A 122,537-nucleotide genomic window follows, 5' to 3' on the forward strand; every position below is an offset into this window, starting at 1 on the left:
TACTCCTTTTAGATCTCACTGCTGCGTTTGATACGGTCGATCACGCTGTACTTCTTGATCGACTGGAATATTGCGCCGGCATTACTGGCAGTGCCCTGCAGTGGTTTAGATCCTATCTGACAAATAGGACTTTTTCAGTGAAGTTAGGAGATCAAACCTCAAGTAAAGCTGCGATAACCAGTGGAGTTCCTCAAGGATCAATTTTAGCTCCCTTTCTTTTCTCTCTCTATATGCTCCCTCTTGGCTCGATTTTTAGAAAGTACGGGCTATCGTTCCATTGCTATGCGGACGATACACAAGTTTATCTGCCTTTAAAACAGAATGCACTGGATGGACTGAATGCACTACTGCTTTGTTTGAAGGATGTAAAGAAATGGCTGTCTCTAAACTTTTTAAATTTCAATGATAGCAAAACCGAATTGATTGTTTTCAAACCCTCTGTCTCTGTGACTGCTACAAATCTAAATTTGGGTGTGTTATCACCATATGTTAAGCAACATGTAAAGAATTTGGGTGTTGTATTTGATGAGCAAATGAAATTTGATAGGCAGATAAATACTGTGGTTAAATCTTCCTTTTTCCAACTGCGGCTTCTTGCTAAAGTAAAACATTTCCTATCTTTTAAAAACCTTGAAAAAGTGATCCATGCTTTCATTACCTCCAGATTGGATTATTGTAACTCACTGTACGCTGGGATTAGTCAAACAGCTCTCTCTCGTTTACAGATGGTTCAGAACGCGGCAGCCAGATTTTTGACCAGGACTCGTAAGCGGGATCATATCACTCCAGTTCTACAGTCTTTACATTGGCTGCCTGTACGCTATAGAGTTGATTTTAAAATTGTATTAATCGTGTTTAAGTCACTACATGGTATGGCCCCTTCGTATATTTCAGAACTTTTAATTGAACGCAGAGAAACATGATCTCTCCGGTCATCAAACCAGAGACTATTGGTTACACCAATGACGAGGCTGAAGTCCATGGGCGATCGTGCGTTTTCATCTATCGCCCCAAGACTTTGGAACGAGTTGCCCTCTTCTATTCGCTTAGCTCCCTCTGTGTTCACCTTTAAGTCGAGATTAAAAACCTATCTGTTTGACAAAGCTTTTATTTCTGGTTGAAGCACTGTATTTTATCAAAAAATTTTTTTTTTTTTTTTTTGGTTGTTGTACTTTTTATCTTTCATAATCTTATTTGTACTTAGTGTCCCAGTGTTGTGTGTTCTATGTAAAGCACATTGGTCAACCATGTGTTGTGGAAATGGTGCTATATAAATAAAATTGACATTGACATTGACATTCAATGTTTGAGTGGTAGCTCACCGTAACAAGCAGGATAGCATCAGTCGGGCACGCCTCCTTCAGCTCATGCCGACGAGCAAACGCTGGTCACATGTTGATCCTCGTCCTGCCTTTAATCACAGCACTTTTTCGTTTCCTCTTATTGCTTTCCTCCAACAAAACCTTTTCTTTCTTATTTGTCTGTGCTGCTTCGGACATGACTATATTATCCGACGAACAAAGTTGGGCTCGCACGTCCGAATTTAAGGAAGTGTGGGTGTTGGTGGAAGTGACGTATATGCCGTAAAGCAGGCGAATTTTGTAGTTCTGTCAGTTCTCGGGTTACTACCCGAAACCCGAAGTTTAAAAGTATGATTAAAAACGATACAGACCCCATCAGGCTATGGCAGACGTGTCATTCAACCTATTGTAAGTCGATGTATCACCACAAGAGTCTTGAAAAATATATTATGAAGGTTGAAAAGCTACCTAGTGCTGCATTAAGCTTACAGCTTTACTATTACATAAAGATGCTGTTCTTAACCAGGAAGTATGGCCATATTAGCCCGGTTCTGCCAACACTGCACTGGCTCACTATTAAACATTGGGAGTGGAATGAAACATTGTGTCAGGACTCTGTGCTTTGTCATTAATCTTACTTTGAATTTGTCATTCATGAGTTCATGTTCTTTTGTAGTTCTTTGTGTTCATGCTAATTTTTTCCAGGTGTTGCTTGTTGTCCCATTGTTTTCTCGGTTATTTAATAATGTGCTCAGTCTTGTCCTGTGTGGATTATTGTTCATTTGTTTGTGGTGTTATGGGTCAATGTCAAGAGCTTCTCTCTCATGTCATGTGATCCACGGTCAAGTCATATCCCATCTTGAATCATTAAACAGATTTTTGATCTGCATTTAGATCCAGACTCGTGCTTGACCTCTAAGGCAACGTTACACAATGTCTTATACGACACTGGACAGCATGGTTTTGCTACTTACCTTTTGGTTAGTTGAGGAAGTATGACTACAACACTGTCTAGGCAAGCAGGGGAGAGCTGTGCTGAGTGTATTGACATAAGAAAAAACAAGAGCTGGACAGGATAAGGCATCCTGATGGAAAATTGTGAGATCGAGAAAGATAGAGAAGGGTGGAGGGTGGAAGGAAATTGTAAAAAAAGAAGGACTAGGAAAACCAATGCCAAAATATGATATACGCAGTGGAAAAATATCCAAATGTCTGTTATTGCATCAAGGTATTGGGAACACGAACACTAATCACATTGTATCCGACCAATGACCCACAGCCGGATTTCTTTTTTAAAGCCATTGTCCGTTTCTCCTGCATGGGTCCATGGCCAGAGAGGTGCGGCTTCATATTTTCATATGACAAAAAGAAAATCATGTTGAATGGGACAACTTTTCCAGCACAGGGACGATGGTTAACCTTTGCTTTTCACTTTCTAGAGCTCACAGAGCCAACAGAAGAAGTGAAATAGTATCTAACTCTTGAAGTTCTTCTGATCTTTCAGGCGTTGACAGGGTCTGCCAGAGTTTAGAGAGGGTTGCCAAAAACAATAGCAGGCACCATGGCAAACAGATTTAGCCAGACCGGCCGCCTGACGGACAAGCGGAGAAACTGGAGGAGCGAAAGAGAAAGGGAGAGTTTGCTCCTCTATAAGTGCACTAAAGTTAGATGAATGTGATTACCTTTCAAGGAGTGCAAAAAAGACTCATGGAAACATCAATATACCTGCAGAAGGATAAAAGATCCTCCTTTAAAGGAGCAAAAAAAAAAAAAAAAAGGTAAAAGAACGCCTCAAAAAACAACCGTCTGACATCACCTTACCAGGCAACACCTGGAAACATTTACGGCAAATATGGGGCTCCATCCAAAATTCATTTACACACTCAAGTGCCAGGCCAACACATCAAGCCAGTATCATCAAGGGCACAATTCATCACAAGAATTAATGAAAACAAAGCTAAACCGACATCCCTTTGCCCCTGTCAGAGCAGGAATTCGCCAGTTATCCGCTGGTGCAGCACAATAGGGCTCTTTGTTTGGCGTTGGAGCAGAAGGCACTGCTTTGAATGGCGTCATCACAATAATGCTGTTTGTTAGCGACCATAAAGTCTCTGCTAACTTCATGTGAACTAACAAGCATAAAGTTCAGTTCCTCCTGCTGAATTTATCGTGACAATTAGAGATGATTATGCTCTTAATCAAGCAATCAGCAAATTGCAGATCTGGGTCCAAAAAATTGATGCTATGCCAAAAACACACAGAGATTATTGGGTTCTGCATTCTGGTATTGTGTGAACTTTTTTCCACCCATTATAAGCAAATGGGGTAGGAACTAAAGTCATAGAGGTCTTAAACACATTTAACACATACCAAATCTGATATTTTGAACAAAGATTATGGAGGCACATGAGTTTAAATAATAATGATCATTTATAAAAAACACTGGAATATTTCATGAAAATAAGATTTGTCTATTTTGAATTCATGGTAAATTTATGCTAAGGGGAACTGGAGTAAGAAGGACACAAAATAAGGACTGTAAACACATCTTAATTAAAGGGGGGGGGGGGGGTGAAATGCTGTTTCATGCATACTGAGCTCTTTACACTGTTAAAGACTTGGATTCCCATCCTAAACATGGACAAAGTTTCAAAAACTAATGTTGGGCGTTTGATGGAGTATTTCTGTGTCAAAAATACTCCTTCCGGTTTCTCACAAGTTTCAGAGAGTTTTTTTCGAGTATGGGTCGACTTGACGTCGATAGAGCGGAAGGTCCTTGTATGGGCCGTACGGGCTCTTCTCCCGGTAGGGTGCGCGCGCGCGTGACTAGAGCGAGAGAGGAAATGCACGCCCATAAACACTCTCAGCTGCAGATCCATTCGTCCGTGAACACTAATGTCGTTATAGTCCGCGCCGCGCTCCACTTTATTCCTATGGGTGACGTCGAGCGACTTCAACGCTTCAGCACAGCATTCCGGGAAGGCAGCGCTGCATTTGAACCGATTTGAACGCAGAAATGACGGGAAGCTTCACAACATCGCTTCAGTCGCGTCGCAAAGTGGATTTCCACAGTCACTGCTGTCACAGGACTTCACCAAATCATACCAAAGAAGTGTGTTTTTGACAGAGCGGTCCCAGCGATAAAGGTTCGGTCCTGCTTTGGAAGCAGCCGGTGAGTAAAACTGCTTCAAATGTCTGTGCTGTTGGCTATCGTCGTGTGAGTAAACATCAGTAAACGACACGATCGCGTGCTTCGTCATTCAAATGCGCTAACGGTTACTCCATTGCTGTTCTCTGTATAACGTTACACTAGTCTGACGTGCAAAACCGTTTTGCTTGCTACTGCTAAGGTTTAGTCGCATACAATAGTCCATAAACCGAATCATGTCCTCATAAACTGCGAGTAAACACACACAAATGTTGACAGGCCACTAAATACAGTCCATACCACAGAGACGGACGTCCTGCTGTTGCTGTTTCTCCTGTTCAGTTTATTTCAGCCTCAGATTTGATTCTGGATCATATCTATTAGCTGAATCCGATCAATAGCCATGAGTTTCTCCACGCTTGAGGACGTCACCGCTTTGCGCGCTTGTCATTCTTTAGCTCCGCCCACACGATACGCCTCCGGACGCTCGTTTTTTTCCGGAAAGACTCGGTACGGCCCATATTTCTTTTATAGATATAATAAAACTAAAGACTTTTCGGAGATATGAAGGATGCAATACTACTCTATAGGTACTCAAGATTGACATGAGATTGACTGAAACTGAGTGTTTCACCCCCCCCCCCCCCCCCCCTTTAAGGATTGAACAGGGTGGACTGGAAACAAGACACAAAAAAAACTAGAAAAGCATTTTTGCAGTGTGAGAAGCATCCATACAGTTGTTCAGGAATATTTTGCTAAGATTATAATGGTATGAATCTTGCAAACTTTGTCAATTACTCCATATAATCATTAGGTAAACTTCCCTCCCCGTATTCACTTTTTCCTTAGCAGATTAAAAGTGGTATATTTGAGAAAACGTCAGTCAGACCCTCCACACACATCTAAAGATATCCCGCTAAAGACATCATATTTACATGTGGCATACAGAGAGCAAACTCAAAACATCTTAAAGCTCCATTGCCCAATGTAGTGTATGTTTTCTCTGTCATTTTGGGGAAATAACACAGCCTAATGAATAATCCAGACACCTATCAAGCTCTTTTATAGGTTTATAGCAGGAAAGGCTGGCACTAAAGCTTCCTGGGATGGAGGGCGAAGCTATAGAAAGAAACAGCCATTTAACCCCACCCGTCTATTATAATCACAGGGATTATGGGAAATGAGAGGGACAGACGCATTCATTTGTATTACGAGCTGAGCTCTGCATGCAGGCAGCAAGGTTTTCTTTTATTTCTTTACTTAAAGTGTAGAGGTTAGACTGCTGACTGAAAGTGTGCTAGCCAACTCCAGATGCCATTTTTTTTTTTATATTACCTGTAATTAAGTTTTGTTTAGAAAATACTTTACCTGACTCCTAGTCATTCACTGCACATGAAATTGTTGATCTTAATAAGGATCTTCATCGCTGACAAATGATAGGATGCTTCTCTTGTTAGATGGATTGTAGGTAAATATTCAATTTAAAGGGATAGTTCACCCAAAAATTAAAATGATTTACTCACCCTCAGGTCATCCTAGGTGTATGACATTCTTCTTTCAGAACATAGTCTGAGTTATATGAAATGTCCTGGCTCTTCCAAGCGTTATAATGGCAGTGAATGGCACTTGAAGCCCAAAAAAGTGCATCCATCCATCCAATATAAAAGTGCTCCCCACGGCTCTAGGGGTTAATAAAGGATTTCTGATGCGATTCAATGGGTTTTTGTGAGAAAAATATCCGTATTTGTGATGGACCGCCATATACTGATGTGACCAAACACAGAACCTGACTGAAATCAATGCAGGAATGCAAACGGGTGAAGGGTAATAAAGGTGAGAACATCGCATGGCTAGAGAAAACATTCTCAGAGGTCAGGACACTTTATATAGTATATACACTTGTCATGCTCATACACTATTAAGTATCTTTGTACTAATTCTAACAGGTAAAAAGTTTGTCTTACTCTTCTTACTATTTCCAAACCAGTAATCAGATTAAAGTAATTCATCCAAGTCACTGTGAGTTACTATTTTAGATATTTTCCTTAGTAAAAAATTAATATTTTTGCTTTCTTCTCGCGTCTCTGGGAGAGTATTTTTTCAGGAAATATTTTTTAATTTCTATTTAAAATGTCAGGCGATACATTGTTGTTGTTTCTGTTAAAAATGCCCTTCTAATAAAGTGAGTGTTGGCAAAACCGGTTGTCATTTCTATGTTGAGGCGGCGGGGGTGTTGTCGGAAACTGCTACTCATAAAGTAACTTGTAATCTTACTTAGTTACTTTTAAAATCAAGTAATCTGTAAAGTAACTAAGTTACTTTTTAAAAGAGTAATCAGTAATCAGATTACTTTTTCAAAGTAACTGTGGCAACACTGTTCGGAAATGACTAATGAAGCTATGCCAACTACAGTTAAACTGAAGCTTACATTTTTTCTTATTTTTTTTTAAATAACATGAGTTTATAGGAATGAGATTGAAAAATGTCCATAAACGACTAATAGTGTATGTTGCGTACTATCGTAGTTTAGTTCAAGAGCCTACACCAAATGTTCTTTGGGATTATGGCCCTTAATTCTGGTTCTAAATCCAAGTCTTTGTCCATCTGATTCCTTCATCCGGCAGGAGGATCAGCACGCACCTCTCTTCCACCTCACACGATTTGAGGTCTCGCTCATGACATGTGAGATACATGCTGACATTTCATACTTAGGGTTCTGGGTTTGTTTTATTCAACACGTGAGCATTAACAATGGCAATGTTTAGTATCTTGGCAAACACCTCAAATAAACAGGAAGACTTAAAAAGAGTGACAGGTTCAGCTGTTTCTTGTTCTGATGAGATTGCAAAGTCATACCATGAATTCAAAACTTATAAACAGCACATTTCACAAAATCTAAGACAGTTCAGGGTTCTGGATCAAGACAAACATAATGTGTACTGGCCTGCCCTCTAGTGGCTTTATTTGATATTCAGGGTCACAAGAAAGCCAAATCAAGAACTAGCTAGTGATAGAATTAGCTTTAATAAAATGAAAAAATATTATTTCAGGAAAATATCCAGATGCCTTCATCTGTCGAATGCAGCCTGGAGAGACATGAAACAATCAGTTCATGTGAAACGATATAAAAACTGCAGATTCAAACAACTTCTTGCACTGTGTTGTTGAATATGCATCCGTCGGCCTCAGTCCAGGACGACTCCCTCCGGAAGCTCCACCACCACCGGAGCACATTCGTCAAGATCCGCCTCGAAGTCCCACCGAAACTTTTTGGTCAGGTGGACTTTAAATTTTTCAGCTCTTTTCCGTAATGTGCTGTCAACTCCGGGACTGCTGGCAAACTGGAAAAACTCCTGAATAGGAGGAAAAGGGATGAAAAATAATTTGTTAGTTACATTAAAAAGAACACCGTTTGGAAAACACCTCATGCACATGTTGGCCAGTCCTGCTCCAAGCCAAACTTTTTAGTCAGCTGAACCCACTTCACAAAATATTTTACTTAAAGTGCCACTAAGTAATATTTCATTAACAATTTTTTTTTTTTTAAGTACAAAATATAGTGCCTCATTGTTTGTAGGACCAAGCAAAAAAAAAAGAAAAGCATCTCAAGATTAAAGTCATTATAATGCAAGATTAAACTCGTTACATTTTGAGAAAAAAAGTCTAAATAAAATATTGAGAATAAAGTCGTTGTGTTTCGAGAAAAAACTCGTTATATTTCGAGAAAAAGTCTAAATAAAATCTTAAGAATAAACTCATTAAATATTGAGAATAAAGTCGTTGTGTTTCGAGAAAAAACTCGTAATATTTCGAGAAAAAAAGTCAAAATAAAATCTTGAGAATAACGCATTCGATCAGTGTTCATTGCATAGCATACTGATAGAGGACATGGCAGAGTTGGATCACTTAGTCAAGCTATATTTCAGACTTTCTTTCAGTAACAAAGAAATACTATTAACTTTAGCTAATTATGACAAACTTATATTAATGTCCTCTATCAGTATGCTGTGCAATGAACACTGATCGAATGCTGACACTGATCGAATGCTGACACGGATCGAATGCTGACACGGATCGAATGCTGACACGGATCGAATGCTGACACTGATCGAATGCTGACACGGATCGAATGCTGACACTGATCGAATGCTGACACGGATCGAATGCTGACACGGATCGAATGCTGACACTGATCGAATGCTGACACTGATCGAATGCTGACACGGATCGAATGCTGACACGGATCGAATGCTGACACGGATCGAATGCTGACACTGATCGAATGCTGACACGGATCGAATGCTGACACGGATCGAATGCTGACACGGATCGAATGCTGACACGGATCGAATGCTGACACGGATCGAATGCTGACACGGATCGAATGCTGACACGGATCGAATGCTGACACTGATCGAATGCTGACACTGATCGAATGCTGACACTGATCGAATGCTGACACGGATCGAATGCTGACACGGATCGAATGCTGACACTGATCGAATGCTGACACTGATCGAATGCTGACACGGATCGAATGCTGACACGGATCGAATGCTGACACGGATCGAATGCTGACACGGATCGAATGCTGACACTGATCGAATGCTGACACGGATCGAATGCTGACACGGATCGAATGCTGACACGGATCGAATGCTGACACGGATCGAATGCTGACACGGATCGAATGCTGACACTGATCGAATGCTGACACTGATCGAATGCTGTCACTGATCGAATGCTGACACTGATCGAATGCTGACACTGATCGAATGCTGACACGGATCGAATGCTGACACTGATCGAATGCTGACACTGATCGAATGCTGACACTGATCGAATGCTGACACGGATCGAATGCTGACACTGATCGAATGCTGACACTGATCGAATGCTGACACTGATCGAATGCTGACACTGATCGAATGCTGACACTGATCGAATGCTGACACGGATCGAATGCTGACACTGATCGAATGCTGACACTGATCGAATGCTGACACTGATCGAATGCTGACACTGATCGAATGCTGACACTGATCGAATGCTGACACGGATCGAATGCGTTATTCTCAAGATTTTATTTCGACTTTTTTTCTCGAAATACAACAAGATTTTTCTCAAAACACAACGACTTTATTCGCGATATTTAATGAGTTTATTCTCGAGATTGTATCTCGACTTTTTTTCTCGAAATGTAACGAGTTTAATCTCGCATTATAATGACTGTAATCTTGAGATGCTTTTTGTTTTTTTTGCTTTTCCCTAATCCTCTTCCCTAGTAAGAAGTTCAACATGCATCATTGCAAAACTTCATTAGAAATGTTTAAGTCAAACGCCCTTCCTCAGGCTTAAGCTTATGTTTGAGTAGTATGGAGGATATTTATTTTAAAATGATTTATTTATAAATATTTCAGTTTTACATGTTTATATTTTAACGAATTATTCGCTTTTCATCAACTGTGAACCTACATTACATGAATAAACCTTATATGTCTTATGACCAAAATAAGATTTCCCTCTGCAAAATGCCATCTGAACAAGTGAGTGACACATCTGCCACTTTTGTTCTGACCAACGGAGAGAAAAAACATTACAATAAATCACGCTACCAACGGTGATTGAATCTAACGATCGCCTAGCTCACATCACACTGTACAGTTAAACATTGTTCTCAAATTGTTAATGTTAGCAACTTCAGCATTGCGTGGCTGTATTTAGTGTGTATTAGCTTTACCTGTCGATTACAGATTCTGTCCAGTCTAATCTTTTGTGTTTGACTACGGAAGAATCACAGATGACCATCGTTTGGTCTTTTCTGGATTACAATCCGCCATCAAAATGATACATTTAATTATTCCAGCTGCTGTGAGAAAGGCTATAAATGATCCGCCACCTGCAGCCTCCTCACATGATCGCCTCTAGCCGGACTCCTCCATTACGTTTACAGACGTGACGTAATGATGCAAAGATGAACGGCAGAATCTCGAATTTCCCCGCGGAAACCAACCAGTACCACTCAAACTATAACACATTATTATTACAAGCTTACCGTTGTGAGGCGGGCTAAGGTAAGCAGATCCTTTTGAACACTGTCTGGTTATGTACTTGTTTAAAAATGTATTATGGATATTTTTTTTTTTTTTTAATTACGGACTGCAGCTTTAAAATCAACATGAAATAAACCATTTCTAACCCTTTTTTTGCGCAATTTTGGTGACAAGAAAAAATGTTTCAGAGAAGGAACTAATTATTTTAAAACAATTATGTGAAATATTGCTTACTGCATAATAATAAGAGTTTATATTAAATTAGTAAAAGGGCTCCTTTGTTTAAGATGACCTGAAGGACTTTGGCCTCGCTCCACTCCTGTTTTAGCTGAAACTAGGATTCGAGCGAAGAGAAGCGTGTAAAGTGTGAAGTGCACCTGAAGTGTGGAGGTGAGGAAGTTGTTCTGGGACACGATGTCCACAAAGAAGTCCGGAGGGATTTCTCCCAGCTGATGGTAGAGTACGGCGATGAGGCCCAGATACAGATCCTTGCGGTCCTTCATGGCCTGCTCGGAGCGGCACAGCAGGGCCAGCAGGCTCTTCCAGTGCTCAAACGCCTCGTACACGTTCCCCACCAGGAAACACACGAACGCAAACTGCAGCTCTCCTGCAAACAGCACCGCACATCATCATGTTTTAGCATTCAATAGGTCACTACAGTACTTGCTAATAGACTTGTATATTTGTGTTGTGGCATTTTTAGTCAAAAAGGACCAGCCTGCAAAAAAATGCTTATATATTTCTCATTATGCTGTTATTGTGAAATATTCTGACTGAAATTTGAAGCCCAAAAAAGTGCATCCATCCATTATAAAAGTGCTCCACACGGCTCCAGGGGTTAAGGTATGTAGTATTTTTGCAGTAAAATACCAAAAAACCACTAGGCCGGTGTTATATAGTTTGTTCAGTTGAGTACTTACAATATCCCAGATGTTTCCAAATATTTGTAAATTGTGAGAAAATTGCTATTTTAACGGCGGACCGGGACGGTTCAGCATTGCGTTTGAGGGAGTCGCCTGTCAATCGCGTCATATCTATGTTACCCTCGGTTTCAGCTTTTATTTGGCAGGAGTGCTTTACTCTTAGCAGTGTGAACAAGTGAACGCACGGAGTAACGTCATAACATCGTTTTAAACACACTTAAATGTATCTAATATGATAAACAGAGCTGCATTACCTCAAAACCGGAAAAAGCGGATCAGTGCAGGCTCACGGCGAATGTGTCACGTCCCGTCATAATAAAAGTCCCGGTATTCGCGAGGCGGGTATTTGTTTAACAATCGCTCCAGTAGCTGTGCTCAGGTCCACAACACTCAGTCCTGCTCTGCTTTAGACTACAGTAACGTTAATAACCGCATGCATGAACGTGATTCTGTCCGAGTCCTATTTTCCACCGGCTGTGATGAGAAGACCACATCTCCCAAGATGCTGCGCTCACACTTTGCGTCATCAAACTACGCATTAGTTTTGAATAGGCGCCCTCCAGTGGACGGAAAGCTGCATAGTGCACCTTTAATAAAGGCCTTTTGAAGCAAATCGATGGGTTTGTGTGAGAAAAATATCCATATTTAAAACTATATAAAGTCAAATATCTAGCTTCCCCCAGACCACCTTCTGTATTCAACTTATGACATATGACGCCGGACGTAGCGTAAGTGTTTTGAACTGCGAGAGGTGCTACGCTTTCTACGCAAGACGGTCTGATGCTGCGTTCACACCGCACGCGAATGACGCGATTCGCGCGAGTGATTTACATGTTAAGTCAATGCAGAGACGCGAATAGGCATTCTGCGGCACGATTCGCGCGAATGGCGCGATTCACACGAATGACGCGGCAATGATCATGCGAATTGAGCGTTTTGAACACGTGATTCGCGCAAACCGAGCGAACCACGCGAATCGCTCAAGTTGAAAAATCTGAACTTTGGCGGATATTCGCGCCACGTTAACCAATGAGGAGCCTGCTTACTGCTGTCACGTGGTGAAGGATGGGAAACCCATAGGGGAAACCCCGAGGCCAGAGTAATTTAAAAATACTACTCTATTGTGTCACAAAATGTAGTTTTCATAGTTTTTCAGGCAAGATTGTAGTTTAAAGCTTAAATATGTGATTTATTTATTAAGAGAGCTCCTATTTGAAAATTTGATCTGGTGTTTTCGGAGGTGTGAGACGCAGGCGATCACCGGAGCTCAGCGCTCATCAACCCCGGTGAGAGCAGCCTTAACTCGGCTCGTCCTTCTGCCGACTGCCGCTGCCTGGCAGAACCCCCTCCCATGACACATGTTGTGTAGTGAATGTCACACACGAATGAAGCAAATTTCACGCGCGAATGAAGCAAATTTCACGCGCGAATGAAGCGAATGGATTCAAATTGTTCACGCGTCCAACTTCGCGCGAATAGCGCGATTTATTCTCGTCATTCGCGTGCGGTGTGAACGCAGCATGACGGAAGCTAGATTATAAAGCCAATTTAAATGGACAGTTCACCCAAAAATGAGAATGTGATGTTTATCTGCTGATCCCCAGGGCATCCAACATGTAGGTGTGTTTGTTTCTTCAGTTGAACACTAATGAAGATTTTTAACTCAACCGCTGCTCGTATAATGCTTGTCAATGGGGTGTATTTCTGAGAGTAAAAACACACAGACATACGAATCCATATTAAACCCTGAGGCTCGTGGACACATTGGTGTCTTAAGACACGAAACGATCGCTTTGTGTGAGAAACCGAACAGTCTTTGTGTTATTTTTTACCTTAAATACAACACTATGTGCAAAATGCCAGGACCGCTCCATCACTTCCTGCAAGTGAGGTCAAATGTACAATCTCCAGCGTATCTCAATGGGATAAAAGCAGCAGAAGTGATCTCACGCGTATCTCTACGCCGTATCTTGACCTCACTCGCCGAAAGTGATGCCGCAGCTGATGTACATAGGGTTGTTTTTGAGGTAAAAAAATTACATAAATACTCTTCGGTTTCTTACACAAACCGATCGTTTCGTGTCTGAAGACATCAATGTGTCGCCACGAGCCACAGGGTTTAATATGGATTCGTATGTCTGCGTGTTTTTACTCTCAGAAATACACCTCATTGACAAGCATTATACGACAACAGATGGAGTTAAAAATCTTCATTAGTGTTCAACTGAAGAAACAAACACACCTACATATTGGATGCCCTGGGGGTCAGCAGATAAGCATCATTCATTTTTGGGTGACCTATTCCTTTAAAGCCATTATAAAGCTTGGAAACGCCAGGGCATTTGGTAATATAGCTCAGATTGTGTTCGTCTGAAAGAAGACTCATATACACCTAGGATGGCTTGGGGATGAGTAAATACATTTTTGGTTGAACTATGCCTTTAACATGATGTTTGGTTAGTAAACTGATACTAACCTAGTACATTGAGAGGTTGCTCTTTATAATGGTTCTGAAGCACGCAGTTGAGAGTGTAACTCCAATCCATGCTATACTGGGTGATCTGGGCAGGTGTCGCCCCAGGAGGGTAAGCCTGATTGGGAATGTTGGAAAATCGCAGCTCCGTGCCTTCCCTAAGTTTCATGCGGGGCAGTCGGTTCAGCCCCTCCTTCATACTCTGACACTCCTGATCATTGCGGGGCAGATTATGCTCTGTCCGGTCTTTAGTGTGGGTCAGCTGCAGTTCTGGGATAACATCACTGAAGGCACACACTCGCCCGTTTAGGGGCTGAAGAGCGATGGCGACCTCCTGGCTTAGTCTGTCGGTCAACGAAACCCATTTCCGAAGTGTGTCGTACGGATACGGCCCCAGATAGCCGTCCAGCTCACGAAGATTGGCCCTTATGCGCTCCACCTCCTCTGGCTTCTGAGAGAACTCCAGGTCATCTTCACTCTTGTTCCAGTGAGCCACAAGCACCTCTCGGGGCTTCAGGGACAGGAACAGGCCTGTTTTGGGGCTAATTTCCCCACAAGCCCCACTGGTGTCGACGGAGCAGTAGTGGAGGAAGTGAAGCCCTGGAGGAATCATCTTCACCCCACGGAACCGAGGGCCCAAAGTCCAGGTTTTGTAGTCTAGTCCCAATTCTGTTCCCTCAGGAACACCCAGCAAGATAAGCGTGGCTCCTTCTTCAAACAAGCCCCGAGCCACCTCGGGGTCCATATCTGTCCCTGCCATATCTGTTTAAAATAGACAATATTACTGTACATGTGACTGAAATCACATTACAATGGATGATAAAAAAAATATTTCAGATATTGTCATTTGTCTATGTTATTAAAAAAAAAACCACACAAAAGTTCTGCAATAAAAAGTAAATACAATGTAAAAGAGATTACATTAATAGAATATTGAGGTAAGACACTTTTTTGAGTAAGCTAACATAATTTGTTTCCATAATAATGCAAATAAATAACAACCAACAGCAAAACGAGTGTAACATTGATATGTCGTAAACATAAGTGCAAAACAGCAAACTCATAATACCAAAACAACCGCGCTCAGTCACAAATCCAGAGTTTCTGCGTAAAGGCCATGTGTGAATCAACAACACACACACTTCCGTTTAAAGTCAAAATAAAAGCCCTACTCAACGACAGCCATCTGCCGTTAAAAAAACTTTCAACAACTGCAGATGGTACTTTTACGTAGTTAATTCTACTGTTAAAGAAAATTTACATTCATACGAGTAACTTTACCAATAAGAAAACAAATTTTATGATTTGAAATATGTATGTTGACCGTATCAGAGGCTCTTTGAACAAGAAAGCTGTAAGAACTTTATAATTTAACTTTTATTTATGTGATTGCATGCATATTCTCTATCTTTGTTTTGAACTTTTATATTTACTTCCCTGTGGCAATTTTGTTTTATTTGTTGTAATTTGTCTTTCTATCATTTTTTCTTTTTTTACTTTTTCATACTGTTTCTTGATACAACACTATATATATATATATATATATATATATATATATATATATATATATATATATATATATATATATATATATATATATATATATATATATATATATTAGGGGGTGCGCTCTTTTACTCGCCCTTCGTTAAAGTGTCACATATAAATCTAACAAAATCACACACAGCAGGTAATCCCAAATAAAGCAGGATTGTTTCAAACTGTTATTTTAACGTTTTGAGACTTTTACAGCAGCTCTTCGTCGGACGCTTCACCACTTCCGGCACACATCGCGAGCGGCTGTGAGTGTAGTGGGGCTTTCATGACTGAATATTGTGCATTTACCCGAGATCTGCTTCCCCTGCGAGTGTCTGCGGTGATCAGGAGTGTTTTCCCCCAGAAGAGCGATGGGTTTCCGCAAGAAGAACAAGAGTCCGCCTGTGCTGAGCCACGAGTTTGTCATCCAGAATCACGCGGATATGGTGTCGTGTGTGGCCATGATCGTCCTGCTGGGACTCATGTTTGAGGTTATAGTTTCCTATTAAACACATATCATAAATATATCTATATCATATAACAAGACCATCATGCTTGAGACTATAGTCTCCTAGTAAATTCACATCATAACAGGTTCAATCAGTGTTAAATAAATCATAACATGATCCTCATATTGTTTAAGGTTAGTTTCCTATTAAACTCATATGATGATCGTCACGTTTTAGCTTATTATTTGTTATTAAACTCACACCGTGACCTGTTTTGATTAATAATAAATCTATATCATATAACCTTCATGTTTGAGGTTATTTACCCTAAAACTCGTACAACAGGATGATTAATCTTGAGGTTGTTTATTGTATTAATTTTATTACCATCTATTATTAAATCTTTATAACATATGTATCATGCTTTTCAAAATGTATACATAAACATGATTGTCATATAACTATTATCACACACATTTAATGGCATGATCATCATAATGTTATGTAAATGTGCATTTGTTATCTGTTTTAAGGTACATGGGCAGTTAATTATTGGGTTGGATATTTCAGTAATTCCAGTGAAGCATAACATTATGATTATATGAACAGGTGACAGGTGAAGTGGATATAACACTGATGATCTCTTCATCACGGCTCCTCTTAGTGGGTGGGATATATTAGGCAGCAAGTGAACATTTTGTCCTCAAAGTTGATGTGTTCAACGCTGGAAAAATGGGCAAGCGTAAGGATTTGATTCTCGGTCTGCAGTGGTCAGTGTCTATCAAAAGTGCTCCAAGAGGAACAGTGGAGAACCGGCCACAGGGTCATGGGCGACCAAGGCTCATTGATGCACGTGGGGAGTGAAGGCTGGCCCGTGAGGTCCGATCAAACAGACGAGCTACTGGAGCTCAAACTGCTCCAGAAGTTAATGCTGACTCTGATAGAAAGCTGTCAGAATACACAGAGCATCAGTTTGTTGCGTGTCCTGACACAAAGCACAAATGGTTCAGCAATGGTTTGAGGAGCACAACAGCGAATTTGAGGTGTTGACTCTGCCTCCAAATTCACCAGTTCTCAATCCAATCGAGCATCTGTGGGATGTGCTGAATAAACAAGTCCAATCCATGGAGGCCCCACCTCACAACTTACGGACTTAAAGGATCTCCTGCTAACATATTGGTGCCAGATACCACACCACAGCACACCTTCAGGGGTCTAGTGGAGGCCATGCCTCGGCGGGTCAGGGCTGCTTTGGCAGCAAAAGGGGGACCAACACAATATTAGGAAGATGGTCATAATATTATGCCTGATCCGTGTATAATTGCTTCATTAGAATTAGGTTTGTTGTGTTGTTTTAATATTTTAGTTAAATGCACTAAACGTGCTGAATAGTCTGACGTCAAATACTTTAAAATAATGAAAGCGCTTGATCACATGCTCTTCCTCATGACAGCGATACCATCTGACGCTCACATTTTTCAGCTACCTCTCAGTTTAAACTTCCTCCTTGACACAACTATATTCTAAAATACACTTTATACCTATACTTAAAATATAAATATACTAATGCTTTCTTTAAAAACCTAATTTGTGATTCTGTACTAAACACTCATCAAAAACCATCACAACCTAAAATATATACTACATAAAAACATTTTACCCGTATCAAATGTACATGTGCTGATGCTGACAGAGCTGGTTATCGAGGGGCTTTTCTGGCAAGTGCCTTTAGCGCCTGATTATAGACCGATCTATTGCGGTTTGAGTGTAGTGTCGCTGGCTTTTGAGCAACAGGACAAACAGTAGTTTGCTGCGGTTTGCAGTAGAATGGCAGGAAATATCTGATGTGGGGCTGTTAAAGTGGTGGCTTTTGCTATTCCTTTGTTGCGATTTGTTTGTGCATGTATTCATATGATTTTATTTTTGTATTGCAGGTGACAGCAAAGTTTGCCATTATGTTCATCACAGTCCAGTATAATGTCACACAAAGCCTGGATACAGGTACGGTCTAGATCTTTCAATAATGCTAAAGCATGAATATAACTGTAAGTCGGACTCATCAGGGTCCAAGCTGAAATAATGTGACCACAACTGCTAAATTAAAATGACAGACCCAGTTGTTTTCCATCAAATGTGTTTGAACTATTTTCCCGTGTGCCTGAAGCATTCAGAGGAATCAATCTTTCAGACTCATTGTTATTATCCCCTTCTTTGTCAATAAATGATGCACAAATTTGGATATACAGGTCCTTCTCAAAAATTAGCATATTGTGATAAAGTTCATTATTTTCCATAATGTAATGATAAAAATTAAACTTTCATATATTTTAGATTCATTGCACACCAACTGAAATATTTCAGGTCTTTTATTGTTTTAATACTGATGAATTTGGCGCACAGCTCATGAAAACCCAAAATTCCTCGAAAAAATCTTAAAAAATTAGCATATTTCATCCGACCATTAAAAGAAAAGTGTTTTTAATACAAAAAAAGTCAACCTTCAAATAATTATGTTCAGTTATGCACTCAATACTTGGTGGGGAATCCTTTTGCAGAAATGACTGCTTCAATGCGGCGTGGCATGGAGGCGATCAGCCTGTGGCACTGCTGAGGTGTTATGGAGGCCCAGGATGATTCGATAGCGGCCTTAAGCTCATCCAGAGTGTTGGGTCTCGCGTCTCTCAACTTTCTCTTCACAATGTCCCACAGATTCTCTATGGGGTTCAGGTCGGGAGAGATGGCAGGCCAATTGAGCACAGTAATACCATGGTCAGTAAACCATTTACCAGTGGTTTTGGCATTGTGAGCAGGTGCCAGGTCGTGCTGAGAAACCAATTCTTCATCTCCATAAAGCTTTTCAGCAGATGGAAGCATGAAGTGCTCCAACATCTCCTGATAGCGAGCTGCATTGACCCTGCCCTTGATAAAACACAGTGGACCAACACCAGCAGCTGACATGGCACCCCAGACCAGTGGTTCCCAAACCTGTCCTGGAGGACCCCCAGCACTGCACATTTTGTATGTCTCCCTAATCAGACACACCCACTTCAGGTCTTGCTATCTCTACTAATGAGCTGATGAGTTGGATCAGGTGTGTCTGATGAGGGAAACATGCAAAATGTGCAGTGCTGGGGGTCCTCCAGGACAGGTTTGGGAACCACTGCCCCAGACCATCACTGACTGTGGGTACCTGACACTGGACTTCAGGCATTTTGGCATTTCCTTCTCCTCAGTCTTCCTCCAGACTCTGGCACCTTGATTTCCAAATGACATGCAAAATTTGCTTTCATCCGAAAAAAGTACTTTGGACCACTGAGCAACAGTCCAGTGCTGCTTCTCTGTAGCCCAAAAGTGTCTTGACCTGGGGAATGCGGCACCTGTAGCCCATTTCCTGCACACGCCTGTGCACGGTGGCTCTGGATGTTTCTCCTCCAGACTCAGTCCACTGCTTCCGCAGGTCCCCCAAGGTCTGGAATCGGTCCTTCTCCACAATCTTCCTCAGGGTCCGCTCACCTCTTCTCGTTGTGCAGCGTTTTTTGCCACACTTTTTCCTTCCCACAGACTTCCCACTGAGGTGCCTTGATACAGCACTCTGGGAACAGCCTATTCGTTCAGAAATGTTTTTCTGTGTCTTCCCCTCTCGCTTGAGGGTGTCAATGATGGCCTTCTGGACAGCAGTCAGGTCGGCAGTCTTACCCATGATTGCGGTTTTGAGTAATGAACCAGGCTGGGAGTTTTTAAAAGCCTCAGGAATCTTTTGCAGGTGTTTAGAGTTAATTAGTTGATTCAGATGATTAGATTAATAGCTCGTTTAGAGAACCTTTTCATGATATGCTAATTTTTAGAGACAGGAATTTGGGGTTTTCATGAGCTGAATGCCAAAATCATCAGTATTAAAACAATAAAAGACCTGAAATATTTCAGTTGGTGTGCAATGAATCTAAAATATATGAAATTTTAATTTTTATAATTACATTATGGAACATAATGAACTTCATTACAATATGCTAATTTTTTTGAAGGACCTGTAGTGTCAATGCGGGCAGATCAGTGATCATAATAGTTGAAATGTTAGTGTCCCCAACTGAGCAAGCCAAAAGCCAAAGGCGACAGCGTTGTCAACATCATGTAAAAGCTAAAGAAAACAAAAAGGTTATTCAAGAGAGATTTAAAAAGTGATAGGAAGGGAGCGTCTCTAAGTTGAGCTGGAAGCTGTCCCACAACACAAATTGATATAAAGGTAATTGCAACTTTATTTGCAAAAAAAAATCTCGCATATGCAAGTGTATATCTTGTAATTCTTACTACTTTTGTTAAAATTGTGAGATCTTAACTCGCAATTGCAAGAAAAAAGTCAGAATTCACAATTTTTATAGTTACAGTCGAGTTATAAAGTCCAATTCTAAAGTCCAAAAAAAATACTTTTTTCATCGGGTTTATCTCTCGATTCTGACTTTATAACTCGCAATTGTGAGGAAAAAAGTCAGAATAGCAGGGGAAAAGTTGCAATTACCTTTTCATTTTTTAATCTGTGACGCAGACAAGCTTCCATAGTCATAATGTGTGGTTAAGAGCTCATATTAAAACTGTTTTTATAGTCAAGTCATGGCAATAAACTGCAGTATATTACTTCAAGGTGGGATCCTTGTCTTTCATTCTCAGTGTAGTAGAATTGATAATATCCTGGAAAAGTCCTGGAAAATTATCACTGAAAAACAGTGGGAACCCTGTTTAAACTTTAGGCACTCGTGCAATGACGCACGTCCGAGTCCACGAGGGGCAGAACAATTGGGACTGGTACGCAGCCTTAGCGTGGACGCATCGAAATTAACATTTTGGATGTGCTCTGCTGAAGAAAAAAAAAATGTAGTGGTCTTTACCACCAAGAACTTTTCCATTCAATTGTGCATCAAAGTGCATCATTGCCGTGTTAAGTCAAAGCGTAAATTCACACATTATAGTACAGGTAAAAATATTTATTTGTGTTTATTTATAAAATGATTTTTGAGTCTATGAATGATGTAAAGTTATTCTAGTCAGCTGAATGTGTTTTTCTGAAGCTCATGACATTTCACGGCTCACCCAGGAGGCTTGATCCGCAGTCAAATGTCATTGTGTGAGATGAGATGAGATTAAATGCCAGCACATCGCAGGTCTTGCAAATTCTCTAGTTGAGACAATTAGTGAGAAGCGTCTCTAAGTGAGCTTCACCGCTTGGACCCCTAATGAGTGCAGGTTAATGTGCAGAGAAGTGGTGTTTTAAATGGTTAGTTATCCCAAAAAATGAAATGTATGTCATTAACTCCTCTCCCTAATGTCGTTCCTCACCCGTAAGACCTCCGTTCATCTTCACACACAGTTTGAGATATTTTATATTTAGTCCGAGAGCGTATGCAAGTGTATGCACACTATACTGTCCATGTCCAGAAAGGGAATAAAAACATCATCACAGTAGTCCATATGAGACATCAGTGGGTTAATTAGAGTCTCTTGAAGCATCGAAAATACATTTGGGTTCAAAAATTACACAAACTACGACTTTATTCAGCATCGTCTCCTCTTCCTTATATGTTCAAACCTCAAATAAAGATTCAAACGGTTATGATTCAGTGAATCAATTCATGATTCGGATCGCCAGTGTCACGTGATTTCAGGAGATTGACACGCGATCCGAATCATGAATCAATTCACTGATTCATAACCGCTTGAATCTTTATTTGAGGTTTGAACATATAAGGAAGAGGAGACGATGCTGAATAAAGTCGTAGCTTTTGCATACACTTGCATACGCTCTCGGACTAAATATAAAATATCCTAAACTGTGTGTGAAGATGAACGGAGGTCTTACGGGTGTGGAACGACATTAAGGGTCAGTCATTAATGAAATAAATAAAAAAATGTGGGTGAACTAACCCTTTAAAGGAGCACCCTTTCATTGTGTTCATTCAGATGCAGAGGACAAGCCTGAACCTGTGAACTACTACAAGTCTGGCCCCAAAGATATCGCAACGGTGTTCTTTTACCTGCTCATCGCCATCATTCTTCACGCCCTGATTCAGGAGTACATACTCGACGTGAGTAACGCCGCATGTTTAAGATTGTGTACGTGTCTTGATGTTCAGTTGTGCCGCTGAGCATATGAACTCCTTTGTACAAAAGCTCACAGTTCCTTCCATTGAAGCTCAAAATGCTCAAATCATCCTCGAATCATGCAGGACATCAGGGCTCATCAGGTCCAGCAAACTAAAGGGGGCATACCAACAAAACGTATCAACTCTATTCAGCCGTTTCCACTCCAAATGTTCACTCACTGTGTGATTGCTGCATTACCCTAATAATGTAAAAGGTGCACAATAAAAATGCAAAATACTGTCCTTACTGAATAAAAGTATTAATTTATTTTGTAATTCTGAATGGTAGTTCGTTTATAATGTTCTGATAGGTGTAATGGTGCACAAAACTGGCAGTTCGATGCGTACCTCGGTACAGAAAACTAAATATACAATTACTTTATTTTTATTAAAAAGTGGTTTACTGAACAAATTGTGTTCGTCCTCAAATTAATTAAATTATAACTAAAAGTTTCTTAACACTGCAAAAACGCTCTTCTAACTTATTATTTTTGTCTTGTTTCAAGTCGAAATATCTAAAAATTCTTACATTAAGAAACATTTACTAGACAAGTTAAAATTGTTGTCTTGTTTTGGGAAAAAATAACTAAAAATTGAGCGAGTTTTTTCTTAAAATAAGCTAAATAATCTGCCAATGGGGTAAGAAAAATAATCCTAATTCAAACAGAAAACAAGATCATTTTTCTTACCCCATTGGCAGATTATTTTGCTTATTTTAAGATAAAACTCTTAATTTTGAGTTATTGTTTCCCAAAACAAAACAATTACTTTTGCTTGTCTAGGAAATACTTCTTGTTTTAATAATTTTTAGATGTTTGGACTAGAAACAAGACAAAAATATTAAGTTAGAAGAGTGTTTTTGCAGTGAGGATAATACTGTAAACTATAGGGAGCCCTTACTTACACATTACTGTCCTATTAAAGGACAGAGCCCAAACTATTAGCCCTAATTCAGTTGCTATTTATGTTTAGATATAATAATCAACACTCAAATAACACATTGTATGCAAACATGTAAAGGCAGTTTTTGCATTAACTTCTAAATCTACAACCCCAAATCAGAAAAAGTTGGGACAGTTTGGAAAACGCAACTAAAAAAAGAAAGAAGTGATTTCTAAATTTACTTTGACTTGTATTTCATTGCAGACTGCAACACATTTCAAAAAAAGTTGGAACAAGAGCAATTTAGGGCTAGTAATGAGGTAAAAGAGTTAAATAATGATGTGATTTGAAACAGGTGATGTCAACAGGTGATTGAAATTATGATTTGGTACAAAAGCAGCATCCAAGAAAGATCTAATCCTTTAGGAGCAAAGATGGGCCGAGGATCGCCAGTTTGCCAACAAATACGTGAGAAAATTATTGAAATGTTTAAAAACAATGTTCCTCAAAGAAAGATAGGACGAGATTTGGATATTTCACATTCAACAGTGCATAACATAATTACAAGATTCAAGGAATCTGGAGGAATTTCAGTGCGTAAAGGACAAGGCCGCAAGCCTAAGCTGAACAACCGTGATCTCCGATCCCTCAGGCGGCACTGCATCAAGAATCGTCATTCATCTAGAAGCGATATCACCACATGGGCTCAGGACTACTTTGGCAAACCTTTGTCAAGTCCCACAATACGTAGTTACATCCACAAATGCCAGTTAAAACTGTACTGTGCCAAAAGGAAGCCTTATGTTAACAGTGTCCAGAAGCGCCGTCGACTTCTCTGGGCTCGGAGGCATCTGGGATGGACCATCACACAGTGGAAATGTGTACTGTGGTCAGATGAATCAGAATTTCAGGTATTTTTTGGGAGGAATGGACGCTGTGTGCTCCGGACCAAAGAAGAAAAGGATCATCCAGACTGTTACCAGCAACAAGTCCAAAAGCCAGGGTCTGTCATGGTATGGGGTTGTGTCAGTGCCCTTGGCAAAGGTAACTTGCACTTCTGTGAAGGCACCATTAATGCTGAAAAGTACATAGAGATTTTGGAGCATAATATGCTGCCTTCAAGAAGATATCTTTTCCAGGGACGTCCATGCATATTTCAACAAGACAATGCAAAACCACATTCTGCACACATTACAAAGTCCTGGCCGCGGAGGAAGGGGGTACGGGTACTTGACTGGCCTGCCTGCAGTCCCGACCTGTCTCCAATAGAGAATGTGTGGCGCATTTTGAAGCGCAAAATGTGACAACGAAGACCCCGTACTGTTGCCCACCTTAAGATTTGTTTGCAGGAAGAATGGGACAAAATTACACCTGAAACACTTCATCACTTGGTGTCTTCAGTCCCTAAACGTCTTTTAAGTGTTGTGAAAAGGAATGGCAACATTACAAAGTGGTAAATGCTTTACTGTCCCAACTTTTTTTGAAATGTGTTGCAGGTCTGAATGACAGGAAAGGATGTATATCTACAAATGACATGAAGTTGACCAGACAAAACATGAAATATTTTGTGTTCATATTGTCTGCAATGAAATACAAGTCAAAGTAAATTTAGAAATCACTTATTTTTTATTTTATTTGCACATTCCATACTGTCCCAACTTTTTCTGATTTGGGGTTGTAGTTATAAAACTATAACTACTGTAGTTTTTACTCTAATTTGTTGTTGAAATGTAATCATTTTTACACAGTGGCTTTCATTTTCATGACAGATTTATTTATTTCATTTAACGAAGATTCTTAGAACAATTTGCAAAGGCATATGTGGAAAGTCTCAAGGCAGTAACTTGTTTCATTTTCCATAGAAAATCAATCGTCGGCTACACCTGTCCAAAACGAAGCACAGCAAGTTCAATGAGTCGGGACAGCTGGCCTCCTTCTACCTGTTCTCCTTCATCTGGGGCTGCAGCTTCCTCACCAATGTAAGCGATTCGGACATCGTGTCTCCAGTCTCTCCTGCCCTCAGTCACTGACCCACTGACTGTTCTTCTCTATCAACAGGAGGAATTTGTGACAAATCCAACTTTTCTCTGGGAAGGTTATCCTCATATTCACATGGCGTGAGTGTACAATCATGTGACGGCTTCAGTCAGTAAAACAACCATTAAAATGTATTCATTTGCTGATTACCTAGTAATTCCACCTCTTTCCTCAATAAGCCACATGATTTGAGGTTGCGTTCATGTCTAATACAGAGAAGTTGTGTGCCTAACTGTAATACTTTTAGTTAAAGGGTTAGTTCACCCAAAAATGAAAAATATGTAGACCTTTATGATTAATGATTGACCCTAATGTGGTTCCACACCCGTAAGACCTCCGTTCACAGTTTAAGATATTTTATATTTAGTCCGAGAGCGTATGCAAGTGTATGCACACTATACTGTCCATGTCCAGAGAGGGAATAAAAACATCATCACAGTAGTCCATATGAGACATCAGTGGGTTAATCAGAGTCTCTTGAGGCATCCAAAATACATTTGGGTCCAAAAATAACAAAAACTACGAATTTATTCAGCATTGTCTTCTCTTCCGGGTTTGTGTTCAATCCTCAGATAGAGATTCAAACGGTTATGAATCAGCGAATTGATTCATGATTCGGATTATTCCGAATTATTTTGTTATTTTTGGACCCAAATGTATTGTCGATGCTTCAAGAGATTCTGATTAACCCACTGATGTCTCATATGGACTACTGTTCTGGACATGGACAGTATAGTGTGCATACACTTGCATACGCTCTCGGACTAAATATAAAATATCTTAAACTGTGTGTGAAGATGAACGGAGGTCTTACGGGTGTGAAACGACATTAGGGTGAGGAGTTAATGACATACATTTCATTTGTGGGTGAACTAACCCTTTAAGTGCTCATTCAAATCACTAACCCTAACTATATGCTCAGTAATAATAGTGATCATTTCTTTAGCAGTCCTGTAATGTTAGTTGTGGTTTGTTATATCCAGGTCTTTGATAACGCCGTGTCCAATTGTTACAGTGAACATCCTTTTCTTTTAAAATGGTCAGCATTAGTTAATTCCTATACACTATTGAGAAATACATTTCTGATCAGCTTTATTATAATATGACCAGATTGATCATTTTTGTAGTAAACATTTCATACGTTCTGCACATCGTTGTCCGTTTTTGATTATTGCAGGATCTCAGTTGCCCTGTAATTAAACCATCCAAAAACACTGAATAACTGTTCAAATGCCATTCACACAAACCCTTTGCTTTGTTTTCTGATGGCACGGCGATCATATTAGGGTTGTTTTGTGTAACATGCTCAGCTAGAATGTGTAAGTATGTTGACACATTATGTGCAAATCCTCTTTATTTTTTGTCTTTTTAGTTTCCAAGTGAAGTTTTTCTACATCTGTCAGATTGCCTACTGGTTCCATGCTCTTCCTGAACTGTATTTCCAGAAAGTACGAAAGGTAAGGCTTAGTTCAGGCTGTATGAAGTTGAATCTGAGAGTAGTTGTGTATAGACTTGGTCGGCGTTACTGGGAATGCCGTGGGCTAAAACAAGCTATTTGAATGAGCACATGCGTAGTAATGGTGTTAGGCGCTTGATCTTTACTCTGTAATGATTATTAAGGTGGATTTTTGCTTGGTGTAATGCCGGAAAGTTGCTGTGTGGCGTTCTGCACCTCTAATAAGTAAAAAAAAAAACAGATCTGAAGTCTTACAATGACGAATAAACAGACGGAGCCGTTCGTCTATTCCCGAAAGCCTCTGCAATATACGTCCCTTACAATCAAACATTTGCACTATGATGCTGTATTATTGTAAAGATGGAAAAATAAGAGATTAAGAGACAAAAATGCCAATAAAGTCTTTATTACTTCCAATAAAGCCAGTAAAATACTTGTCACAGGACTCAAAAAAACACTTATCGTCAACTTATCGTTAAAGCAGTTTTTCTCGATGAGCAATCACATGAGGTTACTGATGTAAAAAACAGAAGTCGTCTTTATTTCATTATGGGAAGGCCTGGGCTGTGATTGTGCTTCAAGCTGATATAGTCACATTATATGTAACGACAGTTTCTCGTCAAAATGATGACGATGGCTGCTATAAAAAAACTTTGCTTTTGTCAGTCATTTGAAGGCAATTTGATTAATATTGTGGCACTGCCATGTCAACTCCAAATTTGCTTTGTAATATGTAAATGCTGAACTAATTTCATTGTGCATGGCTGTGCTAACAAGAAAAAGGAATAAATACACTGCAAAAAAAATGCTTTTCTTACTTGTTTCTAGTCCAAACATCAAAAAAAATCTTAAAACAAGAAGTATTTACTAGACAAGCAAAAGTTTCTTGGTTTGGGAAAAAAATAACTCAAAATAAAAGAGAGATTTTGCTTAAAATAAGCTAAATAATCTGCCAGTGGGGTGAGCACAATAATCTTAACACAACATTATTTTACTTACCCCATTGGCAGATTATTTAGCTTATTTTAAGCAAAAACTCTCTTTATTTGAGTTATTTTTTCCCAAACCAAGACAATTATATTTACTTGTCTAGTAAATACTTCTTGTTTTAAGAATTTTTAGATATTCAGACTAGAAACAAGACAAAAATACTAAGTAAGAAATGCATTTTTTTCAGTGTAAACAGATAAAAGCATGCAAGACAAACTAAACTTGATCTAAACCTGTCATTGATGCCAAACAGCCCATCATATAACTGGAGATTAGGCTTTTGACAGATGTTTGTTAAACGTGGTCCTGACTTAAATTAAGATTTCACTTAGGACCTATATTGTATCCCACACAAACTTATACATGAACAAACGCCCTTTGCATTGCACAGAACATATTTAGAAAAATGTCACTTTCATTCCACAAGACAAGTTTTATAATCATTTTAAGACAGTAAACGTAATGCATACATTTACACTATATAACATTGTCGCTATATGATAAATTAAAATAAGCTGATAACATCACTGTTTTCTCCAGAACGACTGTACAGCCAAATCTAATTGTGTTACAGTATTATCCTGTTTGACACTGTGAAGCTGCTTTGACACAATCCTCATTGTAAAAGCACTGTATAAATAAAGTTGATTGATTGATTGATTGATTGATTGATTGATTGATTGATTGATTGATTGATTGATTGACTGACATACCTTAAATCCATTAATCTTCATCAAAAGACAAATGTGTGATTTTATGAAGTAGGCATGTTGTGTAATATTTGGGGGAGCAGGACTCATTTTGATGAGAAAATGACACCTCTGGCCATTGCGTTGGGTCGTGTGTCCAGTCACAGATACTGTACGGACAGTCTGACCCAATTTGGCTCAGTTTTTCTATCTATCTTGCTCAGTCGAGTGTCAGAAGTGGTTCTACGGAGGCTATACCGGGTTAACGCCGTGCCGACTCTGCACCCTGACACCGACCAAGTCTATACAATATGGTTCTTGTAATACGCAGTTCAATTGATATTGTGTTTATTTTTGTTTTCAGGAAGATATTCCACGTCAACTCTACTATATTTGCCTTTATATATTTCACATCACTGGTGCCTATGTCCTCAAGTGAGTGTTTCCTTATTTCAAGGGGAGTTTGCTTTTATGCTGAGGGGAGTGATAGACCCCGAGACCCAAACCAGCTCTCAGCAGCTGGAGATCTGTCTCCTCTTTAAAGGGAACATGCTGGATTTATTGCAGAATTAATTTGCACTGTGATTTTAAAGTAATCTAACTTAAAGGACAAATTTTTAAGTTTATCTTGATCGTTATATCTTTGTGAGTACAGTCTATAGAAAAAAAAAACGAACCGGATTGGTGCTTGCAACACATTACTGTTAATACCCAGAGCCCCCCCTCAGCTATACCGCAGCTTTGGGGGCATAAACGTAACGGGTGTCTTTGTGCCTCTCAGACACAAAATGCATTTAAAATGTCTGTCCAACATGAACTGGTCCCTCACATGACAACGAGATGAGTTTAGCCACTCAGCCATTGTTTAAATTCACCTGTTTTAGCCGGCTAGCTGTGTGTCGCGCTGAAGTCCCATGGGAACGCAGCGGTAGCCGGAAAATAGGCAGTTCAGTTGGGAAGAGCGTGATGTGTGTGTAAAGCAAGATTATTTTAAATTTTTGAACATTTTTCCTCAAGCCGGGTGTGCCCAAATGGAAGGATAAATAAAGTTTACATTACCTCCACAGTGGCTGCACCCGTCTTTAACCACGGAATGGCATTTTTCTTCAACCGGCCCGGCTGTGTTGTGTCTGTGTAAGTTAGTCAAGTGTTCGCTGCAAATTTTTACAATTCGGAAAGGCACAAACGCAAACAATTTCTTCTTCACTCGCGAGCCCGATCGGATTATCACTCTAGTGATGTCCGGTCATGAACGAATCGTTCTTTTGAACCGGTTCTTTTTAGTGAACCGGGCGAGCCAGTTCACCAAATTGGACTGAATCGTTCTAAACGGTTCGCGTCTCAAATCAGCGCTGAGTCCGACCACACACTTTACTTTAGTTACTCACTTTCTGACATGAGTGACAGTCCCTCCGTATATAAATAAACTAATGTCTTGAATTATATGTTGTAACTCCAACCCTTCACTGAACTGAGTCATATTTTGCTGAGAGATCTGATGAACTCACGAGCAGCGGTCCTCATCGGATCAGCAGTACAGAATCGAAAACTATTTCTCTCGGACACGTTCAATACTGAGGACCGACGAGCCGATGAGCGAGCCTCTTCATAAAAACGATGCTCTTCTCGACTTTCCGGCTACCGCTGCGTTCCCATGGGACTTCAGCGCGACACACAGCTAGCCGGCTAAAACAGGTGAATTTAAACAATGGCTGAGTGGCTAAACTCATCTCGTTGTCATGTGAGGGACCAGTTCATGTTGGACAGACATTTTAATTGCATTTTGTGTCTGAGAGGCACAAAGACACCCTTCACGTTTATGCCCCCAAAGCGCCGTTTTAGCTGAGGGGGGCTCTGGGCATTAACTGTAATAACTCCATGTTGCAAGCACCAATCCGGTTCATGTTTTTTTCTATAGACTGTACTCACAAAGATATAACGATCAAGATAAACTTAAAAATTCGCCGGCGTTGTCCTTTAAGCAGCTGTGCAGTTCTTCTGAATCGTCTGTAATGGTGAAAGTTGGACATGAGTCTGTACGTCAAAACGGGACCCAGACAAAGGCCATGTTTATTCAGACGAGTCCAACTCAGAGTCTTACACTAATGGCTTGTTTCCACCGAACGGTGCGGAGCGGTTCAGTGCGATTCGGGACCGTAAACCCTTATCCGGCCTGCGTTTCCACCATCAACAGTACCCTTATGATAGGCATGGTGTACTGACATCATTCTCGCAACACCGTAAACAACAATGGACGACACACAGCAGATCTTGGTCTTGCTTCTCGACATGCGGCTGCTTGTCTTAAGAAGACACACTTTGTTGGAGCCAAGACTGCAAAGAAAAACACAGCCGAAAAAAGCAAAACGATCAATCTCAGAATGTGCCTCATCTTGACGTCATTGTGTGGCGAAACACCGCCTCTACAGAAGAAGATCAATGCCTAATTCAGTAGTTCATGAACTCGTGGAGCTGTTCGGATAACGCAAGCCTGCAGAAATAAACATAACAAAAGAAGATAGCAAGATATTGCACTATTCCTGGTTGTGGAAGAACACAGTCGCCGCATAAGCTTCCTTCAGTGGTTGAAATGTATTTTTAATGAAGTTCCAGCTCACGTGTTGAAGACCTTGTTTTTGTATTCGCTTCATTTCACTGCCGAATCGTTTGTAAATAAGTCTCAGGTCAACACTGGATTTGCAGACATATTGAGATTAAAACACAAAGTTGTGCCTTCTATATGGGATCCGACAGGAAGGGTGCAACACACTTAAGTGAGTAAAATATTTGTCATATTTACATTTATATAGCGCTTTTCTAGGCACTCAAAGCGCTTTACATATAGAAGGGGAATCTCCTCAACCACCACCAGTGTGCAGCACCATCTGGATGATGCGACGGCAGCCATATTGCGCCAGAACGCTCACCACACACACCAGCTGATTGGTGGAGAGGAGACAGAGTGATGAAGCCAATCAGGAGAGGGGGATGATTAGGAGGCCATGATGGACAGAGGCCAATGGGCAAATTTGGCCAGGATGCCGGGGTTACACCCCTACTCTTTTATCGAAGGACATCCTGGGATTTTTAACGACCACGGAGAGTCAGGACCTCGGTTTAATGTCTCATCCGAAGGGTGGTGCTCTTTTGACAGTACCGTGTCCCCATCACTAAACTGGGGTGTTAGGACCCACACAGACCCCAGGGTGAGCGCCCCCTGCTGGCCTCACTAACACCTCTACCAGACGCTTCTGGTTTTCCCATTTGGTCTCCATAATATACCAATCAATCGCTGGTGGAAGAGAGATAAATCATTGTGTTTGTTTGATAAATATGTTTTGCGAGCCACCCTGTGAGAGAATTCTTCCGATTGCCGCTTTAAACAAAAAACCTCCCTCGTGTGGAGCTGAAGCTCATTATAATATGCAAAGCTTCTCCAATCCTAAGCGTGGCGTTTACTTCCAGGTCTCCTAAACGCACGGCCATCAAAACCCAGCGTTCAGGAGAGAGCCTCAAAACCAGTGTAGAAAATAGACTATTACTTATTAGTCATGATGTTTTTCAATGTAAAAACCACACGAATATCATAAGCTATAAACAGTATACATTTTTTTTAAAAAGTCAGTTCATGACACCTTTAAAGCTACACTGTAACTTTTTTTAGTTTATTCTTAGCTAAAAACACTGAGTTCTTTCAAAAATATATGTGCTCATTAATGTATATTTACGTCTTTCAAGTAATAAAATATTCTGGTAAGTTTATAATATGCCATTGAAAACACATACAAATACATCTTGAAAGTACATTAGCCAAAGAGGGACAAACCCGTAAATTCAAGCTTCACCTTTCGCGTTTAACACTCGATGGCACCGTGTCGAATGTGAAGAGGGGGATTGCCGTGTTAATCTTGGACTAAATCGGCCACCGTAGGAGTTAAAACGAAATCAGAATTGAGAGGAACTGAAACTATTATTCAATGGATGGTCATATACCTTTACATCGCTAGATGGGGGAAAATATCACACAGTGTAGCTTTAAGATAAACAACACAAGTTGTTATTTGGCCTCTAGAGTCCGCTCTTGTGCTATATAATGCCAGCAGACCCTTACGCTTGGAACATACTCTGCAGGAACAAAGAAATTTGTTTCCAGGCGGATCGTTAAAGAACGCAACACACTCGGCTCCCCGACATCCTGGAGAATTCAACCAATCAGATGACGACTTCCAAACTCCTGAAGTGCTGAGACTAGGGTACCATACACGACTTCTGACAATGGGAACGACAAAAAAATGCATACCGTGCTAAACTACTGAACCGTACCGTTCGGTGGAAACGAGCCATAAGAAACATTAATTCACATGTTTTATGATTGATCATCATGTTTTCGGTTTTGCAACTCAGCACATGGTAGATGAGTGCAGCAATAGGGATTCATCCATAAGGAACAGGTTTATAGATGTGCTTTTGAATGCTTGAACAGTGTATCTTACGGGCGTGATGCTGTCTGTCATCTCTCAGTCTCCACCGGTTAGGTCTAGTTCTTCTGGTGCCACATTACCTGGTGGAGCTGCTGTTCCACGCCTCACGACTCTTCTACTTCAGTGATGAAAACAAGCAGAAAGGGTTCGTATCTTCAGCCCTCAAGTCATTCTGCTTATTTGCACATTTTTCTTGTCATATAATCTTATAATACTTTTCTTATAATGTTATATTGTCTGTGCAGAGACCTTTGAATTAAGAAAAATGGCCTGTTCTGTGTCTCTCTCTTAGGTTCACACTGTGGGCTCTGCTGTTTGTCATCACCCGCCTCCTGACACTCACCATATCTGTCCTGACGTTTGGTTTCGGCCTGTCCCGCACAGATAATCAGGGCTTTTCCTTAGCGGATGGGAACTTTAATGTGCTCACTGTCAGGTAGGTCAGCTGCATTTCCCACGTTTGCTTACTCTGTGTAGTTTACTTCTATGTATTTAGTAGACAAGTATTATACAAGCAGTTTATCCAAAGGAGACCGCAATGCCAGTATGAGATGTTACTTTCAAGATTGGCCAGAAACGTTCAGTGTAGCTGAACCACATGCCCAGACTAGAAGCATCTGGTGTTTCTAGAGTTTTAAAGTGTGAATCTGCATGACCATTGGTCATTGACATGTTGTTAGGAAGGTTATCATCTACATCCTCAAAGAGTCTGGCTGACTTGTGTTAATGTTGGTCAGGTGATGAGGATCTCATCCAGATCCTCTCTGATCCAGGACTCAGATATACACAAGAATTGTATTGGCATCCTGGGGTTATCAGGCCTAAACCACAGATAGAGCTTGAAGTCATTACTATAACAGGTTGGAAAAGCCAAAAGGCCGAATGATTGGTCTCGGTTTAGCTGTGTATATTGAGAACTGGAGAGGGCCAAACACCGAACCCTGAGGCATCCCGGGGTTAGCTGATGTGTTACCTTGAATGATCTAACAGCGAGGGTAGGACTCAAATTTGAGTTATTCTGGTGTTAAATGCTACATTTTTAAATGCTGTACTCTCTTCTTTTAGGATGACATGCCTGTCCGCCATCTGCCTAACCCAGGCCTGGATGATGTGGAAATTCATCAACTTCCAGCTAAAGAAGTGGCGAGAACAATCTCAAATCCAGGCCAGTAAGAAGAAAGCTGTCAGCCCGAAAAGCAGACCCAGCAAGAAGGACTCTCGAGGTGAGTCTTTCCTGAAAGTCCTTTTGCATGTAAATTATATATTATGATAATCTTACTATTTATCTTTCTTTTGTGCAAAATTAAGATCCATTTTCACATTCAACTTGGCCGTTTAATCACACGACTACAGCGTTTGGGGGATATGAAAATGCTACATTTTGACGGTTTTTAAACGATACTATTATCATTGTGAAAACGGTGACGCCATGCGCATGTTTAATCTATAGGCACGCAGTGTTTCTTCTACAGTGTTTCATCGCTAACTATTGGCCTGGCAGCAGAATACCACATTTTTAACTGTTTATACGGATCTGTGTGACGTTTTGACACCGCTGTCGTCTCTACGCAACACTTTTCAAAAACGTGATGGAAAAACATGTACTCGTGTCAACATACCCTTAGAAAATTCACTTTAAATTGACTTGTCACAATTCTTGCACCAAAGCAGACTAATATAAAATTGCAGTCCGTAACTTGTTTGGTTAAAAATGATCCAAAATCAATTTTTGAGCAAGATTAAGGAGGAGTCCGGCTAGTAGGCGATCGCATGCGAGTTAATGTATACCCTTTTCTCACAGCGGCTAAAATGTACAAACCCGATTTCAAAAAAGTTGGGACACTGTACAAATTGTGAATAAAAACTGAATGCAATTATGTGGAAGTTTCAAATTTCGATATTTTATTCAGAATACAACATAGATGACATATCAAATGTTTAAGAAAATGTATCACAAAAAGTTGGGACAAGGCCATGTTTATCCTTGTGTGGCACAGTCTGCAAACGTCTGAGGACTGCCGAGACGTTCAAGTTGCTCAAGTTTAGGAATAGGAATGTTGTCCCATTCTTGTCTAATACAGGCTTCTAGTGGCTCAACTGTCTTAGGTCTTCTTTGTCGCATCTTCCTCTTTATGATGCGCCAAATGTTTTCTATGGGTGAAAGATCTGCAGGCTGGCCATTTCAGTGCCCGGATCCTTCTTCTACGCAGCCATGATGTTGTAACTGATGCAGTGCGTGGTCTGGCATTGTCATGTTGGAAAATGCAAGGTCTTCCCTGAAAGAGACGATGTCCGGATGAGAGCATATGTTGTTCTAGAACTTGGATAGACCTTTCAGCATTAATGGCCTTTCCAGATGTGTAAGCTGCCATTGCCACACACACTCATGCATCCCCATACCATCAGAGATGCAGCTTCTGAACTGAGCGCTGATAACAGCTTGGGTTGTCCTTGTCCTCTTTAGTCCGGATCACATGGCGTCCCAGTTTTCCAAAAATAACTTCCAATTTTGATTCATCTGAACACAGAGCAGTTTTCCACTTTGCCTCAGTCCATTTTAAATGAGCCTTGGCCCAGAGAAAACGCCTGCGCTTCTGGATCATGTTTAGATATGGCTTCTTTTTTGACCTATAGAGTTTTAGCCGGCAATGGTGAATGGCCCGGTGGGTTGTGTTCACCAGTGTTTTCTGGAAGTATTCCTGAGCCCATGTTGTGATTTCCATTACAGTATCACTCCTGTATGTGATGCAGTGCCGTCTAAAGGCCTGAAGATCACGGGCATCCAGTTTGGTTTTCCAGCCTTGACCCTGACGCACAGAGATTGTTTCCGATTCTCTGAATCTTTGGATGATATTATGCACTGTAGATGATGATAACTTCAAACTCTCAGAAAAGAAACTGAGAAACTCCTTTCTGATATTGCTCCACTCTTTGTTGCCACAGCGTTGGGGGAACTGGTGATCCTCTGCCCATCTTGACTTCTGAGAGACACCGCCACTCTGAGAGGCTCTGTTTATACCCAATCATGTTGCCAATTGACCTAATAAGTGGCAAAATGGTCCTCCAGCTGTTCCTTATAGGTACATTTAACTTTTCGCCTATAGACTAAACATGCGCATGGTGTCACCGTTTTCACAATGATAATAGTATCGTTTAAAAAACGTCTACATTTTGCCTTTTCATATCCCCAAACGCTGTAGACGTGTCACTGAACGCCCAAGTTGAACGTGTAAATGGATATTTCTTTTACAACAAATACCTATCTGACTAAATAGTTTTTTTTATTAAATGTAGAAATAAAAATGTTGGAGAGCCTAAAATGAAACCTGCTATGCTCGCGATCTGCCCGTCTATTTCCATGTGCGTCTCCGCCCCCATGTTGTCGTTTCAATTAACGTTGGCTGAAAGATGCTAAATACGAATTTCGGATCAAACGGGCACAAACCCCATGAAGTGCCTCTTGTAAAGTTTGCAAAAATACGTGCAGCTTTTCACTATGGCCGAGTCTGCTCTTTCGAGTCACATGAAAGGTAAGTCATAGACTTTCAAGTAAGCTAACTAAAGTAGTTTAGCCGCCTATTTGTTTAACTTGCGCTATTAACTGTTAACTTGCTAATAAGTGACAGAGTATATGTATAATGTGATAATGTAAGATTAGCATGTCCGTTATGGCATGTTCATTTGTGGAATAGGCTGTGAACGTAGCCACAAATCCGCAAATTAAAACCTACAAACGTTAGCTCTGTGCATAAAAATAGTGTCAGATGATCATACAAGTAACTTAGTGCTGTCAAAAATATTGATATTTTTGATATGCATCGATAATGAAATATCCAAAACGATACCTCTCCTCTTTACACCTGTTGCTCTCCCCTCCACCTCCTTTCCGGCCGACGGGTTAACCCTCTAAACACTAACGTGCCGACACGTTCTGCTGGATTTATCTTTATGACAGTGTGTTAGTGTGTGATCGGTCTGAATTTCGCACAGGATTGCACATAATTCTACAAATTCCCGCAGATTTCGCCCTCAAATCTGAAGTGCGCACATACAGTAATAAAGCCAACCTCCGACATACAAGTAAATTTAAAAGAAATTGCTCCTTTTCCCAGCTTATTAATGGTCAAATACACACAAAAATATTACACTGTTCATCTGGGTGTGTATTAACGTAAATACAGTTCAGGAAGAATGAGTAACAGGAACAGTGTTTTGAGTCCACACTTGCGTCAGGTCTTAAAGGGGCAGCAGTTATTCAAACTACAAAAAGACAAAAGATCTCTTGCTGCTCTTTACTGATTAACTTGTGTAACTTTAACATATTAATATGTATTTAATTTTTACAATGAAAATCCAATGTTATTTTAAATTTGATAATTTGTTTATTTTTTAATTCAGTGTCTCACCTGAACAGTTAGACCTAGGCCTACCTGATTTATTTGTGCTATTGATTTTGCTTATTTGTTCTTATTTTATTACTGTTTTCTCTTCTTTTTACCATTTGAAGTCAAGCTTCTTGTGCTGTATGTAAGCTACTGCAACACAATTACCCCGTTGTAGACCACGCACTGTAAGCATATTTGTGAGATAATTGTAATGGTAATTGATCAATGTTTATGGAAAAAAAAGCTTAAGCTTTATCATATAAAGTGATCTCTTCAGAAGAAATATCTTGATTACCTAGACTTTTAATAGACATACACACACAAAAAAGAAATTAATTAAAGGGGGGGGTGAAACACTCAGTTTCAGTCAATCTCATGTCAATCTTGATTCCCTATAGAGTAGTATTGCATCCTTCATATCTCCGAAAAGTCTTTAGTTTTATTATATTTATAAAAGAAATATGGGCTGTACCGAGTCTTTCCGGAAAAAACGAGCGGCTGGAGGCGTATCGAGTGGGCGGAGCTAAAGAATGACGATCGTGCGGCTACTGCACGAGAGCGTCTGAAAGCTGACATCTTCAAGCGTGGAGAAGAAAACGTTACTCTAATAAACCATGGCTATCAATCAGAGTCAGCTAATACAGATATGATCCAGAATCAGAAATAAACTGAACAGGAGAAACAGCAACAGCAGGACGTCCGTCTCTGTGGTATGGACTGTATTTAGTGGCCTGTCAACATTTGTGTGTATTTACTCGCAGTTTATGAGGACATGATTCGGTTTATGGACTATTGTATGCGACTAGACCTTAGCAGTAGCAAGCAAAACGGTTTTGCACGTCAGACTGGAATCCAAGTCTTTAACAGTGCAAAAAGCTCAGTATGCATGAAACAGCATTTCACCCCCCCTTTAAATATAGAAAAGGTCAATGAGCTGAATCTGATTGACTGTCTACCTCAAAGACGAATGTTTGCATCATTAAAATTTTCAATAAATGAATTGAAAGTTAAGTGAACCCGTCGAGTGGTTTTTACAATTACCAGGCAGGTTAGATAGTAAGCAAAGTCTACTGATCTGATCCTTCTGCTTTACGAAACACAATTTTGGCTGTTTATAGTATTATTATCTTTTTAGTGTGATGATAACACTAAATAATAATTTTGACAATGTATTGGTATGTATTTTACAGCTGTGTTAGGTGCTGGGAAAATCTTTAAAATGGACCTTGAAAGTGCTTGAAAAGTGCTTGAATGTGACCTTTGAAAAGGTGTACGAACCCTGTATTAGTGTTGAAATCCGATGGCTCAGACAGGCCTTCATTGACACCAATGTCATTTCCTCTCTCAAGACCCATAAAGGCATTAAAGACGTCGTTACAAAGCCCATCTCACTACAGCGGCTCTACAATCATTTATGAAGCGACGAGAATAGCTTTTGTGCGCAAAAAAAAAAAAGACTTATAGTGATGGGCCAATTTCAAAACACTTCTTCCTGAAGCCTCGGAGTTTAATGGATCAGTGTATCGCGTGTCAAATCGCCAAACTGCTGAGATCACGTGACTTTGGCGATCCGAATCATGAATCGATACACTGATTCATTAGGCTCCGAGGCTTCAGGAAGAAGGGTTTTGAAATCTCACAAGTGTCCCGCATTGTCCTGCAGTCACATCTACTGTTCTGCAACAGATCAATCTCCAGTTGATCACCCGACTCAAAACATTAGATTCATCCGCACTGAGGAGCCGATGCACAACAAAATTCATCCTGTGAAAACTGGTTGGACATTGGAAGCTGTACTTGAAAGCCTCCCACTAGGGGGCGGTGTCAGATTTACTGGACTAATTTATAATAAAGTCTTTTTCTAATCTTGACAAGACACATCATTGGGAAGACTTATGGTTCCAGCAATTTGTGAAATTGTGACAGAAATGTGTTAATTGTGGTGGCTGTTTTTTGTAAAACGCCTAAATAAAATCAAATTTTTGACTAATTAAATTTTGAACTCCAAATTTAGAGCACAATTTGGATAGACATATGGCTTTAATTTTTTATAGTCCAAAAAATAATGCACATTTTTTTGACAAATTGCCACTACTAGGGAATGCTTCAGCACCGAGACGTTGAAATTGCCTTGTTTTCCTTCCTAAATGCTTTTATGTCTCATCAACAGGGGGTTCAGTCAATGGAGTCACGAAACCAGATGAAAAGACATCGCCAAGAGCAAGAAAATCTAAAGCCTCGTAAGAGGAAAGAGACAGCAGGTGCCCGAAATGTGATGCTCTGTTTCCACTCTGAACTTTAGAAAAGAAACGGATTGATAACTGCGAAACCAACTAAGGAACTAATTTGTACGGCATGGTTCAGGTGTAATTTCTCCTTCAGTTTTTTCCTGTCTGCATCTTCAAAATGAACTCTAGATTTATAATAATTCATTATATGCATTTGCTCATGACTTTTGGTAAGATTGAGAGGATTGTGGTGGACATTAAGATAATTGCTCATGAGAAGCATCCTCACTTTTAAGTTCAGTATCTGCACAGTGGAAATATTTCTGTGTGTCCCTAAGCTTAACACAGTTAGACCCCATTGAACATCATTTCTGTGCTTCGTATGAAACCCACTGTGTTGATAGAAGCATTTGAGAAGTGTCCTTTGTTAATTGTTACCCTTCAGCCCTCAGTCCTGTAAGCTACTATGAAGCTCAGTAAGGCCGGGGACACACTGCAAGCGTGTCGTGAGCGTCTCGGCTGCGTGGCGTGTCTGTTTTTATTTCGGCTCCCATATTAACCGGTTAGCGCTTGCATACTGCCTGCGTCAGCCGCGCGGCTCACGCGCGGTCCGAGCCGCGCGAAAAACGCGTGCATGCTTCAAATAGAAGAGTCGCCTATTTTTCACGCGACACGCGAGCGTGTTGGAAGCGTTTCTAGGCAAAACAGCATAGGAAAAGGAGTTTATATGCCATTTTGACACGAATACATATTAATAAATGACATTTTCATGTGTGAAAGTCTTTAGGTTAACATAAATGCAGATATAGGCCTACTTGTAATAACAAAAAACAACATAATTATCGTTTTGAAATATTAAACCTGTCAATACAGAACGAAATATTCTGTAGCCTATTTTGCCGTCAATGCCAAATATATGTATGCAAAGACAGAGAAAACGCCAGGCAGCCGCCCCGCGGCTGACACGCAGCAGAAACACACCAGAAGCGTGTCTGACGCGGCGCTGCTGCTGCAGGGAAGCCCTATACTTCATGTTAAATATAAATAGATTGCCTATTGATACAGCAAAGACAGCGTCGGCAGTAGCCTATTGACCATACATATATTTGGCATTGACGGCAAAATAGGCTACAGAATATTTCGTTCTGTATTGACAGGTTTAATATTTCAAAACGATAATTATGTTGTTTTTTGTTATTACAAGTAGGCCTATATCTGCATTTATGTTAACCTAAAGACTTTCACACATGAAAATGTCATTTATTAATATGTATTCGTGTCAAAATGGCATATAAACTCCTTTTCCTATGCTGTTTTGCCTAGAAACGCTTCCAACACGCTCGCGTGTCGCGTGAAAAATAGGCGACTCTTCTATTTGAAGCATGCACGCGTTTTTCGCGCGGCTCGGACCGCGCGTGAGCCGCGCGGCTGACGCAGGCAGTATGCAAGCGCTAACCGGTTAACATGGGAGCCGAAATAAAAACGGACACGCCACGCAGCCGAGACGCTCACGACACGCTTGCAGTGTGTCCCCGGCCTAAGAAACTCCTATGGAGGGGTGCAGGTGTGCGCCACTTTTTTTTTAAAACTATTTTCCCATAGGCTTTTGGGTTATGGTTAAAACAAGCTCTGTGATCAACAAGAATCAAGTTTATTACTTACACTTTTTGTCCATCAAGAAAGGTAATTATCACAGATGAACACACTTTTATTAACTTCGAAGCCTAAATGCAGTCGCCAGAAGTAAAAGGCTAATAATGGTAGGCGATAAACGGACAACACTACGGTCACATGACTTCAACGAGACTATTATGACTTAGCTTCTGACAACTCTTCCAGTTTTTATCTAAAACATTTCCCTAGAGCGTTTGAGTTAAACTAGTGTATAAGAGCAGAATTGGGAGCATAATGAGGTTGTAAAGGCAGACAGAGTTTACCAGTTTGGCGTGATCTCCCCTAAAGTCTCTGTAGTCACATTTAGATACTTGTTAGCAACCGGCTTTTTCAAGACGCATAACAGCTTCAAAAAATCACGAGTGGGGTAATACTAATGTATTTTATGTTGTATAAAACGTGAAAGTGTCTTGAGCTTGTGTTCACCACAGACCTTATTTCAGCCATTTAACTAAAACCCCGTTCTAAAAACCCATTGACTTTGGGACGAGGGAACGGGAAGTGCTACAGTGCTAACTCACTTCTACATTTAGGCCTACGAAGTGATGCCATACCTGCACTACTCTATATGAAGAGGCTGAGGTGGCGAAGGACTGTGTTTTTATGTAGCTTTTAAATGACCTTAGCTGTGTAATTTTACTATGTTTGGCTGGGTGTGAATGTGTTTAAGGGAGTCATTTTGTAATTGTTTGTAGTGACAGCAGTCGAGGAAGAGCTGTTTGTGAGAGCGCCCCCTGAAGGCTTGGAGGTTATGCAGGAAATGCTTTGAAAATGTTTTTTTATGGACAGTTGTTGAGGTGGTTGGATCTCCTTTTTGCATTTTACATTTTGCCCCAAGAAGGGTTCACTTGCTAACCCAGGACTATTAAAGAGCCCAAGTTTGGTTGCTACCGTATGTGGCTATCGATATAATTCATAATACGCGCCTAATACATCTGTGGTGATGATGATATCACACTTAAGCCCTATTCAGACGGGATTATTTTAACATAGAGGTGAGGTAAAGTAATTATTATCTGATCTTCTCAGTGATTATAGTCCCGTCCGAATGTGCCATCCAGGTAATCATTACAGACAATGTACTTTTACCTTTTGTAAAAAGGTCCGGAAAAATGGCCTGAAGTAATACAAAGCCTGTGTGAATAGACCCACTGTACACAATTATTACATCATTTCCTGTTTAAGTGTTTTTTTTCAAGCATGCATGTCTAACAAACTTCGTGTTTTCACTGTTCGGATTAGAAAAAGTGTCGAAAGCACTTGTCAGACGCACAAAACTTCTTTTAGCTTTAGGTAAATGCATATTACCAACAGAATTGTATTAATTTAATATTCATTCGACTGGACCTAACCATTATATAAAGGTATATATGAGAGAATTTTATGCACACATAATTTTTGTATTTATGCTCAAAACAATACACAAGTAATAACAGAATTCAGAAAAACAACTGGAGGGAAACTTTGATAAATTATGATAACTACATGACACTCAAAAAGGAAACAAATTGCAAACAGATAATTTTAAGGCTTTTTTGCTCTCAGATAATTTAATTGAAATAAGTATTTTTCACACATAAGAGAGAGAGGTTTATAATTTAGAGATTTGTGTCCCTGGACCACAAAACCAGTCATATGGGTACATTTTTTGAAAGTGAGATTTATTCGTCAGCTGAATAAATGAGCTTTCCATTGATGTGTGGTTCGTTAGGATAGGAGCCGAGATACGACTATTTGAACATCTAAGGGTGCAAAAAAATCCCATTATTGAGAAAATCTCCTTTAAAGTCCTTAGCAATGCATATTACTACTAATAATGCATGTTTGATATATTTACGGTATAGGAAATGTACAAAATCTTCATGGAACATGATCTTTACTTTAATATCCTAAAGATTATTTTCCATTAAAAGGAAAATATACCCGTGAGACTTATGACTGGTTGTGTGCTCCAGGGTCACACACAGATTTATGAATGTGAAATTAAGCGAGTAACGAGATCAGATTAACAACACACATTCATTGTAAATCAAATTTTTAATAAATGTGCACGTGATGTCAGGAAGCAACTTAATACGGTCCCACTTCTGCTAGTTTTACTGAGATTTCTTATGCCGTGTGATTTATTAATATTACAGAAGTCCTTTTACTCCATCTACCCTTGCGTAACGAATCCCGTCCAAATAGGGCTTAAGTTCAGTCGTGATGCATAGCAAAAGACTTCACTATGACATTGTGCTTTATCTGTAAGACAATGTAAGCCAGTCTTGTGGGAAATAGGTTTTGGGGGCAAAATGTGTCAATGTGCAGGTATATGGAGTATATGAAGCGCTGCTCGACTATGAAGAGGGTTGTAACATCTCTTTTCCAACACTTTGTGGCCTTTTTTCCTTCTGTTTGAGTGATCTGCTCTCTGTTATCTGTCACCTATGACTGCGGTGTTCATATGAAACCATACGATTCTTTAAGTGTCCTTAAGCTAACAAAAGTAGACGTTTCTCGGTTTAAGCACTGTTGAGTTCTCTTTGCGTCTGTGTTGTGTGTTTATTAGTGTGATGAGAGATTTTGATATTCTTCATCCGTGTTGAAATGCCGTGAGCGTGTGGTTGTTGCGATCTGTGAAAGAGTTGCCTCATTGAGAGCATTTAATGCCTAATAGCAGAAATAAAACCATAGGCCTGGAATCTAAAGTGGTGTTCTGTTAAAACATAAACATGTGCAAGCAAGACACAAATGTTCATTAATTGTGTGAACCAGTCTTCACACATGTACTATTGGATTACACAGATTCACACACACACATTTTGGGGGTGTATATCAGTTGCCAAATTGATTATTTGGGACTTACACTGCCGTTCAAACGTTTTTAATGTTTTTAGGGGAAGTCTGGTGCTCACCAAAGCTGCATTTATTTTATTTTTTAAAAAAAGCTTTAATATTGTGAAATATTATTAAAATGTAAAATAACTGTTTTCTATATGAAATATATGTTCAAATGTAATTTATTCCTGTGATCAAAGCTGAATTTATCATCATTACTCCAGTCTACAGTGTCACATGACCCTTCAGAAATCATTATAATAAGCATTTATGATTAATATCTTTTCATTTTACATGTGTAAAACATTTTTTAGGATTCGTTGATCCGTTGAAATTTCAAAAGTACTGCATTTATTTTAAATAGACTCTTTTGTAACATCCTAAATGTCACTTGATCAGTTTAACGCATCCTTGCTGAATAAATGTATTCATTCCTTTAAAGCAGCACTAGGTAACTTTTCAACCTTCATAATATATTTTCAAGACTCTTGTGATGATAAATCGACTTACAATAGGTTGAATGACACGTCTGCCATAGCCTGATGGGGTCTGTATCGTTTTTAATCGTACATTTAAACTTCGGGTTTCTGGTAGTAACCCGAAAACAAAAAGAACTACAAAATTCGCCTGCTTTACGGCATATACGTCACTTCCACCAACACACACACTTCCTTACATTCAGACGTGCGAGCCCAACTTTGTTCGTCGGATAATATAGTCATGTCCGAAGCAGCAGAGACAAATAAGAAAGAAAAGGATTTGTTGGAGGAAAGCAATAAGAGGAAACGAAAAAGTGATGTGATTAAAGGCAGGAGGAGGATCAACATGTGACCAGCGTTAGCTCGTCGGCGTGAGCTGAAGGAGGCGTGCCCGACCGATGCTGTCCTGCTTGTTACGGTGATTACCTACCACTCAAACATTGAACTGAAGTATCATATAGATTCTGGAAAACGGTAACCAATAGACTACTATAATGACGCTGGCTTGTAAATGTGAGCATCGCGATTATTTGGCGTTTGAAAAAAATAAAACCCATGAAATTATATTCATATGACATGCTGAAACATCTGCCACTGACTGTACCTGATGAAGACATTTCACACGCGCCGCCAGAACAACTCCTGCATGTGAACTCCTCCTGCAGTGTTCAGGGGAACTGTTAGTGCTGCACCAACCCGCGGGACGCTTTTATGAAGTTATTTGGCCTGCACCGCACCACTGTATATATTTTTACAACCCGCCCCGCAGCCGGGACCATTAAATAGACATACGGGGTCCGCGGGTCATGAGACGACCCGCGCATTACTAGTTCAGGGCTATCGGGGCTGTCATGTCAACAAATGCACGCGCGATGGCATCCCTGTTGTAGGATGACAGATCTTACGACAGTAGTTGAGGACATTATTTCCCAACTGTAGGGGGACTCCGAGAGCAAAAGTTACCAAGTGCTGCTTTAAGCTCTTTCCCAAAATAATAAAATAAATAAATGTGTACTGGCCCCAAACTTTTGAACGGAAGTACAATGTTACAAAAGCTTTCTATTCCAGATAAATGCTGTTCTTTTGAACTCTCTATTCATCAAAGAAAGTTTTCAACACTGATAATAAGCATAAATTATTTATTGAGCATCAAATCATATTAGAATGATTTCTGAAGGATAAAGTGACACTAAAGACTGGAGTAATGAGGATAAAAATTCAGCTTTGATCACAGGAATAAATTATATTTTAAAACATATTCGATTAGAAAATGTTATTTTACATTTTTATTAATATTTCACAATTTTAATGTTTTTTTTTTTTTTGTATTTTTAATCAAATAAATGCAGCCTTGGTGAGCATAAGAGACTTCTAAAAACATTTTTTTAAAATCTTACGGCTCAACACATTTTGAATGGCAGTGCATATTCACGTTACTGAGCAAAGATTTGATAGAGGAGCGCTCAGAGGTCATTCACTTCAGGTAACGTCCATCTGTAATTGCTGTTAGTGAGCGTAGTTGTGAAACAACACACCTGCCCAGGACTCCTCTCACGTAAAGCTTTGTTTTGTAATGCAAAACTGGTTCTTGAAATTCAAGTTGGTGCTGGTTCTTGTCTAACCGAGGTCAGGAGTCATTTAGGTTTGGTTTAACATAAAATCTCCCGTCATTAATTACACAGAAGGGGTTTTGTTTTTGTCCCAAACCACCAGTTAAAGCCACATTCAAACTTCTCTGTTATGCCTTGTGTGGTTCAGGATTTGTTTCGTGTGTTTGCTGACTGATGCCTGGCAAACTAAAGACAAAAAGATAATGATTATATAAAGTAATTCACTACTGAATAATTGTCAGATTTTTTAACTATTTTTATAGCGTTGAAATGTTGAGAGATGAACATTATTTAGAGCATATAAATATTTTACTGCTTTATGGGTTTATTATTTTTATATACTGTGTTGGAGAAGCTTTCTACCATTTCAGTGGGACTTCTAGTGACAATAGATATTGTGAAAAGATCCAAACGTTACTGCCGCATTCACTGTTTTTGTTCTGTTTGTGTTTTATTTGGGGTATAAAAAGTTATTAAGAGTCTGTAATCTGCAAGTCTTCATTTAGTTTTCTTCTTGAGTAATGGGATTCTGGTGAAAATAATCGTCACACCCTCTCATTGTTCTGTCTTTAATGGAGAGCTGTGCTGTTTTTGATGTGGCTTAATTGTTTTCATTTTGTGGATGTAAATAGAAATGTGAAAAAAATCTACAGTGATCCGCCATCAGCACCGTAATTCTTCAGATATCTGTCCAATCATAAAGATTGCACCAAAAGTCTTCAGATACACAGAAGCTAAATTATTTTCTCACCACGCTTCACATATACGCTGTTACTTTTCTAATGCTTGCCTGTATGTTGAGATATATTGTTTTTATATATAAATGTTATTAATATATGTATTTATGCAAGTCTGTGTGATGCTTTTTGTATGTTTGTCCTTTGATTAAACCTTTTGCTTAACCCTAGTTTTGATCATTTTGACCCCATATACCTCCGACTGTACTGCTTTGAATGTTCATTAAAAATAGTTTTACATCTCTAGATCACAACATGTTTTAAAAAAGACCGCAGTCTATAAGTATATCAAGTGTACTGTTGTCTCAAATTAACACGTAAAGCATTTTTTTTATATTGCATACAAAATGTCTTTCTTTTGGCAATTTTGGCACCAATTACAGTTTTTTTATATATATATACAGTCTTGTTCAAAATAATAGCAGTACAATGTGACTAACCAGAATAATCAAGGTTTTTAGTATATTTTTTTATTGCTACGTGGCAAACAAGTTACCAGTAGGTTCAGTAGATTCTCAGAAAACAAATGAGACCCAGCATTCATGATATGCATGCTCTTAAGGCTGTGCAATTGGGCAATTAGTTGAATTAGTTGAAAGGGGTGTGTTCAAAAAAATAGCAGTGTGGCATTCAATCACTGAGGTCATCAATTTTGTGAAGAAACAGGTGTGAATCAGGTGGCCCCTATTTAAGGATGAAGCCAACACTTGTTGAACATGCATTTGAAAGCTGAGGAAAATGGGTCGTTCAAGACATTGTTCAGAAGAACAGCGTACTTTGATTAAAAAGTTGATTAGAGAGGGGAAAACCTATAAAGAGGTGCAAAAAATGATAGGCTGTTCAGCTAAAATGATCTCCAATGCCTTAAAATGGAGAGCAAAACCAGAGAGACGTGGAAGAAAACGGAAGACAACCATCAAAATGGATAGAAGAATAACCAGAATGGCAAAGGCTCAGCCAATGATCACCTCCAGGATGATCAAAGACAGTCTGGAGTTACCTGTAAGTACTGTGACAGTTAGAAGACGTCTGTGTGAAGCTAATCTATTTTCAAGAATCCCCCGCAAAGTCCCTCTGTTAAAAAAAAGGCATGTGCAGAAGAGGTTACAATTTGCCAAAGAACACATCAACTGGCCTAAAGAGAAATGGAGGAACATTTTGTGGACTGATGAGAGTAAAATTGTTCTTTTTGGGTCCAAGGGCCACAGGCAGTTTGTGAGACGACCCCCAAACTCTGAATTCAAGCCACAGTACACAGTGAAGACAGTGAAGCATGGAGGTGTAAGAGCGTGCATATCATGAATGCTGGGTCTCATTTGTTTTCCGACAATCTACTGAACCTACTGGTAACCTGTTTGCCACGTAGCAATAAAAAATATACTAAAAACCTTGATTATTCTGGTTAGTCACATTGTACTGCTATTATTTTGAACAAGACTGTAAATACTCTCCAGATCCCATCACTTGACTGTGTCAAGGTATTAAATGACAACTCGATGACCAGAATGTCTGCATTATACAGTGTCTGGCACCAACATTTAAAATGTATGGGCTGTATGATTAACATTTCACAATAAAAAGAAGTTTGTTCATGTTGAAATGATAGAACAGTAATGATTTTGGATCCAACATTATCTTCCGAAAGAAAAATGCAGGATAATGCAGACTACATTTAGTCCAGTGTGTATCTGCATTTTTGTTTTGCTGGAGATACCATTATACAAAAAAATATATAATAGTTTAAATCTAAAATGTCACGGTTGGCCTCTGATAAAATAAAAGTCTGTTTATAGTGCACATACCTTTTTATTGAATTTTAATGAGAACAAAAGATTATGCAAGAGTACATACGCCAATCAGGCATAACATTATGAAGTGACACTGATTATCTCTTTATCACTTAGTGAGTTTAATATATATGACAGCAAGTAAATATTTGTGTCAGAAGCAGAAAAAATGACCAAGCGTAAGGATTTGAGCGAGTTTGGCCAGATTGTGACGGTTAGACGACTGGGTCAGAGCATCCCCAAAACTGCAGCTCTTGTGGGCTGTTCCCGGTCTGCAGTGGTCAGTCTCTATCAAAAGCGCTCCAAGAGGAACAGTGGAGAACCGGCCACAGGGTCATGGGCGGCCAAGGCTCATTGATGCACGTGGGGAGCGAAGGCTGGCCCGTGTGGTCCGATCAAACAGACGAGCTACTGGAGCTCAAACTGCTCCAGAAGGTAATGCTGGCTCTGACAGAAAGCTGTCAGAATACACAGAGCATCGCAGTTTGTTGCGTAAATAGGACTCCATAGCCGCAGATCAGCCAGAGTGCCCATGCTGACCCCTGACCCCGCCGAAAGCACCAACAGCGGCAAGTGAGCATCAGAACTGGGAAAACAACTTGGTTGTCAGATTTTCTGTCTCGAGTTGGGACACAACGACAGCAAAGTTGTCCTTTTTTTCTTTGTTTATTTAGTTGAACTTAGATCATAATTTTAGTGTCCCCAACTGAGCAAGCCAAGCCAAAGGCAACCAAAGTAACCCAAACTCCATCAGGATGGAGAAAAATAAACCGTGGGAGAAACCAGACTCAGTCGGGGTTATTAACACACAGTGTAAGATTATTATTCAATTATTCTGGCAACCTTACAGGTCAGAAATCATATTAGATCGGAATATTTAACATTTCTGGGTATCACGCAAGAGACGGGTTTATTGAGGATGGTGCGTCGATTACACAAGAGTATGAATACTCTGTGTAATCGACTGAAATATCGGAGTTATTGCGCCGGAGACTGGTTTATTGCAGATGACGTGCCGCTGAGGTTTATCAGGTTGACTACACTGTAAAAAAAAAAAAAAAAAAAAAGGCACATTTTTAACTTTTGCAGTCCAGTCGACTTGGATGTTTAAGTTATTTCAACTTAAATTATGTTAAACTGACTTTAAAAAATGAGTTACATCTTGTATAACTGATAAAAACAAGTTTAACATTTCTTAACATATTTTGATGAGTTAAAACAATGTACAAGCATATGTTATCATAACTTATTGAACATAAAATTTTTTAGTGTACAGACTATAACCAAGACGTCCCTTGCCCTTCAGCCATGGATTTGCTTAATGAGTCTCTACCTTTCGAGGTTTTTATAGGAGGTACCCACAGGCTCCGGCCCTGAACCCGAGAGAGGCATTTTTGGACTGTAGTTTGGACCTTGACTGTAGTAGCCTGCCTGGGCCCTTGTCACCAAGCGTCTCTGGCTACAGCTTCGCAGAACGACCTTTTGATTTTGATCTTTGTGTTGAAGAAGAGAAATTCTGACTCAAAATGGCCTTTTTGCTAAACTTAAAGAGACAGTCAGCCCCGTCCTTTAATGTATATGGTTCACATTGCGTTACATCAGTCTCTGACATGGGCAATATATCATTATGTCACAATATATCAGCCCCGTCCATCTCGACAGGCTGAAAAGACATTTGTCTGTGCAAAACACAGGTGTTAACCAATTAGGCATATATTGCCCATGTCAGCTGATGTAACGCAATGTGAACCATATAGAAAGGGAACATTAAAGGGTTAGTTCACCCAAAAATGTAATATAGCTAATGATTTACACCTCAATTCATCTTAGGGGTATATGACATTATTCTGTCAGACGAATAAAATTATTAGAGTTAATGTCACGGCTCTTCCAAGCTTTAAAATGGCAGTTAATAGTTGGGTCATTTTTGAAATCCATAAAAGTGCATCATCAAATAACTGCTCCACACGGCTCCGCTGTGTTAATAAAGGCCTTCTGAAGCAAAGTGGCGCGTTTGTGTAAGAAAAATAATTAATAGACTAAATTATTAAGAAATTAATAATTTATAGACTAAAATAACGAGCTTCCGGCGGGCTGGACAACAAACTCAAGCCCCTCTTCTCTTATATCGAAATCCTCCACCATTTCTTTTTTTTAATTCTTGTACATGTCGGTGTTTTGTTTTGTTTTGCTCTAGTTCTCTGCACTTCTGCTTTCCGCTGACCTCCGGAAGCTCGTTATTTTAGTCTGAAGTTTTAAATATGGATATTTTTATGCGCCTCTTCAGAAGTTCTTTTATTAACCCCCTGGAGCCGTGTGGAGCCGTTTTATCATATTATTTGATAATAACCTCAATAATGACACTGAGAAACGTTGACAGCTACTGGGAACAGGATCTTTGTGTTTATTTACTCATCGAACTTGACCAATCACAGACATCTCCCGGGCCCGTAACTCCGCCCACACGGGTGTTCCCTGGATCAATGCGTCACACGTCATTGCTCTGTCCGGTAACGGTCCGTGCTGTCAATGATCGTGAGACATCATGGCAGGGATGGAGCTCGCGCCACTGAGACCGTGGGATGATTTTTTCCCCGGTTTTGACCGATTCGCCAAACCTGATCTGTCCGATTTAAGCAAATGGAACAACAGAGTCATCAGCAACCTGATTTATTTTCAGACTAATTACTTTGCTGCCGCCATCGTCGTAATTCTGATTGTCGGGTAAGTAAACAGCTTCAATATCTTAACTCCTTTTTATATATTTATCAGTGTATACATCATTTAATCTGTGTTTACAAACACCATCATTTAAAATGCTTGCGTACATGTCACATCCAGCTTGGCCAGAGCAAGCTATCCTCCATTTAATGCAGTGGCACAGCATTTAAAACCAGACCGCTAAGTGAGTGAAAAAATGAGTAAATCAGCAAAACAGCACTGTATTGCTATCAGAAAGACGTGTGAAATATGTCTCGTTGGTGTGTGGAATGTGTTTGAGCTGGACCCACCCTGCTTCGGCTGGTGTTACTGTCATGTCAAGCTCACAGGCCTTTTGTTTTCATGCGATCTGGAATCGGTGAGTCACTCGAGCAGCTGAACGATTCCGGCGCATACATTCAGTGCCAAACCAGACATGTTCTTCATGCATTCCGCGGAATGGCCACCGCACGTTCAAAATATAGTTCAAAAGCATACTTTAACAAACGTTTAACAATTCATATTTGGAAAACTATAAATACAATATATTGCCAAAAGTATTGGGACACCCCTCTAAATCATTGAACAGCGGCCACAGTTGTATAAAATCAACTTTCTACAGAGTCAATAGCTATAAACCTCCAAACTTCGTGTGTCCTCCGGATGAGCTCAAGATCAGTGTAGAGAGCTTCATGGATTGGGTTTCCATGGCCGAGCAGCTCATCCAAGCCTTACATCACCAAGAGTAATGCAAAGCGTGGGATGCAGTGGAGTAAAGCAGCCGCCACTGGACTCTAGAGCAGTGAGACGTGTTCTCTGAGCGACCAATCACGCTTCAGTCTGCCAATCCCATGGACGAGTCTGGGTTTGGCGGTTACCAGGAGAACGGGACTTGCCTGACTGCATTGTGCCAAGTGTAAAGTTTGGTGGAGGAGGGGTTATGGCGTGGGGTCATTTATCAGGGGTTGGGCTTTGCCAATTAGTCCCAGTGAAAGGAACTCTTAATGCTTCAGCACATTAAGAATGAAAAAGACATTTTCGACAATTTCATGCTCCCAACTTTGTGGGAACAGTTTGGGGATGGCCCCTTTCTGTCCCACCATGACTGCGCTCCAAAGCACAAAGCGTCGGCCCATAAAGACATGGATGAGCGAGTTTGGTGTGGAGGAACTTGACTGGGCTGCACAGAGTCCTGAGCTCAACCCGATAGATCACCTTTGGGATGAATTAGAGCGGAGACTGAGAGCCAGGCCTTCTCGTCCAACATCAGTGCCTGACCTCACAAATGCACTTCTAGAAGAATGGGCAAAACATCCCATAAACACACTCCTAAACCTTGAGGAAAGCCTTCCCAGAAGAGCTGAAGCTGTTATAGCTGCAAAGGGTGGGCCGACTCCATATTACTCCCAAACCTATGGATTATTTAGTCAGAGAATAGTACATCGGCCCAATGAGATTTCAGGATGGTTGGGGATAGAAAAGGAGCGGCTGACAAAATGCAGTATTCCTGATCATGTGACTCGTTGATTTGTTCAGAGGAAAAAGACCGGTTTTAAATTACCTTCATCATTACTTAATATTATTATGTAATGACATTCTGACACAGGACGCTCATTTCAAAGGAAAATAACTGGTTTTAGTCTGGTTTTCTGGAGAAACAAGAACATTTAGGTATTTTATTCAAGCATTTTCCTGGATCTCTGCAAACATAGGCCACTGTAAAAAAAAAAAAAAAGTCTCCAATTGAAAATTTTCTAGTGATTGATCATCACATCTAAATTTTTCAGTTGGCTGAATTGAAATTCTGTGAATTGATGCAATTTAATTCACAGAAATTCAATTCGGCCAACTGTAAAATGTAGATGTGATCAGTCACTTGAAAAGGTTCAATTGGAGACATTATTTTTTTTACAGTGTGGTATTTTTATGCTTAAAGAATAAAAATACACACAGCACATTTAATACAATGTAATAAACTGATGAATTAATGTCATTGCTGTGTTTTCAGTTTTCTGAACCCGTTGGGCATGTTTCTTGGCGGGGCAGTTGTGACTCTGGTCTTCATGGGCTCGGTGTGGGCTGGAGAGAATAAAGCCATCATCAAGAACTTCAAGAAGAAAAACCCTGCCCTGTTTGTTGTGGGTGTTTTGGGAATCAGCTACTTCCTGTTGTCCTTGTGTGGAGGAGTGATGGTGTTCGCCTTTGGCATCACATTCCCTATTCTCTGTGAGTTCTAGCATTACATCTCCTGGATTTGCCCTGCTTTATTACAGGGGCACTATGTCATTTCTGTTTATGATTTGCTTGGAGCTTTCTTGACACTTGAAGCACTAAAGCACCACAAAACAAACAATATTTCTGCCATATGTACGTATTTGTCACCGTAATGATGCCGCTGAAGTTCCCCAGAGAATCTTTCAGTGAACAGCTCTTAAAGGGATAGTTCACCCAAAAAACTTACAATTATCCCATAATTGACTTGCCCTCAAGCCATCCTAGTTGTATATGAAATTCTTTAAGATTAATAAAATCACTACTTTTATAGTTAAATACTTATTATATATTATTCCACACGGCTCAGGGGGTTAAATAAAGGCCTTCTGAAGCGAATCGATGGGTTTGTGTAAGAAAAATATCCATATTTAAACCATATTGAAAGTATAAAGCTGCGTTCACACCGCACGCGAATGACGCGATTCGCGCGAGTGATTTACATGTTAAGTCAATGCAGAGACGCGAATAGGCATTCTGCGGCGCGAATGACGCGGCAAGGATCACGCGAATTGAATCGCTCAAGTTGAAAAATCTGAACTTTGGCGGATATTCGCGCCGCGTTAACCAATGAGGAGCCTGCTTACTGCTGTCACGTGGTGAAGTGACGGATGGGAAACCTATAGGGGAAACCCTGAGGCCAGAGTAATTTAAAAATACTACTGTGTCACAAAATGTAGTTTTAATAGTTTTTCAGGCGAGATTGTAGTTTAAAGCTTAAATATGTGATTTTTTTATTAAGAGGGCTCCTATTTGAAAATTTGATCTGGTGTTTTCGGAGTTTTGCAGGCGATCACCGGAGCTCAGCGCTCATCAGCCCCGTCGAGAGCAGTCTTAACTCGGCTCGTCCTTCTGCCGACTGCCGCTGCCTGGCAGAACCCCCTCCCATGACGCGAATTCGCGTCTGTTGTGTAGTGAATGTCACACACGAACGAAGCGAATTTCACGTGCGAATGAATCTAATGGTTTCATAATGTTCACGCGTCCAACTCAACTCTGATTTATTTGTGTCATTCGGTGCGGTGTGAACGCAGCATAACGCCTCTCGCAGTTCAAAACGCTTGACGTCATCGCACAGCGCCAAATACACTATTTTCATAATTTGAATACAGAAGGCGGTCCACTAGATAGAAGCTAGATATTTTACTTTATAATTTATAAAGGCTTGAAAAGGCTTTCAGCCTATCAGATTCGAGAACCAGAAAGAACCGTGCTATCCACCTTATTCCTGACAAACCTACTGTGTTTTGAATTATGGGCGGCACTTCCGGTTTGGGGAACTTCCATACAAAAACAAAACAAAAGTCAAAAATACTGCACATTTGTGGTCTGTTCTCCCAATTTAATTTACAATATATCCCATTTACTGGAATGCCCAAAGAATTTTTCTCCTCAAATCCTCGCTTATTTTTCAGGTTTGTTTGGCGGTGCAAAAATGGCCACTTCACTGTAAGAAGACTCGCGGTGTGTGTAGATAGAAACGGCTCGTTTAATGGGAATAAAAAACCTAACGGTTCATTATGTAAGGTCTTTACGCCACTGAAAAGATAATTATGTATTTATAGTGTCATATTTAGAGTGTAATATAGTGTCATATTCCTGACTACTCTGAGTAATTTTCAAATCTTTGTATTTAGGGCACTTTTTGCATTTCTTCGCCTCTTTATGGCAGATCGCTATGTAAGTCGCTTTGGATAGAAGCGTCTGCTAAATGTGTAAATGTAAATGTATATTACATTGCATTTCTGACTTTAAATCCTCATAAATACTACACACTGCACCTTTAATGTCACACCCATAATTTGTGCAAAGTGTCATGGGTTGTAGGGATAAGGTAGATATAAAAGAATAGTTCACCACAACTATTTCAATAATGGCACAGAGAAACTATAAGGATTTTTTCCAGCTGATGAGTGAAAAACATAGACAGCCAATCAGAATCCATTCTGCTTTAAAGAGCTCAAGCTTTGTGGACGCTAATATAGTTATCGTTCTTGGCCTTAAACCTTATTTGTTGTATCTGTGGAGCACAAAAGGAAGATATTTTGAAGAAAATTGGACAAAAAAACTTTTTTCTAAACCTCTTTTGTGTTCTGAAGAAAGCCATATAGGTCTGAAACAACAGGAGGGAGAGTAAATGATGACAGAATTGAGATTTTTGTGTGAACTATCCCTTTAATGTTGGCAGATCTGAGCTACTACATTATATCAGTGAGAGGCATTCATAATAACAGACCTTCCCTCAGTTCTTTGATTATAATAACATGGTTATTATTTTCAAGCTGCCAGAGTATTTTGTGTTGCCGTGGAAAGCAGGCAGAGTGTTTTGCTTGTAGCTATGGCAACACAAAACATCATTACCTTATTACACTATATTCCATTTTAGCTCTTGCTGACAGTAGCAGATCAGATTATTGGCAGCATCCCTGCCTAAAACCACCGCAGGAGCCTTTCACAGCAGCTAACGTGTAATGGGATGTATATTAAAAATAACTCTATCACTACATACAGTGGTGTTCAAGATTGTTGGCACCCCTGGTAAATATGATGTTTATCCTTTTGATCTTTTATTCAAAAAATGTATAAAAATCGAATATTTTTTTGAAGTAAATGTATTGAAACTGGGGGGTAAATCACATTATGAAATAAATGCTTTTCTCCAAAACACGTTGGCCACAATAATTGGCACTAGGGCTGCACGATTAATCGAAATCGAACCGCAATCGCGATTTGGCTTGTGTGCGATTATGAAAGCTCAAAGGCTGCGATTTTAATTAAATAAATAAATGTCCAGTGTGTTAGCTAAGAGCGTCTCTGTGGTCAGGAGTAACACTGCTCCGTCTGAAAGACTGAGAGTTTGAGTCGCGCGTTTGAAAAAGCAACACGAGTCAAACATCTTCACAAACTAGTGAAGCGTTCATAAACCTGTTCAACAAAAGACAACGTTATAGCATTCTATCTCAATCAGCACTGCATTATAATACACTTTATTATTATGAAAATACCCTTGACGGCTAGAAGAACTCAAATACACCATATTTTGCTGCAGTCGTGTTTATTGTCGTCATGTTTAATCAAAGCGTCTCTATCTTCTGCTTACACCGCTTTAGCTTCACATCATGGATTTGCTGAAAACTAACGTCAATTACTTCTCTGAGGCCAATGTGGCGTTTTCCGCTCGAGGGCGCCCTCTGGCCTTTAGTATGAGTTAAAAACGTTTGGCTAATCAATAATAATAAAATAATGCTTAATACATTTTAATGAACTTTTTAAAATTATAAAATTGTTGGACAATCCATATTTTTCTTAAATGTACAGGAGTTTTTCCCCCTCCACAGTGGATGCACAAGAGGTTCATATTTCATATTAAAGACAGACTTTAAGAATAACTCCTTAGGCTTAGACCTTTCTAATGTTCTTTAGTCATAGGCTGTCTGCATATTAATAGGTAACCCAGCAGTTTTTTTTTTTTTAAATAAGTTTTCTGTAAAATATTACAAAAATAATAATAATAATTAGTATTAGTATTATATTGTTATATTTATTCTGACGTACTCTTTTTTTATTTGTAATTATGAAAATGTTATTGTAATGGTAATATTTCTTATTTTTTAAAATATTTTTAGCACTAATAATAATCATAATTATTATTATTAGTCACATTAATATAAAAACACAAAATGTTATGTACACACACTTTTCATTTGTAAAAAATTATAATAACAATAATCGCATTTGCAATCGCAATTTTACCCGGATTAATCGCAATTATATATTTTCACCAAATCGTGCAGCCCTAATTGGCACCCTTTCTTAAAATACTTTTTTAACCTCCTTTTCCCAAGATAACAGCTCTGAGTCTTCTCCTATAATGCCTGATGGGTTTGGAGAACACTTGACAGGAGATCAGAGACCATTCCTCCATACTGAACCTCTCCAGATCCTCTCCAGCTTTCTCTTCAGTTCAGCCACACATCTTCTATAGGGTTCAGGTCAGGAGTGGGATGGTCATGGCAGAAGCTTCATTTTGTGCTCAGTGACACATTTGTGTGTTGATTTTGATGTTTATTTTGGATCGTTGTCCTGATGGAAGATCAAACCACGGCCCGTTTCTAGCAGAGGCCGTCAGGTTTAGATTTTTTATCTGTTGGTATTTGCTAGAATCCATGATACCATGTCTCTGAACAAGATGTCCAGGACCTCCAGCAAAAAAATAGGCCCTCAACTTTAATGATCCAGCGGTATTTTTAGCCGTGGACATGGGGTGCTTTTGATCCCTGTTTGCACCATCTGGTAGATTTGCTCTTTTTTTTTTAGTTTCATCTGACCACAGATCCAGGTCCCATTTGAATTTCCAGTCTTGTCTGACAACTGAATCTGCTGGAGTTTGTTTCTAGATGAGTGAGGAGGATTTTTCTTGAATCCCTCCCAAACATCATGTGGTGATGTAGGGGCTGTTAGATTTTTTTTTTTTTAAATAGGCTTTCTGACCCCAAGACTCGACTAATCTCTACGATTCTCCACCTGTGATCCTCGCAGAGTCTCTGTGCACTCAAACACTCCTCCTCGCCGTGCATTAGGACGATACACACGTGTACGTCCTCTTTCAGGCAAATTCGTAACATCTGTAGTTAATTGGAGCTTCTTAATTATTGCCCTGATGGTGGAAATGGGGATTTGTAATGCTTTAGCTATTTTCCTACAGTCGCTTTCTATTTTATGAAGCTCAACAATCTTTTGCTGCACATCAGACCTATGTTCTGTGCTTTTACTCATTGTGATGAATGATTGAGGGAATTTAGCGTTTGGGTTTCCTATTTTTATACTCCTGTGAAACAAGACATCATAGCTGGACAATTTCATGTTCTTTGTCACCCTGGTGTGCTAAAAAATGTAAATAATAATGGGAATATTTAGGTGTGCCTACAAGTTTCAGAGAAAAGCATTTATTTCATAATGGGATCAATTCTTTTACTTTAATGAAAGGTTCGATTTTTGTGATTTTTTTTTTTTTTTTTTTAATAAAAGATCAAAAGGATAAACAATGCAGATTTATTTTTTACAGCCATATTTGATCATATTTACTAGGGGTGCCAACAATTTTGAGCACGACTGTACGTGTTGTAAATGTATTTTAATAAAGTACAATGATAATTAAAGGGAAGATTTCCCTGCATCCATTGGCCCCATACACCCACAGCTTTACAGCTTTTTTAAAACAGCTTTAAACACAGAGTACTCTTCTTTCTCTGTTGGTTTTTTGCGTGTACAGTCTCAAAGCATGTGATGTATAATCGTGTCCAGTTTCTGTTCATCGAGAGGTTTTGATTGTGTTCACCCCTGCAGTGATCCTTATCCACGCTTCTCTGAGACTGCGCAGCATAAAGAACAAGTTTGAGAACAAGATTGAGGGCGTTGGCCTAAAGAAGAAGACGCCCATGGGAGTCATACTGGATCTCCTGGATCAACAAGAAGAAAAAATCAACAAAATCCAAGATTTCTTGGAGAGCAAGCTGAAAGATTGAGCGTGAAACACAGATATTCAGCCACTGTTTCCTCTTGGGTTGTTGTTTTTTGTGTGTGTGTTTTTGTTTTTGGTCTTGGTTTGACCCAAATGCCAAAATGGAAATATCTTTTTAATACCAAAGTATGACAAAATTCCAAAAGCACGTTTATCACGTCACATCACCAAAAAGTATGATTGTAACTCTTTAAAATGCTGTTCATAGTTCTTGCTAAGACGGTCTATCAAACTGTTGTCTTTCTAAACGCATTCCCTTTGTATATGCAGCGTCCATTGACCATCTGTTTTTGTTTTTATACCAAAGGAATCTGCATTAAAGTGTATGTTTTGTAAAGCTTCAATAGATTTCTAATGACAGTCACTGAAGGCACTTTGAAATATTAATCATTGTAGAAATTACAGGTTTGGTTATACCTTATGTTTTCCCTACACGCGGCCATCAATCATCAATTGCACATCTATAACTGAAATGTGAGCTGATATGATATCTGAAGGAGGACTGTGTATTTATTGCATGTTTTGTTTATTTGGTTAACCTTAGCGGTGAACAAACCTTTAAATGCTTCCGATATCATATTAATGCACAATTACTGTTTGCTCACTGCTTTGAAGAGATTTAATAAATGTGGAATGTGGAAAATCTGGGGCGTGATACGAGTCAGTACAAAGTAAACACCTGCTTTTGCAGATTTCAGGTAGCAGTCTTTTCTTTCAGAGTAACACATGGTTGAATTAAGGTGCAGTGTGTTTGGGATTGGGATTGTTACACATTAACCTCCAGGATATTTCAAGTGCTTTGTCAGAGTTTATCCCTTTTGCACGATTTCAGCTTCTAATCAAAGGCAACGTTACCCATTTATGACGTCCATGCTGATTATTTTTTGCAAGTAACCTTCATTAATTTCCTATTATGCAGAGAAACCTTATAGAGGGCCTCTCGTTGGATCATATGTTTGATCTCAACGCACATTTGATAATTGCAGATTTTGCATGATGCGTGGTCGCTTAATATCTGTGGAGTGTGAAGCGGTTTATTTTGTTTCCAATATAAGCATGCAATCTTAAACTTTAAGATGTTTAGTCTAGTATTAGTTTGGAATAAAGGCTTATTTTTCACTGAGAAATATCTTTATCATTTATTGTCCGTAAAACACGGACTGTGGTGTGTGTGTGTGTGTGTGGTGCTTAAAAAGTTAAAACATTTTAACATGTAATATTGTTAGTGGTTAAAGTTGGAAAAACACATGAGGGTACATATTCTGAATGTTTGATGTGGTAATCTTTTATCAGGATATAACCTGCTCCATCTCTGAAATGACTTTATTTTCAGCTGAGATGTTTCTACATAAGGAATACTACAAAAAAAGGGTAAGATATGACATGCTTTACAACTGTTAAAGTCCAAAAGGGATCAAATTATGTATGTTTACACTGTAAACAGAAATGAAAGAGGAAGGGAATCATTTATTTCCATCTGAAAACATTGAGTTTTGATTTCTAAGTGATTAATTTTCACACAACATTGGGCCTAGGTAATGGTGTGGCATTTAAATGGCAGTGTTTTATAAATAAAACGAGCTATTTTGATTGATGTGTCGAGGCATGGCCTCCACTAGACCCCTGAAGGTGTGCTGTGGTATCTGGCACCAAGATGTTAGCAGCAGATCCTTTAAGTCCTGTAAGTTGTGAGGTGGGGCTTGATGGATCAGACTTGTTTGTTCAGCACATCCCACAGATGCTCGATTGGATTGTGATCTGGGGAATTTGGAGGCCAAGTCAACGCCTCAAACTCGTGCTCCTCAAACCATTCCTGAAGCATTTGTGCTTTGTGTCAGGAGCATTATCTGCTGAAAGAGCCACAGCCACCAAGAATACCGTTTCCATGAAAGGCTGAACATGGTCTGTAACAATGCTTAGGTAGGAGTTATGTGTCAAAGTAACATCCACATGGATGGAGGACCCAAGTTTTCCCAGCAGAACACCTCGGCGGGATCAGGGGTCAGCATGGGCACACTGACTGGTTTGCGGCTATGCAGCCCTATACGCAACAAACTGCGATGCTCTGTGTATTCTGACAGCTTTCTATCACCATTAACTATTTGAGAAATTTTAGTTACAGTAGCTCGTCTGTTTGATCGGTCCACACAGACCAGCCTTCGCTCCACGTGCATCAATGCGCCTTGGCCGCCCATGACCCTGTCGCCAATTCAACACTGTTCCTCCCTTAGACCACTTTTGATAGAGATACAGACCACGTGAACACCTGACAAGAGCTGCAGTTTTGGAGATGCTGACCTAGTTGTCTAGCCATCCCAATTTGGCCCTTGTCAAACTCACTCAAATCCTTACACTTCCTCGTTTTTCCTGATTCTAACACATCAACTTTGAGGACAAAATGTTAATTTGTTGCCAAATATATCCCACCCTTGAACAGGTGTCGAGATGAAGAGATTATTGGTGTTATTCACTTCACCTGTCAGTAATGCCTGATCAGTGTACTTTTATTGAGGTTATCACAAGAAATTGTTTGTATTTGTTATACCACATATCTCTACCCTGCAGGCACAGAATAAGGCTTTTAAATTGGGATTAAATATTAATCAGTTAATCACCGGATGCTGTAACTTTTAATTTGACTTCGTGTTCGTGCCTCAGGAAAATAGACACCTTTTTGGTATCGGACTTTTAAACTGAAAACTCTCTTGTTGTAGACGGTGCGCTCCGGGTCGAAGAGCTTCCGGTTTACATCAGGACAAAAGCCTGTCGTGGCTGTTTTCATCTGTTGGAGATAATCGGCTGCTGAGCGCAAACGAAATCAACATGCCTCGAGTTTATATCGGTAGGCTGAGTTATCATGTCCGCGAGAAAGATATCCAGAGGTTTTTCAGCGGCTATGGGAAGCTGCTGGAGGTTGATCTGAAAAACGGGTGAGTTCATTCATATCTGCACGCGACACGCACGAGGACGGTGCGGGGCTATCAAACGCATCCATAATGCTAAACGCATGCTTGGTTTTCAGCTCTTAGGTTAGTATTTAGTTCAGTGTATAAACGTTGATTTGTTAAAACAGCAGCGCTAAGCTCAATGGACACTTTATAAAACGGACGTGAGTTTGTTTATTTGCAGCCCTTGTTTATAATCAACGGATGCAAATAAACAAACTCACGTTCGTTTAGGCGGTTAATGTTTTATCCAGGGTTTAAATGGGTCAGTTGTCGCAGAAACCCTTGGCTAATAGTGTCGCCACGTTTACGCGGGTCAAGCGCCTCCATTTTCTCGGCCTAGAAACAGAATCGGCGGTTAGCCGTGAACCGATCGCAAAAGATACCGTCAGTTGACGTTAAACGTGTTAAATTCACTCTCTTGCTTACACATACAGTCTACACGTTTTGTCTGTTATGTATTGGGACACTAAAATAATGATCCAAATTATTCAACTAAATATACGAATAAAATGTATTAAGTTAGGTCTTATTTAATTCTATAAACTACTGATCTGCCAACATTGTCGCTCTATGATAAATTAAAATAAGCTAACATCACCGTTTTCTCCAGAACGACTGTACAGCCAAATCAAAATTTGTTGCAATATTGTCCTGTTTAACAACGTGAAGCTACTTTGACACAATCGGCATTGTAAAAGCGCTATATAAATAAAGCTGATTGATTGATTAATGTTGACTTGAGAACCCCAATAGTACTGTATTTATTTGACTTGATTTGGATAGATTTTCGGTCTCTTATAGCGCTCTTCTGGCTGTCCATCTTTCTAGCTAAGTTAAATCGCTTTGGATAACGTCCTAACAACCACCCAGAAGACCATATAGCAACTGTTAGGTCTGTCTTATAGAATGGCCTTATAACTTGTGGCTTGTAAAACTACTTTAATTCAAAAAGCTTGACATTAAGGTTTCCAGGTTATTTTCTAGCCAGCCTTTCTCAATCCAACATCAAACCTTTTAATGTTGTTTTTAGCGCTGGTCTGGTTGCATTTACAGACAAACACATTGATTATGCAATAGGGTAATTATTTCACTGGATTGATATTAATTCAGTAAATTATGGCCTGGTTTCACAGACAGGGTTTAGATTAAGCCAGGATTAGACCTTAGTTCAATCAGGACATAAGTCGCTTTAGACTAGCCTTGTCTGGGAAACCGGGGTAACTTACATGAGTCCTCAGTGGCATTATATTGTTCTTTGACTTGATTTGGGTAAATGTTCTGACTCTTCTCAGCGCTTTTCTGACTGTCAATCTTTCTAGCAGTTCCTACCAACTAGCTTTGGATACCATCCTAACAACCACACAGAAAACCATCGATAGCTGCTCTAAAGTTTCTGTCTGATAGACTGTTCAACCTTAGCATGATACTTTTAACTTCTTTAATCTGGAAACCTTCATTTCAAGATTTTCTAATTACTCAACTTCTAGCCAGACTTTCTCAAGCCAACATTAAACTTTCTTGGCCAGTGTTGGTTAAGTTGCTTAAAAAAGTAATCTTCAAAAGGGAAATTAGATTACAGTAACACTTTACTATAAGCTTCATTATTTAACTACATTAGTTAACCTGAACTGATAATGAACTGCACTTAAAAAGCATTCAACTTTGTTAATGTCAACATTTACTAATACATTATAAAATCGTTAACATTAATTAATGCACTGAACTAACATGAACAAACCATGAACAGCTGTATTTTTAATAACTAACAACGATGAACAAATGTACTGCTCATGGTTATTTCATGTTAGTTAATAGATTAGTGTTAACTAATAAAACCTTATTGTAAAGTGTTTCCTAGATTACTGTACAAATGACTCTCCAAAAAGTAATTACTTTCTAAATCCTATATCAACCTCAAATACATATGGCTCTGTTAATTTATTCAAATAAATAATATACAACTACACAAGTTATACTTACAACACAGATTCTGTAGTTAAACGTATTGCGTTTAATTAGTGAATTCCAGACGTGCGTAAATGACGCTGCACGCTCATTCATAATTAGCATAATCCCTGCCCATGAGTTACAAATGCAAATGACATGACCAGGAATGCTTGAATCTTCCTGAATTTTTTTCTCAGGTTTGGCTCCAGGATTTTGCATAAATGTTAAAGAGACTATTGGCCGTATGTCTAGCAATAAATGTTACATTATCGTGTTATAGCCAGCTGAAAATGCCTGGTGCTCTTCTGAAAATGGCCGGCTGGTGGCGCTAGGGAGCACTTTGTAAGGGCAGTGTTTTTGGAGATACTTAAGTTGCTGTGATACAGAATATTCATGTAATGTGTTACTAGTGTCTTGTTTTGGAAAGATTTTACTGAATATAAAAATGCAATAAAAACCAGTAACTTCTCCATTATTGTTCAGTCTGTGTACAAGTGGGATGATTGGTCTGTGTAGTTTTTGTCCCGCCCCTCCTCCACTGTGATTGGGCCTGGACATGTGCTGGTTTAAGCAGGGGAACCTTCCGTGCCATGCATGATGCCTGGTAAAAAATGCTAGCATAATCTACAAAAAAAATCCAGAAATCACAATATTTGATTTTTTTTAAAAACTAATTATTTGTATGACACAGCTGCAGCAAATAAGTTTTTGAACACCTGAGAAAATCAATGTTAATATTTGGTACCGTAGACTTTGTTTGCAATTACAGAGGTCAAATGTTTCCTGTAGTTTTTCACCAGGTTTGCACGCACTGCAGGATGGATTTTGGCCCACTCCTCCGCACAGATCTTCTCTAGATCAGTCAGGTTTCTGGCCTGTCTCTGAGAAACACAGAGTTTGAGCTCCTCCAAAGATTCTCTATTGGGTTTAGGTCTGGAGACTGGCTAGGCCACGCCAGAACCTTGGTATGCTTCTTACAGAGCCACTCCTTGGTTATCCTGGCTGTTTTTCGGGTCATTGTCATGTTGGAAGACCCAGCCTCGACCCATCTTCAATGGTCTAACTGAGGGAAGGAGGTTGTTCCCCAAAATCTCGCAATACGTGGCCCCGGTCATACTCTCCTTAATACAGTGCAGTCGCCCTGTCTCATGTGCAGAAAAACACGCCCAAAACATGATGCTACCACCCCCATGCTTCACAGTAGGGATGGTGTTCTTGGGATGGTACTCATTCATCTTCCTCCAAACACGTTTAGTGGAATTATGACCAAAACGTTCTATTTTGGTCTCATCTGACCACATGACTTTCTCCCATGACTCCTCTGGATCATCCAAATGGTCATTGGCAAACTTAAGACGGGCCTGGACATGTGCTGGTTTAAGCATGGGAACTTTCCGTGCCATGCATGATTTCAAAGTCTTAGTGTATTACCAACAGTTACCTTGGAAACGGTGGTCCCAGCTCTTTTCAGATCACCTCTTGAAATATTATGGTAGGCTTACATAATGCATCAAAATACATCATGTTATCAGTTTGCCTAAATTAGAACACAGAACATTCAAATGTTTTTTCTGCACCATTTACACGTGGTAGGGTAGGTGTACATTCATTTCATACCAACTAACATTTTGAAAATATGAACATTTTCGTGAATCCGAACACTTACGTCAGAGCGGCTTTACAAACGATTTGCACACAAATTCGTTCTGGTCTTTTCATTAATGAGGCCCATTGCTTTTTAACCTAATCAGAGCTGTGTTCACAGGTATGGCTTTGTTGAGTTTGAAGACACCCGAGATGCAGATGATGCCGTCTATGAGCTGAACGGGAAAGAGCTGTGTGGAGAGCGGGTCATGGTGGAGCATGCCAGAGGTCCTCGCCGTGACCGGGACAGCTATGGAGGCGGAGGAGGAGGCGGCGGTGGAGGAGGAGGAGGAGGGGGTTATTATGGAGGAGGCAGCGGCGGAGGAGGGGGTGGAGGAGGAGGTGGAGGTGGAGGAGGAGGAGGACGCAGTAAGTACAAGAACATCAGTTATGTATTGCAGAGAGTACTTTGTTTTTAAAGTTCTGGAAACCAGATGTTTCTAAGAGGATATTAGGTGCAAGCAAGGCTATAACGCACAACTTGCTACCCAGTTTATGCTGCTTAAAGTGATTTTTCTTTTCGTCCTCCTTGTGATTCATTTACAAATAATTTTCTGTATTTGTATCATGCTGTCAATATCAACATGCTGAAAATGCTGTTAACGAACTGATGTTTTGCTTCCCCTCCTTTCTTTACATTTTCAGTAGGGCTGGGCGATATTTTTTGGGGGGCTGAATGGTGATAAACGGTGTACCTCTGTATTTTCGACAGAAAAAAATTGAAAGCTTCCTGACCATTGTTGCCCTACAAACAATGTTCATATTGAGGGCTATGAAAACACACGGTGACTTACTATTTAGATGTGCAAAAAAAGGGTTGAAATCACATGACATTCTATGTAACATTACTATCTAAAAAAAGCATAAGTTAGAATCACTAAATTAGCTAAAAACTAAAGCACGGACTAAATGTTAACTGGCAAGAGGAACGCACATTCACTCATCTGAGCTTAGATGATAAAGATATTTGACTACTGTAACGGGTGATCAAAAGTAGGCTCTTTCACAGTTCATAAAATACACATTTAATGTCCATCACATATTTAGGCAAAAATTAGCTGTATTTTAGTCAGTATGAAGACGCTCATTCTCTTGTGCCTCGTCTGTTGCGTGCGGGGCTCGTTCACTGAACTCTGTGAAGGTTGGCGGAGACTCGCTTTCATGACGCTCGTCCTCTCCTGACAGCAAAATGGAAATGTTTGCGTATCTTTTCTAACATTAGGACGTGTGAAATGTAAAGCCGCTTTTCCAGCGGTACTCTGTGTGTTTCGACCCCAGGCTCTGAATGAAGTTCCTGGTAAAAATGTCTTTATCAGAAACTCCCTGCTCACGAGGTAGTGCTTTTTTTTTTTTTTTTTTAAAGTTCAGGAACTTTCGGGGGTTGGTCTTGGGCGGTTTCTGGGACAAATTGTTCCATATAATTTCGGTGGAAACGCGGTCTAAGTTATCCACTGAGCAAAACTCCACATCTTGTACGTATTAAACGGCAGAACATCTGACTGGGGCAAGCCGTGTTAAACTATACACCTTAACTATATCTTCGGAGTTATTTTGAAACACTTTGTCATGTCTCATGTTTAGGGTGCACTTTCGCCAACGCAGCTCCCTCCGTGTCACTATTCTTCAGATGTGCATGTGATATCAAACTAATGTCTCGCTATAAACTGTATCATTTATGAAATATATGTCGATATACCGCCCAGCCCTAATTTTTAGTAAAGAAAACCACAGCAGCTTCACCCCGCTTTCTGGATTCCTTGTTCTCATTATGTTGATGTAATGAATTGTCATCTATGAACATTTAAAGGGATACTTCACCCGAAAATGAAATTAGCCCATGATTTACTCCCCCTCAAGTCATCCTACGTGTATGACATTCACAATTCAGACAAACACAATCATAGTTATGTGAAATATCCTGACTCTTCCAAGTGTTGTAATGTCAGTGAATGGCAGCCCAAAATTTAAAGCCCAAAAAAGTGCATCCATCCATTATAAGTGCTCCGCAGAGCTCCGGGGGTTAATAAATCCCTCTGAAGGCGACCATTTTGAATCACTTAATGCTTGGGTTAGCCAGGACCTTTATTAATATGACTCATTGTGTCCGTCTGAAAGAAGAATGCCATACACACCAGGGATGACTTGAAGGTGAGTAAACTAGGGACTAATTTTCATTTTTGGGACATTTTTGAACTATCCCTTTAAGCCTTTAGCCCATTCACATCAGGCCAAGTCTTTGCCAGTTCTTTTTCAAAGATTTTAATTTGTTTGAATATAATTTGAGTTAAAATAAAACATGACGTTTCTTTTGAGGCTGTTTTATACCAGTGCTTCTCAAACCTGTCCTGGGACCCCCACCACTGGCCATTTTGCATGCCTCCCTCTTTGGGGACACCCAATTCAAGGCTGAATCCGAAACCGTCAACCACTGTTCCCTGTGTTAGTCCACTAATATAATTCGCTTGAAGCAGTGAGAGAATTCGGACAGCCGCTGTGTGTACGACGGCTGTACTCGTTATTGTGGTGCATTGTGGGATAATTGAGTGCACTCTAACGTTTCGGACATCACTGCAAATCCTTTCAAATAGGGGATGCACAATTAATCAAATTTGCAATCGAGATTACAATTACGGATGCCTCAATTATGTAATCGTTCAATAAAATGTGATGGCAATTACAAAAAAAGTCTGCATACATTATTCTGTGTGCTTAATGTTTTTCTTCTACAGCTTATCTTAAGGTTTTTTTTTTCCTCCGTTGTTTTATTTTTAATATAACATTATAATATCATGCATATTTTACTTTTATTTAAAGTAACCAAACCAATGTATATTTGACTTAAGCCATAAATGCAATAGAAACCTCAATGAAAGTTTTTTTCAGCTCGTTTATTCTGATATGACACAACTATTCAAAACGTCACTCAATGTAAGTTGTGATAGATGTAATTTACAATCGCAGTTACGATATCAGGGGAATAATCGAAAAATAGTTATTATTTTTTCATAATCGTGCAGCCCTAGTGCCCTGTTGGTGTGTATATCTCTTCTAATGAGCTGAGTGTGTTAGATGAGGGAGACGTCCAAAATGTGCTGTGCTGGGGACAGGCTTGACAAGCACTGTTTTATACAATGGTGTTTCTTTTCCCCATATACCATTTGTTCTTGCCTTTTAAGCTTGTGTTCTAGCCCAGTGGAACTAAGTAACATCAACGTCCATGTATAAGTTTAATTTTATTTCCAATTTGATTTTCACAATAACAAAGTCCTTGATGTTTCAATTTGAAAGAGTCCAGTGGGGGCTGAGGCTGAGTCCAAGTGTCGTTGTGGCTAAGATGACTACCTGACCGGTTTGGCCTTGGCCTCTTCACCTTACAATGTGTGTGTGACCTTTGCCCCTTGATGCTTTGGCTGACCTTACCGGAAGCCAAGATGACAGCAGCCTTTTGCCAATAGACCAGGGGTGATGGTGAGGAATGCCATTAGTTATTGCTATGTTGTCCATATGGAAAGCCTCTAGCCAAAATGTAATAGAAATGGAGACATTGGGTTACGCTAGCATTTCTGTACGGGCAAGTCAAAGATGTTCATGCGAGGATTTGTGAGCCTAAATATTAGACATTTAAATGTATCATGCTGCCTATCAAAGTATCATTTTTGCCCTGAAAATGGGGATGATTGTCTTATCAGTTTCTCTCTTATCCAAATAGTAATGCCTTTTCTGGGAGGCAACAAACTGCTCTTGAGTCTGAACAGGTTGGCAATAAGCAACAGAGGGCAAATATGACTTGTATCCTCTCGTAGGTTCTTATGTTAATTCAGTGGCGTCCGCCTTTCCTGGATTTCTCTGTCATAACAGGCCTTCTTTATGTCCCCTTCCCTTTTCTTCTGAAGGTGGTTACAGCAGCAGAAGTCGCACCGGTAGGGACAAATATGGTCCTCCTGTCCGCACGGAGTACCGGCTCGTGGTGGAGAACCTATCTAGTCGCTGCAGTTGGCAAGACCTTAAGGTAATGCTGGTAATGTACACATTAAAGGTAATTAACACATGATAACTGAGTAGATCGTTCTCTGGGATAAGTTTTCATGAAAAGAGTTTTATCTCTAAGCTAATCTGTTTTTAACGCTAGTCTATGGGGCAAAGGATAAGTGAAATTAAATCGCTAGTTAACTCCACTAACAAGGTTCAAAATAGCCTCACACTAACACGTTAGCATAACGAGGGTCCCTACATGCAAACCGAAGCATTGAGAACTTTGTAAGTGTACAAACAGTTTAATAAGAAGATACTTTATAAACACAGTGCGTTACGAGTTCACGGACAGGTGCCATCTTGGAAAACAGTCTTGACGAGTCGAGCCACGAGCGCTGTGCTAAGTGAGCCGGTCAATCGGAATTAAGTTTGTGAAATCTAATTACATGAAAATGCATGAATTATATCTGTTTATTAAAATATATGGTTGACTAACTACTAGAGGAGAAAGTGTCCCACATGAAATTCAGTCACAGTTGATCACATAAAACAGAGTACGTGGCTCGACTCGTCAAGACTGTTTTCAAAGATGGCGCATGTCCGCAAACGCGTAATGCACTGTCTTTATAGTGTCTTCTTATTAAACTGTTTGTACACTTACAACGTTCTCAATGCTTCGGTTTGCGTGTAGGGACCCTCATTATGCTACAGTATGAGTGTGAGGCTATTTTGAGCCTTATTAGTGGTATTAACTAGCGATTTAATTTCACTTATTACCGTATTTTCGGCACTACAAGGCGCACCCGATTATAAGGCGCACCTTCAATGAATGGCCTATTTTAAAACTGTTTTCATCTATAGGGCGCACCGGATTATAAAGCGCATAGAACAGAAACTACTGCAGTCAAACGTTTGACTGGGTTTGCGTTATGCATCCACTATATGGAGCTGTGCTAAAGGGAATGTCAACAAAACAGTCAGACAAACTGACTATTCGCACGGGACTAGTATTATCTGGGGACCTCTGGTGATTTGTAATAATTGCAGAGGTTGTCTGTGATCTTAATCCCGTGCGAATCGGCCATGTCTGTAATTTGTAAAGTAAAAATTTCCCTGCAAATTACCTACCATATTTCGCCGAACACCGAGGTCCTGTGATAATATTAGTCCCGTGCGAATCGGCATCTCTGTGATTTGGCCAGGATTAGGCGGATCGTATATCATTTTTTTCAAGGTTTCTTTTTTCCCGTGTGCATTTCTGTCTTTATCTTTCACGAAGAATGGAGGCTGCATTCATTATGCGCACCGTTATGAATTCCCGCACGGATTATACTTTCACTTTTGAATGAGTACCAATTTGGGAGCAAATTGCTTGAATGGTGTGTTTAATATTAACATCAATACTATTCTTAATGAAAAACAGAACAATAGAACAGCACAATGACAAGCTCGCTTAAATGGGCGCTTTTACATTTAGCTTTGAAACTGAATCTTCTGCCGTATATTGTCAACTTCTCACTCGTGATGAATGAGATCTGACTCCTGCCGCTGGTCTGTGATCAGTTCAGTTTTTAATTGTAGCGTGTTCTCTAACTGAACGAAATAATTTTTATTACTATAAAACTATCAAAACTATATCGATACGACTGTTTATGATTTCATACAGCTATAATGAAAAAACATTTACAAGTCCCGACATCATATCCGGGAGAAGTCAGTAAATTCGAGTAAAATCACAGCGTTTGCTTATCACGTGCGAATGTGCCACTGCCACGCAAAACTCAGATGTGGGGGGAGAAATTTCTAAATCACAGAAGTCCCAGATACTAATCCCAGGCGACTAGGGCTTAAGTCAAACTTTATTAAGCGTTCTGACAACTCCGTTTACTCCCATGGTAACGTTGTTCAAACGTTGATGTGCATATTAATATCTCCCAGCCTTGGTAATCGTTTGGCAGTTGCTGTGAGACGGTAGTTTGTTTGCGTATGGAGAGATTATGTCTTTTCATAAAACGAAAGCACCAAGAAGGACCGCCTCGAAATTCATCGCTGTTCATGCCCCGTGCTAGCGCTGCTGCTTTCATTCAAATAGTAGTTTACCAGTCGTACGGAAACATTATTAAATCGTTTTTATTGGTTTTTCATACTGAAACATTTTGACAGAGTGCCTTGATCCCTATATAAGGCGCTCCGGATTATAAGGCGCACTGTCGGTTTTTGAGAAAATTAAAGGCTTTTAAGTGCGCCTTATAGTGCGGAAAATACGGCATGTGCCTCATACACTCGCATTAAGCTAATCTGTTTTTAGAGAGAAAACTTTTTATATTCGATTTTAATGAACCCGCATCCCAGAGAACGATCTACTCGGTAATCATCTGTTATTTACCCCTAGGGGCATTTCTCACCGGAGATGTCCTTTAACTAGGGCTGGGTAAAAAAATTGTTTTAATCTGTTAGGGGTTAACAGTTTATGACCCAGGACCAGTAGTGAAGAAAGTAAGACTGAGTCAGGATTGCAATTAATTAAAAGAAAAAATTACTTAAGAATAGTTTGCAGTTTCAAAAGCAGAAGCCAGCTTCAAGTCTCACAAGAGGTTCGTAGGCCGCGCTCCCTCTCTCACCGTTTCGTTGCCTCGCCCTATCGTACATACAATGGTCCCAACAAAGTGGATGGTTCTGATTGGCTCAGAGACAATGCACAGTCATGGTAAATTTCCACTCATGTCAGTTAATCTGATGCACGTTTCCATAGACGTGTCACTTGTTGACGCTTTAACCCCAGAATCGGGCCCGCAGTGACCTTCCAGATCTGGAGCAGGTGCCAGCTTACCCAGAACAACAAGTCCACCCATCGCTTAGGGTGCTCATTGTACACCATTCTCAACACTGATCTGAAACAGAGAATATTGCGCACAAACACAGATACACAGTCTCTTCAAGGCTGGAGCTGATTAAGCTCCAGTTCTTACCAAAACATACTGATAGCATGTGCTTTCTTTCAGCGAGAGGGGGACACAATATTCATCTTGACTCTTTAGTGTTTCAGTAAAAGGAAATATAAAAGGATATAATATAATAAATTAAATGATAGAAACTTATGAAAACAAGAAACACAAAGCCTAATCATAACTGGAAAGAATCATTATAATATAGGAAAATGAATTTTGATTAAGGTTTTGATTATGAAGTTAATTAGGATATATGTACTATATACAGGTGCATTGAAGCGGCAGTAAAGTTCAGAATTCCCCTTTCAATATCGAGTCAAATTTTTACGCATCGCTATCGATTTTCTTAAATCCCAAGAATCATTAGGTATCTTTTTTTAGTTGGTGAATGAACAGAACATTGTAGAGCCCTCCTATCCAATAAATCACAATAATCTTTGTGCTTTGTCACTATTGATATCATTTAAAATCTGATGCATTGATTCATGTCCATTTTATTACCAAAAAAAACACGTACGGTTTTGGTGCTGTGGCGTAAGATTGCTCTGGTGCAGCGCAGCTCACATGAACTGATCATCTCCGCTGCTTTGATACCAGTTACAGCGTGAAATAAACATGAATGAGCATCTGAAAGTTGTAATAAAAACAGTACAACTCGCCCAAATCTGTATTGTCTTATGTAATCGCCCATCAGTGTTTCAACTGCGGAAAGCCGTCAATAAAGCAGCTTATGAACAATGTCATGTAACGTCACATTTATCTTAGAAAACCATATCCAGTGTCCATAAGCTCATTAGTCGGCTAGACTCATTTACTCACGAGAGGAGCATTTTTATAAATATGCTATATAAACCATCGTGGGGCGGGCCTTCCTTATTTGATTAACTTGCTTATTTGTTTGTTAATTTTCATGAAGTGTCTTAAGTTATTACTCTTGAGTCACACTTGTGGACTTTCTGCATGAGTGCCCTCCGGTGTAGAGTATGAATGAAACCAACATTACGTGAGTTTATCACTGTATTTTGGGTAAAAATATAGCACAAATATTCCTCTATAAAGATATTTGATGCGACCATGGTAATCCACAAGTTTTTATTCTAATGTGTGATCTTTTGGACTAAAAGCCCAGAGTTATGTAAATGTATAACAGGACGGTGTCGGCAGTTAACCGGTGAATTTCCAGTCTAATTTCGGTGCATCACTACTTTATAGTGGTGTGTATTTTACAAAACAAGCTACTGTGTGTTGTGCACCGAGGTGAAGGTTTGGTCTTCTGTGCAGGATTTCATGCGACAGGCAGGTGAGGTGACCTATGCAGACGCCCATAAGGAGCGCGCCAACGAGGGAGTCATTGAGTTTCGCTCTCACTCTGATATGCGGAGAGCGCTGGATAAACTGGATGGGACGGACATTAATGGCAGGAAGATTCGTCTAGTTGAAGACAAGCCGCGCCGTCGTCGTTCCTACTCTGGGAGCCGCTCTCGGTGAGTGTTAACTTATTAAATTGAATCACCAGTTGGCTTGTTTTTATTTTAATATTGAAGATACTTAAATTTGTCAGGACTGGGAAATCATCTTGCTTGGCTCTTTTCACCTTTGGTTAGTGATTCTAGTATTAAAAGGTTTGAGTTTGGGCCATATTTCACTTTTTTTACACATAAATGTGTCCACGGTGTACACACAACCACCCTATTATGGTAAAAATCCAGCCACTCCACTGATCTGTATAATGACTGGATTGCTGCTCTCGTTCTAATCTGCCATCAGGCAATGAAGCCACCGGAAGAGTTTGAGTCCATCAAATAGTATCATTGACTTACAGCCAAAACATTGACCCAATTCGCAGCGTCTCGGTCTCACAGGATTCGTTTTACAATATATGTTGTGTATGGTCTGTAAGGAGAGAGGATGATTCGTATATTGAAATCGTTGATGATCGATCTCTTCTTTGTTTTTTTGGTTGTTGTTTACTACACATTGCTTCAAAACAGCTTTACAGTCATCATAGGAAATTTGTTTTTGAAGAGAAGTTTTTGATTCATTTGTTTCAATTTGGCGCCATTTAAACAACGCCATCCTCAGCAAAAACGGAAAAGCCCCAACGCCCATCCACACGGCAACAGTATCTGGTGGCCGTAGAGCGCAAACCATGAAATGGGTTTTGAAACTACCATCATCCTTTTGCAAACCCCTTAAAAGGAGAATCTGTGAACTGCGACAGCATGTACCCAAGCATTGCATGTTTGGCCTATAGGCAAGCGCATTTGAATACGTGTGCAAATGTGTTTTTATCTGTACAAAGGGGAAGTGATCTGATCCGGCCGACTGCAGTAAACATTAGTGACTAACATTAGTGTGGATGCCACTCGTCTTATGATGTAAGGCAGGGGTCTCAAACTCCCGGCCCGCGGGCCACTTGCGGCCCGCAGGATGATATTTTGTGGCCCCCTACTTGACATCAAAGTTTAATGTTAGTGTGGCCCGCGCGTTGCTCTGAAAACCATTTTTGGCGGAGTCGTTGCGTGTGCCTGTGCCGCGCTTTATGCCTCACTTCGTGTGTGTGTATATGAGAGAGTTAGCTCAGCCCTCTCTCGTGCAGTATAATTGGTTGACACCTCGTGATTGACATGAACAGAGGCTAATCAGACAGTCGAAATGAATGTGGTTTAATGGCGCTCAAATGGCCAATCAGATCAAAGTAGGCGGGATATACATTCTCTTTTGGTCCGCGCACATGCTCACTCGCGCAGTCACAGACGAGCGCTTCAATATATCGCGTAATGCTGTTGCGGAGAGAGACTATTCTTTCCGGTGAAATCACAAAACTAAATTGCACACAAAATGCAACGTGTCCATGCTCTTAATAAGCAGCCGATGTACGTATTTATTCACTCATGCGAATAATCTCGGGACTAATAATATATTTGACGACAATTAATGCTAATATTGTTTGCAAATAGTCCCAAATTGATTATTTCCCAACTAGAATTAGACCTAGAATTTCGTTCACTGATCTGTTTGACCTGATTATGGCCTTGCTTTGAAATAGTCTATTATTTTAAATAAAAATAAAAACATTTATTATTTCAGTATTACATAATGACCCGGTTAATTAGGGCCCTTTTTTTTGGTGACACTGATAACATGGAAGGAATTAGAGAGTTGTGAAATGCAGAATGTCACGGAATTTGGGATGAAAAAATCAAAAGTATGTCAGTCCCTTAAAGGGACAGGTCACCCAAAAATGAACATTTTAATTTACTCTCCCTCATGTCATTCAAACCCGTAAGACTTTCCATCATATAAAGCGATATCAAGTCTCTTCAGAAAAATTTGAATAAACAGTTTTATTCTTATGGATTAGTTTTACGATCTCTTTATGAATTTTTGGAAGTGTGAAAATGGAAGTTGCTTAGACTGTCAATGGAGGGACAGAAATCTCTCGGATTTCGTTAAACCTCTTTTTTTGGTCAAATTGATTCATGGAGATCTGTTGGAAATTGTATTTTTAGAAGTGTTCTAATACAACTCAGTGTGCACTTCCTAGACATGTACACTTGTACAGAACACATTGATGTGCTTTCCCTTCAATTTATTCCTTAAAACAGGCTTAAATGAGCTTCATGAAACCCTGATAGCGAATACCACTGTGGCTGCGCGGCAGCATTACTTGTGACGTTGTGAGCAATCCAGTTCTCCATAAAGATCAGTGATCCAGTCCGTCTGTTATTTTCCCCATAAATCAGAAAGCCTCTCTAAAGAGCCGTTCTGAAATGCGTTCATTGTGAAGGCCCTGTTAGTTTAGCTCTTTCCCTGAGTGAACTGTACACAATCCACCATGTTTGTCCTTCGCTAGAGCATTTCACAACAGCGCTCGAGTAAGAAATGTGTACTTATTCAAGCTGCTAAATTTATGGTTGAGAATGTGAGTGATTTTTCTGTTCTTTTGTTGTTTGATTCACATTAACAGCATAGACAGCAGCAGGTACTGTATATTAGCCGCTCTCACTTCAATACACCGATCTAATGTACACATGGGACGAGTTCATCTTTAATGGCTTTTTTCTCTCCCATCTTATATTGACTGGGCAAACAGTCCTGCCGCAAACTGAATGCTCAACAGAGCACGGTTAAGATAAGAGCCACAGTATTCACACTTACAGTTGACTCCGCAAATAATGCCAGGATGGGAGTGTTAACGCTGTGCTTTTTTTCCAGGTCTCGTAGCCGGCGTCGTTCTCGCTCTAGGAGTCGGCGTAGCAGCCATTCTCGGAGCAACTCCAGATCTCGCTCAAGGTATGAACGAATCATGAAAAGTAGGGGTGTGACTAGACTAATCTCACAAAACGAGACACGAGAGCAGGTTCATGAGATCGGTGTCGTTTCAGCAATGATTAAATGCATCACTAAAAATTGTATTGTTTGCAGGTGCATTTTAAATATTTTAACTAATCCTCTTGAAATGATTGTCACTTCATTTCTAGCCTACTTTCTGAGTATGAATTGTTGTATAGCTACAGTAAAAGACAGCAGTACTGTATTCTTTCCTGTATGATTGTCTCTTCAGACCTAAGAACTGCACATGAGCTTCATTTGACCTCCTAACTGAACCCCTTCACACGAATTCATTGTAGATATTTGCTCAATTATATAAGTTTGATTGTATATAAGTGCAAACCATAATCAAAGCTTAATATTAAAAAGTGCAAATAGACCTTTTTTTCTTCAAGCATGATAAAGAGCTAAGAGATGGTTACAAATAGATACGTTGTCTTATTGAGAGATATTTGCCTGCCTCAGGGAGCTGCTTTCAAACCGCGGTGACGTATTAAAATCGCATCTGAATGCACGTTCTCGTTTACCTTCACTTTATATTTCGTGATTGTGCGTATACTTTTTGATTAGGGAAGGGTGGTGCTAAACGTGCAGTTAAAAATGTAAGTCTGGCGCTTCTGCTGCGCAATAAATCCTCCGCCACGGTCTTGTTCACTAACATGTAACACAAGCTCAATGCGAGCGCTTCACTAACACGTAACACACTCATAACACGCTTGTCTTCTCGGCACAGGATCACTGCGGTGAACAGCTCGTTCTAGATGAGTTGATGGAATTGAAGCAACTTATGATTATCCACCTGAATTAAACTGTTTTTATTTCTAAAAACAGGCGTAATGTAAACTATGAATATGAACTTTAAAAATATGATGAGCCGGCTTTGCACCTCGACGAGGAATCTCGCTACAGTTTAGTCTCGTGAGGTCTCTTCACACCCCTAATGAAAAGTGATTTTAATGTGTGTGTTTGTCCTTTCTTTCATCTTCTGCTTTGTCATCCGTAGGTCTCGCTCTCGCAGACGCCGCTCCCGTTCCAGGTCTCGTTCCAAGTCCGGACACAAGTCCCGCTCCAAATCTCCATCGAGCAAGTCTCGCTCGCGCAACCGTAAATCTCACTCTCGCTCTCGCTCCCGCACGCACAAGTCTCGCAGTCGATCGACTAGCCGCAAGTCTCGCTCCCGCTCGGACGACCGCAAGTCCCGGTCTAAGAGCACTTCTAAAGTGAAGTCCGAACGCGAGCGCTCCAAGGAGAAGTCAGTCAGCAAGAAATCCCGGAGCAGATCTGCGTCGCCTGTGGAGAACGGAGATGTGGGACGGCCCAAATCTGCCTCTCGCTCTCCATCGCCTCCGGCTGGAAAGTCCCCAGACAGGCATTCACGCTCCCGCTCGAAGTCTGCCTCGCGCTCAAAATCCCGCTCCCGTTCCCGTTCCAGATCCAAGTCCCAAGACTAGTGTTAAGTGCAGTTTGTTTTTGTCCCCCCCTCCCTCCCGCCTCTTTAGCAGTCATGGGGCCTATTGCACAAAACTAGGATAAGGGATTAAGTTGGGATATCCTGGCTCAATTTATCGTCTAATATACCGTTATCTTACGTTCTTGGTGTGAGTATGCCATCAGGGGACATTTACATGACAGCTGTGTACTAAATTTTGCATACAGATGACAAGAAATCTTAATCCCTTATCCTAGTTTTGTGCAATGGCCCTGGTTTTCCAGGATAGTTTTCTAATGGTAATGATGGGATCCAAGTCCAAAGCATTGCATTAGTTTTAATTTACACATCTTCAATAGTGAGAATCATAGCTTCGATATTTTATATACATACCAATGGCATGAAAGAATTGATTTAATTTAGTGTGCTGCATGTCAATCTTTTTATAAACTCTGATCCTCTGTGCGTTGTGGCTGGAAAAGGCCTCCAGGCGGCGAAACGACTGGCATCCCGTGGCTTCTCAAAATGCTAACTGTTATCTGAGAAATTAAGGCTTCCTTTTCTTCATGTAATTCGTTAATTGAAAACTGTCTGATTTTGTTTTATTAAAATTCACAATCGATTTCACTGTTGTTGGGTTTTTTTTCCCCCACCAAAATGCAATGATTTCTGAAGGGCTATATTTTATGCTTTAGCCCTTAAAGTGTGAGCTCTGCAGTGTGTAAGTTTTAGCGGCATCTAGTGCTGAGGTTGTGGATTTCACCCACTCGCCCCTCCCTTTCGAAGCACATGAAGCTCCGGTGGCAAAGATGTTGTCTGAGACCGCAGAGTAGCTAGCGCTCTAGAGCATTTTGTCTGTTTAGGGCCACCGTAGAAACATGAGACAAAATGGCGGCTTCACTGTATGGAGATGGGCAATATAGTTTATTTCTGTTGATAGATCCTCAAAGTTTAGCACACTGCACCTTTAAGACCCATTCACACCAAGGATAACATTACTATAAAGTGTAAATAATCAGTTGAAATAAATATAATCTTTTTTGTATAAGCATCAAGTGTTTTTTATTTTTTTATCCTGGTTAAACATTAAAGCAGAATATTTTTTTACGTCTATTCATTATTACCCACACATGCACTTTTTTTTTTTTTTTTTTTCAAAAAGTTGAGGTACATAAGCTTGGATAAAGGACGTCTATGATCAATCAGATCCAAAAACAAACCCTGTAGGAATTGAGTAGTAAGTAGATAGATTGACAAATAGATTGGATCCAATATTTGGTCATATTGAGATTTTATAAAAAATGTAGGCTGGTTATTTTTGATCCTGAACATGACATTCTGCTGCAAGGCAATACTAAATTTTACAATATATATGTATATTATAATGAAAAATTTGGATATATTTATTCCCCAGGGAATAACACACAGGATTAAGAATTGGGTTCATACTTTTTTTTGGAATGGGATAATTTTTTAATTCAGCTATTGTTTTATCTTGTAGACTATTTGTAAACATTTTATGAAAAATATCTTATTCAGGACCGTACTAAATAATAAATAACACATTTTGTATGACCGCTCTTATTTTAAAATATTAATGTTTTCACAGATTCTGCAAGCGCTTCACAAACCTTCAAGCAGCATTGTATATTCTCTATATATTCACACTGTTTATATTATATCTTGTATAGGCTACGTGTATAGGCCTACACTCTATATATGTACTTGAGTCCTATTTAAGAGGGTAAAAAGCACTCAAGTGCAATGCATATATTATAAATTTTACAAAACGATTGTATTTGCAGTTTTCACTTAAGTAGGCATTATTTCCATAAGTAGCCTACTTATTTATTATTCATTATTTATTAAGTAGGCCTACTCATTTAATCTGAGAAAACTGGTTAAATCTCTTCATAAACATAATCCCTGAAGGGATAGCTCCAAATAATAGCGCACTTGCTATGATCTTATAATGTAACACACATTCCTCATGTTTAAGGGACTCCTTTGTCATTAATTAATCGACTAGCCAAAATAATGTTTTGCCCAATTTTTTAAATAAATTGATTAATTTTTGTACAGCAAGTATTTGTTGTGCCAAACGCTATAACGTCTGCGGACAGCAGATGGAGTTACAACAGTGTTATTTACATCTCTACTCAACCCAACCTAACGTTACGTTACGTCTCACAGAAGGCGACAGTCACGTGATCTGGCGTCACACGTGTGCGCGAAGCAAGCAGCTCAGCCATTTTTTATTTTATTTTAATAAAAAGCTTTTTATAGCGCGATTGATCGGCACGCCTGAAGGTGTGTTCTCGTCTCTATAGACTGTAGTCTGTATCGAGAGTCCTGACACACGTTTCACTGCATTATATGCTTACCATCTGCTTGTGCGAGGTCAGTAGATATGCATTTGTTTGTTATGGTTCTATCAAACGGGTTATTAACTTGCCAAAATCACCATGGTAACCATAGATGCCATAGTTATTGTTCCTACTGTAAAATCTCTTTATTCATTTGAGATTAGGCTTTCACAATCTTTCTGTTTTAATTTAGTTTGGTAGTTGCTACCTTGTATTTAATTATATTTTTATTTTTTCTAGGCTCTGGAAGTAAATACCGGTAGTCATGACAGGTGAGTGTAAGTAAGATGATGGTTCACAAGAGTATTTGTTATTATAACTATTCAGCCATGATTGTTAACCGATCAGCTACATCAACCAGTGAGCAGTTATCAACATACACCAATCAGGCATAACATTATGTCAACTCTAATATTGTGTTGGATTTGTTTGTTCAGCACATCCCACAGATATTCGATTGGATTGAGAGCTTAGGAATTTGGAGGCCAAGTCAACTCGTTGTGCTCCTCAAACTATTGCTGTACCAGTTTTGCTTTGTGTCAGGACTCAGGAGCATTATCTGCTGGAAGAGCCACAGCCACCAGAATACCGTTTCCATGAAAGGCTGAACATGGTCTGCAGCAATGCTTAGGTAGAAGTCATGTGTCAAAGTTACATCCACATGGATGGAGGACCCAAGTTTTCCCAGCAGAACATTACCCAAAGCATCACACTGCCTCCGCCGGCTTGCCTTCTTCCCATAGTGCATCCTGGGGCCATGTGTTCTCCAGGTAAGCAACACACTTGGCCATCTTCGTGATGTAAAATAAGACCTGGTCTGACCATTGCTCCATGGTCCAGTTCTGAAGCTCACGTGCCACCTTTGGTGCTTTCGGCGGGGTCAGGGGTCAGCATGGGCACCCTGACTGGTCAGCGGTTATGCCGCCCCATACGCACCAAACTGCGATGCTCTGTGTATTCTGACAGCTTTCTATCAGAGCCAGCATTAACTTCTGGAGCAGTTTGAGCTCCAGTAGCTCGTCTGTTTGATCGGACCACATGGGCCAGCCTTCACTCCCCACGTGCATCAATGAGCCTTGGCCGCCCATGACCCTGTGGCCGGTTCTCCACTGTTCCTCTTAGAGCACTTTTGATAGATACTGACCACTGCAGACCGGGAACAGCCCACAAGAGCTGCAGTTTTGGAGATGCTCTGACCCAGTCGTCTAACCGTCACATATTGGCCCTTGTCAAACTCACTCAAATCCTTACGCGTGCCCATTTTTCCTGCTTCTAACACATCAACTTTGAGGACAAAATGTTCACTTGCTGCCTAATATATCCCACCCACTAACCGGAGCCGTGATAAAGAAATAATCAGTGTTCACTTCATCTGTCGGTCATAATGTTATGCCTGATCAGTGTATATTTCACTAGCAGTTCAGGAAATGTCACCCTACCATTCTCTCAAATGATCCATATGCACTGGAGATGGTTTTATAAAGCTTGCATTTCAAGCATTTCTGTCACACTTTTTTTTTTACAGAGAGAATATTTGTGTTTGTTGATGAAGAGGAGCTTTTCAGTGTGATGAAGGACCTTGACTGTCTCTACTGTAGGAATCCAGTTACTGCATCGAAACATCACCTCAAAAAGAGACATCTCAGATTCGCCATATATTATAAAGATTCTGGCATTGGTAATTAAACAAACGAACCATTTCTGCAGCAGTTGTTTTGCACAGAGATCACATCTCTCCACTCTAACGCGGTCTGTTCTTTGTGACAGGGAAGTTTTCCATCCCCTGTTATTGTGCTGATGGAGGTCATGGCAGGAGCCACTGGCATTGCCCAATGTGCTCAAAAATATTACAAAGGACGAAGGATTACAAAATCCATATTACCAACCATGGTTTGTGTCTATTTAAAAACATTTTGTTTGAATTATCTTAGAGGAGTTGACTCTACTGCCCTTTCACTCGATATATTGTATTATTTAAGATCAAATCTGCATTGGGGTGTTTACAAATGTGTCTTTTATTGTTTGCATAAGTTGGGACCTACTTGATTATTATTATCATTAGCAAACTTTTTAATATTTAAGTTTATAAACTAAACTGGGCATCTTTTTCAAGATACTGTCATGGCTTTCTGGGAAGTTTTTCCACATTATTGAAAGGAGTTCAAAATGTATGTTGAGAAGATATTTTTCCTTCACCATATGGATAACTATAATAACCCTGCAGTTATTAATATCCTTCAATTCTGATCTGTTTCATGCAATTGCAGGTGTTGAGATGACAGACAAATCCACAGGTGAGAAATAGCATTTATGAAAGGACATCTCCGGTGAGAAATGCCCCTAGGGGTAATTAACAGATGGTTACCGAGTAGATCGTTCTCTGGGATGCGGTTTCATGAAATCGTATGTAAAGAGTTTAATCTCTAAAAACAGATTAGCATATAATGCGAGTGTATGAGGCATATAATAAGTTAAATTAAATCGTTAGTTAATACCACTAACAAGGCTCAAAATAGCCTCACACTAACACAGCAGCATAATGAGGGTCCCTACATGCAAACTGTTAATTACCCCTAGGGTCATTTCTCACCGGAGTTGTCCTTTAATTTTCAATGATGTTTATCCATTGATCATAATACTTTCTGTGTCTGAAACCACAGCAACTGCCCAGTCGTTCAGTAGTGACTTAAAGGTGCAGTGTGTAAATTTTTGTGGCATCTAGTGGTGAGGTTGTGAATTGCAACTTCTCACCCCTCCCTTTCGAAGCAAATCACAAAGAGTGTCTCTGTAGAGAAGTTTGTCCGTTTCAGGCTACCATAAACATGGCAGCTCAAAATGGTGACTTCACTTTAAGGAGACCTGCGGTGTGTATCTGAGTGAAATGGCATAAGAACGAATGTTGGGCAGGGCTTGATGTGGTCCGTGGGGAACTGATTGGATTGTGGTGGTTTGCTATTGGTGGATGTCATGTGAGTGTGTAATGTTGCTGTTAGAGCATGAATAATAGCTGTAAAATTATAAAGCTCAAAGTTCAATGCCGAGCGAGATATTTTATTTAACAGAAGTTCCCTTTCAAAGCCTACAGCGAACGGCCGGTTTGGACTACACCGCTGCACTTCCTGCTGTAATGACGTCACTAGAACCGTTTGTTGACTAACCCTCCGCCCACAAGAACACGCAAAATAGGGGCGTGATCTTGTTGTTCAAGCGCTTGCATCGCCCCGTTATGGTAAGAGGCGGGACCTTTCCGGGCAAAGTGCGCTAAGCTGCTGCCCAATCACAACACGGGAAGCGCTGGCCCAATCAGAACTCGTTACGTGTTTCTGAAGGAGGGACTTCATAGCACAAGGAAATCATCAGGCCGTTTTTAGGACAGAGGAAACAGTGCTGTACAGATAAGTAAATTGTGTGAAAAATACTGTGTTTTTTTACACGCGAAACATGAACTCATGTTATATTGAACACTGTAAACACAATCAAGGCTTCGTAAATACGCGAAGAGCGGGACCTTTAAAAAAGCAACATTTTAAACTAAAAGATGAGAAAATCATGTGTTTATCAAAGACTATGAAGACTGTGAGGAGGTTTAATGTTTTTATATCGCATCTGTTTAAATTATATAAAGCCTTAACGCATAATTAGGGGCGTGGCCACTATGGTTGAATTAGGTGGGAGTGGTTTCAGCAATCATGCGCCTCAGCTCCACCCACGTCCTTCCTCTTTGCCCATTTTCAGTTATCCGGGAATGATGCGCGGTGACCCGCTGCCAAGATGGGATATATATATCTCTTTTTTTTCTTTTTTTTTCTGGAATTATTTTTTAATTTCAAACTAAAATGTCAGTAGATAAATTGTTGACGTTACTGTTAACATGCACTTCCAATAAAGTGAGTGTTGGCAAAAACAGTTGTCATTTCTATGTTGAGGCTGCGGCGGTGTTGTCGGAAACTGCTGAATCTAACTTGTAATCTTACTTAATTATTTTTGAAATCAAGTAATCTGTAAAGTAACTTAGTTACTTTTTAAAGTAGTAATCAGTAATCAGATTACTTTTTCAAAGTAACTGTGGCAACTCTGGTCACGGGCAATACACTATGTGAAAATAGCATATTTTCCTAATAAATAGATGCTATTTACACTAAGTGCAAGAAGTAGCCTTTCCGATCTGATATGTGATGGGAAAAGGGATTCGAGTGAGTTCAGCAAAGGCTCATTCATTCCTTGGGTCGATTTGCGTCCACTTTCACTTCTGTACACAAACGCGTAGTAAACCAGACGTCAGTGGGTGGAGTTACTGCAAATAGCATTTGCCAAAAAGGCATGCTATTTGCACGTAGCGATATTATTTCTGAAAAAGCAATAATAAAAAAAGATTTATATGTAAATTGGGAGGAAGAACAGAAGTGTTTGATTTAAACATGTCTTGATCCTTCATCCACATGGTGCCTGAACAGCTAGCATTACTCTGGTTTTGGACACAGCCATTCCCAAATTGCAATTCCTCTAAACTGTTTTTCTTCCTTCCAGTTGAGCTACAGCCTACAACAGTCCTGCTGGAGACTCTGCAAACAGACGGTGAAGACAGGACAACAGGCTATAAGTCTGCATGCCAAAAGTGTGGCATCCACTTCACGACCACGTCTAACCTGAGACGGCATGAGAGGCTTCAGCACGGCCAAGAACAGCAGCCCATGTTGTGCATAGATGCCAAAAATGCAATCTATGTTACACCCAAAGATCTGCATGGACCACGAGTGCCCATTCATATCCGTAAGTCCTTCGCCTTGCAGATTGTGCTGTGCGAGTTGGAAGAATGCTGGGATTTCATGAAAGCGCAGGCCCAGAGAGGCAATCCTGGTAAAGAGTGCCGGCACCTGGTGAGAACTCATCACGCGCGGCCTTACGCTCCCCCTCCGCCGCTGTGCCTCAACTCTCTGGAGCAAATGGCTGACAAACACGTCCTGTCCGAGCCGGAGAAGCAGGAGTGCCAGGGCATGAACTCAAGGGCATGTTTAGAGGGAGTCGATTGTGTGTACCCTATTTTTTGGGAGGAGCATGAGCTTTCAGAGAGATGCGTCTACTTTTCTGTGTACACCGGTCTCAAGGACAAATGGTGTCAGTTTGGGAGGACGCGTGTCTCGTTTGATACCAAATCTGGCAACTGGAAGTGTCTATGTGAACACAAGAGAGACCGCTGCGTCCACAAGTATTTATCTATGTGGTGGTTGTTCCAGGAGCGCCCTGAATTGTTGCGAAATGCCCTCGATATCAGTGCTGAGAGTGTGGATGTGCTGGAGGAGGTGGAGCTGGATGCAGAGGAGGCGGTTCAAATCTCTCCAGGGCGAGACGACCTCTACTAGCCCATCACAACTCGTTCTCAGTCTCTTCAGTCAATAAAAACACTGGCCATACTCTTTATATTGCCTCATAATTTTGATAACGGTTGGTTTGCAAAAACTCATGTGCTGTTTATTATGCTGCTACACTTATTTTCTTAATATATTTGTTATATATGTGGCAAAATAGATTTAAAAATGAAAATTACCCCATTATTTAATTACCCTCAAGGAATCCTATGTGTATGACTTTCTTCTTTCAGACTAACACAATCATAGTTATATGAAATGTCCTGGCTCTTCCAAGCGTTATAATGGCAGTGAATGGAAGCCCAAGAACTTAAATCATAGGGGAAAAGAGTAATTGGCTTGCTGTATGATGTAGGGCGTAGCTTAAGCAAATTGAACTGCGAGCGGAGGTGTTTTTCTTACACAAGCCCATCGATTCGCTTTATTAACCCCTTTTTTAACTTTTATAACGGATCGGATGGATGCGCTTTTTTGGGCTTCAAATTTTGGGTCCTATTCACTGCCATCATAAAGCTTAGAAGAGGCCCAGGACATTTTTATTTCTTTAACTCTGTGTTCATCTGAAAGAAGTGTCATATTCACCTAGAGTGACGTTAGGGGGAGGAAGTCATGAGCTAATTTTCATTTTTTGGGTTTAAATTTTTGGATTTAAATTGTCCCTTTAAATCTGATTGAGCACAGTTTAAAGCAAAATGTGTGATCAAACTTTCAAGGCCAAGTTCAATAACGATTTCAATAAACTCTGAATCTAGGCCTCAATCTAAGTGTTATGTCACATCTTTTTCTCCAACAGACACAAGCGATTTATACAAAGCACTGACCTTTGGTGACTTTATAAATGCCCTGATTTAGTTTGGTTGTTTTGGCCAGATTTTACACTGGTATATGTAAATGAAGTTCAGGTTTAAGATTTTTTTTATTTGTATGTTTACCTATATTTTGACAGCAAAGTCTATAATAAAGGAATTGAAGGATTACAGAATGATGCTCAGGTTTTATGCAGTATATTTTTCTGGTTCAATGTAAGTTTAAAAGCAGAATAAGGAGGAAGAATGGATCAGGAATCACTTCCACTGAGAGAAAGTGTCAACTTTGATTCACATGACTTTCCACTATCGGGTTACAATCACTTATTTGAACCAGGAAATCCTGACTGTTATATGGCAATCCAGCCAAGTTCATTATTTACTTTCATTTGTATTCAGGAATGGAAGTATTCAGGAAGTCTGATTTTCATTATGTTATTAATAGCATAAGGCAAACTTTGTTTTAATTTTGTTTAACTAATCCTTTGCAAAAGGGCAAAATAGTTGTGTTTAGATGAATATGTATGTCAGCACTGGAGAATTGTCTAACACTGCAAACGATCGTGTGTGAAATGGTGTAGAAATGCAACACTTTCAAAATTGTCAAAGGATTGTGCGCTTATGATGCGCGCATGCGCAGATCATATTCCTCCTGAGCAAGACCAGCACTGGTGAGAATAAATTCATTATCTTATTGCATTCACATTACGCACAATTCATGTCATGCTACTAAGACACGATCGATTTATATATAGATTTTACTTTCCATACATGTCTGGACACTTATGATGGCGCGCGTTTTGTCGTATTTGTGTATTTTTCCTAAATACAATTTTAAATTAACCCTTATAATTTAGGCTGAGGTGGCCGTGAGATTGAAGCAGAGCGCTTTGGTTTTTTCCTTCTGAATGCCTGGCAGTCGGATGCTGCTCATAAAGCAGTCTTTCAGTCAGGAGCGGGATGAAATAAGGAATGGTTCGCCTACTATAGTTTATGAGCACAGCGCCATTTTGCACGGGTACAGGGAGGAATATTTGGGGGCCGAGAGGATGCGCTGGGAATGATGCTCTTTGAATGGGAATTGATGATTCCTTCACATCACCACCACTATATCTTTATGGTTCGAGCATCAACACAGTCAGATTATGAATTATGCATAAGCATCATCAACATCACTTCCACCATCAGTTTATGGATTTTGGAGGATCAACACCATCATATTATGGATTATGCATAATCATCCTCACCAACACCACCATCAGTTTATGGGTTATGCAGGATCAACACCATTATATTATGAATTATGCATAATCATCATCAAAAACACCACCATCAGTTTATGAATTGAGCATCAACACCATCATATTATGAATTATGCATAATCATCCTCACCAACACCACCATCAGTTTATGTATTATGCAGGATCAACACCATCATATTATGAATTATGCATAATTATCATCAAAAACACCACCATCAGTTTATGTATTATGCAGGATCAACACCATCATATTATGAATTATGCATAATCATCATCATCATCAAAAACACCACCATCAGTTTATGAATTGAGCATCAACACCATCATATTATGAATTATGCATAATCATCATTATCATCATCATCACCAACACCACTATCAGTTTATGGGTTATGCAGGATCAACACCATCATATTATCAATTATGCATAATCATCATCATCATCAACATCAATTCATTGTTTTGTGCTTCGATTTGGCTGCGCAACATTATCATTTGTGTTTCACTATTGTGAAGAAATGACAGACGTCCTTCTAAATGGTAATAACAATATTAGATAAATTAAAGTTATTTTAAAAATATTAAACTAATCGTCTTCCTCTTTAAACATCTAATAAACAGCAGCTAGTCATTACTTAATATAGCATTTGTAATTAAGTCATTCATAGCAGCAATTACATTTTTTATCCCTTAAAAAAGTGTATTAGGTAGTGTATTGTAAAAAGTGTATTAGACCGAAAAAGTAAAAAGTGTATTAGACCGAGTACAGTTGGTACAGGGGTACATTTGAGACACCTCAAATAACTTGCGTGCTCAACAAGTCTGGTCTGTGATATTTGCTTCGCACATGCGTATTAGCGTCCTCTTCAATCGTGGAAAATTTGAAGTCTGTGCGCTTCTCCAGTCCGAAGATATCGGTGAACGTTTTTTTTCTAAGGTAAATTTTTCATTTCACCACAGCTCTTCCACATTGAATAGCTTCTCATCCTTGCACGACTTTTAAAGTTAACTTACATTTTCTTAAACCTTAATCTGTGCTCTAAAAACTGGCATATTGCATGACTGTGTGTCATGTAAGGCAGTCGTAAAATATGGAGAAATGTCCAAGGTGGTCAGCGGGGTACAGTTGAGACGCAGTGTATCAATTGTACCCCGCACTAGAGTCCTATTGTAGCACATGCATTTTAGTTGCACGATGAAATTATTTTCTTATAGTATTTTTGTCTTATTTCAAGTCCAAACATAAAAAATAAAAAAATAATAAAAAATAAAGTAAGAAGTATTTACTAGACTAGTAAAAATCATTCTTGTTTTGGGATTTAATTATTTTTTTTCCTATAGTTTTTGCTTAAAATAAGCAAAATAATCTGCCAATGGCAAATGGCAATTTATTATTGATAAATAATCAAATAAAATACTGAATGGAAATAAAAAAAAAAATTGAATTCTCATTTTAAAGGTATTTTACAAATTCAATGAATTGGTTTGGCAGTTTTACAGCATTACGGATGGGTGTCTCAACTGTACTCGGGTACTGTTCCAACTGTACCCAACATGGGTACAGTTGGAACGAAAAAGCTTATTGTGTTTATAAGCTAATTGTGGCAAATATGACCTGCTTATGGATGTTAAGAATTATTAATATTTTAGTAGACAAGTAAAGGAAATGTCGAATGAAAAAAACACATATTTTCAGACCTCAGTTTTGGTGTGGTAACTGAAAAAGCAAAAAGTGTACCAACTGTACTCGGTCTACCTCTTAATTACAGTTTCTTCTGACTATAAAACAGTGGATTTAACATCAAAATGTAACACCTAAAGTTAAAGTGTACTTTTTTTTATGTAACCTTCCTTTAAATGCCTTGGTCAGTTCAAGAAAAATGTTTGCAATTTTATATAATTTATTGAAACAGAGCCGTTCCATGTCCATCCTTGAGGTCATTAGAAGCAATTAATGCAATACATTTTAGAGAGAGGAATTAGTACAGTAACCTGTAAAAACAATTCAGGTCTCCTACTGAAACTGACTGACTGATCACATCTAATTTTTTTTAGTTGGCCAAATTTCATTTCTGTTAATTAAATTGCATCAATTCCCAGAAATTCCAGTTGGCCAACTAAAAATGTGTAAAAATCAGTCACTAGAACAATTTCAATTGAGACTAATTACACTGTTGAAGATAATTAAAGGTATACCCAAAAATGAAAATAAGCCCATGATTTACTCACCCTCAAGCCATCCATCATAGATGGATATAACACAATCTGGGTTATATAAAAAATAAATGTTCTGGCTAATCCAAGCTTTATAATGGCAGCCCAAAATTTGAAGCCCAAAAAAGTGCAACCATCTATTATAATAGTGCTCCACATGGTTTGTGAATATCCATATTTAACAAGTTATAAAGTAAAATATATAGTTCCCGCCAGACCGCCTTCAGTATTCAACTTATGAAATAGCACACGTGCTGTGTTGATGACGTTGGAAGTCCTTCATTTCTCTCTGGTTAGTGGTCCTGAGCAGAGTCTTGCTATGAGTGCCAAAGCAGAGCTGGAGGTCCTGCCCCGTGATGCAGACGTCCCATCAGAAAGCAGCGTCTCTCACGCTCCCACAGCTCCTGACGCTTCCTCTCATCGGCTCAAACCCCAGGAAACTACCACAATCATTTTCCCAGGTATTTATATAATTCAATAGGAAGAATGAATGGCATCTATGCTTATCTAAAACAAAAACAAATTACATATAGTTTTAGATATTATTTCTCTTTTAAAGGATGCCTAAAAAGGCAAGCAAATTTGGTTGACCAAGATAGAGGGTTTGAGCTTGAAACTTGATCAGCTGTTTATATTTTCGTGCAGTTTGATTGACAGAATTAAAGGGATAGCTCACCCAAAAATGAACATCCTGTCATTAAATCCTCGCCCTCATGTCGTTTCAAACCCGTAAGACCTTCGTTCATCTTCAGACACAAACGAAGATATTTCTGATGAGATCTGAGAGCTCTCTCACCCTCCATAGACCGCAGTTTAATTAACACTTTAAGGTCCAGAAAGGCAGTTAAGGCTTCGTTATAGTAGTCCATGTGACTCCAGCGCAGGGGCGTCGGACTGGGGGGATAAAGGGTACCGAGTAACCAGGGCCCGAGGCAGGAGGGGGCCCTTAAAAGTCAGTTTTCTATACATACACATACATGGTACGGGGGCCCAGTAAGATGGTTTGTACCCAGGGCCCAAAATTTGGTGCTACGCCGCTGCTCCAGCGTTGGCCAATGGTAAGCCGGCGTTCTGACGTAGAACTAGGAAGCTCTGCACTGCGGTAACAACGTAATCTGGGCGGGAGACTGACACAGACAAGAAGAATTAGACGTAGAAAGTCATTCTTTTTGTTTGTTGTTGCACACTTAAGTATTCTTGTGGCTTCATAAAATTAAGGTTGAACCACTGGAGTCACATGGACTATTTTAAAAATGTCTTCACTGGACCTTTCTGGACCTTAAAGTGTTAATTCAACTGCTGTCCATGGAGGGTCAGAGAGCTCTCACATCTCATCAGAAATATCTTCATTTGTGTGTGAAGATGAATGACGGACTTACGGGTTTGGAACGACATGAGGGAGAGGAATTAATGACTTTTTTGTCCATTTAAATCTTACTATTGTTTAACTCCAAATAAATGAGTTAAAAATTGTAGATGAAAGGGGCATGACCATGAAATCTCAGCATTTAGGCCTATACTCTTAGAGAAAGATAAAAAGCTTGTATTTTCTCATAGCTTCAGCTCATTCATTGCCAAAAGTGGAGCTGCCCCAAAATGCAATCAAGGCCATTAAAGGCAGTGAACTGGAGGCCGCATCACTTCCTGCTCAGGTTGGAGGGACCATTGTCCATGTCCTGGGCTGGAAGGAGGGCATGGCAATCCTCCCTGGAAGCAATCTGAAGGTGGGCCAAACATACCCTTTGTTCAACTATATTTCATTAGGTAATTAGCCTAATATGTGTATGTCCAATCTGGAAAGAGGGATTCGAGCTGCCATAAAGCACTTTTGTGGTTAGAAAATACAGTTTAAGAAAAGAAAGAAAAAGACGCTGGAAAGCTGTCTGTAGTCAACAGTACTTGAAGCTCATGTTTAGGGTTGCAAAGTTCCAGGAATTTTTGAGGCTGGAAACTTTCCGTGGGAATTAAGGAAAATATATGGGAATTAATGGGAATAAACTGGGAATTTGCAAAATTGCAGGTTATCCTATAACAGGGAACTTAAAAATATTGCAGCATAATCTTGGATAAAACAACCAGATTTAATGCTCTTTCAGTTGAATCTCTAACCTGCACATTCCTAACACACACACACACACACACACACACACACACACACACACACACACACACACACACACACACACACACACACACACACACACACACACACACACACTACTCACTGCAGGGCTTTTGTAACATTGTGTAACAAACTGTAATATTGTGAAATATTATTACAACTTAACATAGTGGTTTTCTATTTTAATAGACTTAAACTTGTTTATTTGTGTGATCAAAGCTGAGTTTTCAGCATCATTACTCCAGTCTTCAGTATCATATGATCTTTCATAAATCATTCTGATATGAGGATTTATTCAGGATTCTTTGAATAAAAAGTTTAAAAAAAAATTAAAGTAGCATTTATTTTGCATCGAAATCTTTTAACGATGTAGGCCTGCAATACCGTCAAAAGATTGGGCTCAGTATTTTTTTAAGTATTTTAAAGAAATGGACACTTATTTTCAGCAAGGATGTGTTAAATGGATTTTTAGACTTAAATTGTTAGAAATAATGTATTTTCAGTAAATACTGTTCTTTTTAACTTTTTATTCTTCAATGAATCCTGAAAAAAGTATCACAGGTTCCAAAAAAATATTAAAAAGCTTGTTTTCTTTTTTTATACTGTTGTCTGAGGTCAACTAATGACGTTTGTGTGTTTTTTACATTCAAAAACATTGTGACTAATAAGTAATAGGTTATTTTCTACACTGGCTTTGAGGCTCTCTCCTGAACGCTGGGTTTTGATGGCCGTGTCACTGGAGACTTAGAAGTAAACGCCCACGGCTATTGGAGAAGATTTGCATATTTAATGAGCTTCAGCTCCTGTCATATTTAGCCCCTGTCATTTCACATGAGGGAGAGATTATTTTGAAAGCAGCAACTGCAACTTGTCTTCATCAAACAAACACAACGATTTATTTCTCATCCACTCACTCATCCATTGTATTACATGCATAGCAAAAACTCCAGTGTTAAATTAACTCTCCTGAGAGTTTATTTGGCTCCACACTCAAGAGTGTTAAAAGTAACTCTGAAGAAGTGTTAAAGGTAATGAGATAATTAAGAGATTAATTAAGTGATGATTGGCCATTAGTGATGAACACCTGATGATAACAAGCAGAATCACTGAAGGAAAGAGTCACCATTTTTAAGTCACCATGATGGAGATCAGTGTTTGCTCTAGTTCGGCTCTTGACCCTTGGCTTTTTAACGTTAGGTAATTTTTCTGGCAGTTTTAACTGCGTGTTTAGAGCACATTTTACAAAGAAAGCACAGAGAAAATCTGTTCAGGAGTTGATGATGTTTTGATTTACATTATTAACATAACCATAATTTAGTGACTGTATCAGCCAGTGTTGATATTACCTCCAATCTCGGCTTCTCTTCACTTGCTTCCTCTTTATTTAAGAATTCAATTCAAAATTTTGCTGACTGTTTTTAAAGCTCTTAATGGACAAGCCCCGTCTTACATCTCTGATCTTGTTCATTTAAATTCAGCTCCTAAGTCCCTCAGATCTGCCAATAAAGGTCTCTTAAATGTCCCACGGTCACGGCTAAAAATGAAAGGAGACAGAGACACGATTATGGAATCAGTTGCCACCTGACATTAAGTGTGCTCGTTCTGTTTCTGTTTTTAAATCTAGACTCAAGACACTTCTTTACGTTTTAGCATTTCCTGCTTATTAATTTTTGGATTAGGAACTTTTCTAATTCTAATTTTTTTATTAATATTTTGTTCTTATTATTTTCATTTTAATGTATTTTTATGATTGTTTTGTACAGCACTTTGGTCAGTGTAAGCTGAATTTAAATGTGCTTTATAAATAAAATGTACTTACTTACAGTGATGGCTAGACTCGGTTGAAAGTCTTTTCATCACTAGAGTGGAAAAACTCTAATCAATTGAACTTTATATACACAGTCATTTAGTGTGGCACTGTATATTACTTTTTACCACTGTGTTACACTATTGTACTTTTTGCAGCTATGTGTTAGTGATACAGGTTCGCTGGAAGTGGTCAGTGAAGGGAAAATAAGCTCTGCTAACCTGACCGCCGGAGCAGCTCAGACAAAATCAGCTAACATGGAGCTCAAACAGGGGGAAAAATCAGGTAAATCTTTCTTCATGAGATGCCTCTGTATTATTACGTTTAATAATTTTTAACGTAAAAAATGATGAAACATAATTTAATAGCTTATGGCTTTATGATGTTTTGAAGTTGTTTTTAAGTGGCTGTCAGTTTCTATCCAAGGATTTTTTTTCAGCACATCTAAATGGTAAATGTACACTTTGTTAGTTTGTTTTTCAATTTGAAATGAAATAAGCTGAACCTCTAAAACCGTGAACCTATAAAACTTTCATTGGGGTTCATTTCATTAAAAACAAACAACTTCATTTGATTTGATATTTTTAGGTTCAGGGGTAAAAAAAGGAAAAAAGAGTATTTTTTTTTCACATGTGGAACAAAACGCCCCTTTCCGCTGATAATAATCATCCTCTTCAATATTTGTATGTATTTTGACCAATTAGCACTAAGGGGAAATATTAATAATTATTCATAACTCATATTAAATGAAGTTGAGTTAACATTACAATCAATCATCCTGTGAACACTCAGTAGTGATTATTAATTAATAATAAGAGAAGAAGAATTATCATGGCCACAGAAAAATTCTTCCTTAACGTTTACAGCGCTTTGAGCATGTAACAAAATCAATCATTTAAGTGATAATTTGTTTGCAGACAGGGAGCACAATATTTTATTAAATAAATCACAAACACAACTAACCTAACAGAAACGCATACATACAAATCACACATACATGGGTAAGATAAAAAGGTGACAGAGTGAATGACTGGATCAGAACAGAGGGATGACGTTATGAAAAACACCTGGGAGAACCATCAGTGACTGCAAGCTCCTTTGTCTGAACAAAGCGGTTTACAGCTTTAACTAACTTCACAGCCTTTTTGCAAATCGTACATTACTTGCATTTGCCTGAGCGGTTGAGGAAGGTCTTGATGTACAGTCACAGAAGAAAGTCTTGATAGTTTGGTCTGATGGTGTTGGAGTTGCAATCAATTTCTTCTGTGTTAAATGAAGAAGATATGATGAACTTGCATGGTAATTTCGACTCTGTCGAGGAGTTTGCACATGGCTTGAGGTGTTGGGCCTGCGACCGTGTAGTCGGATCAGGTTTCTGGTCACACACACACACACACAAATTCCTCTGCTGGAGATTTTATGTTTGACTTTGGTTTGTGCCCATTCATACTCCATTTAATACAACAAACACACACTGCCTCCTATGAGGAAGTGACATACTCACTAAAGTGCTAATTGTTTTATTTCAGAAATATTAAAGCTGCAGTCCATAACTTTTTTGGTTAAAAAGGATCCAAAATCAATTTTTAGACAAGTACATAACCAGCTAGTGTTCAAAACTATCTCCTTATTTTAGTCCAGTTGCAAGCTGTAAGCAAGTCCAGTTTAGGTAAGGTCTTCCCTTTGAAATTATCTAATTCTTCTCTCCAAACGATCGCCTTGAAAAAGCTTGAAGGTGATTGAAAACAGGATTGATAAGAGGTATGAAAGCAGCGGCCATAGCTTATTTCACTTAGATCTCACCAAACGTCCAAAAGGCTGATGATTTCGGTTGTATCGACTCATGGCTGGGCCTCTGGGGCGCTCTATGTCTAGGTGTGAAAAGGGTAATTCTGGACCCTGTAATCACTATTTATACTGAATCTTGAAAGCTGTTAGCTATTGTCTTTCCAATGGCACCATCACAAACTGTTTTTTTCTTTATTCCAGGCATCTCAGCAGGGGGGAATGGCCGGCCATCTGCCTTTGTGGAGGCTGACAGACTTCAGAGAGGATATATGGAAGAAGCTCAAGACAATCCAGTTCATAGCAAGTGCAGTGAGGCATTGGTCAAACACACTTACCTACATGGAGAGCCAATGTCAAAAATGTAAACAGACCACTGGAGTTACACATCTATTGTACTCATGTGATATATAAATACACTTTGTGTTATACACTATATAGCCAAAAGTTTTGGGAGGCCTGCCTTTACACACACATGAACGTTGTTGCCATCCCTTTCTTAATCAGTAGGGTTAAATGTGGAGTTGGCCCACCCTTTGCAGCTCTAACAGCTTCAGCTCTTCTGGGAAGGCTTTCCTCAAGGTTTAGGAGTGTGTTTATGGGAATACTTCTTGAAGCGCATTAGTGAGGTCAGGCACTGATGTTGGACGAGAAGGCCTGGCTCTCAGTCTCCGCTCTAATTCATCCCAAAGCTGATCTATCGGGTTGAGCTCAGAACTCTGCAGGCCAGTCACGTTCCTCCACCCCAAACTCCCTCATCCATGTCTTTATGGGCCGACGCTTTGTGCACTGGAGTGCAGTCATGGTGGGACAGGAAGGGGCCATCCCCAGACTGTTCCCACAAAGTTGGGAGCATGAAATTGTCGAAAATGTCTTGCTGTGCTGGAGCATTAAGAGTTCCTTTCACTGGAACTAAGGGGCAACCCCTGAAAAACAACCCCACACTATGACCCCCCCTCCACCAAACTTTACACATGGCACAATGCAGTCAGGCAAGTACCGTTCTCCTAGTAACCGCCAAACCCAGACTCGTCCATGGGATTGCCAGACAGAAGCGTGATTGGTCGCTCAGAGAACACTGCTTTAGAGTCCAGTGGCGGCTGCTTTACTCCACTGCATCCCACGCTTTGCATTGTTCTTGGATTGGATGACCTGCTCAGCCATGGAAACCCAATCCATGAAGCTCTCTACACACTGTTCGTTTGGAGGTCTGGAGCTATTGACTCAAAAAGTTGGCTACTTCTGCGCACTGTGACCCTCAGCATGCGCTGACCCCGCTCTGATTTTACATGGCCTATCACTTCTTGGCTGAGTTGCTGTTGTTCCCAATCGCTTCCACTTTGTTATAATCCCACTAACAGCTGAGTGTGGAATATTTAGTAGTGAGGAAATTTCAGTATTGGACTTATTGCACAGGTGGAAACCTATCACAGTACCCCGCTTGAGTTCACTGAGCTCCTGAGAGCGACCCATTCTTCCACTAATGTGTGTAGAAGCGTCTGCAGGCCTAGTGCTTGATTTATTCACCTGTGGCCATGAAGTGATCGAACACCTGAACTCAGTGATTTGGAGGGGTGTCCCAATACTTTTGGCAATATAGTATATGTCTGAGATTTCTTGTATTACAAAAAGTAATGTACTAGTTGCATTTTCTGTATGGATGCTTTAGTCCTGCAGGGATTGCAGAAGCACAGGTGGCCTATCATGAGCATGACATGTTGAAGCCCATGAAGAAGAGGAAGAGGAGGGAATACAACAGCCCATCAGAGGAGGAGTCTGATGCTGAGCCCATGGTGCAGTTCTCTCTATTCATTCTGTGTTTGATGTGCATTTTTACATGATCTTGTATTTCATATGGAGTTCTAATGCAATGAAATGCACTTTTGTCATTAAAGGAGGAAAAAGTTGAGGCTTTAAAAATCGAAGGCAGACACAACAAAGCAGGTACTTTATCACACTCCTAGAAAACGCAGTATTATTTTATGAAATGATCATTAGATTTCATACACTTTCACTGTGCATCCACACAAATGTCAATCGCTGCTTTAAGAAATGCAGGTTTTGTGTTCCTAACCAATGCAATCTCATTAGTATTTGCAGGTATTCGAATGTAAAGTGATAGACGCTGATATGAACGATACCAATGCATGGACAGCTTCCAAAATGTAAGCCCTTTACATGTGCTTACAATATTAGAGATGTACAAATGTTTATGGTGTCGTTATTATGGTTGTGAAATGTTTGTATAATCTGAGGATTTACATGCATATTGCTATTGTTTGTATCAGTGTCTATCCAAGTTACTAATACTTTACATACACATAAGAGCACATAATGAGATGACATCAAAACGTTGCATGTATGAATGTGTAACACCTCTCTGTGGGTACAACAGAGGCCAAACTGGAGCTGTGGTCCTGGCCGCAGTACCTAGAGCAACAGAAAGCTGTGGCCGCTCCAGCCAGACTCTTCCAGGAGGTTTGACTTTTTTATTTCATGACTGGAAATTAACAATGTCTCTTTGCTTGTGATTTTAATCTAAAACTGCTTCCTTTAATTACATTTTTATGATGCAGCTGTGATGTGTTATCATACACTGTAAAAAATTATTTAGAAAAAAAGTTACCTGGTTGCCTTAAAATTTGAGTTCATTGAAATTAAAATTTTGAGTTAATACAATGAAAAATTTTTGAGATTCGACAACCTTTATTCAAATATTATTAAAAGATTTTGTAAGCATATTGGGTAATTGTGTGTGTTTTATTTCTGATGACGCAGTGAAACATGCCAAATAGTGCTATTTTCATGATTTATCATTTTTTTTATGTGGTTCAGATACCATAATACTTTGAGTGTCTATTTATTAAACCAATTTCCTTCATTGTATCAACTCAAAGTTTTAATTTCAATAAACTGACAATTTTAAGGCAGCCAGGTTACTTACTTTTTTAAGTTAAATGATTTATTTAAGTTGATTTATTTAAGTTGATTTATTACAAAAAGTTCATAGTTGTCTTTCTAATTTTTTTTTTTTTTTCAATATTAATATTTATCCATGTAACCCGCTCTAGACCCAAAGGGTTCCCATCATTAAGAACAACTTCCGACAGGGTATGAAGTTAGAAGGCATTGACCCCCAGCATCCCTCTATGTATTTCGTCCTGACGGTGGCTGAGGTACAGCGTGGCGGCTCTTCAAATTTGACATTATGACTATAATCCATGTGGAGGACTGTGACTCTGAAATGCTTGTCTCTCTAGGTGTGTGGCTTCAGACTACGCCTCCATTTTGATGGATATTCTGACTGCCATGACTTCTGGGTCAACGCCAACTGCCCTGATATTCACCCAGCTGGATGGTGTGAGAGCACAGGACACAAGTTATACACTCCAAAAGGTGAATTATACATTTTAAAACTGTTCGGATGAGAAAAATAGGTGTCAAATACACACACGCACACAAGTGACCCATTACTGTATTATACATAATTATACGTATATTTATATATTAGAAAATATCACAAGTTAATTGTCCACAGTATCACCTACAGTTGGCTAATAAACCATATTACGTGGCTTAACCTCCTGGGTGCCACTGAACATTATATTTTAGTGAATTTCTCTGACATGTTACAGTTTTAAGTCTTCAAGCAAAATGATATGAAACTGGAATTTTTTTGTGAAGAATCAACAACACGTGGGACACAATCATGACGTGGAATGAAATTTTTTGGATATTTTAAACTTTTTTAACAAATCAAAAACTGAAAAATTGGGCGTGCAAAATTATTCGGCCCCCTTAAGCTAATACTGTGTAGCGCCACCTTTTGCTGCGATTACAGCTGTAAGCCGCTTGGGGTACGTCTCTATCAGTTTTGCACATCGAGAGACTGACATTTCTCCTTGCAGAGCAGCTGGAGCTCAGTGAGGTCGGATGGAGAGCGTTTGTGAACAGCAGTTTTCAGTTCTCTCCACAGATTCTCGATTGGATTCAGGTCTGGACTTTGACTTGGCCATTCTAACACCTGGAGATGTTTATTTCTGAACCACTCCATTGCAGATTTTGCTTTATGTTTTGGATCATTGTCTTGTTGGAAGACAAATCTCCGTCCCAGTGTCAGGTCTTTTGCAGACTCCATCAGGTTTTCTTCCAGAATGGTCCTGTATTTGGCTCCATCCATCTTCCCATCAACTTTAACCATCTTCCCTGTCCCTGCTGAAGAAAAACAGGCCCACACCATGATGCTGCCGCCACCATGTCTGACAGTGGGGATGGTGTGTGTTCAGGGTGATGAGCTGTGTTGCTTTTACGCCAAACATAACGTTTTGCATTGTTGCCAAAAGTTCAATTTTGGTTTCATCTGACCAGAGCACCTTCTTCCACATGTTTGGTGTGTCTCCCGGGTGGCTTGTGGCAAACTTTAAATGACACTTTTTATGGATATCTTTAAGAAAAGGCTTTCTTCTTGCCACTCTTCCAGAAAGGCCAGATTTGTGCAGTATACGACTGATTGTTGTCCTATGGACAGAGTCTCCCACCTCAGCTGTAGATCTCTGCAGTTCCTCCAGAGAGATCATGGGCCTCTCGGCTGCATCTCTGATCAGTCTTCTCCTTGTATGAGCTGAAAGTTTAGAGGGACGGCCAGGTCTTGGTAGATTTGCAGTGGTCTGATACTCCTTCCATTTCAATATCATCTCTTGCACAGTGCGCCTTGGGATGTTTAAAGCTTGGGAAATATTTTTGTATCCCAATCCAGCTTTAAACTTCTCCACAACAGTATCTCGGACCTGCCTGGTGTGTTCCTTGTTCTTCATGATGCTCTCTGTGCTTTAAACGGACCTCTGAGACGATCACAGTGCAGGTGCATTTATACGGAGACTTGATTACACACAGGTGGACTCTATTTATCATCATTAGTCATTGAGGTCAACACTGGATCATTCAGAGATCCTCACTGAACTTCTGGAGAGAGTTTGCTGCACTGAAAGTAAAGGGGCCGAATAATTTTGCACGTCCAATTTTTCAGTTTTTGATTTGTTAAAAAAGTTTGAAATATCCAATAAATTTCGTTCCACTTCATGATTGTGTCCCACATGTTGTTGATTCTTCACAAAAAATTACAGTTTCATATCATTATGTTTGAAGCCTGAAATGTGGCAAAAGGTCGCAAAGTTCAAGAGGGCCGAATACTTTCGCAAGGCACTGTACAAATTAGACACATTGCATTGAATCGGAAAACCCATGTATGGCCATTTTACCCACATATTGCATAAAGTAAAATGGTATATCAATTTGTTCCATTAAATCTTTAACAACATAGTTGAGAATAATCTTTAAACAAAGTTTGCTTAGAAAAAAAAAATCCTGAAACCTAAACATTGATAGGTGAATGAAAAATCTTAAAAAATCCTATTCTTTTTGCCTTTACATGTCATTTTTTTTTTTTTAACAATTGAGTCTCGGTGTCCACATACGAGGACACAGCATAATATATGAATAAAATATAATTTTTCTAAATAAAACACAAAGTCCATTTGTTTCTTATGCTCTAAACCAGTGGTTCTCAAACCTGTCTGTGGAGTACCACCAGCCCTGCATATGTTGAATGTCCCCCTCATCTATCACACAATAACATTTCACATATCACAACAAACAATTAGATTGTCATTCTCATATGATTGTCATATAATTACCAAATGTTTTGGTATGTATAAAGGTTCTTTACTACCATTTAATACTCTTTCTTTCAGGATGTAAAGAAGAAGAGTTTTCTTGGTCCAACTACTTAAAAATCACCAGATCACAAGCCGCACCGAATGAGCTGTTTTCTAGCGCAATCAAAGTAAGTCATGAAACCACCGAATAAATCTGTATCTCAATTTCGTACAAAACAAACAACTGTGTGACCAAAGAGCTTGTTTTCTCATTGTGCAGTCTGAGACAGATTGTGGATTTGAGGTGGGGATGAAGTTGGAGGCTGTCGACCGCATGAATCCTTCTCTAATCTGTGTCGCCACAGTAACAGACAAAGTGGGCAACCGTTTTTTGGTTCATTTTGATAACTGGGATGACACATATGACTACTGGTGAGTTTCAACGATTTCTCAAGTCTTTATGAATCTAGTTCTGTGTGAAATGAATAGCTTTGTTATTCAGAATAAAGTTGTAATGTTTTGAGTTTCCTCTTCATCGTAGGTGTGATGCTCGCAGCCCATACATTCATCCCACTGGCTGGTGTCAAGAAAGGGGCCTCCCCCTCACGCCCCCGCAGGGTAACTGACAGAGCCAGCCATACTTAGTCTGATACCCCTAAAGGCAGAAACACTTTGTGACTCCACTTAAGTAGATTTCTGGATAATTTAAACGTTACTCAATTGTAAATGTTTCTGTGGAGATCCATTGTGAGAAGTAAATGAATAACGTCTCATGTTACGAAAGTAACCATGGTTCCCTGAGTGGGGAACAAGACGCTGCGTCCCAGGCATGCAGACGCTTCTACACACATTAGGGAAAGAATGGGTCGCTTAAGTCCATTCCTGAAATTTCCTCACTACTAAATATTCCACGCTCAACTGTTAGTGGTTTTATAACAAAGTGGAAGCAATTGGGAACAACAGCAAATCAGCCCTATAAAATCACAGAGTGGGGTCAGCTGAGGGTGTCCTTCAGATGAGCTCAAGATCAGTGTGTAGAGAGCTTCATGGATTGGGTTTCCCTGGCCGAGCAGCTCATCCAAGCCTTACAACACCAAGAGCAATGCAAAGCGTGGGATGTAGTGGAGTAAAGCAGCCGCCACTGGACTCTAGAGCAGTGAGACGTGTTCTCTGAGCGACCAATCACGCTTCAGTCTGGCAATCCCATGGACGAGGCTGGGTTTGGCGGTTGCCAGGAGAATGGGACTTGCCTGACTGCATTGTGACAAGTGTAAAGTTTGGTGGAGGGCGGATAATGGGGTGGGGTTGTTTTCAGGGGTTGGGCTTGGCCCCTTAGTTCCAGTGAAAGGAACTCTTAATGCTTCAGCAAAGCAAGATATTTTGGACAATTTCATGCTCCCAACTTTGTGGGAACAGTCTGGGGATGGCCCCTTCCTGTCCCACCATGACTGCGCTCCAGAGCACAAAGCGTCGGTCCATAAAGAGTTTGGTGGGGAGGAACTTGACTGGCCTGCACAGAGTCCTGAGCTCAACCCGATAGATCCCCTTTGGGATGATTTAGAGCGGAGACTGAGAGCCAGGCCTTCTCGTCCAACATCAGTGCCTGACCTCACAAATGTGCTTCTAGAAGAATGGTCAAACATCCCATAAACACACTCCTAAACCTTGTGGAAAGCCTTCCCAGAAGAGCTGAAGCTGTAAGAGCTGCAAACGGTGAACCAACTCCATATTTAATTTCACGGATCAAGAATGGGATGACATAAAGTTCATGTGCATGTAAAGGCAGGCCTCCCAAAACTTTTAACAGTATAGATAATAGAAACGCCATCTTTAGAGCAATGCACTAAATCGTTGCCAAGTCCAAGGGCTCGAAGGGTGCCAAGGACAACCCTTCCAATGTGATTTCTAGGTCCCATGACGGGACTCTAACCTGAGCTGTAGACCTCATTCTCAATGTAGCACAAAGGCAATGTGACACCAAATGGGGCTTTCCCAAAGATCCACCAGACTAGTTGCAGGCGTGCTTCAGATGCAGTCACGCTGACGGTGTTCCCCAAAGCATCCGCTGGGACGCAGCACAAGTTCTCTCGAAAGGGAACTTTACTTTGTTACAAGGCAGACAATTATGTAAGCTGCATAAATGGCTCAGTGTTAGGGATGTTAATTTTCTTCACAATATTAATGTTTTTTGCTGTTTGTTTGTTCAAATAAATGTAGCCTTTATAAGTATTCGAAACGTCTTTTAAAAAGATTAACAAATTTTACCGACCCCAATCTTTTTAATGGTATAGTGTACCTGTACCTATAATACTCAAGTCTTGCGTATTTTGGTTGCCTACTCTTTATATAACACTGGCTCAATGTGTTTTTCTCCCGATAGATTATCCTGACCCTGACAGGTTCTCGTGGGAGAGATATTTGGAAGAGACGGGCTCAACGGCGGTCGCTGCTGAAGCATTCAGAGTGGTGTGTTAAATCCCAATCATTTAAAAGAGTATCAAATGATCTTTGGTTTACACCTACTAATTAAAACTATCTTATTATGTTACAAAATACTCTGATAACCCTTTCCTTCATCAAAATGAAGCCAGGCTGACTTCTCTTGTATGTTTGCGTAGCGTCCTTCCCACAACTTCCAGGTGCAGATGAAGTTGGAGGCCGTGGATAAGAGGTGCCCGGGCCTGATCCGCGTGGCTACAGTGCAGGAAGTGGACACTTACAGAATAAAGGTGAGAAAAAGACAAATGCCATCTTACAGCTGTGCTGCTTTGATGAAATAGATACAAAATAACCCAGTAGAATCCTACACTCCCATTCAGTAGTTGGGGGTTGGTTAGATTTTTTTAATGATTATAAAAGAATGAAGTAAAAAAAAATCATTTATTTGATCAGAAATACAGTAAAAACACTGAAATATTATTACAATTTCAAATATCAGTTTATGTGAATATACACAGATCATGCACAGCATTATGGCAGGTGACGTGAGTAACACTGATGATCTCTTCATCACGGCGCCTGTTAGTGGATAGGGATATATTAGGCCAGCCGGATCTCACGAAAAATGCGAATAAATAGTACGAGTGTGCAATGTCGTGGAATGTATACGCCAAAACTCATTTTGGCGTGTCTATGCCACGCTGTTTTTCGCGTGCATATGATACGCACTTTATGGCGTATTATACATATGAACCCCCCACCCCACCACCCTAAACCTACCCAAGAGTGTGTCATATATTCGCCATAAAGTGCGTATCATATGCACGGCAAAATGAGTTTTGGCGTATACATTCCAAGACATTGCACACTCGTACTATTCATACGCATTTACAGGTGATCAGGTTGATTAGGCAGCAAGTGAACATTTTGTCCTCAGAGTTGATGTGTTAGAAGCAGGAAAAATGGGCAAGTGTAAGGATTTGAGCGAGTTTGGCCAAATTGTGATGGTTAGAGGACTGAGTCAGAGCATCTCCAAAACTGCAGCTCTTGTGGGCTGTTTACGGTCTGCAGTGGTCAGTCTCTATCAAAAGTGCTCCAAGAGGACCAGTGGAGAACCGGCCACAGGGTCATGGGCGGCCAAGGCTCATTGATGCACGTGGGGAGCGAAGGCTGGCCCGTGTGGTCCGATCAAACAGACGAGCTACTGGAGCTCAAACTGCTCAAGAAGTTAATGCTGGCTCTGACAGAAAGGTGTCAGAATACACAGAGCATCTCAGTTTGTTGTGTATGGTCTAGTGGAGTCCATGCCTCAACCGGTCAGGGTTGTTTTGGCAGCAAAACAGCCCTGATTTTTCTGCCGCTGTCTTTTCTCATACTGTTACAGCAGAATACAAATGGAAAAAAGAAAATATCAGGATGGGAAGAAAGCAGCGTCTGAAGAGCTCTTGCCACAGATATTCTTGTCATACGAGTGTAAAACACTAAGCGTTATTCTCTTCTGAACATGAAGGAAAGTTTACAGCTCATTCAGTCAAACTGACAGATAAGGATTATTTATTGTACAGCCTTATGATGTGAAATGAAGACCGCAGTAGGCTTGTTAGGGAAAAGGTGGATATTATTACGTTTATTACTCTTACCCAACTGACAAATCGTTTTACTTGTTTTTTACTACTAGATTTGTAAGAAAAAAAGTAAATTAAATTTGTATATTAATCTTCAAAAACGTGTTATGTAAGTATGCTTTTTATGTCAATTTAGCTTGTCTATGATATTGTTACAGGAATAAAAGGCTAAATTAATGATTAAGAAAATAAAGTAGGGTTTTTTTTTTTTTTTTTTTAATGCAGTCAGACTCACTGGTCAGAGTGCTTGTCAATGTCACATGCCTGTCCTGTCTTGTGTGCACATGTGGGTTTTGCCATGTCTTGCATGTGCTCTTCATGTGCTCCTGTCATTGTCTGATCCCTCCCCCTTGTTATCTGATTAGTGTTGATTTCTCCCACCTGTTCCCTCTTGATTTCTTCCCCTTGTAAGCTCCTTGTGTTTGTCAGTCTGTCTTGGATCCTTGTGTATGTCTCGTCTATGTCTCCCGGTTCCCCGTAATTCCTTGGTATGTTTGAGTCTTTGGTTTATGTTTTATGATTATGTGTTTTTCCCCCTCGTGGGTTTTGTTTTGAGTTTGTTTTATTTTATAATAAATTATCATTTTCTGCACTTGAGTCCTCGCACCCATTCCTTTGTATGTGACGTGACAGAAGGATCCAACCATGTCGAGGACTCAGCGGAAGAGGATTTCGCCCCACCTACCAGCTTCCATTGTCTCGTGCCCCCAATATGAGCGCATCCTAAGGTTACAGACCTTAGCATCCCTCCACCAACAAGGGACTGATCTGAGGAAGTTTGCAATCAAGATCCTTAGAGCGGCGGAGGGATTAAAGCTCAATGAAGGGGCTCTTAAGGACCTGTTCTTTTATGCACTGGATGAGCCCAAGGACTGGCTGTTTAGAACTATTTATGATGGGGGTACATTTGAGACAATGGTGGAGGGTCTTACTCGAGAGCAGGAACGAGCTGCCAGGGAGAGGATCCCTGTTCCGGTGGTCCGTGTTCCAGTGGACTCTGTACCGGTGGTCTCAGTGCCGGTGGATAGTATTCCAGTGGTCCCTGTGCCGGTGGTCCCAGTACCGGTGAATCGTATTCCGGTGGTCCCGATGCCGGTGGTCCCAGTGCCGGTGAATCGTGTTCCGGTAGTCCCAGTGCAGGTGGATGGTGTGCCGGTGGACCCTGTTCCGGTGGTCTGGAAACGGAGGAGGAGAAGGAAGGCTCCCTCCGTGCCTATTCCGGTGGTCCCGATTCCGGTGGATCGTGTTACGGTGGATCGTGTTCCGGTGGTCCCTGTGCCGGTGGATCGTGTTCTGGTTGTCCTTATGCCGGTGGACTCTGTTCCGGTGGACGCCGCTGGGCCGGAGATGCCTTCCAGGCGTCCAGCTCTCACCGCGCCTCCCAGGCGTCCGGCTCTCACCGCGCCTCCCAGGCGTCCGGCTCTCACCGCGCCTCCCAGGCGTCCTGCCCTCACCGCGCCTCCCAGGCGTCCTGCCCTCACCGCGCCTCCCAGGCGTCCTGCCCTCACCGCGCCTCCCAGGCTGCCTGAACTCTACGGGCTGCCCCGGCCGCTTGAACTCTACGGGCCTCCCGAACTCGGTGGGCCACCCTGGCCATTCGAATTTGGGGGCCACCATGGCCTCCTGAACTTTTTGTTTTCCTTGTCCCTCCCTTGTTTACCCCTCCATTGTCTGTTCCTTCCTTGTCTGTTTCCTCTTTCCCTCCCGTCCCGCCCTGGTCTGTCCCTCCCGTCCCCTCCTGGTCTGTCCCTCCCGTCCCCTCCTGGTCTGTCCCTCCCGTCCCCTCCTGGTCTGTCCCTCCCGTGCCCCCCGGTCTGTCCCTCCCGTGCCCCCCTGGTCTGTCCCTCCCGTCCCTAGTGGAGCGTCTGGTAGCCGCTCCTTAAGGAGGGGGTAATGTCACATGCCTGTCCTGTCTTGTGTGCACATGTGGGTTTTGCCATGTCTTGCATGTGCTCTTCATGTGCTCCTGTCATTGTCTGATCCCTCCCCCTTGTTATCTGATTAGTGTTGATTTCTCCCACCTGTTCCCTCTTGATTTCTTCCCCTTGTAAGCTCCTTGTGTTTGTCAGTCTGTGTTGGATCCTTGTGTATGTCTCGTCTATGTCTCCCGGTTCCCCGTAATTCCTTGGTATGTTTGAGTCTTTGGTTTATGTTTTATGATTATGTGTTTTTCCCCCTCGTGGGTTTTGTTTTGAGTTTAATTTATTATAAAATAAAACATCATTTTCTGCACTTGAGTCCTCGCACCCATTCCTTTGTATGTGACATGACAGTCAAGCTCACTTGACGTGAAACAACATAATAAATGTTAATTCACACTAACTTACTCTTATTAGTTTGAAATTGACATGAAAAGAAGAAAACACATCCGGCAAAGAAAACCAGGCTCAGAATCCCTCGAAACGAGACCAAAATGTGGTGCACTGAACTGCAATAAATGCTCTTCTTACTCAGTAATTTTGTCTTGTTTCCAGTCTAAATATCTAACAATTCTTAAACCAAGATACATTTACTAGATAAGCAAAATGACATAAGATTTGTTTTCTTAAAAAAATATCAAAATGAAGAGAGTTTCTGCTTAAAACAAGCAGAATTATCTGCCAATGGGGTGAGAAAATGGGGTTTCTGATTGAAATCTCGTTCCTTGTTTTCATCCCAAACAGAAACAAGTTTATTTTTCTCACCCCACTGGCAGATAATTCTGCTTGTTTTAAGCAGAAACGCTCTTCATTTTGATATTTTTTTTCCCCAGAAAACAAGAAAAAATATCTTATGTTACTTTACTTATCTAATAAATGCATCTTGATTTAAGAATATTTAGATATTTGGACTTGAAACCAGAAAAAATACTAACTAAGAAGAGCATTTTCTGCAGTGTATTAGACTGAAATTGACATGAAAAGAAAAAAACACATCCAGCAAAGAAAACCTGGCTCACAGAATCCCTCGAAACGAGACAAAAATGTGGTGCAGAGGTGCATGGATGAATGTGTTAGAGTGGCGTGTCTTTTTGAGCATGTGTTAGCCTCATCTGTTGTCCTTAGATTCATTTTGATGGTTGGAGTCACTTGTATGATGAGTGGATGGATTCGGACCATCCGGACATCCACCCAGCCGGCTGGTGTGAAAGCACAGGACACCCCATCAAACCTCCGCCCTGCCAACCCACTGCCCAGAAACCTGGTGAGATTCCTCCAGATCAATCTCTTCTCATTCATCTGACTCTGATATGCTCATGTACCAAATACTCTGTCAATTCAGAGTAATACGTGTTTTTTAGGGCCCAGGGAGAACCTGACAGCCCGACAGCCCAGCTTCTCCATGACTTGTAAAAGTCTGCCTCAGCCACGCAACACCTCCAAATACAGCTTCCACCACAGGTCACTCTTCATGCGCCTTTATAGAGTGCAAATCTGACAAATACTGAGATTGCCAGTTTGTGTTTTGACTTCTGATTAAATTGTCTTGCAGTTGAGGACAGTTGATTAAAAACAAATTACTGCAGATTTGAGGACAGACCTGTTGTTTGTCAAACAGAAAGTGCCCTACTCCGGGATGTGACGGGTCAGGTCATGTGACCGGGCGTTTTACAGCACATCACTGTTTATCTGGCTGTCCATTGGCTGAGAGGAACCAGGGTCGGCTCAAGGCGGAGCTCTCTGATACAGAAGGATCCAGGCGTAACCTGCTGGTCTTCGGCCAGAGAGCAAAAAAGTCACGATATCACGGCAGGCAAGACAATTTTCACATGTATTTATTTTCTTAATCAAGTATATCACTGCAAAAAAAGCTTTTCTTGTTTCTTGTCCAAGTATCTACAAATTCCTAAATCAAGATGCATTTACTAGATAAGTAAAATGGCATAAGATACACTATATTCCCAAAAGTATTGGGACACCCCTCCAAATCATTGAATTCAGATGATTCAACGAGTCTGGGTTTGGCGGTTGCCAGGAGAACGGACTTGCCTGACTGCATTGTGCCAAGTGTAAAGTTTGGTGGAGGGGGGATTATTGTGTGGGGTTGTTTTTCATGGGTTGGGCTTGGCCAATTCGTTCCAGTGAAAGGAACTCTTAATGCTTAATGATATTTTGGACAATTTCATGCTCCTAACTTTGTGGGAACAGTTTGGGGACTGACAGTTTGGCAGACTGCGCACCAGAGCACAAAGCGTCGGTTCATAAAGACATGGATGAGCGAGTTTGGTGTGGAGGAACTTGAACTGAGTCCTGAGCTTAACCCGATAGATCAGCTTTGGGATGAATTAGAGCGGAGACTGAGATCCAGGCCTTCTCGTCCAACATCAGTGCCTGACCTCACTAATGCGCTTCTAGAAGAATGGTCAAAAATCCCCATAAGCACACTCCTAAACCTTGAGGAAAGCCTTCCCAGAAGAGCTGAAGCTGTTAGAGCTGCAAAGGGTGGGCCGACTCCATATTAAACCCTACGGATTAAGAATGGGATGGCATTAAAGTTCATGAGCATGTAAAGGCAGGCGTCCCAAAACTTTTGCCAATGTTGTGTCTTGTTTTATGGAAGAAAAAAATAATACAAATTATTTCTGTTTAAAACAAGCAAAAGTATCTTCAATGGGGTAAGAAAAATGTATCTTAATTCAAACGGATACTTATCTGTGTTTTTGTTTTTTTGTTTTTTCAACAACAAAAAAATTATTTTGACTGGAAACAAGACAAAAATACAAAATAAAAAAGCCATTTTTGCAGTGATTTGCATATTTGTATATTAACGGTATTGCGGTTGTGTAAACATTCAATTAAAAGTCACATCTCTTTGCTGTCACCAGGATTGGTCGCCCCCCTAAATATCGTAAAAGTCAGCAAAGAAATTGCCAGAGTGAGTTTTACTTTCCTACATTTTCTATAAATTGTCAAAAGGATTTTTTTTTTTTTTTTTTTTTTTTTTTTTTTTTTATCAGTGTAAATGCACAAGAATATTTAAATAATGCAGTCATATTCCGATTATGTGAACATGTTAACCAGATTACCATAATCCTGTAATGCAACATTCTGTTTTCCGATAATCTGATAGATGCTGTGTGACTGTATTCATTTTTGGGTCATGTAAACACATCCAGCATTTTTTTGTGATCCATGCGTTATATATGCGAGTATTTCAGGTGCTATCGAGGATGTAGACCTCAGATGAAAAATGATGTAAACCTCTCGACAGAATACGGACCTTAATGAAAACACAATGGTCATGTGCATGTAAATGTGGTCACTGTGTCTGCGTTTCAGATATGACTGCGGAAGGAATGTATCCTTCTCTCTTCATGACGGCATTCACGGCAAACTCTGATCGAACCCTCTCTCTCTGCTGGGAGCAGCACTGTAAACTCCTGCCTGGTGTTGCAGGAATTCATGCCAGTCAAGTCGCTACCTGGACTATAGAGGAGGTACTCATCCCTTCAGTCAACTGTGCGGAAATATCTTGGTTTCAAGTTGAGCAAATGGCTGGATTTTAGAGTACAAGATAACGTCCAGTTATCCCTTAATCACTAAAAGTTTTATAATTCTTTTATTTTAAATTAAAAAAATAAAACACTGAACAAATCAAATAATACAAATTGAGCTGAATCCTCGGAAATACAGCTGCACAGTTCTGAACTTCTGGATATTAAAATGATCTCTGGACAAACAGCCGCTAGAATGATGACTCTATTCATTTATATCTCTGTTCAATTTCCAGGTCTTTGGGTTTGTTAATAATCTTATTGGTTGTGAGGAGCAGGCCCGAATTTTCAAAGATGAAGTAAGTAATTTGCTTCATTTAATTCCAGTTATTTAAAAAAATGTGTGCCGGGATCTGTTCAAACTGGGCGCCGCCAGCTGAAGGGAGCACCAATGAGCACCGAACAGATTAACTACATTTACATAAAAAATTTATTCACATTTGGAAATATATAGGTTAGTAATAAACCAACATCGGTCTCTTATGAAATAGTTTAAATAATATATCATTATTCTAATTAAATACATGAATCATCATCTTAGCTTTATTATATGCTGCCAATTTAGTAAAATAAAAAATATTGACTTAACATCTCGAAATAATGAGAAATATTCTCAAAATATTGACTTAACATCTCGAAATAATAAGAAATGTCCTCAAAATATTGACTTAACATCTCGAAATAATGAGAAATATTCTCAAAATAATGACTTAATATCTCAAAATAATGAGAAACTTTCTCGAAATATTGACTTAACATCTCGAAATAATGAGAAATATTCTCAAAATAATGACTTAATATCTCAAAATAATGAGAAACTTTCTCGAAATATTGACTTAACATCTCGTAATAATGATACAATGTCATTATTACGACGCATACGCAACTGAGTCACGCTATAGGACGCCAGTGTTGCTGATGCTGATTCATGCAAACGAAGTTATGATTTAGGCTACTAAATCGAAATTATAACATTATGCTGCTCATTGACCCGACACAGGATGAATTGTGAACACATTAAGGAGTATTTTAACTGTGGTTTTAGCTACTAATGATTAAATTATTGCCTTATCTTATTATCTGAATTGCATTGAAGCCTATCTCTGACCAAACGCGCTCTAGAGAGGATTTTAAACAAGAACGATCTTTGGGGCAGAAAGAACAGAGGTGGCAACATTCATTGACCAGCTTCAAACCTCTGGAAACGTCTCAGGTTACTCACGTAACCTATGTTCTCTGAATAGGGAACGAGACGCTGCGTAATGATGCATATGGGGTACGCCCATGGAATAATGAGCTCATCTAGCTCATCACCTTTGATTTCACCTTTGACACCATTTTCTCACCAGATTTCTCTGCCGAGCAAGACGGCTTGTCGGCAGTACGGGGAGCTTGGCAGCGTGCGCAGCGTCTCGTTCCCTATTCAGAGAACATAGGTTACGTGAGTAACCTGAGACGTTCTCTTTCATAGGTTCACTTCGACGCTGCGTAATGACGCATATGGGGAACAGTATACCACACACACCAAGCTAAAGCGCTGCCGCATCTGACACGAACGTCAGGCAGACCTGAACGGCTGGATTAAGCTGACAGAACTTGCGAACCCGGAGCCATGTCAAGATCTAAACTATAAAATTTAACAAAAGTGTGCGGTGAGGACCATCCTGCCGCAACGCAAATGTCCTCCAAGAGCGCCCCCTTGGAGAGCGCCAGAGAAGAGGCCACACCTCTAGAAGAGTGTGCTCTAATCAATGCCCAGAGGTGAAGGAGCTCCGCGCACCTCATAAGGTAAAGAGATGGCCTTCGTCACCCAGTATGAAATGCTCTGCTTCCACGCGGCAAGCCCACGGTGGCTGGCTCCGAAACACACCAGCAACTGGTTAGACTTCCTCCAACCACCCGAACGATCAACATACAGCTTCAAGGCCCTAAATGGGCAAAGCAAATGTGACCTCTCGTCCTCCGAGGACGGTGGGAAGAATGGAGGATGGTGACCTGCGAGCGGAAGGATGTGGACAAAACCTTGGTCACATAACCCAGCCTGGGTCTGAGAGAGACCTAACTAGGCCGGGACCAAAACCCAAAGAAGCCTAGCTAACAGAGAGGGCTTGCATATCCCCCACTCGCTTAAAGAAGTTAGAGCCAATAAAAGAGCAACTTTTAAGAGTCAGAACCCGCTCCGGAGCTGACTCTGATGGCTCAAAGGGAGCACTCGTCAAACCCTCCAGGACAAAAGATAAGTCCCACGAGGGTACACCAGGGGAGCGAACTGGCTTCAGGCGCTTGACCCCTCTTATAAAAGATGAGACTAAGAATGCTTCCTAAATGGGTCTCATCCAACTCCCTGTGAGTGGTGATAGCCGCTACATACACTCTGAGCCGCCGCCCCGGTTGCAAACTTCTCCTGCAGAAACTCCAGAACTGAACCAATAGGGCAGTCGACTGGACTTCTACTGTGGGCTGAACACCATGCCCGAAAAACCTCCCACTTGGAAGAATAAGCTTCCTACCTGCACATCTGCTGGTAGACCGGCCCTTAAGACTGATGGCCCCTGGTAGGCCACACCCACAGTCTCCAGATCTCGGTACGAGGATTTTAGAAGATTGGCCTCGCTCTCTCTCTCTCTGCACAGAACCGCCGGAATCAGCTTAATGGGCGGGAATGCATAGAGCTTCAACCTCGGCCAGGGGTGAGCAAACGCATCCACTCCCAACGGCGCAGGAGGACTTAGAGAGAACAAAAGCGGGCATTGGACGACTCCTTCGTAGTGAAGAGGTCCACCTCCGCTCTGCCGAACCGCTCCTAGAACTGGGCTACTGTGAGAGGATTTAACATCCATTCCCCTGACTTGAGTTTCTGCCTCGAAAAGGATTCTGCCGCGAGGTTCAGAACTCCGGGGATATGGACTGCCCTGAGAGACAGGAATTGCCCTGGGCCCACAGGAGGAGACGGCGCGCATGCCTGTCCAGGGTGCGCGACCGAAAGCCCCTTGGTGATTCACATGAGACACCACCGCCTTATTGTCTGTCCTGACAATGACATGGTGTCCTGTGTGGAGGGTGAGGAAATGCCGAAGGCCCAGGGAGAAGCTCTAGGCAGTTTATGTGCCAGGCTTGAGTCTCCTCCGTCCAGATGCCGCACGCTGGACGGCCTTCGAAAACCGCACCCCAACTGGTGAGGGAGGCGTCCGTCGTGATCATCTGGCAACAGAAAACGACCCCCGTGCCGACACCTCTTTGGAGAAAAAGAGTGTCTCGCCACACTGATCGGGCTCGAAAGCAACCTTGCGACACCCTCAGAAGGCGGTAGGGGGATCATGTAACTCGGATCCCCGCATGTTTCATCCATCAATGGAAGGGCCTCATGTGGAGCAGCCCCAGATGAAGGACCTGGGAGGCTGCAGCCATGAGGCCTAAAAGCCTGTGGCATGTCTCTACAGAAACATGATGGCTGGGCTTGAAGCGGGCCAGACATAGCCTGGCTCTGCCCTCCTACGTACTTCCGCTCAATTTTCATTTTCCTTCAGTACTACGTCTGGGACTGCTGTGTAGTCTTAGGTTTTCTCCGAACAAATTTTTACCGGTCCAATCAGCGAACAGAGGGAGTGGCTGAGAACGATGACGTTGATGTCGAGCGCTAGTTTGAGATGTAGTTCAGTAATGGCGGCGGAGAAAGATGCAAACTAAACCATTCATTGCATTGTGGCACCGCTGCCAAATTTCCAGAAGTTAAAGCCGGAGTTTTATTACTGAGGTGGCATATTTTGTCGGATTTCCATGAGTGAAACAGGCGAAGGGCGCATGACATACGTCACGACCAAACGTTAGCGATTGGTTATGGCAGATCCAGAGTGGCTCAGGGCAGATCCAATAGTTTTAAACCTCAACAGGGTGCCCGCCTTCACGGAAATAAACCCTTGTCAATGGAGAGTGGCCAGACTCTATGTACAAATGAAATGTACGAGAGTCTGGTAAAACCAGGCTAGGCCAGACATGTCCTGATACTGGAAATCCGGGCAGGGTCCAGACGGGCCTGCATTGACACAGAATCCAGACAGACCCCTAAAAAAAGGTAGTCTGTCGGGATGGTAAGGACACACCCTTAATGGTGTTTACTCTTAGGCCAAGGGAACGGACGTGACGAAGCACAGAGTCTCTATGAACTTTCGCCATCTCTCTGGACTGGGTCAATAAGAGCCAATCGTCCAGGTAGTTGAGTATGCGGATGCCCTGGAGCCTCAGCAGGGCCAGAGCAGCATCCACACACTAAGTGAACTTCCTTGGCGCCAGAGCAAACCGAAGGGGAGCACCCTGTATTGGAAAGCCCTCCCTCCGAAGGCAAACCTGAGGAACTTCCTGTGTCGTTGAATGACCTGAATATGGAAATGCATCTTACAGGTCTATCGACATGAACCACTCCCCTGCACGAACCTGGGCAATGTTTTATAGACTTCAGTGTCCATATCTTGAACCTCCCTCTGAGAAGGGAAAAGTTCAGACGTCGGAGGTCTAATATGGGCCCAGCTGAATCATGTGAAGTGCCCAGGGTGACACTCCTGGAAAACGTTTCCACTCTTGGACGAAATGAGAAGAGGAGTAGTGAAGTGCAGTGGGCATACCTGATTAGGGTGCCGAACTGGGACTCCATGGAGGGATCGTCCGGCCGCAACGGAAAGCCGACTGCGTCCATATGTGGCGAGGAGACTGCGATGACCTGAGTGGGAAACGTAAGGTCCACTGACCGCTGGAGAGAACGGCCGTGTCTCCTAGAAAATGGTTAGTGGAAATGTGATCCGATGGACTCAGGGGGAGAAAGCCTAAAGCGTCTCCATTCCCTGGCATGGGAGTGGCGAGAGGCTGAGCCGACCCCGCCCCTCGAGACGCACTGGCGGCGAGTGTGAAGGGGGTGGACTCAGAGAACGGCCAGGAAACGGGCAGAAACGCTTGCGCAGTCTGACCCAGCCCCGAACGTTCAGCATGACTCTTTTCCCTGCCCGGAGGGTCAGGAACGACTCAGCGGAGCAGGAGCGGAAACTCTAGTTCTCGTAGGCATGAACTGCCTTTTTTTTCCCAATAAATCCCCTAGAATAAAGTGAGTCGAGGAGGAAAAACCTTCTCCTTGTCGCGAATCTCAGCGAGGTTTAACCAAAGGTGGCGTAAAGCAGCCACTAGACCAGCCATCGAGCGCGGTGTGCTTAGTAGCCCGTAAGGCCAAAATCCTTGGCTATGCGGAGCTCTAAACAGCTGAAGATGAGAGGCCAGTGTGTCTTAGATCGCCGGAATGATAATAACCGCGCTCCACAGAACCAGCGAGGATGGTGAAGTGAGCGGCTACCGCATTAGAAGACGGGCGGAAAACGGCTGCTTTCAGGATCTGGAGACCTAGTTGTGCAGATGGCTGAAAAACAACAGTTTCCTTATCAACGTGCAAAAATTTAATGATTACTCAATCTATTAATCATGTTGAATCTTCATTAGTTGCTGATGCAGTAATCATGGGTTAGTTCATCATTAGTAATACATTAACTCATCATTATCTGTGCATTAGTTAAGCATGAATTAATGCATATTAGTGCACCCGTATTGTAAAGTGTTACCAAATAAGTCATTATTTCGAGAAAGTGTCTCATTATTTCGAGATGTTAAGTCATTTTTGCTAAAAAGTTTCTCATTATGTTGACTTAAATATTCATATTTTTTTACTCAACTGGGGCGGAAACGGGCTTCCATAATTACCCTGCTCAGAAGGATGAAAGAAATTTGCCATCACTCCTTCAGTTTTTGTATTAGAAAACTTCATACCAGTTTTCTGTAACTTAATGACAAGATAATTAAACACAAGATATATAAATATAAATTGACATTATATTTTTTATTTAAAAAAACGTAAAAGTTAGATTTACGATGTTAAAGGGATCGTTGAAAATGCTTCTGTCATTACTTACCCTCATGTCAGTTCAAAACCCACAAGACTTTTATTCATCTTTGAAACACAAACATAATTTTAATGAAATTTGAGAGATTTTTAGCCCTCCATTGAAAGTCCCCTAAAACTCTGATGCTTCAAAACATGTCCATATGAATCGAGTGGTTTAATCCAAGTCTTCTGCAGAGACACGATTATTGTGATGAACATTAATTTAGAACTTAATTTAGGCTTTTAGTTTCACAAGTTGAATCTTCCATCGTCTCTAAATCAGTGTTGTTTTTTAATGGGTTTTTTGGGGGGGTTAAATGCCTGAAATAAGGTCTTTTTTTGTTTACAGAGCATATTTTCTTCAATTATTCAAAAGCCAATGGAAAAATACTATTGGTTTTTGTCAAGGGGAACCAGGGTGATGCGAATGTACAAACATGTGTCATCCCTGCAGCGCCCTATTTGGTAAACATAAGCTCAACCGTAGATGCTTGACATGCAAGAACAAACCTCATTGGCTCTTGGATAATGAACCTCGCTGATTCTCCAGCAAGCATGCTTGAGCTTCCCTGTTGAAAAACCCCAGCATATGCTGTGTTTTTGCTGGTTTGAGCTGGTTTATGCTGGTCCTGAGCTGGAACTAGTTTCTTAGAACCAGCACTTGACCAGCTTCCAGCTCATGACCAACTAAGGACGAGCGTGCACCAGCTCAAACCAGCTGCCATGCTTCAAACATACTTTTTTTTTCAATAGGGTTCTGTTTACCAAATTTGAATGTGTACATTCGCTGATCAATGTTTATTGATAGAATTTATTATAGAAATTATATGTAAAAGATCCTAGCAAGATGCACAACACTCTGGACAGTGAATGCCGGTCACTGATACAGCATTGCTTCTCTCTGCAGATGATCGATGGAGAGGCCTTCCTTCTACTGACTCAAAATGATATTGTGAAGATCATGAATATTAAGCTAGGACCAGCATTGAAGATTCACAATGCCATTTTAATGTTCAAGAGCACAGATGAAGGCCTGAAGTGAACAATTAATCTTCAATCTCCTCATGCCGTAACGATCCATTCAGAATCCGACATCTATCACGTGTTTGGTGTTTAACGTCTGAACCCACCAGAGAGAGAGAGAGAGAGAAAACCAGGACTCAAGAGCAGGATGAACTATATATGAAAGTACAGCCGAGCTGAGCTGTGATGCTGCTTTATTTCAAAAGCGAAATGACACGTTCTGATAAAGAACAACTTGATCTGAAACCACCGTGCAGGATTTTTTGTATTTGGAGTGTTAACTGAAATCTACATTTGTTCTCGGTATGTAGTGGTGGCACAAGTGAAACTGGTGCAGAGAAATATCAGGGCAGATTTCAGTTGATTGGTGCTACTGTCCCCTTTATTAGACCCCTGATGAAGTTTATGCACTTTACATGAGAGCCACTAGAGAGGGCTGTCCTTTAGACAATCTGAGACAACTACATCGATTGTCTGGGGACTGTTAACAAATTTGCCCTTAGTAACAAAGTGCTTCTGATATTGTGGTGTTAAATGAGATTTCAAATGAGCTATTTTACTCAAGTTTGGATTGTCATGTCAATGTTGTTATTTTTGTATGAATGGAAACCCCGAGGGGTAAATAGTATCTGAGGCAGGTTTTTAGGTGATCTATGTTTCTCTCTCTGATGGGAAATTTTAATAATGTACAGTTGAGTAATAATGTCGTTCAGTTCATCAACATGAATAAATGTTTAATTCAAGTGCTTGTAGTGTGGCTTCTGCTTGTGTTTAGTGGTGTTTGTGCTATGGACATGTCACATGAACAAGGGGGTAATCTAGCGCTCGGAAAGCGTTCCACCCCTAGGGGCTGCCATTGCTAACCAAGCCATCACCTGCTGTTAGCATCCCATTGACTCCCATTCATTTTTGAGTCACTTTGACAGTGAATAACTTTACATCAGAGGCGTTTAAAGACTGCATTTGTCCATTGTATATTTCTAAAGAAACACGACAATGTATAAAAGGCTCCATTACCTTGTATCTTACACTATCGCCCCGCAGAAGCTGTTTTTGTAAAAATAGGCTAACGATTGCGTCATAACCAACGCGACCCTGTCGCACAGTTGAGAAATTACCGTATAGACCTGAGGAGACGCTCGCAGGCAATCTTTACTGTCTATGAGACAGTCGGGGGGACGTGGAGACATGTCCTGGAGACTAGTCTGATAAAGTCAAGGGGGAAGAATGGGGAGAAGCCCATAGTGAGCCAAAAGCAACGGGAGAAAATATTTAAACAACGTGATTCAGCTTCCGCTTTCCACATCTACTAGAAGACCTACAGCTGTCAGACAGGAGGCTCACGTCACATCTACGTCGTCAAGCTCAGTCCGAGCCTGCGCAGTTCACTCAGCCATCAGGAAGTGAGTGCCCCTAGGTTGACTTCATTATTTCGCCGTAGACGTCAATGGGGTCGCTGTGTCCATTTCTTTTACTGTCTATGGACATGAATGATACCTGAAGTCTTGGACGAAGGCCTGGCTGGGACCGGAAGGGGCCATCTCCAGACTGTTCCCACAAAGTTGGGAGCATGAAATTTACCAAAATATCTTGGTATGCTGAAGCATTAAGAGTTAACTAAGGGGCCAAGCCCAACCCCTGAAAAACAAATACTTAATAAAATACCCAGAAATCTAATACATTTTTTTTTTATACCTCAATACCTTTAGCTCCCTTTCTTAATAATAATAATAATAATGCGTTCGATTTATATAGCGCTTTTCAAGGCACTCAAAGCGCTTTACATAGAAGGGGGGAATCTCCTCAACCACCACCAATGTGCAGCACCACCTGGATGATGCGACGGCAGCCATATTGCGCCAGAACGCTCACCACACACCAGCTTATGGCGGAGAGGAGACCGAGTGATGAAGCCAATCAGGATATGGGGATGATTAGGAGGCCATGATGGACAGGGGCCAATGGGCAAATTTGGCCAGGATGCCGGGGTTACACCCCTGCTCTTTTTCCGAAAGACATCCTGGGATTTTTAATGACCACAGAGAGTCAGGACCTCGGTTTAACATCTCATCCTGAAAGACGGTGCTCTTTGACAGTATCGTGTCCCCATCACTATACTGGGGTGTTAGGACCCACACAGGATGAGCGCCCCCTGCTGGCCTCACAAACACCTCTACCAGCAGCTCCTGGTTTTCCCAGTTGGTCTCCCATCCAGGTACTGGCCAGGCTCAGCCCTGCTTAGCTTCAGTGGGAAACCAGTCTTGGGCTACAGGGTGATATGGCTGCTGCTGGTTCTTTGCCCTGTGGATTTTTTACCCTGTGTTTTTAGTTATTCCTAGTCGGTTCTCATTAATGTATGGTGTTATTATGTTCCTAAGTTTATTCTAGTGTTTTTCCTGAGCTTGTAAAGTTTAATAAAGACTGTTATTGTTATCTCCTTCTTCTTCATTGTGTGCTGCTACTACACAATATGTTAAAAGTTGACCACAACACACAACAATCTACAAACTGGGTTCATACGAGGCCAAATACATAATAATATTTGACTGGTTTTGGACTTGCAGGAGTATATTCAAGAAATAGACAATGATGGGGTTAAAAAAGGCTGCCCTATCTCTCCTTCACTATTTATGCTGGTTTCAGAAATGTTGGCCCTCCTTATTAAGAATTAAAATATTGAAAGATTAAATGTATTTGGACTGGAAATTGCGATTAGTCACACGACAGGACAGGCATGTGACAACTATACACTATTTAAATAAGTCTTGATCAGATTCCTAAGATTATTGAGAAATTATTACCATACTGTACTTGTCTGGCTATCACCAGACCAAGCTCAATTTAAGATTGAACATTGGTCTGGGGAGTCTGCTCTGTATTTTCTACTGCACAAGAGGCGTGAATAAAGGGCATTATTCAAAGTACTCTGTATGCAAACGACCCATCGCTTCTCTATCCGTCATCGTGTTAAACCCGCCAATAGCGCGCCAGGTGGATAAGCCAGTCTGTGATTGGTTCCCGCAAAAGTGTAACAGAATCAGTAGAAATTAATGTACAGGTTTCCAGAGTGAGTTGCAGGGCTAAATCAAATCGCCGGCAGATCAGGCTGGGTTTACCCAGTCTAATACTGTACATGAATGCCCTTAAAACTGCATTAAATATTCCAATCAAGTCGAGTGTTAAATATTTAGGCATCCACATTTCTAAGGATGAGGTCAGGGTTGAAAAGCAAAATGTCTGGAACAGATGGTATGAATTAAAACGTAGACTTACAACTTATAACAAGATTATGAAAGTAGGGGTTTAAAAGACATTGCTGTACAATGCCTACAAAAGCTGTGTAGGCAGGGTATTCTCACAAAAATGCGTATAAATAGTACGAGTGTGCAATGTCGTGGAATGTATACGCCAAAACTCATTTTGGCGTGTCTATGGCACGCGGTTTTTCGCGTGCATATGAGACGCATTTTATGGCGTATTATACATACGAACCCCCCACCCCACCACCCTAAACCTACCCAAGCGCGTGTCATATATACGGCATAAAGTGCGTATCATATGCACGCGAAAAACAGCATATCATATGCACGCCAAAATGAGTTTTACTCATCAGTAATCAGTATACTCATCAAGTGAGATTTTTCTATTATTATTTATTTTAACTGATACGCGCCTTGCCTAATACCTCTTTATTTGCATAATTAATACCATTGAAGGTTTATATTAGTTTCATTATGTAAAATTTAAATAGAAAAGTAGTATTGCGGGACCTGCACTGTAAAAAATTATATGTTCAATAAGTTATGACAACGTGTTTTTACATTGTTTTAACTCATCAAAATAAGTTAAGAAATGTTAAACTTTTTTAATAAATTATACAAGATGCAACTCATTTTTTAAAGTCAATTTAACATAATCTAAGTTGAAATAACTTTCAAGTCGATTACTTAAAAATGTCAGGCTGACTTTTTTTTTAACAGTGTGTAGACGGCCAGTGCGATGGAATCAAACAAATGAAAAACAAAATAGTCCTCAGATGCCATCGTTATTTACAGCAATCATCTCCTGAAGACCTGAACTGATTAGATCGCTTACATTATTAGCCTACATGAAGTTACGTAGAGTTACGCTGTAGTGTACAGGAAACATCCCTAACCCGAAACAGAACCCTCAGGGAAATGTATGCACATTTTTAACTTGTGAGGAGGATAATTATCATTAAAATATAAAATTGGTTATCATAATATTTCACTTGTGAGGATATTCGACCCTCACAATAAAGCCAAACCTGTACACACGTTATCTAAATGAGGCTTCTATTGTTTTTATATGTAGCTAATAAATAGTTACTAACCCAAGCCACACCCTAACAGATCTACATTTAACGAGTAAAATGCAAAACGAAAGGACCTACTTTATTTATTGTTTTTACAAACGAGAATATCCCCAGATGGACGTTTTGCAAGATTTAACACATTTGTGGGGACATATTTGTCTCTAGAGCAAAACAAATTGCACACACACACACACACACACACACACACACACACACACACACACACGGACTGCTGTCCCGCGTACAGTACGTCTTTCTGGCTCACACAAACACAGGCTCTCATATCTAGTGTCATGCACACAGAGCCGGCCCTAGACCTTTGGGGGCCCTAAGCAAAATTTGGTTGGAGGCCCTTGAC

General features: G+C 40.4%; 6 protein-coding genes across 8 annotated transcripts; 5 read left to right on the forward strand and 1 right to left on the reverse strand.

Annotated features, from left to right (window-relative positions):
* Nucleotides 1–7,157: 7,157 nt before the first annotated feature.
* Nucleotides 7,158–15,057, reverse strand: aar2 (AAR2 splicing factor). Its single transcript, XM_067447387.1, has 4 exons — nucleotides 14,968–15,057; nucleotides 13,902–14,660; nucleotides 10,880–11,109; nucleotides 7,158–7,802 (listed from the first exon to the last, which is right to left on the reverse strand). Exons 2-4 carry the CDS (start codon nucleotides 14,656–14,658, stop codon nucleotides 7,635–7,637), a joined length of 1,155 nt encoding a protein of 384 aa, XP_067303488.1. The 5' UTR covers nucleotides 14,659–14,660; nucleotides 14,968–15,057; the 3' UTR covers nucleotides 7,158–7,634.
* A 614-nt stretch (nucleotides 15,058–15,671) lies between these two features.
* On the forward strand, nucleotides 15,672–46,647 carry zgc:113278 (Translocating chain-associated membrane protein 1-like 1-like). Its single transcript, XM_067446970.1, has 12 exons — nucleotides 15,672–15,925; nucleotides 17,818–17,884; nucleotides 21,833–21,957; nucleotides 24,759–24,875; nucleotides 24,955–25,013; nucleotides 26,306–26,390; nucleotides 28,433–28,503; nucleotides 32,590–32,694; nucleotides 32,842–32,985; nucleotides 33,615–33,772; nucleotides 39,105–39,643; nucleotides 40,705–46,647. Exons 1-11 carry the CDS (start codon nucleotides 15,806–15,808, stop codon nucleotides 39,176–39,178), a joined length of 1,125 nt encoding a protein of 374 aa, XP_067303071.1. The 5' UTR covers nucleotides 15,672–15,805; the 3' UTR covers nucleotides 39,179–39,643; nucleotides 40,705–46,647.
* A 4,100-nt stretch (nucleotides 46,648–50,747) lies between these two features.
* arl6ip5b (ADP-ribosylation factor-like 6 interacting protein 5b) lies at nucleotides 50,748–59,888 on the forward strand. Its single transcript, XM_067446971.1, has 3 exons — nucleotides 50,748–50,993; nucleotides 52,978–53,195; nucleotides 58,587–59,888. The coding sequence occupies exons 1-3, from the start codon at nucleotides 50,815–50,817 to the stop codon at nucleotides 58,763–58,765; spliced, it is 576 nt and encodes a 191-aa protein (XP_067303072.1). The 5' UTR covers nucleotides 50,748–50,814; the 3' UTR covers nucleotides 58,766–59,888.
* A 1,590-nt stretch (nucleotides 59,889–61,478) lies between these two features.
* Nucleotides 61,479–78,606, forward strand: srsf6a (serine and arginine rich splicing factor 6a). Its single transcript, XM_067446972.1, has 6 exons — nucleotides 61,479–61,691; nucleotides 65,422–65,669; nucleotides 69,194–69,309; nucleotides 73,502–73,704; nucleotides 76,439–76,516; nucleotides 77,559–78,606. Exons 1-6 carry the CDS (start codon nucleotides 61,585–61,587, stop codon nucleotides 78,004–78,006), a joined length of 1,200 nt encoding a protein of 399 aa, XP_067303073.1. The 5' UTR covers nucleotides 61,479–61,584; the 3' UTR covers nucleotides 78,007–78,606.
* A 1,576-nt stretch (nucleotides 78,607–80,182) lies between these two features.
* On the forward strand, nucleotides 80,183–86,674 carry si:ch211-10d23.5 (uncharacterized protein LOC556599 homolog). 3 transcript variants are annotated; one of them, XM_067446974.1, is made up of 7 exons: nucleotides 80,183–80,384; nucleotides 80,591–80,622; nucleotides 81,949–82,028; nucleotides 82,118–82,240; nucleotides 82,464–82,518; nucleotides 82,618–82,644; nucleotides 84,878–86,674. In XM_067446974.1, the coding sequence occupies exons 2-7, from the start codon at nucleotides 80,616–80,618 to the stop codon at nucleotides 85,708–85,710; spliced, it is 1,125 nt and encodes a 374-aa protein (XP_067303075.1). In that variant the 5' UTR covers nucleotides 80,183–80,384; nucleotides 80,591–80,615; the 3' UTR covers nucleotides 85,711–86,674. The 3 variants fall into 3 exon arrangements, with proteins under 3 accessions (XP_067303075.1, XP_067303074.1, XP_067303076.1); XM_067446973.1 differs by lacking the exon at nucleotides 82,464–82,518 and having other exon boundaries at nucleotides 81,876–82,028; XM_067446975.1 differs by lacking the exon at nucleotides 82,464–82,518.
* A 480-nt stretch (nucleotides 86,675–87,154) lies between these two features.
* On the forward strand, nucleotides 87,155–118,586 carry l3mbtl1 (L3MBTL histone methyl-lysine binding protein 1). The gene is made up of 22 exons (XM_067446977.1): nucleotides 87,155–87,193; nucleotides 90,296–90,459; nucleotides 91,556–91,722; nucleotides 94,086–94,212; nucleotides 95,917–96,076; nucleotides 97,382–97,505; nucleotides 97,608–97,656; nucleotides 98,108–98,190; nucleotides 98,784–98,888; nucleotides 98,973–99,108; nucleotides 101,463–101,554; nucleotides 101,647–101,798; nucleotides 101,908–101,984; nucleotides 103,747–103,832; nucleotides 103,985–104,095; nucleotides 108,475–108,613; nucleotides 108,711–108,810; nucleotides 108,968–109,162; nucleotides 110,235–110,284; nucleotides 110,689–110,846; nucleotides 111,140–111,202; nucleotides 117,728–118,586. The coding sequence occupies exons 2-22, from the start codon at nucleotides 90,318–90,320 to the stop codon at nucleotides 117,860–117,862; spliced, it is 2,451 nt and encodes an 816-aa protein (XP_067303078.1). The 5' UTR covers nucleotides 87,155–87,193; nucleotides 90,296–90,317; the 3' UTR covers nucleotides 117,863–118,586.
* The last annotated feature ends 3,951 nt before the right edge of the window (nucleotides 118,587–122,537 follow it).

Source organism: Pseudorasbora parva, chromosome 6 (genome assembly GCF_024679245.1).
Source record: "Pseudorasbora parva isolate DD20220531a chromosome 6, ASM2467924v1, whole genome shotgun sequence".
NCBI classification, from domain to species: domain Eukaryota; kingdom Metazoa; phylum Chordata; class Actinopteri; order Cypriniformes; family Gobionidae; genus Pseudorasbora; species Pseudorasbora parva.

Coding starts and splice junctions, on each gene's coding strand:
- arl6ip5b (XM_067446971.1), top strand. CDS start 50,815: ATGGCAGGGATGGAGCTCGCGCCACTGAGACCGTGGGATGATTTTTTC. Junction 50,994..52,977: donor GTCGTAATTCTGATTGTCGG/GTAAGTAAACAG, acceptor CTGTGTTTTCAG/TTTTCTGAACCCGTTGGGCA. Junction 53,196..58,586: donor CATCACATTCCCTATTCTCT/GTGAGTTCTAGC, acceptor TCACCCCTGCAG/TGATCCTTATCCACGCTTCT.
- si:ch211-10d23.5 (XM_067446973.1), top strand. Junction 82,029..82,117: donor TTATAAAGATTCTGGCATTG/GTAATTAAACAA, acceptor TCTTTGTGACAG/GGAAGTTTTCCATCCCCTGT. Junction 82,241..82,617: donor AATCCATATTACCAACCATG/GTTTGTGTCTAT, acceptor ATGCAATTGCAG/GTGTTGAGATGACAGACAAA.
- l3mbtl1 (XM_067446977.1), top strand. CDS start 90,318: ATGAGTGCCAAAGCAGAGCTGGAGGTCCTGCCCCGTGATGCAGACGTC. Junction 109,163..110,234: donor AAGTCACGATATCACGGCAG/GCAAGACAATTT, acceptor TGCTGTCACCAG/GATTGGTCGCCCCCCTAAAT. Junction 110,847..111,139: donor CTACCTGGACTATAGAGGAG/GTACTCATCCCT, acceptor TTCAATTTCCAG/GTCTTTGGGTTTGTTAATAA.
- aar2 (XM_067447387.1), bottom strand. CDS start 14,658: ATGGCAGGGACAGATATGGACCCCGAGGTGGCTCGGGGCTTGTTTGAA. Junction 11,110..13,901: donor GCAACCTCTCAATGTACTAG/GTTAGTATCAGT, acceptor TGCTGTTTGCAG/GAGAGCTGCAGTTTGCGTTC. Junction 7,803..10,879: donor TCCTCACCTCCACACTTCAG/GTGCACTTCACA, acceptor CCTCCTATTCAG/GAGTTTTTCCAGTTTGCCAG.
- zgc:113278 (XM_067446970.1), top strand. CDS start 15,806: ATGGGTTTCCGCAAGAAGAACAAGAGTCCGCCTGTGCTGAGCCACGAG. Junction 17,885..21,832: donor CACACAAAGCCTGGATACAG/GTACGGTCTAGA, acceptor GTGTTCATTCAG/ATGCAGAGGACAAGCCTGAA. Junction 32,695..32,841: donor GATGAAAACAAGCAGAAAGG/GTTCGTATCTTC, acceptor TCTCTCTCTTAG/GTTCACACTGTGGGCTCTGC.
- srsf6a (XM_067446972.1), top strand. CDS start 61,585: ATGCCTCGAGTTTATATCGGTAGGCTGAGTTATCATGTCCGCGAGAAA. Junction 65,670..69,193: donor TGGAGGAGGAGGAGGACGCA/GTAAGTACAAGA, acceptor TTTCTTCTGAAG/GTGGTTACAGCAGCAGAAGT. Junction 73,705..76,438: donor TACTCTGGGAGCCGCTCTCG/GTGAGTGTTAAC, acceptor CTTTTTTTCCAG/GTCTCGTAGCCGGCGTCGTT.